General features: G+C 34.2%; 12 protein-coding genes, 1 long non-coding RNA gene and 1 pseudogene across 21 annotated transcripts; 9 read left to right on the top strand and 5 right to left on the bottom strand.

Moving 5' to 3' along the window:
- Positions 1-15,554: 15,554 nt before the first annotated feature.
- LOC105157239 (zinc ion binding protein) lies at positions 15,555-32,616 on the top strand. The gene is made up of 23 exons (XM_011073592.3): positions 15,555-15,949; positions 16,743-16,955; positions 17,047-17,186; positions 17,835-17,930; positions 18,906-18,973; positions 20,899-21,000; positions 21,105-21,246; positions 22,362-22,505; positions 22,604-22,723; positions 22,851-22,907; positions 24,588-24,647; positions 24,732-24,839; positions 25,527-25,669; positions 25,997-26,075; positions 26,949-27,011; positions 27,159-27,289; positions 28,073-28,178; positions 28,864-29,052; positions 29,348-29,575; positions 29,762-29,917; positions 30,211-30,372; positions 31,515-31,634; positions 31,987-32,616. Exons 1-23 carry the CDS (start codon positions 15,784-15,786, stop codon positions 32,158-32,160), a joined length of 2,967 nt encoding a protein of 988 aa, XP_011071894.1. The 5' UTR covers positions 15,555-15,783; the 3' UTR covers positions 32,161-32,616.
- Positions 32,617-33,019: 403 nt separating this feature from the next.
- Positions 33,020-38,531, bottom strand: LOC105157240 (serine/threonine protein phosphatase 2A 55 kDa regulatory subunit B beta isoform). Of its 2 annotated transcripts, XM_088878189.1 has the most exons (14): positions 38,272-38,531; positions 38,050-38,153; positions 37,618-37,725; positions 37,363-37,482; positions 36,767-36,955; positions 36,590-36,681; positions 36,151-36,269; positions 35,763-35,886; positions 35,548-35,671; positions 35,094-35,162; positions 34,547-34,638; positions 34,377-34,454; positions 33,462-33,538; positions 33,020-33,357 (listed from the first exon to the last, which is right to left on the bottom strand). In XM_088878189.1, exons 1-14 carry the CDS (start codon positions 38,381-38,383, stop codon positions 33,221-33,223), a joined length of 1,545 nt encoding a protein of 514 aa, XP_088734315.1. In that variant the 5' UTR covers positions 38,384-38,531; the 3' UTR covers positions 33,020-33,220. The 2 variants fall into 2 exon arrangements, with proteins under 2 accessions (XP_088734315.1, XP_088734316.1); XM_088878190.1 differs by lacking the exon at positions 34,377-34,454.
- Positions 38,532-42,725: 4,194 nt separating this feature from the next.
- On the top strand, positions 42,726-49,282 carry LOC105157238 (uncharacterized). Of its 3 annotated transcripts, XM_011073590.3 has the most exons (13): positions 42,726-43,417; positions 44,122-44,257; positions 44,730-44,866; positions 45,052-45,253; positions 45,506-45,744; positions 45,861-45,972; positions 46,075-46,219; positions 46,363-46,505; positions 46,602-46,771; positions 47,020-47,328; positions 47,403-47,458; positions 47,674-47,885; positions 47,968-49,282. In XM_011073590.3, the coding sequence occupies exons 1-13, from the start codon at positions 43,208-43,210 to the stop codon at positions 49,131-49,133; spliced, it is 3,237 nt and encodes a 1,078-aa protein (XP_011071892.1). In that variant the 5' UTR covers positions 42,726-43,207; the 3' UTR covers positions 49,134-49,282. The 3 variants fall into 3 exon arrangements, with proteins under 3 accessions (XP_011071892.1, XP_088735252.1, XP_011071893.1); XM_088879126.1 differs by lacking the exons at positions 42,726-43,417; positions 44,122-44,257 and having other exon boundaries at positions 44,731-44,870; XM_011073591.3 differs by lacking the exons at positions 42,726-43,417; positions 44,122-44,257 and having other exon boundaries at positions 44,734-44,874.
- A 2,574-nt stretch (positions 49,283-51,856) lies between these two features.
- LOC105157448 (late blight resistance protein R1-A) lies at positions 51,857-54,593 on the top strand. Its single transcript, XM_088879141.1, has one exon. The coding sequence runs from the start codon at positions 51,971-51,973 to the stop codon at positions 54,545-54,547; it is 2,577 nt and encodes an 858-aa protein (XP_088735267.1). The 5' UTR covers positions 51,857-51,970; the 3' UTR covers positions 54,548-54,593.
- Positions 54,594-54,730: 137 nt separating this feature from the next.
- Positions 54,731-58,389, top strand: LOC148788612 (putative late blight resistance protein homolog R1A-10; annotated as a pseudogene).
- Positions 58,390-67,375: 8,986 nt separating this feature from the next.
- On the top strand, positions 67,376-70,181 carry LOC105157233 (putative late blight resistance protein homolog R1A-4). Its single transcript, XM_088878487.1, has one exon. The coding sequence runs from the start codon at positions 67,510-67,512 to the stop codon at positions 70,084-70,086; it is 2,577 nt and encodes an 858-aa protein (XP_088734613.1). The 5' UTR covers positions 67,376-67,509; the 3' UTR covers positions 70,087-70,181.
- Positions 70,182-71,798: 1,617 nt separating this feature from the next.
- Positions 71,799-73,877, top strand: GRXC1 (Thioredoxin superfamily protein). 2 transcript variants are annotated; one of them, XM_011073586.3, is made up of 5 exons: positions 71,799-71,911; positions 72,038-72,178; positions 73,226-73,314; positions 73,403-73,501; positions 73,618-73,877. In XM_011073586.3, exons 2-5 carry the CDS (start codon positions 72,078-72,080, stop codon positions 73,701-73,703), a joined length of 375 nt encoding a protein of 124 aa, XP_011071888.1. In that variant the 5' UTR covers positions 71,799-71,911; positions 72,038-72,077; the 3' UTR covers positions 73,704-73,877. The 2 variants fall into 2 exon arrangements, with proteins under 2 accessions (XP_011071888.1, XP_088734612.1); XM_088878486.1 differs by lacking the exon at positions 71,799-71,911 and having other exon boundaries at positions 71,941-72,178.
- Positions 73,878-74,405: 528 nt separating this feature from the next.
- LOC105157236 (anthranilate phosphoribosyltransferase, chloroplastic) lies at positions 74,406-78,757 on the bottom strand. The gene is made up of 10 exons (XM_011073587.3): positions 78,233-78,757; positions 77,987-78,130; positions 77,267-77,428; positions 77,064-77,147; positions 75,819-76,007; positions 75,543-75,633; positions 75,404-75,463; positions 75,141-75,259; positions 74,849-74,983; positions 74,406-74,773 (listed from the first exon to the last, which is right to left on the bottom strand). Exons 1-10 carry the CDS (start codon positions 78,434-78,436, stop codon positions 74,732-74,734), a joined length of 1,230 nt encoding a protein of 409 aa, XP_011071889.1. The 5' UTR covers positions 78,437-78,757; the 3' UTR covers positions 74,406-74,731.
- On the top strand, positions 74,904-76,668 carry LOC148788611 (uncharacterized). The gene is made up of 2 exons (XR_016064607.1): positions 74,904-75,042; positions 75,355-76,668. It is a non-coding gene; the product is annotated as an uncharacterized LOC148788611 (long non-coding RNA).
- A 6,406-nt stretch (positions 78,758-85,163) lies between the features above and the next one.
- LOC105157237 (Mitochondrial import inner membrane translocase subunit Tim17/Tim22/Tim23 family protein) lies at positions 85,164-88,380 on the top strand. Its single transcript, XM_011073589.3, has 5 exons — positions 85,164-85,390; positions 85,833-85,937; positions 86,929-87,184; positions 87,266-87,343; positions 87,918-88,380. The coding sequence occupies exons 1-5, from the start codon at positions 85,352-85,354 to the stop codon at positions 88,052-88,054; spliced, it is 615 nt and encodes a 204-aa protein (XP_011071891.1). The 5' UTR covers positions 85,164-85,351; the 3' UTR covers positions 88,055-88,380.
- Positions 88,381-88,917: 537 nt separating this feature from the next.
- LOC105157447 (uncharacterized) lies at positions 88,918-91,862 on the bottom strand. Of its 2 annotated transcripts, none has more exons than XM_011073855.2 (2): positions 89,335-91,862; positions 88,918-89,200 (listed from the first exon to the last, which is right to left on the bottom strand). In XM_011073855.2, the coding sequence occupies exon 1, from the start codon at positions 91,611-91,613 to the stop codon at positions 89,433-89,435; it is 2,181 nt and encodes a 726-aa protein (XP_011072157.1). In that variant the 5' UTR covers positions 91,614-91,862; the 3' UTR covers positions 88,918-89,200; positions 89,335-89,432. The 2 variants fall into 2 exon arrangements, with proteins under 2 accessions (XP_011072157.1, XP_088735173.1); XM_088879047.1 differs by having other exon boundaries at positions 88,918-91,243; positions 91,344-91,481.
- Positions 91,863-92,519: 657 nt separating this feature from the next.
- LOC105157446 (uncharacterized) lies at positions 92,520-95,977 on the bottom strand. Of its 4 annotated transcripts, none has more exons than XM_088878243.1 (3): positions 95,842-95,977; positions 95,540-95,622; positions 92,520-95,444 (listed from the first exon to the last, which is right to left on the bottom strand). In XM_088878243.1, exon 3 carries the CDS (start codon positions 95,440-95,442, stop codon positions 93,244-93,246), a length of 2,199 nt encoding a protein of 732 aa, XP_088734369.1. In that variant the 5' UTR covers positions 95,443-95,444; positions 95,540-95,622; positions 95,842-95,977; the 3' UTR covers positions 92,520-93,243. The 4 variants fall into 4 exon arrangements, with proteins under 4 accessions (XP_088734369.1, XP_088734368.1, XP_088734367.1 ...); XM_088878242.1 differs by having other exon boundaries at positions 95,804-95,926; XM_088878241.1 differs by having other exon boundaries at positions 92,520-95,622.
- Positions 95,978-101,089: 5,112 nt separating this feature from the next.
- On the top strand, positions 101,090-103,446 carry LOC105157445 (uncharacterized). The gene has a single exon (XM_011073853.2). The coding sequence runs from the start codon at positions 101,177-101,179 to the stop codon at positions 103,436-103,438; it is 2,262 nt and encodes a 753-aa protein (XP_011072155.1). The 5' UTR covers positions 101,090-101,176; the 3' UTR covers positions 103,439-103,446.
- A 3,789-nt stretch (positions 103,447-107,235) lies between these two features.
- LOC105157443 (uncharacterized) lies at positions 107,236-109,691 on the bottom strand. The gene has a single exon (XM_011073852.2). The coding sequence runs from the start codon at positions 109,616-109,618 to the stop codon at positions 107,330-107,332; it is 2,289 nt and encodes a 762-aa protein (XP_011072154.1). The 5' UTR covers positions 109,619-109,691; the 3' UTR covers positions 107,236-107,329.
- Positions 109,692-117,674: the final 7,983 nt, after the last annotated feature.

Below are 117,674 nucleotides of genomic sequence, written 5' to 3'. Positions count from 1 at the left end.
AAAATTATTGTATTTTAGAAAAAAATATTATAAAGTAATCGATTTATTCGGAAAGAAAGGATTTTTTTTGGGGATTTCATAAGATTTCATAGTCAATCATAAAAATGAAAGAAAAAGATTTGACATTCACAAATCTTATTTTATAGGATTAAGGTGGATAGTTTTCAATTACATATAGTGCAAAGTTTTCAATTAAAGGTTTGTTTGGTTTTGGTGAAAAGTGGATTTATAAGAGAAGTGGAAATAAAAATTAATGTATAATAATAAGTTTTGTGTTTAATTAGGAAGAATAGATTGAATAGAAGTAAACGTGGATGTATATGAAACACCTTCCATAGTGAAATTTTGTTCACGTCCAAATTAAATGAAAAAATGAATGTATAAGGCAAAAAGGACAAAATATATGTATATTTTATTTTTATTTACTCTATTACTGAATTCTTTTTATCATTCTCGCTGATAATATCAATAATTTTTTAAGAAAATAACTAAATCACCAACAAAAATGCTTATGTTTGAATTTAATTTCTGGCAAAATATCACTTTTGGTCCCACTAGATAGAGTCCTTCTCACTTGCAGTCCCACGCTTTACGTATTCAACACATTTAGTCCCAAAATTCTATTTTTTTAACAGAAATGGTCATATTCCGTTAACACTAACGGAAACGGCACATGACTTGGTCAAGTGGGGCAAAATATCACTGTTGGTCCCACTAGATAGGGTCTTTCTCACTTGCAGTCCCACTCTTTAAGTGTTCAACACCTTTAGTACCAAAACTCTATTTTTAAATAGAAATTGTCCTATTCCATTAACAACTAATGCAAACGGCACGTGACAACTGGCAGCTAGCTGAAAGAACAGAAGATCATGCTTGTATTTAGTTTTTGGAGTGAAAAAAGGCGCCAAAAAAATATTTTTTGCTATTTATATATGTAAATAACCCACAAAAATCACACAATATTTTTATCTTTTTTTCATCACTTAATCTTGAGAGCAATAGGCTAAAAGATATCACAAACATCTCAAAATACTTTCAATATTGTGTGATGTTTTAAGGAACAAAATATTGCAAGGTATTGTAAGATTTTTTCTTTTTTTTGGTAAAGGTAAGTTTCATTAATTAAATAATAGTACAGTTCAACAGTCAATTGGGTGATCCCTCGACAGGCTAAGGGATACGCCATAGTCTATAGAGAGCACATGAACTAATGAAACTAGGAAGATTAATACTCGAAATTCATTGCCTAACATCGTCAATAACAAAAGAAGCCAATATATTAGGCGGATGCTCAATGTGTTGGAATCGTCTCGAGTTTCTTTCAGGCCATAAATGGTAAAGGAATGACCCAAGTAACGCTCTGAATGCAACGTTGATGATATGCTTCCCTCTCCATTTCCTCACTGCCGATTCCACATCTGCTACCAATGTTTGATTGGGCCAAGGGAATCGAATAATTTTCCGTATGGCTGCAAAGCATCGTCTGCTGAAGCGGCATCGGAAGAATAAGTGAGAGTGTGTCTCGACTGCATCCTCATCACAAAGAATACACCCTCCAATGTGTGTGAGTCATAGTTTGTCCGTCGTTGGTGGACACATCAAGCCCAAGCAAGCTCGGTCCTCGTGGGAATCGAGAAATCAAGAGGCCAAGGTGGTGCCATGGATCCTTCCAAAGATAGAAAGTCCTCCAATCTCCAATACGAAACTCCACCATTGGTTGGATAAGGCTGCATAGACGAAGCAGCTTTCTCCAACCCCATGATCTTCCCTTCTCGTCGACTGTCCAAATGGAATTATTTTGTAGTCTTCCGAGCTGTAGCCACTCAACCAAGATAGAAATTCGGTCACATCTAATGACATCACACAACTTCTTAGTCATTAGGGCTCGGTCGAGAATACCAATATCTTTTATTCATTGGCCCCCTTCCCCAATTGGTTTGCAAACATCCTTTCACGCAACTTTGTCATATCTCGTCGTAGAGGTGCCTTCCATAAGAATATTCTAAGGCGTTTCTCAACTTTCTTAATAATCGCCTTCAGTAGTATGAATGCAGAAGCCAAATAAACGCTCAATGCTGAAAGTACAAATTTAATGATTTGTACCCGCCCAACATATGATAACGATATACTCTCCCATCCGGCAATACGGGCATCAATTTTAGATAGGAGTGGCTGACAGTCAGAGATAGTCAATCTAGATGAAATTAAAGGAAGGCCCAAGTACCTCATAGGGAGATGTCCCTCCTGAAAGCCCAAGATTGATAGCAATTGTTCTTTCCTTTCTTGTGCAGACCGGGATATAATAATGTGACTCTTTTGAATATTCAGCCAGAGGCCTGACCATTCCGCAAATCGGTACAGTCCCACCTTTAGGACTCTAACCAAGCCCATATCAACTCTACAGAAGAGTAGTAGATCATATGCAAATCCCAGTTGGAATACCCTCGCTAGCTCACATCTTCCGGTTGGAATGGTAGACATAATTGGCTCGCCTCCTCATCAGTTAGAGTATGCCTCGCCCAAGGTCTCACATAGCTAATGTCCACTAATATTTGACATTTGTTACCTCCAAGGAAGTTCTGATAATAGGATACAAACTCATGCACAATCTCCCTTGGTTCTGTGTGAGTGGTGTCAACCTCATCGTTAATCTGCAAGATCCTCCTCACCATTGTAAGACTTTTGGGGGATGTTTTGGCATATTTTGGGTTTGTAAAGTGGTAGTATTTGGCATATTTTAAGCATGCAAAGTTGCACTTTACATCATATTTCATTAATTATCAAAATCAGTGAATTTCAGTATATTTTCTGTTTTTTTTGCAATTTAGTGCTTTTGTGCAATTTTAGTTTCCGTTTTTATTACTTTCAAGGTTTATGCTTACATATTTAAACACAACATAAATATAATTACTTGGAAAAAAGGCATATCATTAGTCCTTTTACACATAATTCACCATTACTAAAATGTCATCTAGTAATATATAAGAACATCCTTTTATACATAATTGACCATTACAATAGCATTCAATATTTGAAGTATCATGAGATGTTTGTGACATCTTTTGGCCTATTGCTCTCAAGATTTAGTGATAAAAATGTTGTGTGGTGTTTGTGGGTTATTTACATATATAAATAGCAAAAAAATATTTTTTGGCGCCTTTTTCCTCCATCTAAAAACTGAACACAAGCCTGGTCTTTATTTTTTTCGCCAGCTGCCAATTGACTAACGGCACATGATAACTCACATGCCATTTCCGTTAGTTGTTAATGGAACAGGACTATTTCTGTTAAAAAAATAGGATTTTGGGACTAAAGGTATTGAACATGTAAAGCGTGGAACTGTAAGTGAGAAGGACCCGATCTAGTGGGACCAAAAGTGATATTTTGACCCAGTTGACTAACGGCACGTGATTGTTAACGGAACAGGACCATTTCTGTTAAAAAAATAAGGTTTTGAGACTAAAGGTGTTGAATATGTAAAGCGCGGGACTGCAAGTGAGAAGGACCCTATCTAGTGGGACCAAAAGTGATATTTTGCCTTAATTTTCTTTATTTGAGGATATTGACAGCAAGTTTTATTTGATTTAAAATGGAATAGTTTAAAATAAATAAATAATACTTATTTTGATTAATAATTTTTTTAATAAAAATATTCTTGTTCTTGTTTGATAATTTTTTTATGAATAAGATTTTTAAATTGTTTATATGCTAACAATTATCTTAGTATAATGTTAACTTGTTTATTTTCTAATACAAAATAAAAAAAAGGGGTTAATCAGTAAATTTACATAAAACAGTCTCTTCTTCTCAATTTATTTTCTCGTACCAAACAAGGAGAAGTATTTGAATTTTACTCATCTTCCAAATCATACCAAATAATTTAAAAGAAAAATTATTATTTTTTCTCTCCTCCTCGCCTTTTCACATTTCCTCCCCCCTTTCAATTTCCCTTTCCTCTCATTTGAACCAAACAAACTCTAAGTAAAAGTAAAAATGATAATATCTTATGGGATTTAAAATTGTAGTTAACTAAAGTATGTTTGATTGGAAGGAAAAGTGAGAGTATATGAGAAGTGGAAGTAAAAAAGAACGTATAAGAAATAATTTGGTGTTTGGTTAGGGAAAAGATATGGAGGGGAAGTAAAACACGATATATATGAAACCCCTCAAAAGTCTAATTTTGTTTCCGTAAAAAATTGGAGGAAAAATGAAAGTATAAGACCAAAAAGATAAAAATATATATTTTATATTTATTTGCTCTGTTGCTCATATATATATAATTTTCTTCCAATTTTTTTCTCATTCTCACAAACAATACCATACATCACCAGAAAAAAAAAATCGCTGAAAAAAACTAAAACATTGAAATCAATGATGAATACTTTTATTAATAAAAAATATTTCATAGTGTTTATTTTTATTTTTGATCCATTTTCGAGATGGGCCAAAACATGGTAAATATTTGTCTTGATTTGTTTTAGAATTTTTTGTGGTGTTCTGACATGTTTCGAAACTGCACCTCATTTGTTTTTGATCAAAATAAGTCTACACTAACTATTTATAACTAAAAAACTTATATACATACTCATACATATATATATAAATATATATAAAAGAGACATGATTTAACAATGAATAGTAGTTTTTGTCTCTCACTAAACAACATCAAACATACCATACTTCTTATATATTATCTTAAAAAACAAATTCAAACATACACACTGTCTCTAACACATATTTATTTATCTTTATTTTTCTTTTTCTATCTACACAGAACACACCAAAACAAGTTAAAAATGAAACTAAACATAATGTTTATGTTCTTGTTTTAAAAATATTTTTATAATAAAATTTTAAATTTTTGATACACTAAAAATTATATTAGTATAATATCAATTGTTTCTTTTCTAATACAAAATAAAGAAAAGGGTAATTCAGTAAAATTATAAAAATAGTCTTTTCTTCTCAATATATTTTTATCGTACCTAATAAATGAAAAAAAATTAAAATTTGCTTTTCTTTCAATCATACCAAACAACTTAAAAAGAAAATTATTGCCTTATTTGTTTCTCATGTGCGCAGAAGCACTTAGTAGTTTGCTCCAACAAGCGGAAAACAACGGCTCCATGAGGGTTTTGTTATTGGTTGAACAATTCCATGGGTGTCTCATCTTCTCTTTGTTGATGACACTCTCATTTTTTGTGAGGTATCTTTGGAGACTATGAAAGCAATTAGGAGTATCCTGAACAAGTATACTTTAGCATTGGGACAAGTTATTAATTTCAGAAAGTCTACAATAACACTTACCCCTAACTTGGGAGCGGACTAGGGCAAAGAACTCGAAGATAATTTTGGTGTAGCAATAGTGGAGAAGTATGCAAAGTATTTAGCTTTTTCTATTATGGGGGGGTCGTTCTAAAAATGAGCCCTATGTTTGGTTTTGTGTTTTGGCCCATTTTAGAGATTGGCCAAAACACAAAACCTTGTTTGTTTTTGTAATTTGCACACCTACACTAGGTGTGCAATTTTAATTTTAAATATTTTTTTATTCTTTTCTCTCTCTTCTTACATCTTGTTAGCCTTCTTCTCTCTCCTTCTTCTCATTCTTTCTTTTCTTCTTTCTTCTTTCTTATTATATGTATTATATATTATTTAATATATAATATTTGTGAATGTAATTAAAAATTTCTATTAAAAAATAATTATTAACTTATGAAATTATTGATATTAAAGATATTTAATATCAATGCTACTTAGTTAAAATATGTAAAATTTTTCTACCTAACAGAAATACTATAGCAGTTACGTACACTACTGATAATATATCAATACTATATACCTAATTCGTATTTTTATTACTTCAATTATCTATTAAAATTTATTAGTTCACATATAAAATTCTAATGAATGTATTTTCAACATGTTATATAGTACATTTAACTCTTGATTATAAATTTTTCACCTTAGACCATTTAAATCTTTTGTACTTATAATTTTTCCTATTTCATTGAAATATTTGAGAAATTTGAAATTTGAGGACAATATACCAATAATACATACTTAATTCTAAATTTTTTATTTAAATTTTATACATTATATTTTTTCATTCCAAAGATAAAGTCTAAAAAAATCATTTTGGAGACAATACTACAATGTATTTAATTATGCATTAAAATTATAATTATTATTTAAAATATAAAAAGAAATTCCTCAATAAAAAAATTACTTAACATAAATATATATATTATATTTCACTAACAAACAAAATACTATATACATACACATATATATATATATATATTTAAAGACATGATTTGACAATGAACAGTAACTCATGTCTCCCAAATCTCAGCATCAAACGTACACCACTTATTTTACACTATTTTATATTATATCAAAACACAAATCCAAACAGACCATCTATCTCAAAACACATACTTACTTATCTCTATGTTTCTCTCTCTATCTCCAAAACACCAAAACAAAAACATCCAAAATATTAATCCAAATATAATGGAGATGTTTTACGGTATGAAGAAATGATGGAGAAAATAATATCACTGCTGCAAATACATTTTACAAGTAAATATATTACTATAGTTAGCCATAAAATTATTAAGTTCATAATATTATGTTTATGTTTCTTTCATCGAAACATTAGTATTATACTATTATATTTCAAAATAAATGGATAGTAATTTTTAATTGATAAGGAATCTATTTACTTATATTGTTTGTAATTCACTTTTTAAATTTAATTGGTACTACTAAATAAAAAATATCTTTCAAAATTTAAATTTTGTATTTCATACTCAATAATAATTATATTTCATTATCTTTTATCAAATCAATTAATATAAAAATAAAAATAATAATATCTAAAAATTCAATAGTAAAATAAAATATAATAGTCAAACTCCTTATTTTGGATTGCTTAACAAGAAGTTTCGTAAGATTAACAATGTAACTTAGTAAGGGTATAAATATTTCTCACAATAGGAATAAATACTCAAGATATTTTCACTATTTTATATTTAATCATAAGTTACACTTATTAGCATTCTCAAAATGAGTCTATTATATTATGAAAAAAATTATAATCATAAAATAATTATCTAATATTAATATTAAAATAAAATTTATTAGACGGAAACCCCTTGATTTAAAATTTTCAAGAATATTTTAAATTTAATAAAATTTAGGATATTTATTTATAATATATTTCTATTTTTTGAAGTTTGGATTAGTATTTACATGTTACCCATATGCTATTTATTTTAAATTTTACTGTGTCCTATAATTTATTTTTTTTTATAAATATTTAAGATCTTTTCTAGCAAATTAAATGTGTTAAATTATTTGCCTATTTATCTTTTTAGTTAGATATATCATTCATCTTCTAAGTAGTCTAGAGGAATTAAAAGTATCATATATTTTTCTTCTTTGTTAGAATTAAATATTTTCACTCGTTAAGTTTCATTTAAAATCGCTTTAGTTTCTCAAGTTCATTTCTTGATGCTCCTTACAGAACATCCCAAAGGTCTGGAGCTCAACATTTCATTATGGAGATGTTGGTTCAAAATCCATTGGGAGCGTGTGTGAGTGGGTGCGCGTGTGGGTTAAAAAAAAGATTCATTTCTTGACATTAACATCCCTAAACTTTAGCTTTATCTCAGATTGACCCATTTGATCATATTATAATTGAGGGTAAAATAGTCAATTTAGATTTTTTCCCCTCACTTTAGTCTATGAATTTGTAAGTTGTCAACTTGGAGTTAGTGTCACTACAAACGAAGGAAATTAGATTCACAAAATGTTGATTTGTTCACATTATCATATGGTATATTTGACATGTAATAGATTACTATCCAATTACATGATAAATGTATTATATTTATTGTATAATTGATTCATGTTTGACCAAATTAGATTTAAATTAGAATTTTTCTATGCACAACACTCCTCGTGACACATTGTGCTGACTTCTTTTTATTGACTAATTCTGTTATATTTTTATTTGGGTTATTTATTTTTTTAACGAGAAGTTGAAAAATAATATATTTTAATAATAAGGAGTAAAATTTTGTAATGATTGTAAATATATATAGAGTAAATTACATTTTGCTATTCGAACTACGGCCGTTTTTACACTTTTCCATCAATTTTTTTTGTCAATTTACCATCTCGATTTTACTAAATTCCGTATATGACCGTCTTTTTATTAGAAAAACATCACATGTTGTGCATAAGTAAAAAATATCACATGTGCACATGTGGTATTCTTTTGATAAAAAACTTGGTTGAAAAACAGTTATAAATGACAAAGTATAAAATATTGTAAAGTTGAGATGGTAAGTTGATACACAAAAAAGTTTAGATGCCAAAGTGTTAAAATGATCATAGTTTAGATGGCAAAATATAATTAACTTTATATATTATGTGAAAAATTGGTATGACATAATATTGATGCATTTATGTGATCTTTAATATATATATATATATATATATATATAATGGAAGTATCAAAATCCAAAGGAATATCCCATTAAGGGTACGAATGTTTTCTCATGGTAAGAGTAAACGCCTCAAGAGATTCTCACTGTTATATATTTAATAATAAGTTTCATTATTTTACCTCTTCTATATTATGATAAAAATTAAAAGTACATGAATTAAAGTACAATTTTAAAATAAATTTCTACTATTCATATTAAAATAAAATCAAGAAAAATTGTATTTTTGGTCGCATATGTTAAAGGTTTTTTCTAAGTCCCGTTTGTTACGATTTTTTGGAAAAATTGCATCTCACAAGTTGAAAATTTTCTCAATACAAAAAATGCTTAGGTAATATTGAGAAAATTTTCAACTTATGCAATATGAGAAAATCACAACGAACAGGACTAAGTTTAAAAAGCCTTAAATGATTAGTGAAAAATGCTAATGGCTCCTTTAATAATTGGCCAAAAAATACACTTGAAAACTAAAATTGAGAAACTTTCAACTTACAGGATGCAATATGAGAAAATCGTAACAAATAGGATGAAATTGCCAAAAAAATACTGACATATAGGACCAAAAATATAATTTTTTCTAAAATAAATTAGTTAGAAGTCACCCATTTTAGACTTTTCAATAGCATTTATAATTTAGTAAGATTGATGATTTTTATTTAAAATTTTTATGATATTTATACTTTCATATGTATATATAATTTATGAAGTTTATATTAATATTTTATATATTATTTTAATGCTATTTCATTTTTCATTTTATTGTGCTTAAATTAATATTTTTAATATTTCAAAATAACTTCTACAAATTAATCATATATGTCGTGTGCAACAACACATGAGTGCAATGGATATGGACTATTGTTCAAAATTGGGTCGAAGCAAATGCAAATCCTAAGAGAGACCTGCAAAAAAGACGTTAGCACTTCGACGCCCAAATTAGTATTGAATTCAAGATGAAATAAAGTAAAAAATTAAGTGAATTTAATTTAGAATCGAGGTATGGTGAATAAAGTTGACGAGAAGTGCAAAAACACGTGATAATATACTTAGACAAGCTTAAGGGATAGTTTAGAGAGTATGAGAGGTGTCCCCACCTGGAGAGGCCAAACCCGTATTTATAGGGGAGTGCCCCTGTCTGCTAGGGGTCTATCCCCCTTTCGAGATTCTTGGGGAAGTTATTTGGGATGATTGAGATAAGGGGTAAGTCATCCTTATCCACAATTGGATGTACATTAATAAGAGTCTCCTTAAATCTATGGAGACCCCTCGCCTGTGAGGAATCGCAGCTGCAAGGGAGTCCCTCTAATAACTCTACAATTATCATGATTTTATAGTGATTTAATCTTTCTTTTTAAGCCAAAACATCCCTAATTATGTGATTTTATTGCATATTCAGCAAAAAAAGGAAGATATGAAGCAAAGATGGCAAAATCAAGCTAAAATCGAAATTAAAGTCATCAAAAAGGAGAAAAAGAAGATTACAAGGAAATCTCTGCAGAATTGACTAAGCGTGCCCACGCTTAGTGGAGTGGTCAACTTGGGATAAGGATAAGCACGAGCAGTTTCCGCGAAAGATAAATGAATCAAGTGTTTAGATTCAGAAAGGACTCTTTGAAGCTTATCTCTTGTATTTTATTTACTTTTTTTTAGAGTTTATCGCGTATCTATCTCCCCCCTACGTCTAGATTCGTAGGAGACTTTTATTATAAATAGGGGGGATCTCTTCATTTGACGGGGATTCGTTTTATTATTTTCAGAACTCCATAGAATTCTTGTTCATCTTTTCTCTTTTATTTTTATTTTACAGTCGGAATTAATGGAATTCCACTTTTTAGTGTGTTCTTCCATTAATATGTCCGACTAAATTCCTTATTTTCTGGTTAAGGTATGGTGATTGCTTGATTCCCATTATATTGTGAGATCTAATCTGCGTTCTACACTTGTCAAACAAATATTCATGTTATTCTCTGGGCTTTAATTACAAACGTCTGATTTATGAATGATTTGGCCGGTTGTTCATTATCAAGAAGGTTTGCTTAGCTAATTGGACTTTATAAATCCGTGTAATTGTTTATTTAGTTCAATACTTAGTGGCAACGTAGCATGATTAGTTATGTCACAGTATTTAATTATGTTATGGGGAATGCATGATCTAGTTTAAACGAATTGTCCTCGTAGGAGTTTGTTGATTAGAATCAGGCCTTTCTAATTCTTAATGCTGTTAATAGATTAAATCTTGTGGACGTTCCCAAGGTTGTCTGTTAATTAGAGATCTAGTCAATGGTCGTACCTTGGCTAACGAAAAGGTAAGAAAAACTGAGGTTGTTAGGTCGTACCAACGACCATAACTGGTTTATTTGTCCATACATGTATTATTCTTGCATCAATGATCAACTCACAAGAATCAAGTATAATCCTAGCCTTAACCGGGAAATCTCTATCTCATATCTCTATAAGGTATTTTTAATTATTTAGTTTTTGATCACTTCTTTTTATCAACAACCTTCCCCATTATTTCCCATTTTTCTAAAAGAAATTAACTTAAAACCAATCCCTGTGGATCGACCCTACTCCCACTTTCACAAGTGTAGTAGGAATTATTTTTGGTGACTTCGACACTCATCAAATTTTGGCGCCGTTGCCGGGGATTAGCATTTTTAAGTATATTTCTTTATTTTACTTGATTTTTATCACCACTAATGCCAAGGTCTTCTCGTACAGGTAAATTGGTATACGACCCCGAAATCGAAAAAATCGCACGAAGACTTCGTCGGGAGACTAAGCAACAATCGGAAGGAACATCCGCTCCATACGAAGACGAAGAAGACATAACTTTGGAGTTTGAGGAATCCCTAAGCGAATCCGAAGAAGAGATAATGGCTTTGATTCCTGAAAGATCGATTAATGACATGACGTCGCCCGATCTGAATCAGCAGCCACTGTGCATTGAGTACCCTGACTTGGAGGTAAATTTTGAACTAAAATCTATTCATTTACTTCCCACTTTCCGTGGCCTCGCAGGTGAAGATCCACACAAGCATCTGAAAGAATTCCATGTAGTATGCTCCGAAATGCGACCACAAGGCATAAGCGAAGAACAAGTCAAACTGAGAGCATTCCCATTCTCCCTTGCCGACCAAGCGAAGGATTGGTTGTACTTTCTACCTTCAGGATTCATTACAAGATGGAATGATCTCAAGAGGCAGTTTCTTGAGAAATATTTCCCTGCCTCAAGAGCCACAACGATCCGGAAGGAGATCTGCGGGATTCGACAATTCGAGGGAGAAAGTCTTTTCGAATATTGGGAAAGATTCAATCGGCTAGTGGAAAGTTTCCCCCATCATCAAATCCCGAACCACATGTTGATCCAGTATTTCTATGAAGGTCTATCAAATATGGATAGGAAACTAATAGATGCGGCAAGTGGCGGAGCATTAGTCGACAAAACCCCCACCGAGGCGCGTAAACTAATCTCGATCATGGCGTCCAACACGCAACAATTTGGGATTAGACACGATGATCCACCTAGGAAAAGCAACGAGGTAAGTAATCTTGAAGAACGTTTAAATCAACTCACCACTGTTGTTGAAAAAGTTGTTACAAATACTTATCAACAAGTCAAAGCGTGTGGTATCTGCACCTTAACGGGGCACGCTACCGACATGTGCCCAACTCTTCAAGAATCAACTACCGAACATGCCGACACCGTAGGAGGATTCGCTGGACAACAACAGAGACGATATGATCCTTTCTCCAACACATACAACCCCGGATGGAGGGACCACCCGAATCTGAATTACGGCAACCAACACTTTCAAAAACTCCAATACCGACCACCTCCACAGCCTAACCCCACGCCGAACACATCTCTCGAAAATATGATGAAAGCACTAGTGACCAACACACAACAATTCCAGCAACAGACCCAACAATTCCAGCAACAGACCTAGGCGAGCTTCCAACAATTTCAACAACAGACTCAGGCGAGCATTCAAAATCTAGAATCTCAAATCAGTCAGCTGGCGTCGTCTGTTGGTAAGCTAGAGTTTCAAGGTAAGCTACCTTCTCAATCTGTCATTAACCCTAGACAAAATATTAGTGCTATTACGCTTCGTAGTGGAAAAGAATTGCAGGAACATGTGAACGAAGATGACACCAAACGTGGGCACGGTGTGAAAAGAAAGCCGGAAAAAGAAATTGAGGTCCAACAAGAACAAACCAAACACGAAGTGGACCATCCGCAGCCTTTGGTAACTAGAGCACCATTCCCAGAGAGATTCACCAAAGCGAAGAAGGAAGAGGAGGAAAAAGAGATCCTTGAAATGTTCCGCAAAGTGGAGGTAAACATCCCGTTGCTCGATGCCATCAAGCAAATACCCCCACAACCGAAGCCCGTGTCAACGTCTCAGACCCCGGTAGTGGATTTGACCACTTCAGGTACATCATAAGCTGGGGAGTTGGTCGCCTCACCATTAGTCACGACATCCCCTCGCTTATCCTCTATACCACCACCACCATTACCACTACTGGCTGCCCATACGTACATTAGCCTCTTTGACGCGAGGTAAGAAAAAGAATTACTATAAATTTTTTCGGTTGTATTTTTTGAATGGATAATTAATTAATTATTTTTTTAGGTCAGATTGAGTTTTGCACACAACCATTAGGGCTGCGTTGCGCTATCATTTTCCTATCCCTAGTCCTATAAGAAGGAGATCACACTGGAGCACCAGCAGTTCCGATTTGACAATTTAAAAATTTTTAATTACTTTTTGAAATTTTATTTTATTACTTATAGTTTTCTTTTTTGCCTTGTGTATTTTAGCTTAACTTACTAGGAGACTACAGTGACGGTGCGATGTTCAAAGTGTTGTAGATTTTCGTTGGTAAGTTTCTGTTGAAGGTTCGCTGAGGTTAGGGACATGCTGGTCCAACTGTTGTGGCTAGCTAACAAGGTATGGCGCTAGCTGCAGGAGTACTAGGCCAGCCCAGATTTCAAGGAAGAGGTGGCGAAGAATAAGGCCAATCGCTCGGCTAACCCAGATGTCATGGCTATTGTGTACTACGGGGATCATCCTCCTTTAGGACAAATAGAAACTGCTAAACTTTTTTTAGAAAAATATATGTTATGAATAATATTTACTTAAAAAATTAGACCTTTACGTACGTTTTTCTTTTGTTGCACAAGAGACATAGCTCAATCGGTCACCTGAGTAGATGGAACGCTTCTCCAAATTCTACAAGAAGAAAGCTAACGGGAACTGAAATAACCAAGGATAGAGGAGGTGGCGGTAAGTACTATCAAAACTCGTTTTGATTTTAATTCTAATTAAATTGCTCTTCATTTACTGATTAAGTTTTTCGATTCTCATAGAGATCTTTCAAAAGATGATGGAGGACCAACAGGCCCAGGCACCCTTCTTATGGGCAAGATCTTCCAACTTCTTCTGTAGGCTTGGTGGCCCTTACTGAGCATGATCTCTAGACCTAGGTAGTTGGGGGCTGAAACAAGGGATGTGTCTTCGGTCTGTGTTTAGAGCCCCACACCTCGACTATAGGACCAGCACACCTATGTACAAACACCGTTTAGCTGTAGGACCAGATTACAATGATAGAGAAGATGATGATGCACATGATAAAGCATATATCCATTCTTCCAATGTCCGACCGGTCCTAGCCTTCAATACAGAACTTGACCCCAGAGCATGATGCACAAGAAGATGCTGAGTATGGGGAGCTCGATTTAAATTAGGCACCTTTTTTATAAGTTGTATTTCAATAATCTTTTTAAGTTAATATATATAAAGTCATTACTTATGCTTTTGATATTTAATAGCATTCGAACTTATTTAAATATTCCAAATTTGAGAATTTAAAAAAAATAAATTTTACACAAATTCAAATAAATTATTATAATAAGAAATATTAAATTAGCTATGTAATTAAAATTAAGAAAATAATTATTTTAAAGTAAAACAAAAGTAATTTTTTGTAGCGAATTTTGCATTGGGTATTATAACAAAATTTAACAGCATATACCATGAAAATTGCCGCAAAAAATGTTACAAACCCTGTTCTAAAAGGCGTTGTAACTTACAAACTGTATAGTTCCAAAATTTACCACAAAAATTATTGCAATTCAATTAAATTAATATTAAATTCAATAAAAATATGTTACAAAAGTCGTTTGAAGACGCGCAAGAAAAGTTTAAAAGAAAATCATTTCAAAATCAGTTACAAAATTTGTCAGATTTTCAAATTAGTTTTTTATGAATATCGGACAACTTATGTATTGAGTTTGCAAATCATTAAAAAATTTGCATTTGCATCAAATTTCCAATGAATTTACTAAATCCGTTACAAAGTTTTCAAAACTTCATTAACATGAACGGGCAATTGACCGTTACAAAATTCGTTTCAAATTTTGACATCTCATTGCAAATAACTTAAAATCCATTTAAAAATCACGTTCCAAAAAATTATTATTATTATTATTATTATTTTGTAGTGGATTTTCATATAATTTCATCTTATTTAAGTTATTATAGATTTTCTTTTAAAAATTAAACCTGTCATATAATGCAATTTTTTAAATTATGCTTCTTTTTAAGATGTGGATTTTATTTTATTATCGTTCTTTTCCATAAATATTTTTATTCTGCCAAAAGACTACTAATTTAACTACACGAAATATCTAAATATTTGCGGAATTAAATCATAGTGTTTTCAGTTTATATAAAGAATAATTATTTTTTTTGGCATGATTATATTTATAAGTAATAAATTGATAACATAATAAATTTAATTTATTGAGTTTCTCCCTTAAATATTGAAGAAAAGACAATTGAAAGTATAAAATTATGACATTGTTTGAAAAATAAAAGATGTGGAAAACCATAATTTATCTTCTCAAACATATATAAATATCAAATAAAATTTATATATAACAGATATTATTATACACTTATATATAATTATAATTATTATCTGAAATTATATTTAAAATTTTCTGCGTAAGGTAAAATGGTACTGTAAAACAAAAAGCAGAGGTCTTACTGTTACAATTTAGCTCTCTCTCCATAATTCCGACAGAGGAAACGATCCAACGCATAGAAGAGTAAACCTCCAGAGCTGAACTTTGTGCCAATTACAATACCTTACCTAGAATTATGATTTCGCTTCAATTGTTCAATCAGTGATCAAGATTATTAGAAGTGCAATTGGGTCCGATTCTATTCCGCCGTTGATTAATAATTGAGTTTGAGAGGAAATGATGGAGCGGAGGCGGCAGGTCTTCTCGGTGGACCTGCTGGAAAGGTACGCCGCTAAAGGACGGGGGCAGATTACTTGTATGGCCGCCGGAAATGACGTCATTGTGTTGGGAACCAGCAAAGGGTGGGTCATCCGGCACGATTTTGGTGTTGGCGATTCGTTTGGTGGGTTTTCGATCGAGTTAATTGGTTCTGCTATTTTTGAATTGTAACGCATTGTTTTTGTTTATGTTTGAAACACTGTGATGTTTCCCGCAGTTTGACCATAATTGCATTGCTTATGCGGAAATGCTGAATATTTCTGCATCAAACTTTCTGTGCATGTGCTTTAGTTAATTTGGTTGCATTGGTGTTATCTATATAATACCTGGGCTCCAGATCATCAGGCCAATTTATTCACAGTTAAATTGCTTTTCTTTATGTGTAACTGAAAGCAATTTCTTTAATTTTTACTGTGTAGTAAGTAGAAATGCCAATATGCAGGGGTAGTTGGGTAAATTTTGGCGTGTGTTTGTACTCCTAATTTATAGCTTAAGTTTTGATGTATTAAGACTGAAGAAGTAAGATTTATATGAATTTGTTGGTTTACATAAACAGTGGATTGTTCACCATCAAGTTTTTCTTTGTTGTCTGGACCTGAAAACACCATTTAATTGCTCATCCAAGATTGAGTAAAGCAACTTTGCATCGCATTGCACTCTTGTATAACTGAATGCAATTTATATTTGATCCTTGGTATATTTATGTTAACTCAATTGAGACTACTTGGTTTCACAGGTTCCGCACTTTGCTGAGCTGAACCTTTTAGAACTTAAGAAGATGAATTAGATGGACAATGAATCTATTTCATTTGAACTTTTCTTCTGCTTTTTTTGATATACAAGATTAGCTTCAGTTGCAATCGAATTCCAATTTGGAATAATCTGATTTATTGATTTGTTTTGGTTCAATTGAGTAGATATTGATCTCTCTGTGGGGAGAGCTGGGGAACAATCAATCCACAGGGTGTTTGTTGATCCAGGAGGTAGTCATTGTATTGCCACTGTAGTTGGTGGTGGAACTTCTGATACATTTTACACACATGCAAAATGGTCTAAGCCTCGCATTCTGACCAAATTCAAAGGTCTTATCGTGAATGCTGTTGCCTGGAATAGGCAGCATATTACAGAAGGTAAAGTAGTAGCGCACGGCTCGTATTTAATTGTCATGCATCTCTCTCTGGAGATTTGATCAGAATCTTTTGTATTTGATGCCTTTTACAGCTTCCACAAGGGAAATTATTCTTGGCACAGACAATGGCCAACTTTATGAAGTTTCTGTAGAGGAGAAGGAAAAGAGAGAAAAGTACATCAAATTTTTATTTGAACTCAATGAACTTCCTGAAGCTTTCACGGGATTGCAGGTTCTATACATTCTCATTTATTCTTCTTCGGTCACCTTTTTTATTTATTGTCAATGGGGGATTTAATATGCCTAAACTGTGTTAAGGATGAAATATTTGTGTCTATGGATTAAGCGATAATCTAGTTTCTATAAATCCTTGTTAAACTCACGAGTTCAGGAAGCCTCTACTATAGAAAACTGTGTTGATGCGTTAAATATAAATGACTAACTTGGCCTTCCAAAATTAATGGTAGAGTTATGGATCAATGGTGCAAGTTTGAACTCGTGATATGTTGTACTCAAGGATGACACAAATTAGTGATAGATGGACTGGTTTTAGGCAGGAATAAGAGTTTTGCTGTTAGAGCAGTGTGTGTATTTTTGTATTTCGTTTGCTCAAGGGGTCGGAATTTTAAGGATAATTTAAATTGTCTGTCTCTGGTTTGATATTGTTTTCTTTGTTCCAGTGGTCCTCACTACTGGTAACATGCGGATGCGTAGGTGTGGCCACTAATGAAATCAGAAAGTATTAATTTTTTACTACATTCACTTGTCATACGAAAGTTTCTTTTGCTCTATATGTAACCTTCTATCTGCAGAAGTTGACTCTTTTGCTCCTGTCATTCAGGCCATGTCATGGACTTACTATTTTAATTCCATGTTGCAGATGGAAACAACAGGCACAAATAATGGAACTAGATATTACGTGATGGCTGTTACTCCCACCCGACTTTATTCTTTCACAGGAATAGGTTCATTGGAGGTAAGTTTAAATTGACTTTTCTCCTATCAGTTTCTAGTGGTGCAGTAGTTCTGCATTTGGAAGTGCAAATTATGCCGTGACTCATAATAACATTCTTTATGTGAAATTTTGGAATCTTTCCAAGCAACTATTCAATATCTAGAACTTTCTAAAGTTCAGATTAATAGTAGAACGTGACTTTTGACCAGACTGGAATTAGCACGAGGCTCTGATTAGCATCCAGCAGATTTCTTAATTGATTATGGATGTGAAACCTTGTCTGTCCACATCATATATATTTTCTGCCACAGCTTCAGACCTGTTTTTGTTTTATTTTTGCTTTTTATATGCTTTTTGGTCTTGTCCTGTTGGACCAAAGATCCTTACATTATTGACTCCAACACCTTATATTACATAAGTTAAGGCAGCAAACATCGTATTGTACATGGGTGTAATTTTCTTTTGCAACACAAGGTACTTATAGCTGCATGAGAGTCGATGATTAGTCTGGTTTAAGTTCAGGTCTAATTTTTTATGCACTTATCTAGTTGATGTGAATACCACTGAGTAAACAAGTACATCCTCTAGGAACTTTTTTTTATGCTGATTAACTTTGTGTCACATTAAAAATCTTAGCATGAGTCTTCAGTCAGGTGTTCCATTTATAATCTCACCCTTACCCTTTAATCAAATGTCTGTAAGTATATTGCTAACAAGGGAGAATATGGAAGTGAGATTATAAGCCGTTGACTGATTCATATTTTTTTAATATTTAAAATTGCTGCCAGTTATCCTCGTGTAATTTGTTTTAATTGTTTTGCCTAGAATATCATTCATTAGCTTTGTTGTCTTTCGCTCCATCCAGCACCTGATATCATCTATAGTTTTTCTACAATTCTTATTTATGAGTACCTGTTGAAGAAGAGGTACCTATTGAAGATTTTTAACCAACCATTTCAGAATACTCATGCCCTTCCGTTCACATCCTTTCTGCAGTCTGTTTTTGCTAGCTATGCAGAACGTGCTGTTCACTTCATGGAACTTCCTGGTGAAATAGCTAACAGGCAAGTGCTTGGTGCCAGTTTACATTGTTACTAATATGCTGTTTCAATAATGCAGTATTATTTATTTACAAATAATTTGGTCCTGGTCGTTTCTACATCAGGATGATTGCTCTGAAAGTGAATATATCTTGAAAGGTGATTACTTGATCTTTTATGTGTGCACAAACAGTATTAGCAGTTAAGATTAGGTCCATCAGTCTCTCTCTTAGAAATCAGGGTTCTCTTCAAGGTAAAGAGTTATGTCGTCTTTGTCCCCATGAAAATTAACCATGGCACACTACAGTAGTGAGTTTATGAGATATTCCTATGTTATGTGTTGTTTAACAGTAAAATGATTTCCATATGAACCTATTTGTTGCTGATGAAAAGCTAGACGACTTTCCTACCTGGAAGATCATTTTCCCTACCTTTTGCTTTGCTTGAATTTTATTTGAAGGAAGACACAATGTTTGCTTGTGCAAGGAAGGATAAGTATGGGCCTTACTTTATTTGAGATGGGATTATATTTTTTTCGTATGCCAACTTTTCAATGTGGAAATCCTGCTGTGTATTGTTCTAGTGGCAGCTATAACTCTGAAATTTCTGCGTGTGCTCTTAGAATTAGAGCTTACTAACACTAGTTTTTGATGTTAGGATTATCATATTGCATAGAGGGTACTCCATCGGCATGAAGCACTGTGAAGACATGATTCTCCTATGGGACATTATTAAATACCTTTTTACTGTTTGGTATTACTTATTTTAGATTCTTAATAATAATGATCCTGAAAGTAACAAATTGGGTCATGGAAAGATGTCTGTCTATATTAGAGAGGGCTTCTATGAAGCTAGGTTTTCTGATCTAATGGAACTTTACCCAGCCTGTTGTAAGATATGTGTAAAATGGAAACATCAGGAAGTTTGGCCGTTTTACCAACTAGAGGAAAAGTCACCCTCTGGGGGTTCGGAAAACTAATATTAAGTGACAGTGGCTAGTAAGACACGTTTATTTGTATGTCCATCTCGGTGGTGCATCACTCATAACACTCTGCAAGCTCAACCTTCTATTCTGAATGTCAAGTTTCCCATTGTCAATATAGTCCAAATGAGTGTCCTAGTTATCACTTCAGAAAAGTCCATCTTGTGCCCCCTTAAGTATGTAAGTAGATTTGAGAGTGAGATGATATTAAGTAGAGGGAGAAGCAAATTGTACATTGCTGGAGCAGATACATAAGGTTACAGATTTGCATTAGCATATGTCTTGTCTGCCCTAGAATTATTGAATTTTAGTATTACTGCATAACTAGATACTTAGCTGCTATTTTTTGCATGTGTTGATAAAAATACAGGCCATTTGCAGCCTTCTTGTTAATCAGCTTATATGACTCTGGCACTAAGGTTAATCTGATGCCAGCTCCTCTTTATCTTCCTATGACCCATAAGAGATGCTTATGACTATCCGGCTGGAGAAGCAAGTGCTTAAGTTCCATGCCAACACCCTTCTGTATCAGATACTGGTGTAAAAGCATCTTCAAGGACCTAGTATGCCCAAATAGAGAGGCACCTGAGGATTTTGTTGAGCCTCAAGGGATATGGATGAACACATTCACTCAATTCACATGCCCAAACTTCCAAGGTTTCTGGTAAAAGGAAATATAAGCTATTTGTATTCTCTTCTCAGACAAACAAGTCTGGCTATTACCCTGGTTCTGTTTTGACAAGGCGACCTATAACTTTTTCAACATCATTGTTATAGTGCCAGAGTTTAATTTATTGTATTTCTTAATTTAGATCATGAAGTGATAAAGAAACTTTTATATGATAATCACTTGCATGAATTAGAATTGTTGGGGCTGACAATCAGGGGTGCTGAATGGTATTTTATGTGCATGTTATTAATTGCTTTTATTTGAAGTGAATGTGAAATTGATGTGCCCTTCTTGCAGTGAGCTGCATTTTTTTATTAAACAGAGAAGAGCAATACATTTTGCATGGCTATCTGGAGCAGGAATCTATCACGGTGGCCTTCATTTTGGAGCACCACGCAGGTAGATAATTGAACTTCTGACTTCTACTCCTTTCAAGTGTTTTACTTTGGTACAAGTTTTGTTTCCTGTATTTTGTTACTAACATTTTGAAAGTTTCATGTTAGTTCACCAAACGGGGATGAAAACTTTGTGGAGAACAAGGCTCTTTTGAATTACTCGATATTAGGTGAAGGTGTGCTGGTCAAACCTAGCTCCTTGGCAGTGTCTGAGTTTCATTTCCTTCTCCTGGTTGGGAACAAGGTTAAGGTGTGTCCAGAGTAATTTATCGTGATTGATATTTTTCCGCAGCTGTTGTCACCTATTATAATATGTTCAACTGGAACTAATTCTCTGTCGAAACAACTACAGTTATAATGGCTGAGTATGCAGTCAGGCTCTATCCTTACCAAGCATTACCAAATATTGTCAATCAGGATTCTGTGAATAATAGGGGGTATAGATACTTCAGTAAACAAACAGATTATTAGAGTTTGCTAATGAGACATTCTGGATTTTGCAATGGTTGATTTCTGTTGGTCATCATATTGATAAAATATCCTATCAGCAGAAGGTCCAAGGGTCACTAACCAACTTTTTCCCTGTTGGTCCGTTTTCTGAATTCATTCTATTGTTAACTGTGGAAAATATCCTCTATATATGAATCTAAGGATATAAGAAATTCCACCAGTTTTCTGTGTATCCAGCTTGAAAAGTATACACCTTTCAGTCAATTTTAACCTATTATGACATTTTCCACTTAAATAGAAATAAAATGTTGTTATATGGTGATACACTTAGGATTCAAAAGTTATCTTCTTCAACCAAAAATGACTGATCCACCCTTAGTTTTACTTATAAAAAAAAGTGTGATTTACATATTATTCTTCAATAAACTTTGACAAATACAGAGGTAAATGGACATTCCTTCCATAATTTGAAGAGCAGATTCTTATGTGTATAAAGCAACACATCTGATTAACAGGATAGTGCCATTTCCCTCCCATTGCAATCAACAACTTAACTGGCCATTTTAACCTATCAAAGCTGATGTTAGATTCACTTAAAGGTTAGGTATATCCACTGCTCTTTGAAGAGGTGAAATTATTTAATCTTACAATAAGCTGATGAGTTAATAACGACATACTATTCTATTCTGTAGCAAGTATTGTGCTTTCTATAATTGACACTGGTTCTTTGTTCATCTAACTTATTCTATTAGGGTTTCGAGCAGTAATACTTCTTTGTTTGCTTTTGTCTCATCTATCAATTCCTAAAATTTGTCTTCTTTTCTATGTTCTGTTTATGTGAGTATTCTTTTTCATTTCATTTAGCGCCTCCCACCCCTGACTATAGATAATTCTGTTCTTTAAAACACTTTGTAGGTTGTAAATAGGATTAGTGAACAGATCGTTGAGGAGCTTACCTTTGATCAAACACCTGATGCAGTTTCAAGGGGTGTTCTTGGTTTATGCAGTGATGCATCTGCTGGGCTTTTCTATGCATATGACCAGAATTCCATCTTTCAGGTGCATCATTGGTGACATTATCTGACATTGCTTATTATGCATCAACCACTGCATCATATATAAAGCTTATGATCTTTTATCTGAAAATGTTAACATAGGTATCTGTGAATGATGAAGGCCGAGACATGTGGAAAGTGTATTTAGACTTAAAGGAATATGCTGCGGCTTTGGCAAATTGTCGTGATGCCCTCCAAAGAGATCAAGTTTACCTGGTGCAGGTATGATGATTATTCTACAATACTTGACATGTTGGAGTTTCATTCTTAATTCCCTCCATAAATTTAACTGTAAAAAGTTAGTGATGCATCTTGCTTATACTGTCATGATTGGAATATTGTGATGCAGGCTGAAGCAGCTTTTACCGCAAAGGAATTTCTCAGAGCAGCGTCTTTTTATGCGAAGGTAATTGATCTTTGCCCTTCGAATAGTGCAATGGCCATCCAAGAACCTGTGCGTTTTCTGACTATGTACTACAAATGGAGACAGACCGTTTACATAGAAACTTTATTAGTTTAGAACCACTGCCAATATGGGTTATCAGAATGTATCAGCACATTAATTGGATTTACATTTCTGGCTTTCTCCATAGTTTCTATTCATGAAAGTTGTCACTTGGAAGTGGCTCTCTCCATACTTGCTGTTTGTCAAAGCTGTGTCACCTATATGCAATTCTTCAAATTTCTATATTTTTAATCTGGATATGTTTGGTAAGAAGTTCTATAAATTGTTTTTGGAGCTGGTTTGCTCTGGTGAGGATTATTACATGAAAAGAATCTCAGCTATATGATAATTTACATTTGCGTGATATAAATTGTAGAATCAGTTGTTGGTGTGACTGACACTGCGAATCAGGTTTTAATGTATTATAAACTTCAACGAAGACTGTATTTCTTAATCAGTCATTACCTTTTCTTCTTTGAATAAATATGTTTGCAGCAGACCTTCTACTTGCCTACATATTCCCCAAGGTTGCACTAGGCCAACCACCAGGCTGATATGGGTGTTTTATTTGTGCATAACAACTGGTTATTCTGGTTCATTGTCAGCACATACATGTATATGCTGCACATAATTCCAGTTCCAAGCTAAAATTGTGATATAATGGTTACTCTTTAATATTGGAGATGCATTGCATAGCAGACCTTTCACCCTAAATCAGTACCAACATGATAACAGAAAAACCGCATCAGTAGCGTCACCATTACAGATATTGCAGTTTAAAGGACCACAACCCCTATCTAGTTTCTTTCTGTGCAAGCTTGAGTGAGTTTTTCTATACTGGAATAATCAAGTAGTGAAGAAGCTCATGAAGTCATGAGATTAGTAACAAAATATTCATATTCATGATGATATCATATTGTTTTTAGTCATACTGGAAATTTTGATCAGGAAGTTATCAGTATATCCAGTTATCTGTTCTTTGAGGTAGGGATATCTACATGTAAGATGAGGATATTAGTTCAACCAAAGTAGGGGATGTACCTTGGGTGAACTTGTTGAATGTGCAATAGAGCAGTTCATTGGTTTTGTTCAACTGCCTTGAATTGATAATTTTCTTAGTTTATAGTCACTTGTATTACTTTGGTCAAACATCTGGTAGGAAACCAGTACAGTCAAGTAAGAAATTACTTTGAATAGTTTCCCCAAGTACCTCTGGGTGGAGAACTTTATTCGTCCACTCTTTTCTCTGTGCTTCACCATACCCTTGGTGTTTGCTATTCTGGGCTTAATGGTACAATCCTACTGCAATCCAGAAGTGCAATTCAGAAGGGAAATGGACCTTTTTAAAATATTAAATATTAAATGATTGCTTAAGATTTTGTATGAAGTGGTCATTTAACATGGTACGAGAGCCGGGCCAAACAAGATGTCCTGAATTCGAATCCCTCATTCCACCCATTTATTGAAGAAAGGTTTCACATGCTAGGTTTGCACGTGGGGGGCATGTTAAAATATTAAATGATAAATCTTTAACAGCTTAAGCTTTTAGATGAGGTGGTCGTTTATCAGACCTTTCCCATACTTATTTACTTTGGCAGATAAGGTCATTCTCGTAACTCCACAAACTTCATTTTGCTGCAGATTAACTTTGCATTGTCATTTGAAGAGATAACTTTGAAGTTTATTAGCATAGGCGAACAGGTAACACAATTTTTCTTTACATCTTTATGGAGATTGTCAGAGCATTTTCCTGCTTGTTTTAGTAATTTGTTCCACTGTTTGCAGGATGCTTTAAGAACCTTTTTGTTGCGGAAGCTTGATAATTTTTCAAAAGATGACAAATGCCAGATAACAATGATTTCCACATGGGCAACTGAATTATATTTGGATAAGGTTTGTCTGTGAAAAAGTTTTCTCTCTTTTTGTGGCAGTTTTAAAATTCTGTGACTGTCTTTGTTTGGGACGAGCGAAGGTTTACATTAGTGAACTAGACCAATGCTCAATTGTTCAGCTTGATTCTGAGTTCATAGTACATGCATAATTTACCCATCTGGGGAAATTTCAAAAACAAAATGTTCTTCAAAATTGCAAATGGTTTTGAAGAGGACTCCTTATAAGGCACTTCCTCTGAAAATGTTTTGGGGAAATCCAATATGGTAATTGCTTGTGACTTCTTCATGCTAATTGTTTAAAAATCTTGGGTGTAGAAATTCCCCTTGGCCACTATACAGAGTAGCATTTCTCTGCAAGTTGTAGTGGAAGAGTAGGCTCCAATAAGTTGATCCAGCCTGGACTTTTTTACTATATATCAGCCTAATATCATGAAAAAAGAAGTCCTTGTAGTAGCCTGGATTTCCTAAGTAATTTTTATGTCTTTTTACATAATATTGTTGCATTCTTTATTGAGAGATTGGAACTTGTTAATTCCGTCTTTGACTCATTTCCATGCTTCAGGATTATAGTGATGGGAGATCTATTTTTATCATAAGCTCACCAACTTTTTGCTCCACTGGTGTTTATGTATGAGAGAATGTCCATTAGTTCTTCATTTGTGGCAATGTATTCTTTCTTTGGTATCAGATTAATCTACTACTTTTGGAAGATGATGCTGGGTCTGATAATGTGAGTTCAGAGTATCAATCAATCATCACAGAATTCCGTGCCTTTTTGAGTGACTCCAAGGATGTATTGGATCATGCTACCACCATGAAACTTCTAGAAAGGTGCTTTCTCTTTTGTTGCTTTTCTCTTTAACTTTTAGTTTACCACAGATTTTATTGGATCCTGGGAAATAAAAAATTCTATTGATTTCCTAATGTTTGGTCCATACATTGAAATTCATCACTCCAGTGTCTAAAGCTTCCCATGCAGTTAATATGTCTATGACTTTAATTTTGATAGCTACTTACGTCACCATTAGTTTTACGAGAGGTCAAATCTATGCTTGATGCATTGCTACGTTTAAACTTTCTAACTAGGAGGCTAGTATTTCATTTAAATATACTTACCAAAGATCTCTATTTGAAACTTGTCTATTATAAAATTTGCAGCTATGGTAGAGTTGATGAATTGGTATACTTTGCTAGTCTTAAGGAGGAATATGAGATTGTGGTTCATCATTATATTCAGGTGCCTTTTCTTTTGCTACGCTTGTTAATGGCTCTTTATGGCTGTGAAGTTCTTATACTCCCTCATATCTTGATTTTACATTTCTTTTGCCATCATTTGTACACAATTATCATCAATTCCTAGCTACTTTTAGGTCTTAATATATGCTGTTGACCTGTAATTAGATGTATTTTAGCTAAAACTTGATTTACATGCTTTCAAGCTTTTTCTGCTTCATAATAAATTTGACCACTGTCTGTATCCAAAGCTTTTTTAATCAACAAAGAATCTAAATTAAGAATTCAAGTTTATAGATGGTGTTTGTTCCTTTTCTTGGGTGTTGGGTCCTTTTTCCTAAGTTCCTTTGTTGATTTTGGGATTGACATATTCAAGTTTCTTGAAGAGTTTCTGATGGAAGAATATCACCTTTTTAAAGAAGTAATACAATCTACAGGCTGCTGGCCTCTGGTTAAACCAATTATATTTATGGTTTAAGCAAAATGTATTAATGTTGGCTCATGAATTCATGTTCGTGATATGTGCGCTTAGTACTGAAGGTTGATATTTATGCAATCATTCCATCTTTTAAAGTAAAACTGTAAATCCTTCACTATATGATTGTGGAAAGCTTCATAACTAGCTGAAGCACTGACGCCTGGTTAAAAGTTATCGGAGAAACTTTTATCTCATGTATGTGTTGCATCATTATATGATATTTTTGCTCATCATAAACAGCTTGCATCTCACATTTCTCATGGAAAAGCTGATATAGTTTAGAGAAGGCATATTATTATGCTATTGAAAGAGCATGTGAGCTTCACTGTAAATTACTGATCTTTATGATGTTAGTGAACTAGGAAATTCAAATAGCGCTGATGTTGATTTTTTATATAGCTAGGAGAAGCAAAGAAAGCGCTGCGAGTTCTTCAGAAACCCAATGTTCCTGTAGAACTTCAGGTATGTACTTATGGAGGATAATCTTTTCTAGACATATTCATTGTCAATCTGCATTAATAAGTTCTGTAACCTCTATCCTTCCTGTTCATTTCTCTGATCAAATTGATAGATTATGAATGCTAAGGTTTGTCCTTGATTTGTATGCAGTACAAGTTTGCACCAGACCTTATCATGCTTGATGCATACGAAACTGTTGAATCATGGATGACCACAAAAGACCTAAATCCAAGGAAGCTGATTCCTGCAATGATGCGTTATTCAAGTGAACCACATGCAAAGTAATTTGTATCTTTATTTTCATGTGAACTTGTTTTCTATTTCTGCTTATAATTCCTTTTATTCGGGAGTTGCTATATGCCTCTCATCACCTGTCAATTTAGATTTGGACTCTTATACTAAAACTGGTGCTTGTTTGATATAATTTTAGGACTAGGTATTGTTTTATTTGGTTGTCTCCAATTTGTGACACTCTGGGCTGAACTTGTATCTTTATTGAGATCTTGAATTGTTTATTTTGAGTTTATTTGAAGGTTGGTTCTTTTGATGTACGCAGATGAAGACAAAGTGAAGCCATAAACAAATGAAGAAAAACATAAAATTGATACACATTTGGATGAGTCAAAATTACATTATGTGCTCTATCATAAGTGCTTGATAACTTGTAAGGCAATTGGTTTGGTGGAGATCAAGTTTTATGTGGGAGATTGACAACCGAGATAAGTTTGAAAAGGGAAAAATTAAGATTGCCATAAGGCAAGACTACAGGCTTGCCTTGTTGACTGGATATTTTACTGCATGATACTGATAAGACTGGACCTATGCTTCTTTCCTAATGCTTTCACATGAATTGAATTGATTACTGTTGAAGTTCTACTTTATGGATTTATTTTAATGAAAATTTGCAAGCTATATATCATCAGTTAGGGTCACAAATAATTAGTTATTTTTGGAATGCATGATTAACCGAACACTGTTGATTGGTTTGATAATTATGTTTGTGTTACCCTTTTAGGTTTTTTATGCTTCTTTTTGTGTTCAATCAATTAATGTTTTGTATGCAGGAATGAAACTCATGAAGTGATTAAATATTTGGAGTATTGTGTTCATCGTTTGCAGAATGAGGATCCTGGTGTCCACAATTTGTTGCTCTCTTTGTACGCCAAGCAGGTTGATTTGCTCAGCAGAGTATTCAGATCTCGTTAGATGTTAAACAAGTTCTATCTTTATCCACTATTTTTTTCCTTTTTGGATGTGTAGAATATATTTCAAATACTTTCAGTATATTTCTGAGGGACTTTTTACTGGAGCGGTGAGTAACAATACACAACCAGCAACCCTCTATTTCCATCTTATGCCATAGCACCTTTAATTGCCTAAAAATTGATTGGTACTCAACTACTTCTTTTCATTTTTTGTTTCCCTATTCTGACCAGCTAATTACAGAAAGAACTACCCACTTATAGTAATAAACTCTCAGCTGAACTAGAGTTAGATTGTTTTTATTTTCTACAGCAGAAATTTTCTTTCACAATTCCAAATTTTACAGATATGTACTCGTTTTCTCTAATTATTTTTCTTTGTTTAAATACCATTTCACTGCGCATATTCTTGCCATAAATGTGCATCTTTTAATTTGTCTACCTTATAATTGATGAAAACAAATTTTCAGTTCATGAACATTTTGCTCTTGTGGGAAAAGTATTTCATGATAGACTGTGAGCCAACCAACATTTGAGTTTGACTCAATCAAATAGCATAATCAGGATTTCTTTGGTTTGAAGAAAAGATATGGAGAGGAAGGTTCCATTTTTTTGTGAATCTAATATTGTAGGTCTCTCTCTAATGGCTTTAGGAGGACGAGAGCACTCTTCTCCGATTTCTGCAATGCAAGTTTGGAAAAGGGCAGCCAAATGGCCCAGAATTCTTTTACGATCCAAAATATGCATTGCGTCTTTGTCTCAAGGAAAAACGGATGCGTGCCTGCGTGCACATATACAGCATGATGTCCATGCATGAAGAAGCAGTTGCTCTTGCTCTACAGGTAATCTTTTCGTGCTGATATTTGATGTCAGCAATCTCATATATACATGTAAGAGATTATTAATTTGCCATGATGATCATGCTGAAATTTAAGTCTCTTGTTGAGGCAGCAGGAGAGCATTCCCAGTCTGTCTGCATGATGTTACTATTTGGGGTGAAGTGCTTGCACCATTTTTATGCTCACTTAAAAGTTCTATGAGCAGAACTTCAGTCCCTATGGCAATAAAACTGAGGCATTGATATTTCTTAAATTGTGTATTCATCCTGCTTCTAAGGTTCCATCTTATTACTAATAGGTGGATCCGGAGCTTGCTATGGCTGAAGCTGACAAGGTTGAAGATGATGAAGACTTGAGGAAGAAGCTTTGGCTTATGGTTGCCAAGCATGTCATCGAACAAGAGAAAGGAACAAAGAGGGAGAACATCCGGAAGGCTATTGCATTTCTCAAGGAAACTGATGGACTTCTGAAAATTGAAGATATCTTACCCTTTTTCCCGGATTTTGCATTGATTGATGACTTCAAAGTATGCTCTAGTTACTCATTTTGGATACAATATGTCATGAACTTTTCCATAATCTGGTCTGTGGGTTAACTTCCTGTGTTGAAAGCTCACTGCTTGCTTTCTATCAATCTAGATGTCGAAATAGGAAGCGACCTCAGAACTGTTTCAATTTCAATCCCAGCTTGACATTGTTTAAATATATTGTAGGAGGCAATCTGCTCATCTCTGGAGGATTACAATGAGCAAATTGAAAAACTCAAACAGGAGATGAATGATGCTACGCATGGTGCAGACAACATAAGGAGTGATATCAGCGCACTCGCACAACGATATGCTGTCATCAAGCGAGATGAGGAATGTGGGGTAATGATCTCATGATACTTGTGCCAAACTTAGAATTTTTTATTGCATAAGGTAGATTGCTGTCGACTTGATTGTAATGCTTGAGGTGTTTTCTTCCTGGGAAACCAACAATTGGATGGCCTTCTGCTTTACATAGCTCAATTTGGTTATCTTTTTGTTTTAATCTCCTATGGCAAAATGATGCTGATCTTGGCTCTTCAATTGCCTGGTTTCAATATTCTTACCTAATTTCTTAAGCTTGTGAAATGATACTTCAGCATTGTTGGATTCTCATCCTCAAGTGGTCTTAACAGGTGTGTCGAAGGAAAATATTAAATATAGCTGATGATTACCGGATGGCTAGGACCTATACTTCAGTTGGATCTATGGCTCCTTTTTATGTCTTTCCATGTGGACATTCCTTTCATGCGAACTGCTTGATTGCCCATGTGACTAGATGCACTACTGAAGCTCAAGTAAGTTCAGGCCTCAGGGATATGCAGTCTACTCCTTTTGCTGGCTCTTTCCTCTACCTGAGTTGGAAACCTTTGCCTTAAACTTTTACTTGAAATTTAGAAAGATGATGATTTTTTTTTAATTTGCTTAACCGGGACCCATGTTGTTTTATTCAAGTACTGGAAAATATTTCGCTAGAAAAACTTATATCTGTTAACCTTGAGAGAGACTAACCATTAGATATTGCATCTATCTGTAGGTTTGTTTTTATCAGTGTTTACATGTCAGTTAACTTGATAAATGTTTGGTAGAAGGAACAGTACTGCTTGAAGTTTGAGGTAATCAAAAGGGATCACGTACACCTCTAGTGCGCGACATGATGAATGGATATACTTATACACTTTTATGCATGGGGTGTTTTAGGAATTCATTGAAACACGTTTGCTTTGTTTATATATGGAGGTTCACACTTCTTATCATTTGTGGTTGGGAATGGGGGGTGGAGAGGGGTTATCATGTTGATCAAACACGATAAGAGATCTGCAAATTAACAAAGACCAATAAAATGCTTTCTTTTTGTATATTCTATCGAAACACTGGAAATGTTACCATCAGTTGGATTTAATTGTTGATATTTATCTTTGTTTCACTTCAACTAAAATTCAAACGTTATACGTACATAGATCTTTTGGCAGGACTTTTCTACACTGTCGGTTACTGTGTCGAACATTAGCTTTGGTTCTCAATTTTATGTTTTGCCATGGATGCTTGTCCTGATGGTTCATATCTTAGCCTACATTCATCTAGTTGAAAAAGATAACCCTTGTATATGTTTACATCGTCCTAATTCTTGATATGAATTTAAAGCTTAGACTTTGGCTAATCTATTGATTGATTGGATAATAACCAACCAATAGGAAGTCTCATTGAAAACCACACTCCACTCCAGATAATTTGCAAGACAATCTCTTGGTGGTTAGATTCTTAATTACCTGATAGAAGACAGATTTGCAAAGCTTCTCTTACATTATGTCTTTAGGAGTTTTAAATCGCAAGTTCTGGAAATTTCTGGTCATTGTTTGCCTGTTTGTTCAGATGCATGCCCTTAATTTGAACATTTCTTACTGTATCCTATAATTTTTTGGCTTCAATGATTTCGCAGGCAGAATATATATTGGATTTGCAGAAGCAGCTGACTTTACTGGGCAATGAACCTAGGAAGGAAATGAATGGAGGTTTAACGGAAGAGGAACCAATAACAAGCATGACTCCTGGGGATAAGGTCTGATTACGATTTTGAATTTCAGACGTCGTTTTCCGCCCTTGACAGGCTAAGAACAATGAATTATTTTTCAAATTGGTTGCAATGTTAACCTGGTGAATGATTCTTTTCATTTTGGCTTTTGTTTACCTACCTTCCAGTAAATAAGAAACTAAAGTTTCTTCCATTCTGGAATTTCTAAAATCTAAAGAAGATGTTCATATTTTCGTATATTCAAAGTGCAAATTGGCAAATATAGTTGTGGTCTAATGCCTGAGGAACCAGTGGACTGATTTCTTCACGTTGTCTCAATTCTAAATGAACCGTTTTTGTGGTGCATGGAATACCTTTCATGCAAAATTTTTGTTTGCAGATCCGATCACAGTTGGACGATGCCATAGCTAGTGAATGCCCATTTTGTGGTGATCTGATGATCCGTGAGATATCTTTGCCTTTCGTCCGGCCGGAGGAAACAGATGAAATTGAATCGTGGGAAATAATGCCACACAATCTTGGAACTCAGAAGACTCTGTCATTAATTGCGTGATTTTACTCTTACCTCTTGATGTGCTTTCCATCTCTCTGATACTGGAGCATAGATCCAAGTTCCGGTTAAGCATTTGTTGTTCTCAGGACCAATGAAATACGATTTGGTAAAGTGATGTACATATTGGTGTTAACTTTGTTTCTTGTGTCACTTTGCTCATTGTTGTCCTTTCTGAGGTGTTACTTTTCATTCTTTCACATTATGTACATGTTCGATACCATTCTTGTTGTGCTGAATAATCTCCAGTCATCATAGAACGTTGTAATCTGAGGCCCGTTTTCAGCATGTTATTTATTTTTTAGTCTTGAGTGAGGTTTTCAAGATGTGTTCTAGTAATGGATTCGTTCTCCAATTTGAGGGGTTATCATTTAACATTTGGAGGAAATTTTCATTGTTGTAAACTGTATTCTCCTACTGATATCGTGTCATAAGCGGCTTTAGCTGTTGGTTTCTTTCTTTCTGTCTTCATTTCTCAATTGTTTTTTTTTTTGGAAACAAGCTGCTGGTTCTCAAAGTTTGTGTTTTTGTTTTTTTATTCTTTCCTGTTTGATAATTTCCCACCTTCATTTATATGGGTAAAGTTTGTTAGCATTTTCTAGTCGTTAGTACATTATGGGCTCGTTTATTTACATTATTAGGTTGGATAAATTGTCTAATACATTTTTATAAATTGTTTACTTTATATTATGAGATCCCAATTTTTACCCCAACTCCAATATACTGTTCTTGAATAACTCATCCAAATAATAACAGGTTTTTTAACAACGTTATGCAAATAACTCACGTAAGGTAAATGGGGCCTATCTGCACTATAGTTGCAATAATACAGGATCAGAATGGAAAAAGAAGCCGAATCATCTTCAGACACACGCATGATCATGTATACCAAACCAATATCATCAGAAGCTACTTTTATACAATAGAGGTCATTTCAGAACAGTGTAGCAAACCCAACGCAGTCCAAGGTTCAAGTCCAGCGTGGTAGGCTGTGAGGGTTTGGCATTTTAAAACTATGTATAAGGTATAACCATCTAGGCCTGTCTCTACGTTGTTATTTACGTTAAGCATAGTACATAAGCAAACTGTTTCCAGCAGCACAGGCAATCATATTAGTTGTTGGATGCCATGCCACATGCAGCAACTTAGAATTGAAATCATAGGAGAAATCATTACTTCGTGCACTGTGATTGTCGTATCCTGAAGATTTTGGCCGAGGCAAAGAAGCAGCAATAGAAGTTAAGCACATGAAATGAGAAAAGCCAAAGGAAGGGAGAAAACTAGAAAATAGAACACACGAGCACCTTGTCGGTAAAATCCTCTGGCCAAGTTGCTCAAAGATGATCGTCGGGGTCTTGATGTGGTTTGGACATGTGGCTTTCTGCAATCAAATATAGGGAAAGAAGGGGGTAAGAGTGGTAAAGGTGTAATCATTCATTATGTGAATTGAAGGTCTGGCCTACATTCTATCATGCTAGTAAAGTATGTGCAAACACTCAGCACTACTAAAGGATCTTTTTACCAGAAATGAGTCGTTAGCTCAAAGAATTAACAGTTAAGTTTAGAGATCTATAAAGCATCAACGAATTGCAAGTTTTATCTCTCATGCTGATGATTGTGAAGTTAATGAAAACATACAGGAATAAGTCAAGATTTTAACTATGGGTGAAAATCGAAAAAAGAATATCTAAACTCAGAAATCAATGTATAATCCTAATTCCTTTGCAGAGATTTCTTCTTCATCCAAAGAATTCTATTTTCCTTCCTAAAATCAAGTGTAACTAGTGAGACAGTGATACGTCATTCTATTGTAGAAATCATCTACTGCCATTCTTAACTCAAAGTAGGAAAGGACGTACTCCTAGATATTATAGACCGTATTGCTCCAATAATAGTTGAGAAATCATCATTGTCATGATTGGTATAACCACAGGACATTTTACCTCATATTTTGCAATTTCTCTTCATCATATAGGTACTTCATCTGAAGCTCTGGATTAATGTATTTAACTATAACTGAAACGAGAGCACCAAGACTTCGAACAACTTATATGACAAAATAATTCTTTATATCGGAAATGATTTGGAATAATTTAGCCTTATCTCAGATAGGATGTTGTAGCTTTCTGTTTCCATAACCTATAGAGTCATTTCCAGCAGAATGTACGCCCATAAAATCTGTACCCAATTGAATTTGAAGTCTGTTAAACAAATTATACCTATTTGGAGTTTTACTGGCTTCAATGGTTACCCCTTCTTCACTCCCACTTCCACAAGAAAATATACGCAGAAGATTGCTGATAAACAAAAAGAATCATTTATTAAAGGACAAAATATATGGCTGGCAAACAATAGCCATGCCCCACTACTTTTCCGTGACTTGACTAACCTGTAAGATCCAGTTGCAAAATTAAGGCGGTCTTTGGCGACGCAGCACTCAAACTTATCAAAAATTGCATCGTTGTTATATAAATCACACAACTGTGCAACACATTGCGCGTGTCAGTGATGGGACAAGATGGGTAAAATTCTGGATAACTGTAAATGAAGAAAAAAGAAATGCAAACACAAAAGCTGTGCCTCCTCGTCTCATTGGATGCATATCAAACTCACTCACACAGTCACACAAGCACAAACCAAGCCCAACAAATGAATGGGGGTTTTACCTCACTCACACACGCACAAACTAGGCCCAACATCAAATGAATGGGTGTTTTACCACATTCAGGTAGTTTATCTGGTTTTTAATTGTTCCCACGATAGCTGATCTAAGAAGATAAGGACAGAAACCGAAGGATGAAAAATATTTGAAGTATTGAACTCTAAAATACATAGGAAAATGAGTTGTCCTTGTCAGGAACTAGAATTTTCACAAATAAAGACTAGTTCCACGTTCTTATGCTTAGTTAAAATTCTGTGACATACAGCATACACACCTTAGGCCTTAGATTCTCGTGAATCCTAAATGTTGCAACTGGACCAGCATCCATATTCATATCCCAAAGCTGCAAAAAAAAAACAAAAAAAAAAAAGGAAAGGCTTGAAAAGAAAATCAAAATAACCCAATATCTTTTCATGTATATTGTTTGGTTGAGTCTGAATTCAGCAATAAAAGAAGGCAGGAGAATCAGGAATGAAAATCAGACTAGAAGTCATATGCATCTCAAGAGGAAATGATAACTTAAGCAAGATATCCATTTGGTTCAGGTGATCTCTATATCTGAAGGCATAAATTCATAATGTTACGGTTTTGTAAATAATTATGCGTCTTCTGAGTAATAATAATAGAGAATTTCCCTCATGTCTGATCTAGAAGATACTGATTGTGGCAAAATGAAACCCCGAACCAAGGAACAACACTTATTTAAATGATGAGAGTGGCTGAGAGACCTTAAGATTCATATAATCACGGCTTAAAATATGCCTTCCATCATTTGCAAACTTCAAATCAGTTATTGATGCAATGATCTCAGTGAAGAATGATTTCGGCCCATGGGATTCCTCATCTTTCAATCTATAGAAATAAAATTTTGATGTTATGGAGATGAAAAAGTATGGATCTGGTGATGATGCAGAAAATATGCGGTAAAGAAGCTAACACTAACATCCTTGCAGTATGATCACATAGCGCTGATTGTCTCATGTCTACAAGTCGAATAAATCCCCTTGAACTGCTGTAAGCCAGCAGATTACAGTGAGATGGATGGAATTCTGCTGCTGTGATCACCTCTAAACAAAATTTCAAATGAGAAGAAAAATGTCAGAAAATGTCGTTATAGCTCCTCAGGATCATGTTTACCAGTGCATTCTTACAAGTTCCTGTGTGATGGTATCTCTGTGTGCTAGGACAGGGGAGATATTTCCTACCCAATGCTTGTAAATCAACAATGATTAATATACAGCATAGGGATAGAGATGAATGAACATCCTACTTTTCTTGCAAAGAATGCAATGCAATAAGGACTTAGCATTCATGATATGTCCAAAAATGACCTAAAAGATCTTCCATATTTGCAGGCTTCATGTCAATGATATTAAAGCACTGATTGCTCACTTCGAGATTCCACAAATTTATTCTTAGGTCATCTCCTGAAAGAAATGTCTCGCAGTCACTGCAAAACAATGGCAAAGATGTGATTATTTTAGAGAGTAGCAGTTTCGATGATTTTACACCATCATAGTGATTCCTGCAACTCTAGATCAAAATTTTGATTGATGAAATATGGAGGAAAAGATCATATAGCGTGAATGTGATTCTTAATATCACTTGCCACTATTTGGTATTATTTTCTTTCTGTTTTGGGGTTGATGAGAGGGAAGGTTCCAGTTACACTTATTTACAATCACTGAAAGACCGGTTACAAATTAATAAGTACTCAATTTAAGATAAAGACAGAATCAATGTACAAACAGCTCTATCTATATATTGTACCTATTAACTGAGATAGAGTTGACATTGAAATCATGAGCATGCGCGTACACCCTTCTACATCTTGCAAGAGTAGAGTCTTCTAAGCATGCTATCTAGATACAAAACAAACCTGGCTTAAAGGAAAAACCCAAGCAATAGATCAGACAAGGTTAGAAATTTAAACTCTGAAAACCATACCTTGCTATTCCCTCCATCATAAGAGGATACACCATTCCCCATTTTTTCTGTCAGTTGTAAAGAATGGCCACTGGCAGAATACTGGTTTTTTCCATTAATAAAACTCTTTTCAGCTAAGAGTGCATTCTCTGAAGATACAGATTGACTGCTATCCATTTCATTGCCTCGTTTAACGTCACGGTCCTTGACCTGCCTTTAGGCAGCCGTTAACATAATAGTAGGAATAGACACAAAGTATAGTTGTTTAAAGTGAAAATGAACATAAATATCAATAGAGAGCAATACTTTTTCATCTTGATAGGTGTGATCTGAAGGAACTTTCCTTATCAGTTTTATAGGTGACAATAGATTTTCAAATTTTCAGCATTCTACAGTTATTCAATTATCACAGTCAACGGAATAATAGTTAATTGAATGTTATAGCTAGCATATCAAGGACTTGGAACAGGTTCAGAAATGGAAAGAATACTACCAACTTATTAACAGTAAATATATCACTACTTCAAGTGAATTTTCCTAATCTCTCTTCCAGTTCTACAAAAACACTAACTGAATAATAATTTTGTATTAGCAAAAGATGTTAGAAGAGATTGTACCTTCCATAATTTGATAGTCTTATCATTTGTTGAAAGAATGAACAATGATCCATTTGGTGTCGTGCACCATCTCACTTTATTGATTTTTTCTTCAATCTCAATGCTCTTCAAATAATCAAACTATAAGAGAAGTGCACAATCAAGATTAGCACGCTAGAAATATACATGTCAAGACTGTCAACTTCCACAACACCACGAAACATACCAGTACAATCAAACTCTTAAATATGATGAAACTACAGCTAGAGAACATACCTCAGGCTCGTGGCTTTGGAACTCAGTTTTGTAATGAAATTTAGGATGTTTAGAAACAACACTATCAAGTCGCTCCAACTCATTCCGTGAAGTGAACTCAAGTAAGTCCTACAGAGCCAATGAGAATCAAAAAGCTAGTCAAGAAAACCAAAAAATGCAAATATGCCAAAAATATAAGAAAGGACAAACTTTCCATGCCACTCTCAATGCTAAACCACTATAGAACGAGTCCTCGCCATTAAACCACACAATCACCAATTTTCACTTTGCACAGCATTAATTAATCCACTACTCATTCATTTTCCTTCCATCTCCACTACCCAATAAAATACAAATCCACTTGTGTAAATCAAAGGATTCTTTGCCGGCAAAAGAAACACTGTCCAAAAAATACACTCGCAGAGAAAATCAAATGATAACGGAAATTCGCACATCTTTACCACCCTTGCTCTCGAAAATAACAACGCGTCCGCCTCTATCGCCTACGGCCATGTGACTTCCATTCTTGTCGAATTCAATTGCCGAAATAATATCAACTGCAGGCAACAAAAACCAGCAAATTTAACCAAAAAAAAACTACAAAATTTCGCGAGATCAACAACCAGCAAACGAACGTTCAACATGGAAAAAAAAAGGTGAAGAGGCCAAACTTACTATCCTGAACATCTTCTCCGGGGAGTTTATCGCCGAAGACTTGGGAGAACTTCCACTCTAAAGCGGCAGGAGAAGCACAAGAAGAAGAATCCGAGCTCAATCCCATACTCATAGCGGATGAAATCAGAACTCAAAACAACATCATCCACGCCACTACAGTTACATTAGCACAGCATCCGCAGCAGCAGCTCCTCAATTCAACTGTTGATCTTCTTGCTTGCTTGCTGTGTTCGTTATCCACACAATTTCAGAAACTCTTCTCAACTAAAATTTTTATTTAATATATTCTATTTATTCCACCAAAAGGGAAAGAAGGCCCATGAAGCTATCTGGCCCATAGTGTTGGGCAAATTTGAGCCTAATATAATTAGAATTCGGCCCATCTTTTCACAGTCCAATTTCACAAATGGGCAATTGGATTTGGGCTTGGGCCTTTTGTAGTAGTTATAATATTATTAATTGATATTCAAGAGAAAAGTCCTATTAGCCTTTTAAATAAATATTTATGTAAAGTACTAGTCATCATCACACGTCATTCACGAATATTAAAAAAATTATAGTAATAAAAAATTTGTCATGTGAAGGGATGAGAAAGAAGTCCGTTAATGTGGAGTGAGGTAACAGAAAAAATAAATTATAATTATAAAATTATTAAAGATATAAAAATTTGTGAGGAAAAGAAATACGAAGAAGTAAGGTAAGAAAAATGTACAGTAGTGGGTTGATAGGAAAAAAACTATAATTATAATATTATTGAAAATTTGGGTATTACAACTACCTCCTATGAGATTTGATATAATTACAAATACCTCCTTGTTGTTTAAAAAATTATAAAATAAGGGTAAATTATACAAAAACCCTTGTCTAATAACAAGGGTAAATGACATTGACACTATTTGAAACTAGGTTAAATTATACAAAAATCCTTTGTCTTTTATAAAATTATAGTAATTCCTTGGGGGGTTTCAGTGTAATATTTTTTAGGAAATGCTTGTGTAAGCTTCGCCTTTGAAGAGGGTGTGTGGTTGTAATTAAAACTACAATTTCAAGGCGTGTAACTATAAATTTTATAAAAAGCAGGAGGTATGTATATTTTGGCCTAACCTCAAAATGTGTCTATATAATTTACTCTAATAATAATAAGGGATAATTATATTTACATCCCCTGACCTATGGCCTATTTACACAAACCACCCCAGTCTTTTGCATAATTACAAAAACTACACTTAAAAAGCCAAAAAATAGGATAGTTTGTGTAATGATGCTAATACTTTTAGGGTGTGTGTGTATAATTTTTTAAAAAAGTACAGGGTGGTTTGTATAAGTGATAATGATAATTTGATGGGTGTATGTGTAATTATCTAAAAGATATGGATGATTTGTACGAATAAACCATAAATCAAGAGGTGTAAATGCAATTATTCCTAATAATAATAAGTAACAACAACCGAATTTGCAGTATTATGTATATTTGGTGAAACTCATTGTGGCGATGAATTATGCGATTTCTATATTTTGAACTTAGGGTAAGGTTATGACATAATTATACATACTTTTTCATTATTTAAAAAATTACAAATACTCATTTCAAATGAAAAATAATTATGTAGTCTCTATATTGTGAGATGGACATTACTACATAATATTTGTTTAATTTTTTTTAAAAAATAAAAGAAATATTTGAAAAAATTATAAAAAAAATTGATGGTGGATAAAATAATTCATCTATAAGGAATATTAGTCCAAAAAAATACTTTTAAAATATATATAAAATTATAATTTATGATCCAAAAAGGTCTTTTGGTATGTTCACCACAAAAATGAATGAAAATTTAAAGAAGACTAACAGAATGAGCCCGTTGTTAAATTGATATTAAAATCATAGGGTACTTATAATTTTTTAAATAATGAGAAGATATTGATAATTATGTTAAATTTCAAGAAAGATAGCTGTAATTTACCCTAAAACTTAACAACAACGATTTTACAATATCCACATCAATATATTTTATTTTATTTTATATTTGTGTTAAATCTAAGAATGTAGAAGAGCATGGTTAGAAGTAGATAAGTTTGAGGAGGCTTTTGACAATAATTTTGTGGAAGAAAAAGAGTGGGAAGAGGAAGACAAATTGTTAAAAGCTTGGCCTCAAATGGCTTATCACAATGCCCATCCCCTTAGCAACACCTATGTTTTTTTCCTTGCATGTCATTTTCTTTTTGTATGTTTTGTGCATTTTCATTTGTTTTTATGTGACTACTGATATTTTTCTCTCATTTAGATCAATGATGTAATAATGTAACGATGTAATCATAAAATTTTTATTTTTTCAACTTTATTTTATTTAAATTTTGGTGACGAGTTAAGAGCTATAACGGTGATATGAATTCCCTACATACACGACTTAAAAGAGTAACATTATATGATACTTTTTCAATATTAATTTGTCGTATATTTGGAAGTGTACGTAACGGGAAGTTAATTGTCTGATGTTCGAGCTTTTATAGTGCTTATAATCTTTTGCTTACAATCCAATGTGGGATGTTAATGCGCGTTAAACATCTTTAACCTGACAGATGAGAGGCTCGATACTTGAGGGATCTTATGTTGTTTGCGTCTCTCATCTCCATTCAATGTAAGATGAAAATACACACTTCACACCATTAACCTTCAATACGACAGCTTTAAAAAGGGCACTATGTCTCGTCTTGTGACATGATAAGGCGTATGCTCGCTCGCAGCAATAGAACGACCTTATGTGAAGTATTGTCTATTTTGATCAAACTCTTACGTTTTGTGTGAAAAGAAGAAAAAAAAATCAATTCGAGAAGAGAGGTGTTGGGACTGCTGTTCAATTCTTTGATCTCTATCTAATACAGAATGTAATACATATTTAATATCATTAATCTCCCAAACGAGGAGTTTGAGACGAACACATCAAAATAGCTTGACAGAGTGTTAGAGAGTTTCTAAAAAGCATGCAATTAGCTGGATTTGTGGGCCTGAGGCTCAAGCACAAACAAAATTATAGTAATCAACAGACCACATTTGCAAAGAAATCAAACATAGTAGATCCGTTCTGTGTCCTACAAAGAAGTTGTCCATGCACATGAACTTGTCCTTAAAAAGGATTAACAGCTATTAATTTTTAGACAGTTCGGAGACAGAACACAATTGTCGTGGCCAATTGTGCCAACTGCAACAGTATTATCATCTGAAATTCTACACAACCTTTGTTTGAAGTAATTCGGGGTTGAATTTTTTTGTTGTAATTTTTTTTTTATAAAATAAGTTTCATTATATCATTTGATGTATTCAATTTAAGAATTGATTAAATGTATTTATATTTAAAATCAATGAGTACTTTCAGAAGTTAACAAGAAAAATAAGAAACTGTTATACAGATAAACGTAAATTAAGTGGTATATGATTGTTATCTAACACCGTAATAAAAGGAATCAATACGAAAATTTAAGTTTTGGTTACGATTAATCATTATTTAATATAATTTTATCAACGACCAAAATATTTGTTATAATTTTTAGTTTCTGCAATGAAGACAAGAGATAGTAGCCGGTGCATAATCTTAATTAATTAATAGACGGCATGATTTTAATTTTTATTAAGTGTAATATAGGATATAATACGGATTTATAATACAAAAATATTCAATCCACTTACCGCATACAGAAAGAATGAAAAAAAATACAAGTAATCCACTTGTGATATTGTAAATGAGCGAATTATTCACCAATAAAAAAAATAATAATTCACCTTCATGTGTTTTTCAAAAGACAACAGTTTACCTTCCTGTTTTTTTAAAATGAAATTATTTACCTCTTTTAGATAAGGAGGTAAATTATTTCATTTTAAAAAGTACAGAATGGTAAATTGTTGTATTTTTTTATCATGAAAAAGTAATTTGCTCATTTACAATATCAAATGGGAGTAAATTATTATTCACCGCACAAAGAATCCTTGACAAATATAATATTTATACCTTTTAAAGTGTCGGCTTATAAAAATAATAATTTTGATGAATTCTTAGGCTTTTTTTGTAATAAATTGCATACAAAGTTTTAGATAGAAAGAAAAAGAAAAGTAGAATTTTTATAAACTTTATTGTTATGTTTAAATATAGTGAGTTAGATTTGGTAGTGTAAAAAAAAAGGTTGTAATAAGTAATAACTGGAATTTATGATGTTAGGAATTTGAATAGCCAATGAGAATCTAAGAAAGAATTTTTACCAAGAAATATAAATGAAAGGCCAATAAATAGGTAAAGGGTCCCTCAAGAAGTCTTTTGTCTTGTTGAATGTGTCACTCTCTCTTTCTTCTCTACACAGATTTGTCAAAATTTCATTGAAATTGAAACGTCTGTCTCTCATTCATGGCCAAGAATCAGAAGAAGGCTCATCATCATATGTCTTTGTATCCTCTGTCTTCATTTAATGTGAACCCTTTCCCTTGTGGAATCTTCTCTCTCTCTCTCTCTCCTCTCTCTCTCTCTCTCTCTCTCTCTCTTATCCTCACTGCATTGCACACACTACTCTGAGTTGCTATGTCAGTCTCATGTGCTCTATCCCCAACTCAACTTTCATCCGCCCTTTTTTATATATTTCACTCTCTGCATTAGTTTATTATACTTCTCTCTCTCTCTCTCACACACACAGGCACACTCACTACACTACACTACACTACTAGTTGTATTGCTGTACCAGTGTCAAGAACTGTCCTTTACCAGTTTACCCCACATTTGTTATGTTCTAGTATGCAAAGAGAAATGAGCTGCTTGCTAAAACTATTTATCAGTTGAGGAATTTCAGCAAACATGTTAGAAGTACTTGGAAGCTGTACAGACACTGTTTTCATGCAAATGTTATGGTAGTATGAGATAGAGAGTGTTGATACAGCTTTTTGAACCTGTTTGGTGAGATGGGCTTGAAGGTTTTCACATTCTTGTTTATGCAATGTTGGGTTCTTCTGGTTTTGAGTTTGGGAGTTCAGTCTGATGGTTCTGAGGTAGCCTTGGAATTGCTGAGGACCCCTCATGCATTCTCCAACAGGAATTTTGCCAATTTTGGTTTCCAAGTTCTGGTGGGTGGCAATGGCAGCATTTGCACTGATTGCTCCACCAATTGCAAGGTTAGACTTTGTTGCATTCTGAAGTTAACACACACACATGCACACACACTTTTTCAGAGGGATTTTTCTTTTCTCTGATTGCTTGAAATATAGCAGAATTTAGATATGATTCTCAGATACCATGGTCATCTCTCAAGAATTGTGAATTTTCAAGAATCTTGAACGCCTTGGAGATGTTTGAAGATAAAATCTTTCACTTCTTTTTGGCTTTGGAAAGGATTAACATATAGGGGAAATTCTTATCTTGGATCCAACCAATCATATAGCAAGTGTGTATACATCTACAATGTGATAGCTTCATGTCTAGACAGATCGGGAATGGGCTAGAATTTCCCTATATCTCGTTCAATGCATGCAACAAAAGTACCATGGTTATGCTGTTACATCTTCTTTTTTTCCCTTTAATTTCCTCCCAGAGGATTGTTTACTCCATGGAGATAGCACTATCTGCAACTTTACTAGCTAGAGTTGGATAAATAAATTTGTTCGAAGTAATAGAAACAGGGATGTGATGCCCAGAATTGAACCTCTATGTGGCTGGACGAAAATTGCTCTGGGAATAACAGTTCAAGAATTTTAATTTCTTCTATTTTCTTTAGGCATTTGTAGAGAAAGAAGAATTCTGAGAAATTGTATGCTGGCATTCTCAGCTTTATCCCTTCTTGATATTGCCTAAATTCTTTTTACATGTCTTGTAAATGCAGCTGGATCATGGCATGTTTTCAATTTGTGAAGGTGGAAAGATTTCCTACACAAGACTTACGGATGGGAATCATTCGTTCGAGGTGTGCACCAATGGGTCTCGTGGAGCTGCCTGCTCTAGCTATAACTGGACCATCGGTTGAGCAACCACCCTATTTCTTTGCACATCAGTTTTCAATAATGATAGCATTAGATTTCTGAGTCCATCTGAATCTACAAATGTTAGGAGTAGCCCCTTTACCTCAGTTATGGAAAGTACGATCTCCAAATGTCCTTCGTATATTTAAGTATGCAAAAGCATTGCACTCTGTTAGGGAAAATTCTGATATTGCTAAGACTTTCCCTAAAGGACATTAATGATTTTCAATAATATGTCAAATAAGGAGTGCAATGTGGAACTTGAGGTTAATCAAAAGTTAGCATACACACATTGGACGTGAGATGTATATTTTGTGAAAGAAACATCATTCTACCATTTTGATGCTTATGCTTCTCATTTATTGATGATGGTACATTAGCTATTCTAAAAGGTCTCATAGCATGGGCAAACACAAAATAGGTAACTGATTTTGGATTCAACTTAATCAGCCTTGACCTGTCTTTTTTGCAGACACAGTTAAGCCCACCGCGTACATCACAGCTGCGACATCATTTACAAGTGCTTCTCAGGTTTCAGTGAACATATCTTTCAGTGAACCCTGTGTTGGTGGAGGTGGTTTCAGATGCCCTTCTGTAAATGCCTGCAACGTGAGTAGGTGGTCAGCTATAACTTGATTGAGTATTCATTTCTTTAGCGTTCTTGCAGTTATATTCTCAAATTCATTAACCAGTTGGATTCTTTTTGTTCTTGTCCTATTGACTTGTAGTCCATATCCGAAGGGTCAATTTCAGAATCGTGAATTTCTGATTTACAATGGTATTCTTGTTGGCAGCTTCTTGTATATGGTGCTGGCGAGGTCATGCCAAATACGCTTACCATTGTCCAGCCAAACTTGGAATACTCGCTTATTGTCAGTGTCTCTGAAAGAGTTCGATATGGACGTTTGATCTTGGTAATGGATAAAAATTTCTGTACAGACACTGCAGGAAACCAATTTACAAGGACAGAAAATTCAAGTTCATTCATACATTTTGGTGAGTCTGATTCCAAAATCTTTGGGCTTTTATGTTACATTGTCTACTTTTCCCAAAAGGATTCTGGTATAATTGTTCTCTATTGTTTAATATTGATTACTGACAAAATGTGATCCAGAAATGTTGCGCGAAAATTTTGTCCTGTTGAATAAAGCTGCCTACATTACTTTTGCAAAAAAACCAAATCGAACTTTTTGAAGTACTTTCTGTTGATATTAATACTCAGTCATCTTTTGTTGTGGAGCTCTGCAGACAGAAGAAGTGTATTTGTGAATTTGAGGACTCATATACCTGAAAGGATACTTCAAATAAACAGTGATGCTAGGACTGTATTGGCAACTAACAAGAATAAGAACTTAAAGGTATACTTGTATTTCACGGAACCAGTCATGAACACATCTGCCGAAATATTGAATTCCCTCAACACCAATCAAGGGTCACTCCTCCCTATAAGAGGAAGTAGCTTTGGACAACGTAGATTCGGCTATCAGGTTAGTTATCAACTTTTCAGATCAATCATACACAGTTAAAATCTAATGCTACTTACTAACAAACATATTGCAACAGAATCTGTCATATCTTTATCTATTCTTTGGTGACCTTTCAGCTTACAAATGTATCAGAGTTGGCCATTGTCACAGTGAGTTTACAATCAAACTTGGTAATCAGCAGACAGGGGACTCCCGTTGCTCCTGTATCTCCAGTCACTTTCCTCTATGGTATAAAATGAACCGACTATAGCTACTCACACAAACTAACTTCTCATTCTTTCAGGGCGGTGACTTTCGAGTTAAACTTATATTTTCTTGTATTTGTGTTAGATTCTCAGAGACCTACTGTCCGACTGAGCACCACATGCAACATGCGGACTAAAGAGAAGAGTATTGTTATACTGATCAAATTCATGAAGCCTGTATTTGGATTTAACTCGTCCCACATATTGATTTCTGGGGGAAATTTGCAAAGGTGGGCAATTTCATAGACGAAGTGGTTAGATACATCCAGGAATATTTCTTATGTAAAACCGTCTTATGTGTATATTAGCATGAATTATCTGACAAATATTCATTTGTGGCTGGTTTCTTTTTCTCTGTTTATGCATGCGACAGCTTCCATGAGATGAGCAGACAGAGCTATGCTGTCCGTATACAAGCAGATAACGAAGTTATATCCGTCAGTGTTCCTGAAAACATAACTACTGATGTTTCTGGAAATAGAAATCGAGCTTCCAATACTCTAAAAGTGATGCACTGTAAGGATTCAATCTCTCTAGCAGCTCCTTTTTCCAGGGCATTTAATTTATATTTTTACAATTCGACATTTAGTTTACTGTTTATGCTCTTTGCAGATTCTGTACCTGTTGAATCTTTGGTGATTTCATACTTTGCAACTGCTGCTTTTGCTGTGACGGCTTTGGTTGCTGGATTTCTGACCGTTTCAACCACAAGTCTGCTATCTGCTGGAGCATTCTCTAGACCAAGTTCTATCTTATGCTCTGATCCCACAAGAAATCTTTTTGTAATTTCCCATGTCCTTCCATGCTCTTTATACATAATGAAAGAAATATACCGTACCATGATTCACCAAGAACTATAAATTTCCCGTTATTGCAAAACTTGAAAAAATAAAAACAAAAAGATTCTAGGCCACCAAGCCATGCATGCTCAACGAGAGGATGAAACATGCTTAGTACATGTGGAACATATAAAATACTTGCCTTGTTCTCAAACTCAACTGACTATCACTGTGTTTCTCACTTGACACAGAGAATCGCTTCCCACATTCAAATATTTGCACTATCAAGATGGTTGGCGGTCACCTTACCAGTTGAATACTATGAACTTGCAAGAGGCTTACAATGGAGTATACCCTACTTCAATCTGCCATGGGAGAAAGGAAACATCCGTTCAGTCATGGTGGGGTCAAATTCTCCGAAGGATCGACTAGTTCGCATTTCTGAGGCTCATGACTCGATATTTCTCGAGGGTCTTCAACCAGACACTGGAAATTCGGATTCAGCAGCAAAGGTTTTTGGGCTGCCTCTGACTCCTATGGAGTACAGATCATATTTTGAGGTCAGACATAGTTACTTTTACTCAAATCTTGCTATCGGCTTCTATATTTTGATCGATGGCGTTTTTCAAGGCAGAGCCAGACTATCATGCCGCAAGCTGAGTATATTTTAGACCCACAAAACTCACATGGGTAAGTATTCAAGTACCTCTTCTGCTCATCCACTTTTATCTTGGCACATGCATTTCTGAGAAAGAACTTCTGTTTTGCCAATGATTAAACACCAAGTTGGTGAATGTTATATGAATTAAGGAAATTAAACAAAAAATTAAGGATTAGGTCCCCAAAGTTCCATATATTCTTCGGGTACAAATAACAAAGCTCACTGATCAAAGAGCTTCTTGCAGGTGGAGAGATTTCAGTAGAAGCATGTTCTGGTTAGCTGCAATTGGTGGGAGTTTGATACTGCTGCATGCTTTACTGCTTATGATTCTTAAATTCAGAAAGCAGAACAAGGAAAAACAAAGCTACGGCGCACTTATTTTTCCAAGATTTGAGATCTTTCTTCTAATACTTGCACTGCCTTGCTTCTGTGAAGCCTCGGCAGCTCTGATTCAAGGTACTTCACACCTATCCTACCACTTGTGTCTGAGTTAGGGTCGTTCTATTAAATCTAAACTAAGTCTTATCTACGTTGTAAGGAGGAACGTCCTCTGGAATGATCGTTGGCGTTCTCATTCTAAGTTTAGTGGCTTTTCTGCTGCTATGTTTGCTGTTATTTCTCTCCTTTGGAATTACATTCGGAAAGCTACTTCAATACAAGGAGGTGCACCAAGAGGGTCAGAAATTTCACTGGTATCAAGAGCTTATTCGAGTTACTCTAGGTCCCGGAAAAAGAGGCCAATGGACATGGAAAAACCAGCATCGTTCATTTTATTTAACCATTTTAGGACCTTTGTTTGAGGATCTGAGAGGACCCCCTAAGTACATGCTGTCCCAGATATCCGGAGGCAGCTTCAGCAAACCGGGCGGTAGCATCATTGCCTCAGACGATGAAACAGAAGATGCAGAAGCGCCGTTCATCCAAAAGCTGTTTGGAATTCTAAGAATATACTATACGTTGATTGAGTCCGTGAAACGTATAGCTCTTGGGATTGTAGCTGGCGCCTACTCGGGAACGTGGTCCTCAAGAACCCCCACGGTCACCTTGCTCTGCATAACCTCATTTCAGCTCTTCTTCATGGTTCTAAAGAAGCCTTTCATAAAGAAAAAAGTCCAACTGGTCGAGATCATCTCAGTTTCCTGCCAAGTCGCCATTTTTGCCTTCTGTCTCGTTCTCCTGGAGCGAGAATTTCCAGTTGAGGACGAGAGGAAAATCGGGATCTCAATGGTTTCAATCTTCTTGTTAGCATTCCTAGCCCAAATGATGAATGAATGGTATGCACTCTACAAACAGATAAAGCAGCTGGATCCCATCACCAACTCATTCTTGCGCGGTCTAGAAACAGCCTCAATCGGATTCATCTTGTTCCTCTTTCCACATACCTTGATCAAGAGCTTGAAAAGCAGGTTCCCAATAAACAACTCTGGTGAAACAGATACAACATCTGCTGACAGGATCAGGAGCTCCGGCAGCAGAAGCTCAGGCGAAAAGCCATGGCTGAGGCACATAAGAGAACTAGCAAGATCTAGCTTTAGTAAAGAAGGAAACAAGAACAGCCCAAGTGATCCTTCCACAAGTAAAACCAGATGGAGTGGATTTTGGAAGAGTAAGAGAAGTGGGAGCTCGTCGGCATCCACCTCGACGGACTTTAAGTCGAAACCGAGGTTGTACAAAGAGTTAGAAGACATTTTTGCATCAAAGTGAGATGTTTCAGTTATTGAGATCCTCATGGGAGTTTGCCAGCCTTCTACATGAGCATGAATGATGAAGATAATCAACAGGCAATGGCAACCTTCTTTTGTTCATGTATATGTCATATTAAGTCAATGGAGAGCCTAAGATCTTTTATTTCATTACTTTGGTTGCCCATATGCATTAGGTTTACAGGGTGTTTGCAATAGCTTCTATTTTTTTGGTGGGAATAAATTTTAGAAAACGTTACAAGTTAAACAGTAGTAAAAGTTAGGAGCGTTTGGAAATAAAAGTTAAAAGAAGTTGAAGTTGGATCATGTGAAAAAATAATTTAATATTTATAATTTTATCAATAAATTATAGAATTTGATAGAAAATTTATTTATAATTTTTAACTTAAATCAACTTAATTTAAATAATTCAAAAGTAGGAGCATAATCTCTTCTTTGTAGTAAACAAATAAAAAAACACGAGTTTGATAATAAAAATAAGTAAAAGATAAAAGACAAACCAGTACATCTTTGGAGAAATCAAGTAGGTTATGTGTCTTGTCCATTTGCTATTTTTTTTTTTAAGTAACAATAATGAATTATTATTAATTGAAATAGATTAATTTATTAATATTTTTTTAAATAAGAGCGACGAACTCTTATTAATTGAAATAAACGATTACAATTATAATCTTTACTGTCGACATCAATAATCATATTCTACTCAATAACACCTATTATGCAGTAGAAATTATAATCTTTACTGTCGACATCAATAATCATATTCTGCTTAACAACACCTGTTCTGCTTAACAATACCTATTATGCAGTAAAAATTATAATATTTACTGTCGACATTAATAATCATATTCTGCTCAAAACACTTATTATGCAGTAAACAACATCTCATGCATATGGCCGAGTTTGAACCCATGACCTTTAAGATCACGGGGTCTCAATTTCGCCCACTAAAATAGGTCTCAATGGCCTTATTCCTTTGCTATTATAAAGATGGAATATTCCATCAACTCCCTATACTCCAACAATCTATAATATAAGGATATTTTAAAAAATTACTTAATGTGTAGTGTTGGAGTAGTGTCGGAAACGGCATTTGCATATTTAAAAATATAAAATAAAAAAGACACAACGTCGGATACGCAGGTGTGCCCCACACGTTTTGGACATGTTTCGAGTTTTTTTTATATAATTTTATAAAGTTTGGGTTGTCTTTATAAAAAAGAAATTGGGCTTAATAAAAATGAAAAAAAATTAATTTACTCATCTCAAATTAAAAAATTTGTGATGCAATCACTAAAAATTCGAGAGATGGTTCAACTAATTTGAATATTAAAAGTTTTTCATTGCGCAATTTTTAAATAAACTAATTATGTATATTTTTGAAGTCATATTTGGTTAAAAATATAGATGTATATTTTATCTTGATATTTTCAACATATTTTAATTTTGTGAGAAATTAAGAACATATATAATAAAAGTATATATATTATATATAACCGCGTCAGTATCGTATCGTATCACCATTCTTTTGTATTTTCTGGGTCGCGTGTTCGTATCATCGTATTTTTTTATTTACAAAATATTGAATTTAAAAAATATAATGATTATTAGTAAGATTGATGATCCGAATAAAGGGTTTTGGGTTCCAACAATCATATTATTTTATTATTCAAAATGCCGAAGCCCATAACTACACTTATTTTTCAATTATCACTTGGAGGATTAACTTTCATCACTTACATATTCTATTAAAAATTAATTTTTTTTAATTTTTAATTCGATTGTAATTATTTCTCATTACGAACATTAACCTTAACAGCGAAGTCAGTCTTGAACTTTAATAATATAATCAATTACAGAAAATTATGAATTCAAACATCATAATCATTTTTTCTAAACAAACTCCTTTCATTTATGGTATAATTACATTCCCCTCCCATGAGGTTTGGTGTAATTATATGTAAATTTTCCCGTGATTTGAAAAATCACATCAAACACCCTTAAAGTTTGTTTCCGTCTAACAAATTAGTCTCACTATTAGTCAAAATTCACACAATTTACTGATATTAATAAAAAAAATTATATTTTACACCAACTGACTTATTGCAAGTTAAATGAATTTTTTTTATGATCAAACTACCCTCATACGTCTTCACGCGTTAATGTATATGAAGAGGTATATTTTCACCATTTTAAGGATAGTTTAGTCCAAAAAAATTATTTGATCTATAATAAGTCAGTAATAAGTCAATCTTAGGTATATATAAATTTTCATTCAGTTGTTCTACTAATATCAACAAATTTAGTTAATTTTGACTAATAAAGGGACTAATTTGTTAAACGAAAGCACACCTTAGGAGTGCTAGATGTAATTTCACACATCACAGAGAATTTACATATAATTACACCAAATTTAATAGGAAGGGAGTGTAATTATTCCTTTAGTTATTTATATTTTTCATTTCCTTCTTTAGTATTGACCTTACTGGTTACTACTTGAGATAATACTTATTAATGTTCTATGTCACAACTGCATTATTTTCTATTTCAAAGGCTCAAAGGTTACTTAACTGTTCTCGTAATCTGATGACAAATTTAGATTAGAGCTGGTAATTGGATCCATTTGGAGGGAATCTTCTGACTTTTTCGTCGTTTCACACTACACCTAATCAAGATTTATAACTTCGAAAACGGTGCTCTTCAATTTGACAAATTAATTAATCACAATTGTTGCAAAAATGCATTTTATTATCAGGGCCAAGTTGCTAGCTGGCTTGCACAAACCATAATCATTCACATTCTTTGTAATCTCGTAGAGCAATTGCAACAAAGATCAGAATGGCAGTAGCAGCTTATGCCTCTCTACTTTCTCTTTCCCATGTCTTGGAGAATATCCTCCATCCTGCTCGCCGGACTCGCCTTCATCTTGACTCGAACCAACTTCAAACCCTGCAGCAAAAAGTTCAGTTCTTGCTGGAATTTCTTGAAGTTGATTCTGGGAGAATAAGCCTAGAAATGGAAGATCTGGCAAGACAGATCGCTATTGTTGCTGATGAAGCAGAAGATGTCATTGACTTACATGTCGTATATCAACTTGGTGAGGGATGTCGGGATGAAAGTCAGGATATGGCCGCCCTCTCATCTTTCTATCAAGATATACACAAAGTAATCCAAAAGATTGACTCCATCATGAACGAGTTGGGGATGATCCAAGAGGACTGCACCCATGTCTCAAAACAACAACCCGCAGTATCTGTGCCTGATAGTTCATCCACAGCATTTACTTCCAGTGGCAAGAGTAGTACCATGGTCGGATTTGATGAGCACTTGGTTCGAGTCATGGACGAGCTCACTAGAAATGAACCTGATCTCCAAATCATCCCAATAACTGGGATGGGAGGTATTGGTAAGACTACTCTAGCTAAAAGTACTTTTGACAATTCATATGTTGTGAACCACTTTGATAAACGTATTTGGTTTACAATATCTCAAAAATATAGTGCTCGGGAAATTCTTGCGCGCCTTCTTAATGATGGAAAAGACCAAGAAAGTAGAGAAACTTTGGCTGAATTAGGACAAAGATTGCATAAAAGTTTATTTGGTAGAAGATATTTGATTGTCATGGATGATATGTGGAATATCAGTGCTTGGGATGATTTAAGTTTGTTTTTTCCAAATAATAGGAATGGAAGTCGAATACTGGTGACCACTAGGATTTCAAATGTCGCAATTTCTTTAGGTTCTCATAGCCCTTATGTGATGGATTTTCTAGATGAGGATAAGAGTTGGAATTTGCTTTGTCAAAAAGCCTTTGGAGAAGACAATTGTCCATATCCGGAATTGAAAGAAATTGGTAAAACTATAGCAAAGAAGTGCAATGGACTTCCTTTAGCAATTGTTGTGATTGGTGGATTGCTTGCAAATTCCAACAGGATACTGGAGCACTGGGAGTCAGTAGCCAAAAGTATAAACTCATTTTCTAACTTAGAATACAATGACCGTTGTTTAAAAATATTGTCTTTGAGTTACGATAACTTACCTATTCATCTTAAACCATGTTTTCTCTATATGCGGATGTTTCCTGAAGATGACGAGATTAAAGCCTCCGAGCTAATAAAATTATGGGTTGCCGAAGGATTTTTGAAACCATCGAGAGCTAAAACCTTGGAAGAGGTTGCAGAGGAATACTTGAGAAATCTTATTGACAGGAATCTGATTTTGGTTCATAAATGGAATTATGGAGGGAAGAAAGCTAAAACATGCAGGATTCATGATCTTCTAAGGGACCTATGCTTGAGACAATCTCAAAAAGAATGTTTGATTTGTGTACCAAAAGCGCAACGTATTGATTTTTTTGAGCCCCGGTGGGAAATTTGCCTTTGTTTCCTATGTAGTTCTCAGCTCGATGAAGATCAAAGGATGGATCTTCCTGAAGTTCAGGTTACCTCACAGTCGACATCACTTGCAAGCCTTTCAGTGTGCGACGGCTGTCGGATTATGTATCCGAATCTGGTTAGATTGAGATTATTGAGGGTGAAAGCCTATGTGGATGATATGGAATTTCTGCATCCCACTAAATTGTGCTACCTTAAGATGAAATTTGAATCTCCGTCTACAATATCTTTGCTGTGGAACCTACAAACTTTAACTTTGAGTCTTTCCTCCGGAGTACTCCCGTCTGAAATCTGGGATATGCCACAACTTAGGCATCTAATTGGAAGTGGAGATATTGTTTTACCTCACCCAATAGTTACCCAGGATTCAGTGATCATGGAGAACCTACAGACGCTTGCTGATTTTCGAGATTTTAGGTGTACAATTGATGTCCTTGATAGACTTCCAAATCTTAAGAAACTAGGAATTGTTTACATTAAAAAAGGCAGCGGTTGTCTAGAAAATCTTGCTTACTTACAGAAACTGGAATCACTTTTTCTTTTAGAGGAAAATGTGTCGCTATTGGCAAACATCACCTTCCCCACTTCACTCAAGAAATTGAGTTTGTCAAATTGCTGTATTCCTTGGGAGGAGATGACGATTTTTGGTTCTGTTTTGCCCAATCTTGAAAAGCTTACATTGTACTATAATGCATTCATGGGACCTGAGTGGAGTCCAGTTGACGGGCAATTTCCTCGATTGAAAGTCCTACTCATATACAAAAGTGACCTGGTGTGGTGGAGAGCAGAAAGTATACACTTCCCCAATCTTGAGAGACTTCATCTTTATAATATGTTTTGCTTGGAGGAGATCCCTTTGGGTATTGGAGATATACCCACGCTCCTCTCAATTCATCTCTCGTATTGCAGCGATTCTTCCGTCAATTCGGCAAAGCAAATATTGGAGGAACAACAAAGCTTCGGAACTGAGACCCTCCAACTTTATGTAGGAGGAGAACAAGTAGTCAATGTTACTCAATAATACTATTTCCCTTTACAGTTTATATAAGAAGAGTAGCTACATCAAATGCCCAAACTATTTTTAGAATTTATTGGTTATATGTGCTGCAGTTTATTGCACGACAACAAACAATTGTTTTATTATGGTCATTGAAGGGTCATATAATAATTGATATATTTTTTTGGTGAATGACACCCCGTAATTATTAATACCCATAAGATTTATTTTTTTCATGTATTTCATACTTAAAGGTTATTTATAGAAAAGTATATTTGAGTTAATTTGATATAAAGAAAAAAATATATATAGACCATAATCAATTGCCTAAATTGTTTGAATTAAAAATTCCTCATCAAACTTAAATGTATTTGACAAAAAATTAAATATTTGGGGGAAGTTTAATTTTGTCGTGGATTGTTTTATCATATCCATCACAAAAACTATTCCAATGTGTATTTATAGTCCAAAATTTAAAACATTGATGGAAAATTAAATTTTGAACGGCCGTAAAAAAACTACCAAGTTACAAAATTAAATTAAAAATTCGTTGCAAAATTTGCATTAAAACCTATTACAAAATTCGATAAACTTATTAATCTTATATTTCGGGTATGATATCTCAATATTAGTTAGCCGGATTTATACCAAATTTTGATAAATATATGATTGTATCTATTTCATCATATCTAATGGTCTGATTGAACGATGCACCAGTCTCAAAGAAATCATACATTTCGGATATGATATCTCTACAACCGTATAACAGATTTTTTCCAAACTGCATCGCATGTAAGATTGATTTTGTCAGTGATCATATCTCACGATATTTAAAATCGAATGGTCTGATTGAGCGGTACAATACAATAATATAGGATGACAATAACATCCATACAAGGCTTACAATTATGAATATATGAAATTATTTTATTTTGTGAACATATATTTAGGACAATTAAATTTTTTTTACATACTTGTTTGTGTTACTCCACAAATTAATTACTTATATGTAACATTAATGTGTACAGAATGGATATTTTTTTAATATTTTAAGAATAATTATTTATTACATATATATCACTACAAGAAAAACAGGTATCAGAGACGGAAATTTCCGTCTCTGAAAGTCGGATTTCCGTCTCTAAAGCAAATTAGCGACGGAAAAAACCGTCGCCGAAGTTCGTGGCTGAAAGCCCCGTGGCTAAATTATTAGCGACGGAACCATTCCGTCTCTAATCCTGAGACGGAAAATTCCGTAGCTAATTCCGTCGACAAAGCAGAAGAAAGTTGAAGTGTAATCCGTCTCTGATTCCGTCTTGCTGGAATTTCTTGAAGTTGATTCTGGGAGAATAAGCCTAGAAATGGAAGATCTGGCAAGACAGATCGCTATTGTTGCTGATGAAGCAGAAGATGTCATTGACTTACATGTCGTATATCAACTTGGTGAGGGATGTCGGGATGAAAGTCAGGATATGGCCGCCCTCTCATCTTTCTATCAAGATATACACAAAGTAATCCAAAAGATTGACTCCATCATGAACGAGTTGGGGATGATCCGAAAGGAGAGCACCGATGTCTCAAAACAACAACCGGTAGTTTCTGTGCCTGATAGTTCATCCATAGCATTTACTTCCAGTGGCAAGAGTAGTACCATTGTCGGATTTGATGAGCACTTGGTTCGAGTCATGGACGAGCTCACTAGAAATGAACCTGATCTCCAAATCATCGCAATAATTGGGATGGGAGGTATTGGTAAGACTACTCTAGCTAAAAATACTTTTGACAATCCATATGTTGTGCACCGCTTTGATAAACGTATTTGGTTTACAATATCTCAAGAATATAGAGCTCAAGAAATTCTTGCACGCCTTCTTAATGATGGAAAGGACCAAGAAAGTAGTGAAACTTTGGCTGAATTAGGACAAAGATTGCATCAAAGTTTATTTGGTAGAAGATATTTGATTGTCATGGATGATATGTGGAGTATCAATGCTTGGGATGATTTAAAGATGTTTTTTCCAAATAATAGGAATGGAAGTCGAATACTGGTGACCACTAGAATTTCAAATGTAGCAATTTGTTTAGGTTCTCATAGCCCTTATGTGATGGATTTTCTAGATGAGGATAAAAGTTGGAATTTGCTTTGTCAAAAAATCTTTGGAGAAGACAATTGTCCATATCCGGAATTGGAAGAAATTGGTAAGACTATTGCAAAGAAGTGCAATGGACTTCCTTTAGCAATTGTTGTGATTGGTGGATTGCTTGCAAATTCCAACAGGACACTAGAGCACTGGGAGTCGGTAACCAAAAGTATAAACTCATTTTCTAACTTAGAATACAGTGATCGTTGTTTAAAAATATTGTCTTTGAGTTACGATAACTTACCTATTCATCTTAAACCATGTTTTCTCTATATGCGGATGTTTCCTGAAGATGCCGAGATTAAAACCTCCAAGCTAATAAAATTATGGGCTGCCGAAGGATTTTTGAAACCATCAAGAGCTAAAACCTTGGAAGAGGTTGCAGAGGAATACTTGAGAAACCTTATTAATAGGAATCTGATTTTGGTTCGAAGATGGAATTATGAAGGGAAGAAAGCTAAAACATGCAGCATTCATGATCTTCTAAGGGACCTATGCTTGAAACAATTTCAAAAAGATTGTTTGATTTGTATCCCAAAAGCACAATGTATTGGTTTTTCTGAGCCCTGGGAAAGTTGCCTTTGTTTCCTATGTAGTTCTCGGCTCAATGAAGATCAAAGGATGGATCTCCCTGAAGTTCAGGTTGCCTCACAATCGACATCACTTGCAAGCCTTTCAGTGTGCGCGGCTGTAGAATCATGTATCCGAATCTGGTTAGATTGAGATTATTGAGGGTGAAAGTCTATGTGGACGGTATGGAATTTCTGCATCCCACTAAATTGCGCTACCTTAAGATGAGCGATGATATGCAGTTGAAATTTGAATCTCCGTCTACAATATCTTTGTTGTGGAACCTACAAACTTTAACTTTGAAGTTGAACTATGGAGTAAATCTCCCGTCTGAAATCTGGGATATGCCACAACTTAGGCATCTAATTGGATGGGGAGATACTGTTTTACCTCACCCAGTAGTTACCCAGGATTCAATGATCATGGAGAACCTACAGTCGCTTGCTAAATTTCGAAATTTCAGGTGTACAATCGATGTCCTTGATAGAGTTCCAAATCTTAAGAAATTGGGAATTAATCAACTTGAAAAAGGCAGCGGTGGTCTAGAAAATTTTGCTCGCCTACAGAAACTTGAATCACTTTTTGTTGCAGAAAAAGATATGTCGCTATTGGCAAACATTACCTTCCCCACTTCACTCAAGAAATTGACTTTGTCAAATTGCTGTATTCCTTGGGAGGAGATGACGGTTTTTGGTTCTGTTTTGCCGAATCTTGAAAAGCTTAAATTGTACCATAATGCATTCAAGGGACTTGAGTGGAGTCCAGTTGAAGGGCAATTTCCTCGATTGAAAGTCCTAATCATATTCAATAATGACCTCGTGTGGTGGAGAGCAGAAAGTATACACTTCCCCAATCTTGAGAGACTTCATCTTTATGGAATGCATTGCTTGGAGGAGATCCCTTCGGGTATTGGAGATATACCCACGCTCCTCTCAATTCATCTCTGGTATTGCAGCGATTCATCCGTCAATTCGGCAAAGCAAATATTGGAGGAACAACAAAGCTTCGGAAATGAGAGCCTCCAACTTTATGTAGAAGGAGAACAAGTAGTCAGTGTTACTCAATAATACTATTTCAGTTTTACAGTTTATGTAAGAAGAGTAGCTACATCAAATGCCCAAACTATTTTTAGAATTTATCATTCACCTTTGTCTATTTTTTATTATGCGTTATTATATTAAATATTTTTTACTCTGTTCAACAAATTAGTTTATTAACATTCACGAGATTTATTTTTTTTTCACCTATTTCATATTTAAGGGTTATTTATAAAAAAAGTTTATTTAAGTTAATTTGATATAAATAAAAAAGTATATATAGACCATAATTAATTACTTAATTTGTCTGAATTAGAAAGTCCGCATCGAATTGAAATGTATTTGACAAAAAATTAAATATTTGGAGGAAGTTCAATTTTGTCGTGGATTGTTTTATCATATCCATCACGAAAACCATTCCGACGTGTATTTAAAGTCCAAAATCTAAAACATTGATGGAAAATTTAAATTTCGAAATCTATCGTCACAAAACTACCTAGTCACTCAAGCGTAGAAGAAAAGATAAGTTTTGAAGCGATGTTGTAATGGTTTTTGGGGGTAGTGTTACGAAACTCGTTACATAATTTGCATTAAAACCTATTATAAAATTCGACTGACTTATCAATCTTATATTTCAGGTATGGTATCTCAATATTTGTTAGCTGGATTTGTACCAAATTTCAATAAATATACGATTGTGTCTATTTCATCATATCTAATGGTCTGATTGAACGATACACTCGTCTCAAAAAAATCATACATTTCAGATATGATAATCTCCACAACCGTGTAACAAATTTTTCCCAAATTGCATCGCATGTAAGATTAATTTTGTTAGCTTGATCATATGGAACAATATTTAAAATCGAATGGTTTGATTAAACGATACAATACAATAATATAGGATAACAGTAATATCCATACAAGACTTACAATTATGGGCATATGAAATTATTTTATTTTGCGAACATATATCAAGCACAATTGAAATGGGTTAAGAGGCGGTTTACATAAATAATGTGGTTTTTCATTAAATCATTTGTTGAATTTTCTTAAATTATATCAAAATTATTTTGTTGTACTTTTCTTTCAATTTTTCTAAACTCATTGAGGAGATGTGCCCCTTACTTTGTTGTATTTTTTCCAAAAAATATATGAAAATTATGATGGAGATGAATATTACAATATAATTTTTTCCTTGCTCGAAGTGAAAATTCAGATTGCGATTACTGACTTCTAATAATAATAATGATGGGGACTTTACGGACAATGAGATGTATAGAGTTTTCAAAATCTTTGCTAGGAAATGATAAGGTTGGTTTAGATTAGGCTTTTGTTATTTTTTTTTTCTTAAATTTGTATTTTCATACTATTTTTTAATTAATATAAATTGTTATTAATTGTGTTTTTAATATTTTATTGCAGTTCAATTTATCTATCATTTGAATTTATAGAGCTTTAAAAAGTTATAAATCAAAATTGATATAATGTATTATAATATGATATTATAACAGTCGAATAAAATTTAGAAATAAATTAATTTAAAATTAAAATAATTCAATTGATTAAAATTAGTAAAAGTAAACTCCAAAAAAATAAAACTTGTAATGGGCATTGTAACAAAAGATAATAACATATAAACATATAATTGTTTCAAATTTCGTCGCCCCTACAAATTTAATTTAGCTAATATTTGTACATTGAAAAAAAATTGTAATGGGTGCAAAAACCCATTCAAAGTCTTACTACAAAAAAGGACGGAATTTGAGATAGGTTTTAGAACGATTTTTTTTTTAATCTTTGAAATGATTTTTAGAACACATAACTTATTTAGAGCGGATTTTGAAACGGTCTTGTTTTACTATATTTTCAAATGGACTTAATCTTGTTTTAAAAAACAGTTTTAATTTTACAATAATATTTTTTATATTGTAGTCTTTTCTATGATTTTCTATATAGCCACATCTCGTTTAAGTTCTTATAGTTTTTTGTTTTTAATAATTGTAAGATCTAAAACTAGATTTAAAAACATAAATAAAATCAACTCCCAACAGAAAAGAATTTTTTAAAAGGATTTAACTTTTGAATGTTAATTTATGGATAAAATGCATAAAATCCCCCTGTGTTTTAAAAGATATGCAAAAAATACCCCCATATTTTCAGAATAGGTTAAAAACCCATTTTTGTTTTGTTTTAGTCAGCAAAAAACCCACATTCTGTTAGCAACTAAAGGGAAGTGGAGGAGATGCGCGTCTGCTGTGTTTAGTAGTTATTTTCTGCAGTTTAGGCTCATATTTAATGACACTTTGGACTAAAATACCCCTCTATAGGTCTATATAACATGCGTTTTGGCTTGTTTTGTGTCTTCTTTTTGTCAATTCTCACCCTAAAAAATAAGTATTAAATTTTGTCATATTAAATTTAAATTAAAATATTAAATTATATTTAATTTATTTAATACTAAATATTGAATTAAATTATATTTAAATTCAAATACTTTTATAATTATTAATTATTAAATCAAAAAATATTTTTAATTAATTAAAATATATATATAATTACAATAATTATTATTAATTAGTTAAATTATTTAATTATTATAATTATTTAAAATATTCTTGATTAACTAAAATATATTTTAATTAATATAATTAAAATTAATTAAAAAAAAAAAAAAAAAGAAAAACTGCGATTTCGCACGTTCTTTCGCCGGAAACTTGTTTCTAAGTTTTCGGCGTTGTTCGGACGAATTTCCAATAGCCAATGGTACCATTCGAATCTTCTCTTCAAGACGAACATTTCTATACCTTCAATTTGAGTTTTCGTCAATCATAGAGAGTGGGCTCAAACCACGATCGCTGAACATGTTTGTCATTGATTTGTCTTCGTTCGGTCGAATCTCGGTTTCAAACCACCACCATCAGACTCGTCTCTTCAAGACGATTCTAACGAGACTGGCCTCACTCAATTTGATAAAAAATTTACTGAGATATGAGGATTTTAATAAAAAAGAGCCGCCAACAACAAAATGGTGGGGAAGCCGGGGGTGGGGGTGGGGGTGGGGGGCAGCGGGGGTAAGGGGGTGGGGTGGGGAGTTAGTTCTTTTTTAATATATACTAATAATAATATATTTTTAAAATTTTAAATTATTTATATATAATATAAGTTAGATAAGTTTTTGAACTAAACCTTTTATTTTTTGAAAATCTAATAATTGAGATTAATTGATTAAATCTAATTATATAAAAAAAGATCAAATAGTCATTAAAATAAGAAATAATATATATTAAGTAAGGGTATAATGGTCATTTTCTAAAAATTTAACACCGTTAGTTGGATTTAATGGAGATGAGGCAATTGAGTTGAGTTTTACAAAATACATGGGAGCTTTTAGCCTATTCTCATAATAAGGTGGTTTGTTTTGCAAACTTTTTAAAACACACGAGGATTTTATGTATTTTTTCTTGAATTTATTTGCCACATGACCTCATTGATCTTTCTTCATTATTAAAACTTTTATTGACAATTTTTTGTATAATTAATTATTTTCTTCCCCCTTTAGTTAATTCAATATTTGATTTTCCTATTATTCATTTCCTATCTTTTATGATTTTGTTTCGACGTGTCACGGATGGGATCTGCACGAGTTTTATTATATTTTTTTTCCTTTTTAAGTTTCTGTACTCAAAGATACATGTCACTTTATCATTATTCTTTATTTATAAAATAATATAATAATTCTCTCAATACTGTGGTCCATCATGGAGGTACCTTATATTTGTACAGACCTTAGGTTGCACATAGCGACCTGCCCCTGACCAGCGACCTCCATCCAGCCATCTCACCAACGATCTATTTATTTTGTCGTTTTTCTTCTTGTTACATTTACAATTTTTGTTTATCAGTAGTTTGTTAGATTGTTATCCAAATAGGTAGTTTGTTAGGGGTGGTATTAGAGCCTTCTTTTGAAGGTCTCTGCATACAGGTTTTCTGCATTTGAGAGTTTCTCTCACGTTATACCTTAATAGCGGACCTGTCCATGATGGCAGAGATGCAGGGGAACCTATTACCCGAGCGATTGCAGCTTCATGGTTCTGACCATCCTGGGATGATTTTGGTAAGTGCACCCCTGACTGGCAATAACTACTTCAATTGGAGCTTCGGGATCAAGTGGGCTATGCGTGCCAAGACGAAGCTGGGCTTTATCAAAGGCACTCCTGTCAAACCAAGTACAGATGAGCCACATTTTGAACAGTAGATTAGAGTGGACAGCATGGTGACTACATGGATCCTCAACTCCATATCTAAGGATGTTTTGGAGGCTTTTATGTACACAGAATCCTCTAGGAGCTTATGGATAGATCTCGAGCAGCGATATGACGAATGTAATGGTCCACAGTTGTATCAACTGCAACGATAGATTTGCTCTATGACATAAGGTACCTCATCCCTATCTATATATTTCACCAATATGAAACGCCTGTGGGATGAAATGGCGGAATTGAAGTCGATGCCGCAGTGCCCTTGCAACGAGTGCACCTGTGGTGCTTGGGGCGCAGTGGCTGAAGCAGAACCATTTACTTAACTCATGCAGTTCCTTATGAGGCTCAATGAGGTGTTTGATGGGGTGAGACATCAGTTGCTTGTCATGGATCCTGTGCCCTCCATAAACAAAGCATACTTGATGATCCAAAGCATGGAGAAACAAAAACGTGTTCAGATGAAGCTTGCAGATAGTGATGAGAACACGGCCTTGAAAGTTAAAGGAGGCTTGCGACCTGACAAGAGGTGGTATATTCCAGACACACGCACCCAGCACTGCTCGCACTGTAACAGAACAGGTCATAGCAGGGAGACCTGCTTTAAACTTCATGGGACGCCCAAATCGTATAAGTAGCTACTGGATAAACGTAAGCGAGATACAAGTGTTGCGCGTGGGTTCGCCGTGGAAGTAGCATTCCGAAAGTAGACACAGTCCCTACCTGATGCTAAGGAGGAATTGTTGCAGGAGCTGCTTCACCTCATGTGAACTCGCATTCAGTCTGGGGGGCCAGTTGGGCGAGGTCGCATACATGAATTCGTAGGTATAGATACTGCCCTTATGAGTTCTGAAGCTAACTGTTTAAATTCCTAGATTCTAGATAGGGGGCGACAAATCAAATACACCTTCTGGATGGTTCCACCAAGCCAGTTACCCATTCCGAAATCATCACCTTAGACAAGAACTTCACCTTCACTAATGTGCTGCTGGTGCCTTCCTTTAAATTCAACCTACTTTCAGTTTCTAAGATCTGCTCTTCACTACCTGTTGAGGTCATTTTTCACGCTTCTTGTTGTCTATTTCAGGATCCAAGGACTAGGAGGACCATTGCTGTGGGAAATCGGGTCGGGAGTCTTTACTTTATAGACGCTTCGTCTTTTAGTTCTCTTGTGATTAATTCTTGTCACTCCTCTCGGATTGGTAACACATCGTTATGGCACAGAAGGCTTGACCATCCTTCAATGCACTCAAACACATCCCATTTATTAAATTCAATGTTTATTCAATCAATAATCATTGTGACGTATGTCCCATAGCTAAGAAGCATCGTCTGCCCTTTATTCCTCGTACCACTTCCTCCACTAATGTGTTTGAGCTCTTACACACAGATTTGTGGGGACCTTGCTCCCTAGGGTCGCTGATAGGGTGCCACTACTTCCTTACCGTCGTAGACGACTATACTCATGCGACCTGGACCCTTTTACTTAAATATAAGTCCCAAGTCCCTCAAACATTGAACAACTTCCTAAATATGATCAAAATTCATTTTCATGCCTCTATGAAATATATTCGTTCAGATAATGAATCAGAATTTTATTAACGAGCAATGTAGTTCGCTGTTTAACTCCCTTGGAATAATACACCAGATTTCATGTCTTTATACCCCTCAACAAAATGGGGGTTGCAAAAAGTTAACATAAATATATCTTAGAGATCGCTGGAGCTCTTCTCTTTCAATCACATTTATCCACTCAGTTCTGCGGGGAAACCATTCTCACAGCCATATATCTCATCAATAGGCTACCCACTTCTACCCTTGACTGGAAATATCCATATGAAATCCTCTATCACAAACGACCTGACCTCACACAACTTCGCACCTTTGGTTGTCTATGATTCGCAACCAACACTCTGCCTCACAAGAGAAAGTTCGACAAACGTGCCACGAAATGCATCTTTCTTGGTTATTGCCAGACAAAAAAAAACCTAAAAAGTTTATGATCTTAACTCTCATGACCTTTTTACCTCTAGGGACGTGGTATTTCACGAGCACATATTCCTTTATTATGACCTTACCTCGCCATCCGATCCCATCGCCCTACTACTTCCTACTCATGACTTCGATCCTGCTACTCCTTTGAGCGACCCAGCGACCCCTCCTGCATTGACCGCGACTACTCCACCTTCCCTTGATCTAGTGCCAAGCTCTCCTACCTTTGCTCCACTTCGTAGATCTCAGCGACCTCATTCTTGGCCTTCCTGACTATCTGATTATGATTGCTGACCTTTTCACAAAATCCATCCCTGCTGTTGATTTTGGATGGTTCCTTTCAAGCTGGGCCTTGCTTCCTCGGGTCCATCTTGAAGGGGGGCTGTAGCGACCTCAGGTTGCACACAACGAGTTGCCCCTGGCCAGCAATCTCACCAACAACCTCCAACCAACCATTTCACGAGCGACCTCCAACCAACCATCTCACCAGCAACCTCCAGCCAGCGACTTATTTATTTTGTTGTTTTTCTTCTTGTTACATTTACAGTTTTTGTTTGTCAGTAGTTTGTTAGATTGTTATCCACATATGCAGTTTGTTAGGGGTTTGTTAGTTTATCTCTCTTGCTTGGTGTATATATACCCATCAATAGTGTACATTATTTTTTTACCTTTATGTGAATATTGATACACTTTTACACCTAATAGTCTATCATGGCTAGACTATTTTGTATTTATCGAATTATTCGACAATATTATCTTCTACATCTGTATAACAACTCAAAGAAGGCAAATCCAGCTGTAGTGATGATGTGACCCCAACTAATTTAACTACACTTTCTTTTATATTTTTGAAGAATTAAATCAGAGTATTTGAGCTTATATGATCAATATTTTCTTTGTTTGCATGATTATGGATAAGTCATAAATTGATGACATAGTAAATTTATTTATCCAATATAATTGAAAGAAAGAAATCATTGAAATAGATGGAAAAAAGAAAGAGGTGAACAACCATAATTTATCTCCTTAAACATATATAGTTATTTGACCCCTCTAACAAAAAGTATTTATGCTAAACTCCACCACATTTCTTCCTACTCCAAAAATAAAATAAATTTGACTTGTTATGAAGGCAATGCTATTACTTGTCATTACGTGCACAACATTAACATCTTTTCACCATAATTTAAGAAAAACCAAATATAGTTCATACAATATCATTAATTATTATAAAATGTTCCGTGGACGTCGCTAAAAGAAACTTAAATTTTTGTCATGGCTAATCACCACAGCCAAAAAGGAAAAATCGTAGTAAATAATCATTATGTACAATTATACAATGACGATTACCAGTGGTTTCAGTAAGCGAGGCTAAAACATTAATCATAGTTAAAAATCATGACAAGTATTTAGGTCGTGGGTAAATATGGTAAATATTTTGTCCGTTTTACATTTTTTTCATCTTAAATTATGTTAAGTTTTTCTTGATTGGATAAATGCACGTTTTAATTACAATAAAGTAAAATATCATTTTTAAGTTAAGTAGTACAAATAATAACGAATTAGTACAATAAATACACAAAATCATGTAAAAAGTAATTATTAATTTGATAAGAAAATTATTAATTGGATCCATTTCGATGGAATCTTCTGACTTTTTCGTCGTTTCCCACTCACCCAATCCGGGCCAAGTTGCTAGCTGGATTGCACAAAGCATAATCATTCACATTCTCTGTAATCTCTTTGCTCAAACCACAAAAATACCTATAATTTATCATTTGATGCTTAGGGATTTATTTAACTCAAAACCCTATATATTTGTAACTATCATTTTTAATAATATTTTTAAATTAGATTATTATTAAAAATCTCATTTTTCTTCTTTAATAACATTTCTATGAATTTTCTATCAATTCCTCGCTACTATATAATTTAATTAAACATCAATGCGTAGAATTGCGTATTTTGTTGATAATTCCGATGGAACTGTACAAATTAACAATAATAATATGTAAATCTGACAAATTTAATAATTTAATGAACCAATAAAATCATTTTTATATCCGATTTGATATGCAATTCGACACTATTTTAAATAGTCAAACTCATAAAATATTTCGATTAAATAATACGTCGCTAAATATATATAATATTTAATAATCAAACTAATTAAATATTATAATTATACAAATTAATATAAATTAAAAATGCAATTTCCATACCTCTGTGTCTTCTTTTTTTTCGCCAGAGAGAATTGCAATTTTTCAATTGTGTGTATATTGTGTGTGTTGTGTGTTGTGCGATGTGAGTTGTGTATGTGTGTGTGTAAAGAGAAGAAAGAAAAAGACTGAAGAGAATTGAGCCGGTGGGGGGTTGATGGCCCACCTCCCACTCTCAACTCTCTCTCTTTCATGTATATATTATTTATTTAATATATATATATATACAAAAATATTATTATTTTATTTATTTAATTATATGTTTTTCATATTCATTACGTCCTTTTTGAATTTTCTTAATTAATATAAGTTGCCACCAAATATTATAACAAACTTCAAGATAATTTATTCAAATTTTATTATATTGCAATTATGACCTATAATTTATTTACAAATCACTAAATTTTATAAGAATTTATTAATTAATCCTACAATTATGTATTATAAATTTTGGGGCGTCACAATAATAATTAGGTGATATATATATAGAAATATATAATTATCGATAATTATGGATGATCACTTCGAAAGAAATATTTTTATATTATGAGTAATTAGCATGGCTATAAAGTAAAAAGCATGATCAGCTGATTGTGCAATAGCTATGATCATGTAAAAAGTAATTATTATCTTTTTCGTCTTTTCACACTCACCTAATCAGTGCACAAGTTGCTAGCTGGCTTACACAAACCATAATCATTCACATTCTCTTTGTAATCTCTTTGCTCCTGTTGCTCAACTCGTAGAGCAATTGCAACAAAGATCAGAATGGCAGTAGCAGCTTATGCCTCTCTTCTTTCTCTTTCCCATGTCTTGGAGAATATCCAGCATCCCGCTCGCCGGACTCGCCTTCATCTTGACTCCAACCAAGTTCAAACCCTGCACCAAAAAGTTCAGTTCTTGCTGGAATTTCTTGAAGTTGATTCTGGGAGAATAAGCCAAGAAACGGAAGATCTGGCAAGACAGATCGCTATTCTTGCTGATGAAGCAGAAGATGTCATTGACTTACATGTCGTATATCAACTTGGTGAGGGATCTCGAGATAAAAGTCAGGATATGGCAGCACTCTCATCTTCCTATCAAGATATACACAAAGTAATCCAAAAGATTGACTCCATCATGAACGAGTTGGGGATGATCCGAAAGGAGAGCACCGATGTCTCAAAACAACAACCGGTAGTTTCTGTGCCTGATAGTTCATCCACAGCATTTACTTCCAGTGGCAAGAGTAGTACCATTGTCGGATTTGATGAGCACTTGGTTCGAGTCATGAACGAGCTCACTGGATATGAACGTGATCTCCAAATCATCCCAATAATTGGGATGGGAGGTATTGGTAAGACTACTCTAGCTAAAAATACTTTTGACCATCCATATGTTGTGCACCACTTTGATAAACGTATTTGGTTTACGATATCTCAAGAATACAGAGCTCGGGAAATTCTTGTGCACCTTCTTAATGATGGAAAAGACCAAAAAAGTAGAGAAACATTGGCTGAATTAGGACAAAGATTGCATAAAAGTTTATTTGGTAGAAGATATTTGATTGTCATGGATGATATGTGGAGTATCAGTGCTTGGGATGATTTAAGGTTGTTTTTTCCAAATAATAGGAATGGAAGTCGAATACTGGTGACCACTAGGATTTCAAATGTCGCAATTTCTTTAGGTTCTCATAGCCCTTATGTGATGGATTTTCTAGATGAGGATAAAAGTTGGAATTTGCTTTGTCAAAAAGCCTTTGGAGAAGACAATTGTCCATATCCGGAATTGGAAAAAGTTGGTAAGACTATTGCAAAGAAGTGCCATGGACTTCCTTTAGCAATTGTTGTGATTGGTGGATTGCTTGCAAATTCCAACAGGACACCAGAGCACTGGGAGTCAGTAGCCAAAAGTATAAACTCATTTTCTAACTTAGAATACAATGACCGTTGTTTAAAAATATTGTTTTTGAGTTACGATAACTTACCTATTTATCTTAAACCATGTTTTCTCTATATGCGGATGTTTCCTGAAGATGCCGAGATTAAAGCCTCCAAGCTAGTAAAATCGTGGGTTGTCGAAGGATTTTTGAAACCATTGAGAGCTAAAACCTTGGAAGAGGTTGCAGAGGAATATTTGAGAAACCTTATTAATAGGAATCTGATTTTGGTTCGTAAATGGAAGTATGGAGGGAAGAAAGCTAAAACATGCGGCATTCATGATCTTCTAAGGGACCTATGCTTGAGACAGTCTCGAAAAGAATGTTTGATTTGTGTCCCAAAAGTACAATGTATTTATGTTTGCCGCAAGAGCAATGATCTTTGTTTCATATGTGGTTCTTGGCCCAAAGTCCAAAGGATGGATCTCCCTGAAGTTCAGGTTGCCTCACAATCGACATCACTTGCAAGCCTTTCAGTGTGCGACGGCTGTAGGATTATGTATCCGAATCTTATTAGATTGAGATTATTGAGGGTTAAAGCAGTTAACTATCCGGACGTTGATATAGACCTTCAGCATCCCACAAAATTACGCTACCTTAATATGGGCGTTGATATTAAGTTGAGCTTTAAATCTCCATCTACAATATCTTTACTGTGGAACCTACAAACTTTATCTTTGATGTGGAATCTACAAATTTTTTCTTTGCTTTATCTCCCATCTGAAATCTGGGATATGCCACAACTTAGGCATCTAATTGTAGGCGGAAATGTTGTTTTACCTCACCCAGTAGTTACCCAAGATTCAATGGTCATGGAAAACCTACAAACACTTGGTAATTTTGAAAATTTCAGGTGCACAATTGATGTCCTTGATAAAGTTCCAAATCTTAAGAAACTGGGAATTTTTACTCTTGAAAAAGACAGTGGTGGTCTAGAAAATCTTGCTCGCCTACAGAAACTTGAATCACTTTTTTTTGCAGAAATAAATGTGTCGCTAAACATCACCTTCCCCACTTCACTCAAGAAATTGACTTTGTCAAATTGTTGTATTCCTTGGGAGGAGATGACGGTTTTTGGTTCTGTTTTGCCCAATCTTGAAAAGCTTAAATTGTACCATAGTGCATGCAAGGGATCTGAGTGGAGTCCAGTTGAAGGGCAATTTCCTCGATTGAAAGTCCTAATCATATGGAATAATATCCTGGTGAGGTGGAGAGCAGAAAGTATACACTTCCCCAATCTTGAGAGACTTCATCTTTCCAGTATGCAGTGTTTGGAGGAGATCCCTTCGGGTATTGGAGATATACCCACTCTCCTCTCAATTGATCTCTATGATTGCAGCGATTCTTGCGTCAATTCGGCAAAGCAAATATTGGAGGAACAACAAAGCTTCGGAAATGAGACCCTCCAACTTTATGTTGGTTAAAAACTAGTCAGTGTTACTCAATAATACTACTTCACTTTTACAATTTATGTAAGAGGAGTAGCTCAATCAAATGCCCAAACTTTTTTTAGAATTTATCATTCGCTTTGTCCTACATTCTTGTCTATTTATAAAAAAAGTATATTTAAGTTAATTTGATATAAATAAAAAGTATATAAACCATAATTAATTACCTAATTTGTCTGAATTAGAAAGTCCGCATCAAATTGAAATGTATTTGATAAAAAATTAAATATTTGGGGGAAGTTCAATTTTGTCGTGGATTATTTTATCATATCCATCATGAAAACCATTTCGACGTGTATTTAAAGTCCAAAATCAACATTGATGGAAAATTTAAATTTCAAAATCTATAGTCACAAAACTACCTAGTCACTCAAGTGCAGAAGAAAAGATAAGTTTTCAAGCGATGTTATAATGGTTTTTGGGGGTAGTGTTACGAAACTCGTTATAGAATTCACATTAAAACCTATTATAAAATTCGACTGACTTATCAATCTTATATTCCAGGTATGATATCTCAATATTTGTTAGTCGGATTGAACGAAATTTCAATAAATATACGATTGTGTCTATTTCATCATATCTAATGGTCTGATTGAACGATACACCAGTTTAAAAAAAATCATACATTTCGGATATGATATCTCCACAACCGTGTAACAATATTTTCTCAAATTGCATCCCATGTAAGACTGATTTTGTTAGCTTGATCATATGGAACGATATTTAAAATCGAATTGTTTGATTAAATGATATAATAGAAGAATATAGGATGACAGTAATATCCATACAAGATTTACAGTTATGAATATATGAAATTATTTTATTTTGCGAACATATATCAAGGACAATTAAAATGGATTAAGAGGCAGTTTACATAAATGTAGATGTTATATTAAAATTATGATGACGATGGAGATGGGTTTGATTTTTATTTTTTATTTTTGAAATTAATGTTGTTTCTTTTTTCCAAAAAATTATATGAAAATTATGATGGAGATGAATATTACAATATAATTTTTTTCCTTGCTCGAAGTGAAAATTCAGATTGTGATTACTGACTTCTAAAAATTGTTACGATTATCAATAAAAATTTGTAATATAAAAGTGGTGAGATTTTTGTAGTAAGAAACTAAAAGATTGAATTATTTAAACTTTTTCTACTAAATGTTTCATAAATATTATTATATTATAATTTTTAATTATTATATCATTACTACTGTAAAATAATTTGTATTTATTAACAATTATTATTAAAATAAACATCACTAATTAAATTTATAAATCAACTTCACCACTTGAACTAAATTTTCATCAACTAACAGTTCACTTTTTAAGTATATATCAAACTGGTTTTTGACATACAAGATGGAGGATTACCTCATAAAATTACTGGTATACTCTTGGAAATATTCTTTTTCGGCATTCACATCCATGACGGTGGTACAATTCAGAATAAATATAAATTTTTATTCAATTTTTTTTGTTAATATTAATATATTCGATAATTTTAATAAATAAAAAAAATTATTTGTTAAATAAATAAATTTAAGAACCAAAAGTATTTATGAGTAATTAAATTTTTATCAACAAACAGTTTACTTGTTAAGTATATATTACAAGAATTTTAAAAAAAAGTATCAAGAATTTTTGGATATACAAGGTGGGGAATTACTGATATGCCCTTGGAGAGATTCTTCACCAAGATTGGTGATGGTACAATCTAAAATTCAGCATATGTGCAAAGTGAAAACGATCCACCACACTCCAAAAGCAGTGGAAAACAAATTCCATCGTTGAAAATGTTATTCCCTTTCCTGATATATATTAGCATCCCATTTTCAAATTCAGAAGCTGCCATCTGTGCCTTTCTTGAGGGACACTAAGCAGATTCAAACTTCTGACACCTGTTTTCTTCTCTCACTCTCAGGGATTGTTGATATAAATCAAGAATTGAGGGAAAGGGGGAAATGGGATCACTCTTCAGTTCAGCCCATAAAAGGGAAGATATAGAAATGGCTCTTTCCAAGGCCAAGCAGATTGTTTCTTCCAACCCTGTTGTGGTTTTCAGGTGATCCCTTGTGTTTCTTTTGTCTGATTCTTTAAAACAAAGTTGGTCTTTTTCAAGAATTTCATGTTCTTGATGTTTTTTGGCATAAGGGTAATGTTTGAGAATTAAGGAAACATGATTTTTGTGGCATTTTGGTGTAGAATACAATTGGAGTCATGATTAAATGGAACTGAAGTCTTTATTGTTCTAGTTTTAGGCTTCAATTGCTTGGTAGCATATACTGTGATTTTACCTTTGTTTGTTAGCTGGAGAATTTCTTAATGAAATTTGGACTTGTTGAAGAATTTGAAGTAGATGAAATGCCAAGAAACATGATTTATGCCTTTGAAAGAAGATCAGTTTCCATTGTTTTATGATCAAATCCGTTAAGGGCATGGAGGAAATGAATCAAGTTGTAATCTTTGTCAACCAAATGTGTGGTTCTTGGTGAATTCAGCTTTCAAGTTTGTGCTTCTGTGGCTTCCTTCCAAGTCTTATTTCTTCAAGGATTATACAAAGAATCATAAGAGGGTTGCTTGTAATGTTGATGATTTTCATAGGTCTTATGTTTTATGATGTTTCATGCATTTACGTCGAAATTCTTGGACTTATTACAGCTAAGAAGGATAAAAGCCATAGCAATTTCAGTTTTTGGACAAAGTATAGTACCTTGGCATTTAAGAAAACAAAGAATCAATGGAACTAAATGTTTATGCAATTGTTGTGAAGCAGTAGTATTTTCATATTCATTGATTTTCGACTTTCAGCTTTTGGTTTAATCTGCGTTTCTCAGTCTGTGAGAATTAGAATAGTTTTAATACAAGATTATGATGCAGCCAGCAGTTATATCTTTGCTCTGGCTGCAGCAGTTCTGTTAATTTTGCTACTTTCTATGACTGTAGAAGGTGAAAATCGATGTCTAGCAGGTCTCAGCAATGACAACTGATCATACAAAAACATATTGAATAATGTGACTAAAATGTCACCTCGATTTATTGGTAATCTGTTCTCTGTTACTGAAAACTTTGAATTGTCATCCTCTCTTATACAACGTACTTGTTTCCACAGCAAAACGTACTGTGGATACTGCAATAGAGTCAAGCAGCTGTTTTCCCAGCTAAAAGTAACATACAAAGTCATTGAACTAGATGAGGAAAGTGAGTTTCAAGATCGATGCGTTTGCCTCTAGCCCTTTACTTTCTTGTGCTATTATTGACACCATTCCCTTCTGCCGATCTTTCTAAGGTGATGGTGATGAAGTTCAGACTGCTCTCGCAGAGTGGACGGGGCAGAGAACTGTCCCCAATGTGTTCATCAACGGGAAACATATAGGTGGCTCTGATGGTAAGTTCTGGCAACTATCCAGTAATTTAGTTAGCTGAACAAGTAAAAATTGCTTCTTTGCTGTACAAGAACTGTTCATTTAGAGATGTAAAGTTGCATTCTCTCTGTGTATGCAGCGGTGGTAGCAAAGCATCAGCAGGGCGAGCTTGTTTCCCTGCTGGCTGAAGCTGGTGCTATTCCTAAACAGTCTACTCAATTGTAAATTTCCATTAGGGGCTGGAAATAAAGCGTATGTATATCAAATAAAATGGAAAGTTTAAACACTATATAGAATGCTACTTTTGTATTCTTGAAGAAATAATAGTGTTATGCATCAAATTGGCGAACCTTTTGCCTGTATGGTGATTTAAGTGCAGTGATGGTTTCTCTTTTCATATTTTTACTTATCCTTTGCATCATGTTTTCCTTCTGATGTATAATGCTTAGGGGTAATTACATTGTGTAATTGTGTGTCTGATCTTTTGTGATTTCGAAAGTTACATATAACGGATACACTTTTTTGTCAGTCAAGATGTACTGAATTTGTTAGATATTAGTATAAAAATAATTTGATCAGAAAAGATTTATTTGATAAAAAGTAAATTAATTTAGGAGTAAATATATTAATTCAATTTTTTTTTGCTAATATTATTAAATTTCATTAATTTTGACCATAGAAAAAGATTCATTGATCAAGAATAAATCAATATGGGAGTATATATAGATTTTTATTTAACGTTTTTGCTAATATTAGTAAATTTTATGAATTTTAACTAATGAAAAATTTATTTGTTAGAGTCAATTGTATTAGAAGTAGTTTTTCAAATTTTAGAAAATTTACATATAATTTTATTAAATCTCAACGAGAAAGACAAGCTACGATCTAATGTTTATATCTTGAAAAGAGTTTCGTGAGGCGCAAAAGTCAGAATCAAGATCAGACTTTGAGGATATAGTACAAGAATTGTGGCCATGTTGCTAATATGTGTACAAGATTCTCTCTTACATATCAGTTCTCATAGTAATGAACTCTGAGAGCGTGTGTTTCTTTTTCTCCCAAAGAGAGAGCGAGAGAGGGAGGAGGGAGGTGTAAAGAGAGAGTGAAAAAGAAGAAACTTAAAGATTACAGCATTTAAGAGGTCGGACCTACAAAACTTCCTTTATTCTTCTCTGGAGGAACCTCTCATTGAACATACAGTAGTAATGTGGTTGGGTGAAAATTGAATATTTGATGTCTCTGTTGGTTCGCATTTATGTTAGGATGGGTGTACCATTAAATGCTTCTTTCACCTTCTGAAAGAGGAAACAAAAGCTATTAGCTTCAGCCCAGAACATAAAACCAACACTTACTACATCTCATGTTCTTACGTTAGATGTATCAATCCATAAATCAAGAGTCTTGAGAGCTTTGCCGGATACATGTGTTTCACGGGCAAGGTCCACTCCTTCGGCCAGACTGTTTACGCTTCCGCTGACCAAGAGTGCAGCCGCTGCGTTTAGTACCTGTGAAAGCCATTGAAGCATAAGTTGATTTGTGTTCTGTATAAATAGCTTCATTCTTGGTAAGTTTCTTCAGTTCTGTAGATCTCACTGGATTCTTGAATACAACAAGAACAAAAAGGCAACTAGTGGCTCAGAAAGGATGGAGTAACAAAATTACCAAGGCATCGGCAATAGACCCCTTCTCTCCTGCTAGTACACGTCTAAGTATATCCGCGTTGTAGTCTGGGTTTCCACCTCGCAGGTCGTCCAGAGTGCAGCGAGGGATCCCGAAGTCCACTAATAAATCATATAATTGAAGTTGAAGTAGCAACTATTAGACTAGAATCTGCTGAACTTTATAGAAAGATGACGAAAGAATTAAATGTGTGCAGTGAACGAAAACGAGAATGATTTGAGTGAAGGTAGCAAGAAGATTCTTACATGGATCAAATGAGAACTTTTCTATCTTATCTGGAGTCACATCGAGGACTAGTCCAGGCCCTGTGTAAGTTTTCAGGAGATTTGAGTAGAATTTTATTAAACTGAAAACAGATGTTACAAGACGAACGATGCATCTTACCAAGGGGGCTCATCTCATCCAGTCCCTCGGAGTGAACAATCAATGCTCTCTTCATGCCAAATCTTTGAAGTGCATTTGCCATCTTATGGACCTGGTAAGGAACAGAAAATTTTGTTTAACACACATGGTACATGGGCTCTCGGTCATTACAAGCTTTATTAGAAGAGGAATTTCTATTTAGCATCCTGGGAGTAAAGCTTTCTCATGCTAACATATCCCGACTTCAACTTGCATAGATAAAATTCAAAGAAATCACAACTTCGCCAATGTACTCACCAGCTCTTCTTTGTACACCCCGACAACAGCAAAAGGAACTCTTGCTGGATTCAACATGGGGCCTAAGATATTGAACACAGTTTTTACTTTAAGCTTTTTCCTGATAGGTCTGACAATTTGCATTGCTGGATGATAAATTGGAGCCATCATAAAGCCAATTCCCGCTTCATTTACACATCTTGCAACCCCCTGAATACAATGAAAATAGACAACAGCGGATAAATGGAAGGGTAGAAAAGTCTGCAAGGTAGCATTGGAGTTCCTGTTCATCACTTGCAGCCAATGCAGCTTGTAGTGCACACTCATTAACTTTATGCATCATGTTACATAACCTTTTCCAACGTTCATTTATGCAGCTGCTGTAATGTGTTCTATAGAATCAAACTTCAGCAAGTGAGATGGGCGTGGGGGTAATATTCTACATTACTCTCTGAGAATGCTGTGCTGAAAGAAAGGATACACTCTGAGAGCAACATGAAGCTGATTATGTAATTCTGTATATATGAAATCGGGAAACTTTCCTGACAGTAGTATTTGGAGTACGGACAAAAAAAATGGATAAACAAAGGCTAGTTATACTTTCTGATGGATCCTCCATTGGTTGAGCTACTCAGTGCTCGGACCTCAAAACCTGAGAACAGTGATTCTTGAGTTCAAAAGAAAAAGAAAACCACAAGGTAGTAGCCTAGTCAGACACATAGGCACATAGTTTCTCAAGAAGATGTCAAATTCTCAAACTAGTAGGCCTATGGGCTTTCTTTCAAATAGCATCCTGATGGGGCTGTGCTGACTAGGCTTGTGGAAATTCTGGACTCATGATCAGATCAAAGGAGGTTTTCTTTATTGTTCCCCTTCCTCTCCCTTATTCGCCAAGAAAGATTAAATTGATAGATGGTAAATCAAACTTGTTTTTATTTTAAATTTAAATTTTATGAGTTACATGTTTGCATGTTGAAGATGTGTGGGCGAATGAATTGGAAACTCATCACAAAGATCAGAGTATACTAAGAAGTATCTCTTCCCACGACCAAGTATTTTAGAATATCCTTATCTTTAATAACTGTTTCATGAAAAGTTCAGGTTGGAGTGTCGAACTATAATTTCAACCATGACAGTATATATTAAAAGCAGTAATCATTAAGCCGTCATTTAAATGTGAGATTCTATTCCATGACATTAGTGCATCAAAAGAGACAGTAATTTAAGCCACTCTTAAACCATGTAAGACACTATGACTGCATGTACCTCTGGTTCCAAGCTAATTGCAACGCCCAATGCTTCAAGTACATCAGCACTGCCACAAGCAGATGAACTAGACCGGTTACCTTGCTGTGATGCATTTGTCGATTTAAATATCAGTTTAACCAAATTATCAAAAAAAAGAAAACCAAATAAAACAAATCTTATGAAACAAGATTAACATCCAGCGAATATGGACCAGAACTTACCTTAGCAACTTTTGCGCCACAAGCTGCAGCAAGGATTGAAGCTCCAGTGGAAATGTTCACTGTATTTGCACCATCACCACCAGTTCCAACAATGTCGACTGCATCGCTCAGTCCTTCGACTTTCCTACAGTGTTTTATCATTGCTCTTGCTAGCCCAACTACCTATTTAAAGATAGAACTCAGTATTTATTTCTTATTACCACAGGGGCAATTTTATCTATCGTGCCAGCACAAGTAAATGAATCCTTGTTACTTCCATATAGGAGTTGATTCAGACTTTCTAATGTCAATTCAAGTTCGACAGCAACTGATTACTTTTGCACCAACATAGCTGCAAGCAGCAGTTCATAGACGGCAAGGATTGCTACGAATTCTATAAAAATACATAGGTCATATCATTTCCTTCTTCCAGATCAAAGTCAAGGTTCCCCATTGTATAACACATCGAAAATCACTCAATTCTATATCAGATGGCAAACGAGCTTCTTAAACATTTTATCATCATAGAGCTAATGCATTCTTTGTAACGGATGTCGCTACCAATACTCTTTCAAAATTTCAGATTTCACGAGAAGTTGGATAAAACTGGAAAATAGCAAATTTTGACAACCAACACTATGCATAACATTCAAAGACACAGCAAAGGATATCAACATGAAAACATCAGCATATAGGTCCTATAATCAGAATGATCATCTGCACATAAACAGCAGCACTTACTTCTTCGTAAGTTTCACCTTTAGCTCTCAATAGCACCAAAAACGCACTAATCAAAGCCTCATCAGCACCATCCAACAAGAAATCAAGAGAGGCCTCAGCTTCAGCTTCTGATAAATCCACCCCGCTTATCAAAGCCTCTATCAACTATAGCCCACCAAATGAAAACGGATTTACCAAAAAAAAAAAAAAGAAAACAGAACAATCCAAAACAAACACTAACCCAATTAAAAAGAACCATTTTTTCACCTGACTAAAAGAAGACACAGGGGATGCATGGCTGCTTGAATTCGGCAAAGCAGATGGCCGAAAACTCGAACACTTGAAACCAAAAGGGGATTGGAAATTTGTATTATCTACCTTATATGGTGGCATAAAATGGCAATGAACAACAGATGAACACTGAATTCGAGGTGGAGATAGACAGAGAGTGTTTTGCATCAAAACAGACATTTTTTCCTCTTGGCAGGAAGTTTCAGAGTACAAGTAAAAATTGATGGATGGATGGCAATGCAGTCTTAATGAAGGCCACTTTTTCTGAAATATATATATATATATATACAGCAATAAATGTGATCAAGAGAATGCACGCTTTGCTATGGTGAATAGTGCCCTCTGAATTATGCCAAAAACGTTGACAATGTGAATTAACTGGGCGCGACGGTTGAGTAGAGAACAGGGTTAGATAAGATTTTGATTAGGGTTTTCAGATCGTTGGAAGCTGATGACTATCTTTTTGGCAACCCGACGACGACCGTACTTTTCTTGATTTTCTTTAATAATTTGGCTGTCTTGGATTTGTCAAAAGAGTATTTTACTACATCACAGAGATCATGTACCTCCAACTCGTATCTAAATACAATCAATTTGATTTAATTATATATAATTTTTTTAAAATTTAAAATTTATATTTAATATTTTTTAATATTTATTTTTAATTAATAAAAAAATTTCTTCGTTAGTTAAATTTACTAAATTTGTAGTATTTTATAAAAAAAATTGAATGAAAATCTAATTTACCTCAATTGACTTATTATAGGCTGAATGAATCTTTTTTCTTTCAAACTACTCTTATATATCATCACAAGCTACTGCATGTATAGAGGTATATATTCATAATTATAAGGATGGTTTGGTCAGAAAAAGATTTATTTATTTTGTAATAAATTAGTAATAAATTAATTGTGATAAATATGGATTGTCATTTAATATTTGTCCAAATATCAATGAATTTGATGGATTTTTTTACTAAAAGATTTATTTATTTGTTAGAAGGAACATTAAATATTAGGGGTACTAAATATAATTTATTAAATTATAATAAATTTATATATAATTACGACAAACTTAAATTTAATGATGTAATCGCATTATTCAATTCGATTGATGTCTGATTTTGAGTCAAATTCGTTCAAATTATGCTTGATTTAGTAGATCATAAATTTCAATTATTAAAAATATAACAATCAATTTAAGATATCTATAATCATTTAATTATAAAAATAAATTAATAATTACTATTAAAATAAAACAACGCATTTTCAATACTTGAAAATTGAACCAATATTTTTGTAACTACATTGTTTTTTTCCTAAAATTTGATATAATTATGCGTAAAACTCTATGTGATTTGAAAAATTATATCTAGTACCCCTGACGTTTGTTTATATCTAACAAATATGTTCCTTAATAAGTCAAATTTAATTCACTGAATTGTTGATATTAGCAAAAATATTGAATAAAAATTCACATTCACCCCTGATTGACTTATTACTCACTTATTGCATGTGAAATAGATATATTCTGACCAAAATATTCTTAATAGAATAATGCATATGCGGAGATAGGGAAAAATGCAATTTTGGTCGCCCCTTGTTCCAGGTGTATTTCAGAATAACGATTAAGGAACTGAACCAAAATTTAATTTTTCCCTATCTTCTCACATGCATTATTCTATTAAGATGATTTTGGTGAGAAAAAAATTATTTTATCTGTAATTTATCAATAATAAATCAATCGCGCGTAAATATATATTTCAATAATTAATAATTCAATATTATATGGTATTTGTTTCTTTCCTTTTCACATTGAATTAAGTGGGGCAATAGTATTTTAATTTTGTCCATATCTAAAAGAATATGCAGCCATCTCATTTATGGATTTAGATAATTGAATGTTACACTCTTAAATGTAAATAACATTATTATTTTATTAATTTAGCAATATTGTATGAAAGTATAATTTGACTAATTTCTTGAAATAACATTTCAACTAAACATTAATTATATTTCTTTTTTAAGGAAAAAAATTGATTATATTACTGCAGATTAAAGTTCATGTTGCAAAAAACTGTTGGATTTAATAAACCAATATCAAAAGATTTTTTTCTTGAGGTTTGCTTCCGTCTAACAAATAAATTTCTCTGTTAGTCAAAATTCATTGAATTTGATGATATCAATAGAAAAATAAAAAAATCTATATTAACTCGTGGTTGACTTGTTGTTAACTTATTGCAGGTTAAATAAATATTTTTATAATCAAATTACCATTATACGTCTTCACACATTAATGCATGTGAGGAGGTATATATTCACTGTTATAAGGATAGTTCAGTCCCAAAAAAATTATTTGATTTGCAGTAAGTCAGTAATCAGTCAATCAAGGTAAATATCAAATTTCATTCATTTTCTTTTTTTTTTGTTAATATAAGCAAATTCAATGAATTTTGACTAACGTGGGGACTTATTTGTTAGACGGAAGTAAATTTTAGGGGCGCTAGATATAATTTTTCAACCACAAGAAATTTATGTATAATTACATTAAATTTCGAAGGAGAGAATGTAATTATATCGAATTTAAATGGGTAATATAACTTTGAAACACAAATCCAAATTTTATGGATGAGCTTGAATTTGAGGTAAAATGAGGGTATATTTCCATAAATCTTGCAATCATTATTTTCACTAAAATATAACACTGACTTTAGTACAAATATATTGTCATTTTTATGAATATTAATTAATCTAAAACTACTATAATGCTGAAAATTTTATTATTTTATGATTTCGCAGAGTTTGAGGGTGTTTGCGTGAATTTATACGTTTGTTACAACATCTTATAAGATATTTCAGATTTTAGAACACATTTGATAATAGTATTTTTTTTTTTTAAAAAAAATGAGCTTTTAAGATCCATAAATAAAATATCAGAAGCTTTGGAAAAATAAAAAAATTCCTAATTTATTTTTAATATTTTAACAAACATCTTCAATTTTATTCATGTTAATCACAAAATTCCCATTATAGTCTTTTATAAGATTCATAATCTTATTTTATTTCAAAAGATTATTTAAAATAAAATCCAAAAAAATAACTTCAAAGACATTTTATAAACATATGAACACAATTTTTAAATAATTTTAGTCAAGCCCCCTATATCTTTTTTTCCACCTTAGGTGGCTTTATTTTACATTACAAATGAAACTAGTCCTTATCTGGGTGGAGAGAAAGACTTCGGACGCAAGAATCTGCCACCTTATGATCTAACTCGCTTACTATTGGATTAATAATTCGTTACCCTCCTGTCTTTAAGGGGACAATCCAATGATTCGGGCACAAGACTTTCTTATGGGAGGTATCGAATTTGAACCTTGGGTGTGTGCGTGTACATAAGGTACGTTAGACTGTTAGTCCCAAAAATTATTGGTCCAGCAATAAACGAGCTGTATTTGATTGATTTGACATTGGGTATGGAATTGGAACATGTATGATTAAAAGTTTAGGGGAAGAGAAAAAGAGTAAAAAGTTAGATGATAGAGTTGTACCAAATTAGAAGAGGAGGGTGAAGGGTTGCAGCCAAGCATGCAATACAACCCCTACAAATGGTTGGAAGGACCACACTTGACACTCCTATTCACCATTCATTCAAATTCAATTAATGCAATAAGTGAACATTAATTGCAAATCTTCAACCAATTTTATATATATATAAAGGAATACCTAATTTTGTTTTCTTTATATGATTAGACACTAAGTGTGCAATTTGGTATATGAAAATGAATTGGGGTGGGGTTTAGTGCATCATTTTTATATCCATCAGAATAAAAAAAGAATAGAGTAATTTTTTTTTTTCCAAATGACTCATTTATCTATTTGGTACAGGGAAAAATGCAAGCAACCCCCTTGTGATATTGCAAATGAGTAAATTACCTTTTTATGAAAAAATAAATAGTAATTTACATCCCTTTATTTTTTAAAACACAACAGTTTACCTCCCTATGATTTTTAAAATAAAGCAATTTATAAGGAGGTAAATTGCTTCATTTTAAAAAGTATAGAGGGGTAAATTATTATATTTTTTTCATAAGGGGGTAGTGTACTTATTTTCAATATTATAGGGAAATAAATTGCTATTCACCCATTTGGTATAGGGAACAAGGTCATGCGGATGTCCATCCCAAAATTCTTCACCCGAGAGTTGATAATATTGGGGCCAAGCCAAATTGCATATTACTCCGCCACAACCCCCTCGTGCCGCCCCCTGTCGCCCCGCAACTTGCGCGACTGCTCATGGAGCTTCAGGTGACGACACTGGTGGTGTCGCCGTAGCTTATTATTATTTTTTTTTTTAAGTTTTTGATAAATTAAAGATTTTATTTAAGAAACAGTAAAATTTTAAAAGATAAGAAAAATTAATTTTTGAAATTTAAAAATAATAGAAAAGGTATTAAAATTATCATTTTTAATACATAAACTAGTAATTTCAATATGAATATTATATATAGTAAATAATTTATTAAAATATATTTAAGTTAAATATGAACTTAAATTAGTTACTAAATTATTATTATTATTCATTAACATTTACATTGATAAAAATATTTAAATTTTAAAAAAATGAACTTAGTATATTTGATGCCTAAGATTTTAGCACCGGGTTCAAAGTTTTTGGATCTTGATGTTGGATTTGAGCTAATCGAGTGAAAGTACTTGAGAAAAAGACCTGCAAAACAACACGTTAGCACTCTTATGCTTAAGTTAGTCCCAGATAAAAATAAATAAATATGAAGATAAATTGTAATGAGAAATTGTGAGAGAAATAAGAATTTCGTAAGCAAGAACACGAATTTTAGAATGATAGAGCAGCAGTGAGAGATTTTCCGAAGGTGAAAGGGGAAATCTGTTGAGGGGTGCCCCTCTTCGTAGGGACTCTAGGGAGTTGTGTGTCTGGCAAGGAAGGTGGGATTATGATGAATAAAGTTGCACCTTATCCCCTCATTGAGCAGCAAGTCTTTGGATGAGGAAAGACTGTGAAAACTCTTGCCTCGCAAGGAGTTCTCTTGGAATGAAGAGTCCAACTTTTTGAGGGCACCTACCTTCCCCCGAGTTAGGCTTGGAAGGGAGCACCAGGCCTTCGTACTGGGTCTCCTTCTTGGGCCAAGCTTGATGAAGCAAGTTTCATCTTTGGACAAACTTTGGTGTGGGAGGCTCCCTCTTAGATTGAACCATGTTGCAGGGTGCTTCTTTTTTGGGCTAAACCCAACGACCTAGGCGGGCTGGCTTTCTCCTGGACTGGCGGGCCTGGCATTTCTTCATAGACCAATCATATTTGGGCCATACCAATTAATATTATTTTTTAATAATTTGTATCCTATAATTTTTATTTATTACGTAAATTGATTTATTCTGCTTTGGTAATATTTTTCTACACCTACATATTTGTTGAATATTTTTTCTTAATATTTAATGTTTATATTATTCTTTTTTGTATTTTACTATTTAACTAGATATGTAAGGAAATAATTATTTAATTTTTTAGTATTTAATCATTATACTATGGGTGTACAAGTATTTTTAAATCTTCGTAGTTTGTTCAATATAAATGTATTATATTTTTTAGCAAATTATTAATACAAATTATATTCACAATTATATTAAATAGGCATATTAAAGAGAAAATGTAGATAAATAAAAAATACTCAAAAAATAAGTTTAACGTCAATGAAATAAAGGTTGGTCTTTTTATACACGATAAAGGACATTTTTGTCAAATTCAACCCAAAAAAAATCCGATTTCACATAGCGCTTGCGTCTCTCACTCTCCGTTGGTTTCTAACAGAGAAACATTTTTATGCACGGTTAATGAAAATAGAAGACTTTTTCCCCTATTTTCTTAACATAGTAGGTTTTCAACATTTCACAGTAACATGAGGGCAAAAATGTAATTTGACCTTTCTTGTGTACAGGAATTCTAAACAAAATATAGCCTCAAATGTACCTTAAAAATTATTACCTAATTAAAATTTATGAGTTTTTAGTGCGAATATTCATAAAATTTGCACCAAAAGATATTGCTTTAATTAAAATATCGAATGCAAGAAAATTACAATCAAATAAAAATATTAATATTACAATTAAAATTCTAATAAAAAAATTAAAATTAGTGATCCAATTAACAAATTTAGATTCAGAAAATGAAGAAAAAGGAAAGTAAAAGAGGGAGGGGAGGCGAAGAATAATAGTTTTTTTATTTTTTTTAAATTATTTGGTATGATTGGAATGGAAGTAAATTTTAAATATTTTTTCTTATTTGGTATGGGAAAAGCAGATTAAGAAGAAAAAACTAATTTTTGTAATTCTAGTGAATAACCCTTCTCTTTATTTTGTAGTAGAAAATAAATAAATTAATATCATAGTAATATAGATTTAGTATATCAAAAATATAAAATTCTTATTAATAAAGATATTTTATCAAATAAGAATAAGAATATTTTATTAAAAATTTTAGAATATGAATTCGAGTTCAAACATCGGTGCCTTTGTTGATACAAAATATAACTTTAAAAAATTATATATATGAATATATATTGGCAAAAGAGTAAATAAAAAAAAATACTATACTTCTTTGTCTTTTTGGATTTATACTTTTATTTTTCTCCCAAATTCTAGATGGAAATAAAATTGAACTCCAAAGGGATTTTACATATATCGAGTTTTACTTGACTTCTATCTCTTCCTCCTAACCAGATAGTCATTTTTACTTTCACTTTTCTTATACTTTCACTTTTTACCCCAATCAAACACAGAAAAGTTTGTGAGTAATAAAGGGCAAGTTAGTAATTTGCAAGGGTTTGGTTTGGAGTACTAGAATCTGTGAACAAAACAACTCTAAAATCGCATCACCCTCGTTTAGCGATTTCAGCTGGCGGTGCCGCCTCGAACATCATGACTCAAAACCGCAGCCGAATCAGCTTCCCCAGATCTCCAATTTGTGAAACGCTGTCGTATGTGCATGCTCTTGATTGTGCCCATTTCGCGGGGTTTGGATTAGGGTTTTAGTTTTTCTCGCTTTTGTCTGCTTCTGGTAGCAATGGAAACGCCTGAACAACAAGAAGATACAGTCAATTATGTGAGTTTCTCTATGTATGGATATGATTTTTTTGTATATATTGATGCATTCATTTTTTGTTTATTACATGTGTATATGATCTGAAAATGATGGTCCTGCGTGTAATTAAATATTTATTAGCATGAGAAAATGGATATGGGTTTATGCTTGGATTCTTTTAGAATTATGTAATGAATGTAGGTGTTGCTCAGTGCAGAGTTAATTCTAATGCTCCGGTTCTCGGACTGAAACACAGCTCGAAGCTGGCAAATAAATACAGTTCGATCAGTTGTTTCAATATGATGAATTTTAGCTTTTAGCATATATGTGTTGACTATATCTTGATATGGAATCACGAAAGCTTGCATGGTCATCTTGCTATTCAAAAGTTGATGAAAGCTAGGATTCTTTTTTGAGAATATGTGGCTAATAAATTGATGGTTAAGATCATTTTCTATGACAGAGGACTCAAAAATTGGCTGGGACTGTCAACTGGGGCACAGCAACCGTCATTGGTGTATTTGCTGGCATGTTGTATGGAGGTAGCAGAGAGGCCTCTGCTTCTGTGGTAAGTATGGATAAACCAAAGTTAAGTTTCATGGTTCCATGAAGTATATTTTCTTTTAAGAACCTTCCTGTTCCTTGTCTCTGGAGGCCATGGTAAGAACTCATTATGAAACTTGTAATATTGTATTCCAACTGATCCATGAATACGAGATGTTTATTCATTCGACCCCACATGAATCAGGGTAATTAGATGCATCTGCTTTTGCATACTTAAAAACCTCTTGTGTTATGATGTCCAACATTGTTTCTATAGGAACTAAAATCCTTCTTTTACTAAGTTATCCAATCTCTTGTCTGTGCTGCTAAAAAATTTAATGCAGCCAAGAAAATGAGTGTTGAATAAAAAATTATATAGCCGTATTCAACCTTCTTACTACTGAATCTTATGTATATGTAACATTGAAATTGGTGAAAGGACAGATGATTTTACTTGTTTATTGGTGTTGAAATGTTTTAATTGTTAACTTGGATTAGTGCTTTGCTGCAATAAAAAGGTTCCAGAAACCTATGTAGCTTACTGGGCCCATGTTCAGTATCTTGCTTGTGGCTCTCTCCCATGAGTATGAGACAAGAGCTTCAATCTTCAAGTCATATTTTTTATCAGTAGTCTGTTGATTAACATGATTATCGATGTGATCTTTTCATCTATAAAAGAGGGTTTTGCATATTGAGTTAATGATAATAATTATATTCTGAAACCGTAAGTCTTGAAATATAATCATACTACAATGCATGACGATATACTGTAACTTTTGTTTTCTTTAGTTAATGTTTGTTTTCTTTAGTTAATGGATGTCTGATAGCGAGGCATGCTTTTTATTTATTTTCAAAGTCAAGATCACACTTACTAGTTGGTTAGCTTTATCTTTTCTTTTATTGGATTGCATATGATGAACGTGGTGATACTTGAGTTGTCCCTTAGTGGATGTTTCTTAATTGTAAACATTCATGGAGGACTCTGTTTATCTAGAAATATTTGTTTCTGTATACAGAGCAAGGATGCAGAAGTAATGTTGAAGCTTGGAAGCACTCCAGATAAGCGTGAACAGTATCGACTCATGCGAGATGCAATGGAGAAAAGATTTATCAGAGTCACTCGTGGTTCAATAGTCGGTGGAATACGCCTTGGGATGTTTACTGCTTCTTTTTATGGTTTGCAAAACCTGCTTGCTGAAGAACGAGGCGTACATGATGTTTATAATGTAGTTGGAGCTGGTTCTGCTACGGCTGCTACATTTGGTTTAATCAGTGAGTAATTTAAGGAATTTTCAAGAATGTTTTTGTCCTGTTTGAGAAGTAATAATACTTCTTCTTCTTTGATATCTACAGTGCCGGGTTCACTTCGTTGGCGCTTAAGAAATTCAATGTTGGGTTCAGTTCTGGGTGCAGCGATCTGCTTCCCCCTTGGTAAAGTATTCATGGTTCCATGAGCTATCTACCACTGTACAATCTTTCATATTTATTATCTTTTTCTTATATATGCAGAAAGCAAAGATCATCTTGCTTTTTGTATTGTTTTTTCAAACTAACTCTGCTTATGAGCATATTTAGTGACCTCTTGTTGGCACTAATGTTCTTTCTCAAGACGTGATAAGTATCCATTTAATGTTATGCTGGTGATTAGACGATAAGTTATGCTTAATTTTTGTTGTGACAATGTGAAAATTTACTAGGCGTTTCTGTTTATGAAATTAACTGGAAGTTCATTTTAACTGAAGCTGTAATACTCTGAAACTGCAATTACTTCTGACACATTCTTTCTTTGTTTACAATCTTCTCTACCTTAATAATATTTTAACTTTTCTAAGGTTCTAGTCAATCCATGCACATATATATGGCTATTATTGCAGTTATTGGAATGAATGCCTGTGATAATCTTTACCATTACTTTCAGAAGACTGAGTTTCATTTGTTACATAGATAATTTCAACCTGAGTTCAAGTCAATTAAGAATGGCATTAATAGCAGTGTTCCGTTACAGGTTGGCTTCATCTGAAGCTTGTTGCGAAAGCAAATGAAGGGAAATTGTCTACGACTTCTGAAGTTAGTGATACTGTGGAAGCAAAGAGCGGGATTGGTGCTGCAGTTGAGCGGCTTGAAGGGAACTTAAACAAATAGGAATTGAGTGTTTAAGTGCAATAACCATGAGAAACAGACAATACAGAAGTACCTGCAAAGGCTGAAGCAGACTTGCTTTGGGTTGCCCTTGAGATCGCATGCGACATTTTTCTTATATGTGAAGCCCATTTGGTTGATGAAGTTGGAGAAGAGGTGATTGCTTTGGTATAGACAACTTAATAAAGGAAGACCATAATGTGTTGTGTTCTGAAACCATCTTTAGATTTGAGATTAGATGGAGATTGTGTAGAGACTAATGACTTCAAATGAGTCTCCAATGTCAATGAAATTTCTCTTTATATAGAATGGATTTGTAGAGAATTAAATCTCTCTCTCTCTTAATTCTTTTTCTTGTTTGTATTTGGCAATAGAGGATGCTGTTATATATTGAAAATGCTGATAACTTCTACAAATATATACTAACTCATGATACCTCCAACATGAGGAAAAGGATGAAGGCGAAAAAGAGGTAACAAAAGGAAGCACTTTTTCAACTCTACTGGAGTTTGACAACCATAATTTTGTCGAATGATTTTGAATTTGACTTTTGTCTTTGGTTGAAATATATTTGGATGAAGAGGAGACTATATCTCTTGCCTCCATTCAAAGGAGATTGACGAGGTCAAACAACTGGAAAGCGAGAGTGTTTCACTGAGTAATGGTAATCGCAATAAGCTAGTACAAGTGCAAAATCTGAAGAGATGGGAGCTCCCCTCCTGTCATCGTGGAGCAGGTGGAGAGGTGGAAGAGTTGAATGGCACAAATTTCTGCATGCCAGACAATTCTGGGATCTAAACGTGTTGGTACCCTTTGATGATAATGTTCCTTTTCAGGAACATTTCACGAAAAGAACACAAACAGTATCTACTAAGTATGTATTATTTGATAAACACTGTTACAGGTGATTTTATTGGCTATTTTCATTCAAGTCATTATTATTTATATCCTTTCAACATTCCTGTAGATGAGAGGGCAAAGCCTCCAAGGCCACTACTTATTAGAGTAAACAGAACAATTTCACCCAGGGAAGACCGACACAAATTTTGATAGACAATCTTCCTCCCTTGCTCATGCACTTCATTTAGCAGCTGATGCTTGTTGGTTCATCTAAACAGTTTGATCTGTGTATTTCTTTGCACGCATTGCCTGATTGAAAGTATCACAATTTTTTATTACTATATGTTTTGAAGTTCGAAAGAATAACTGTTGCTTTTGCTCTTGATTGTATTCCATGGTTCACGGGATTAAACACATTTATTCTTAGGATATCTTCATTTTACCTTTATTCAGGAGGTGTTCCTCTGCTTTCGTGCTCTGTCTTTGCGGCAGGCTTCCAACTGAATTACGAATGAGATTTCTGCTTTGCATATATAGAAATCTAATATTTCCTCCTGATTAAGTTACACCACTTTTCAATAAATTCTGATTCATCAGGATTTGACCTTGCTGCTGTATGTTGCTGAAGGATTCTGAGAATTTCTTCAGTTTCTCCCAAAAGTAGAGCTGCTTGATGGACACTCTTTTCCTTATCTGTTATGCCTTTGCGATGGCACTTCATGATTATAACATGCATTAGATTGGTAAGACAAGCTGCCATTATATTTGCAATCATATTGCATAACTGTTTGAACAGTTCCTCATCTGTTGGGAGACAATCACCCTCGTATGCCATCAAAAGCCTTTGGCAGATCCTGTACATTGAGTTAGCGGCTATAACCTTAACTGGCCAGTTAAGAGGGTTGTCCATGAGGAAATCTTTCACCTCCCTCTTGAAATCGATGATGGTCTTTTCTCCTTGTTTTGAGAGCTCTTGAAGTGTCTCCTTTGAGTTCCCACCTTTCCGAGAGGTTTCGTGGAGGTCGTTGTCCTGCCACTTGCGGTATAGTTCAACTCCGACCCAAATTGCATCTGCTGCATGTCTGCTGTTTTCTAAATTTCCCTTATTATCCAGGCTTTTCTCGATGAGATTCACATAGAAGAGGCCTTCGTCCACGCTCTGCAGTAGCCACTTGACTTTGTGCTTTGGGATGTTGGGAAGTGCAGAGGCGATGCTCGTCAGAGTCACCAGAGGCAAAGACCAGCACTTGGGAGGTTCTTGAGAATGCAGGCTTGGGACTTGGTTCCTGTCAACTTCTTTCAACCCTCTGAAGTTGCCAATCTTGTGAAGAAGGCTTATCAGGTTCTTGGGTTGCTGCTTCTTGCCGGTCTGTATCAGTTTATCAACCTCATTGCAAATGTTTATCTGGATCCTTTGAGGTAACTCCACCTCACCCTGAAGTAGCAGGACATAACGACTAAGATCCAGCTCTGAACGAAGTTCTGATTCTGAGATCCCATGAACACGTGATGTGCTAGAGCTGAATAAATTCTTCAGTCTTGTGATGCAGTGGAAGCATGAAAAGATTGGACTTGCAAAGCAGAAAGAGAGAAACCGAACGCCTTTGCTGCTTAGAACGATCAAAATCTGAACTTTAACAAGAAAAGTCAGGATGAGTCCTTTTGTATTGTGGAGAACTTTTCTCCACTTGTGGTCTCTAATTTGCAAAGGCAACGAACTCTCTTTCCACTCCACCAGCCTCTGTGTCCAGTAGGCTTCGATCTTGAATTCATCCTTGAAGCTCCTCTTGCCTTTCTCAGAACATTTGAACTTTATTGCAGTGTAACATCTGAATGCAGGAGCAATAATTCCCACTGCCACACCAATAGACTGAGCAATAACAATCCATGTACTTGACCATCCATATTTGGAAGCGGTCACGTTAATTGTTCTGTACTTAATCAACATACGAATCTCAGCTTGCACCAAAATGAGAGCAGTCAACAGACAAACAAAACCTGAAGCAGTGCAGGTTACAGAACGTGCAATTACGAACTGGGGGCTACTAGTCTCTGCCATCACCCAATACTTCTGAATCCTTAGTCTCAGTTTGTCAAACACAAGATTTCCCTCCTCCATAGACTCCAGGAGTTGTTCATCAGAAGCCATTTTCAGCATTTCATGGTACTTTGATTCCAGGTATCTTTTTGTTGCGGGTACCATTACAGCTGAAGAGGCCACCATAACAAGCAAAAGGAGCATGGACGAAGCTGCTAAAATTTCCTCAGCAAACATTCTTCTATCAAAGAGAAACCGTCTCATTTGGATTATTTGAACACAGACATTCACAATGACTGTGATCACAAGAATACCTAATGCAGTCACATTCATTAGGATATCTTTGTCGTCCATTGACCCCAAACATGTCATGAAATTTCCCATAGCAGTTGACATGAAAATCATGCTACTAACCTTTGCTAGCCTATCCGTTGTAGCCCACATGCGGGTCGTAAGGTCCACTGGCAACTTCATAGCCACGGCTAAAAGTGTCAAGGACGTAGCATTGAGCGAAAAGAATTTACTGGGAAACCAGTGTTTCTTGCTTCGGAATCCATGAAAAGTGTCAGCTGCCATTGCAAGCGTGCAGATTAGAGAGGCTGCTGCTACATACACGCCTATCCATGGCATCGGCGCCTCGAGTTGCTTCTCCACATCTGCAGCTATAGCATCATCACCTGGCATTGTAGTCAAATTTCTTTGAGGTAAGGCCTTTGTTATTGGAAATGGAAATTCTTTCTTTGTTCAAAAGTGAACTGATCAACTAGCAAATTTCACACTTGTTGAATAAAGAATCGAAGGGTCAAAACTTTTCTGAATGTTTCCTTTCTTTCTCTAATGATAATCCTGTTTTGGCCCTGCAAAAAAAAGGAGTGGACAGGAGGGGAGAAGAAAGTCTTCATGCGAAAATAAGGATTAGTGAGATACTATCAATCTGTTGTGACTTTCAAGTAGCTCATCGTAGTCAACAAGACATGGCGGGCGCGGAGGACTTAGTCAATCATTCCATAGTCATCTTGAGATTATAAAATTTATATTTATTTGGCACAACTCGGTATTAAAGTCAAAATATTCTCAAGAACGCTGCTTTGACAGAAACGTGGATACATGCATGCTGCTTTTTTATATCAACCTACACTTAAAAATTGCAATATTATCATGGTTGAATATTATTTAATTCATCTGCTTTCATCATCAGTGAGGCTGTTTAAGGGACTATTGTCACACTAGGTCTCATTTGGGAGGGCGGGAGGTGATATTGCTACCTAATCTCTTTATATCTGCTTCCACATCCATCTAATCCACCAAATGCATATTTTATTTTATATCTAGAGAATCCAATGCCATAAGTGAATTTCATTTCTCTCATGTGAAAAATAATTTTCTGGAAATAATTGAATAAAATGGGGACCTGAATATCTTCAAGTTTGGCTGCTGCGGCAAGGAAGTTCCCTGTCTATTGAAAGTAGTCTCCCACTGGTTTAGGCTCAGTCAAGTATAACATCTGATATGACTTCAACAGCTACAGCAATCCGAGTAGGTCCTGCTCTACATCTTTTTCTCTTCCTTTATTCTTTTGGTTGGCTGGGGTGGGGGATAAAGGAATACTTTACCAGAACAGATGTTACAAAAGATTGCAACCAGACCATCTCCGGAAGTACTTGCCATTGGAAACAACTAAACTATGTCGCTATGATATCTATGACCGATTATGTGCACAATCATGCAGCAACGGGGTCTAAGATTTATCTGAATTCGTGTGACATTCATAAAGCGTGCGTTTACATAATAGAATAATATTGAGGTGTTCTGCATGATCCAGATTGAACCTTTACAAAGTTAACTTAAACATGTTATGTAGACAAGACCTTCACTCTAGCATAGACAACTATCATATGCTGTTGTCACTTATAGATGAGCTCAAGCAATATGCTCACAAGTGATTGAGGGATGTTGATTTCTTAATCATCTGTATAGGTAATAAACTCTTACTCTATTTGGTAGATTGATGATTTTATTAATGGTTGTTAAACCATCAAACCGTTCAACAAACAGAGGAGGTTATTGAGGTGCAATGCTTTTAGTAGTGCTTCAAACGCAAAAGCACAGATTTGGGTTGCACCACATATTACAACAGAGCTGGGCTGATCATGGTAGATGATAGAGTATTTGGTTCAACATGGGCAGTAAGAAATTATTAGAAACTATCCTGATAACATCAGCTTTTTTGCTTTTATCATTGCCATCGTCCATCCATTTCTGTAGTAGCTTGCTCTTCCCTGGTTGTTGAAGCATCTGTTTCAATGTTAGGCCTTCAAACAGAGTCCTGATTATTCTTATTTTCTTTCTTCATTAAAGCTCGCCACTCTTCAATGTAAGCTGCCCGATCGGGGTCCAAGAATGGCAGTTCACGTTGCTGGAGAAGTGCAAGAATTTCTTCTGTTTCACCCAGGAGTAGAGCTGCTTTACACACACTCTTCTCTCTTTCTTCAATGGCATTGCGGTGACACTTCATGGTTATTACCTGTGGTAAATTGGTAAGACATGCTGCCATTATATCTGCAATCATGATGGATAACTGCTCAAACAATTCCTCATCTGTTTTGTCATTTTCAGCACTATGAGTCAGCAAAATTGTTCTGCTGATCCTGTACATTGAGTTGGCAGCAATAACCTTTGGAGGCCAGTTAAGAGGATTTTTCATGAGGCTGTCTCTCGCACCTCTCTTGAACTCCAGGACAGTCTTCTGAGCTTTGCCAGAGAGCTCGTGTAGTATCTCCTCGGCATTCTTTCCTTTAAGGGATGTTTCATGAAGATCCTTGTCTTGCCACTTGTGATATAGTTCGACTCCGACCCAGACGACATCCGCTGCAGTTCTTATGTTTTCTAGATCACCTTTTTTATGCAGGGAATCTATAAGCTTAATGAAGCGGAGCCCTTCAGTGACACTGTTCAGTAGGTGATTGGATTTCTGCTTTTCAACATTGGGAAGTGCGAGCGTGATGCTGGTCAGGGTGACCACAGCTAGAGACCAGCAATAAGGAAGGTCTTGAGAATTCAGACTTAAAACTCGACGACTATCAAATTCGATCACCCCTCTGAAGTTGGATGATTTACATAGAAACTTTAACAAGTATATTGGCTTCTTCTTCTGGCCTTTTTGAATGACTTTATCTACCTCTTTGCAGATGTTCTCCACACTTTCTGTGGGCAGCTCTACTTCCCCTTCAAGCAGCATAACATAATGCCTAATGTCCACCTCAGAGTTTGCAGTGGATTCTGTGACTTTGTGATGTCGTGAGGATCCAGAGTCAGATACGCGTCTCTGCCTCAACTGTGTGACGTAGTTGAGGCATAAGATGGTTGGAGTTGTAATGCAGATGGAGACGAGGAGGACTAGTTTACTGGCAAGAACAACAAGAAACTGAACAAAGATGCAGAATTTGAGAACTAGTCCTCTCAGGCAATGAACAACTTTTCTGAACTTGAGATGTCGAATTTTCACAGACAACGATCGTTGTTCCCACTCCACCATCTTTTGAGTCCAATAGCCCTCTACTGTGAATGCACCTTTGATGGCCTTACTGCCGTTGTTCGATGACCTAAACCATATGGCAATGAACCATCTGGCTGCTGGGGCAATGGTTCCCACTATCACTCCAATAGTTTGACTGATCATAATCCATTTGGTCGACCACCCATAACTGGAGTAATAGTTATTCAGTATGCTGAACTCCATTCCCATCCGAATCTGAGCTTCCACCAAAATGAGAGCAATCAAGAAGCTCACGGCACCAGATGCTGTGCAGGTAACAGAACGAGCTATCACAAACTGAGGGCTACTAGTTTCTGCCATCACCCAATATTTCTTGATTAATACTCTCAATTTCTCAGTAGTAACTCTTCCCATATCTACTTGCTCTTCGTTTAAAGCCGATTTATGCATCTCATGGTACTTCTTTTCCAGGTACCGTTTAGTGGAGGGAATCATCAGGGCCGATGAACTGACCATAACAAGCAAAATCAGCATAGCAATAATGGCTAAAATTTCTTCAACAAACACCAGCCTTCCACTGAGATAAGAATGCACTTGGATAACCTGGATGCATACATTAGCTGTCACTGTGATCACCAAAATGCCTAAAGCCGTGACGTTCATCAGAACGTCCTTATCACCCATGGACCCCAAAGAAGTCAAGAAATTAGCCATGGCGGTCGACAAGAACACAAGGCTGCTGACCTTCGCCAGACGATCTGTCACAGCATACATCCTAGTAGTGAGGTCAACCGGGAGCTTCATCGCCACTGCTAGCAACGCCAAGGAGGTCGCGTCCAGCGCAAAATATTTAGATGGGAACCAATACTTTTTGCTCCAGAATCCGTGGAAAGCATCGGCAGCCATCGCAAGCGTGCAGACTAGAGACGCTCCAGCAACGTACATACCTATCCATGGCAACGGCGCCTCAAGCTGTCTCTCCACATCCGTGTTGGCATTAGTTCCCTCCCAGGGCATCGCTGACAGGTTTAACACAGTTTATACCTTAATTTGTCAAGATAATGATTTAACAAGGGACAAGTTCATACAAGTCAAAATGAAATTCTTGATCAACCTGAGTTGGATTAGAGGATCTTTCATTATACTAACATTAAGATCAGGGGATGGAAAGAACTGAGAGCAGACTTATCTTGAAATCTGCAAAGAATTGAAAAAAAAAAAAATCTTGTCAAAGGGTGACAAGAATACTTTTATATTCCAATCCAGCTCATCAGTGGACAACATGTCTAAACATGACCATGTAATAAAACTTTAATATGTTCACATGCAGATCAAAATAAAGTTTGCTTTTAATTACAAAGTGATCTTTCATGCAGACCTGTATATAATCTTAAAAATGGAATCTGGCATAGAGACCTGTGTTTCATTGTTTTGAAACTGTCCTTTTCTGACCACAATCAAAGGTACAACATATGAGCATTTTTCTGTATTTCCAGCTCTTGCACCTGTTGAATCTCTGTTGTCTCCGGGTCTTCTTTTAGGTTGACGGCCCACCAGTTCAAGACTTCAACCAGCAGGGATTTGTATTTTGTTTTGACCCGCTTGCTTTTGGGCCGGGTTAAGGTGACTTTGAATAATTTGAGTTTAAATGTTGGAATCAAATCTAATTAGTTGGTTGAGTTGAGATTGAGTGAGAGCTTAGTTTTTTAATTAGATTATCTTATAAGATGTTTAAAATCTTATAAAATAAAATTAATTATACTTAATTTTTTTAATCTAAAACATTTTAAGATTATATGGACATCGCCACAAAAAAATTCTCCATTTTCGACTGAATTCCATCCGTTAGGGTTTTAATAAAAAATGCTGACATTAGCAAAAAAAAATATAAATTTTCAAATTTGTCCTTCATTTAACGTTTTTAAGTATATATATATTTTTTACTTATAAAGGGATAAATGTAATATATATATAGTGCAGGTTAACATAATGATATGTTTCCCTTATAAATACAAGATTTATTACATGAAAATATTAAATGAAGATTGAAATGTGAAATTTATGTAATTTTTTTTACTAACATCAATATTTTCCTTCAAACATCATCCCCGATACCACACAACACACAGCTCGTATGATACTGCATCATCACTGGTACCACACAACACATAGCTTGTATGATAGCCCTCATCAATCATATCACACATCTCGTATGATATGCCACATCATCTCCATTGATCAATGTCAACACACAACTCGTCATTAATCATATTATCATAAATCATTGCAATATACCCCCTCTCAGTTAGGTAAGTCATATTTTATTTTAAATCACAACATCAACATCTTTAACCTAATCATTCAATTTCATTTAATAATTATTTCCTTGTCATTAACTTTTTCATTCGATTTCATTCCACAATTAATTTAAAATCACATAATCATTCATCTAACATTCGTACAACACAAATCACTAATAAACGCATATAATAATAATTTTACAGAAGCAAATAGTCAACATCCACGATCAAACATATAAACAATTAATATATTATATCCATATAATATATATATATATATAATTAGCTATATTTCCTCGAATGTCAAACGGTTACAGTAATATAAATGGGTGCTCAGTCTTCTACTTTATCGTTACGTTCTATAATACGTATAATCAATATATAGTAAGTATCATTTCGTCTGATGCCAACATTGCCATCAAGCTCATTTGGTATTCTCTTTCGATATCATAATATTTCTCAAATATGACATCCCAAGATTTCTTAAAGATAATTTTCTAATTAATATTTCTATTAATTGTCTATCAATTCCTCGCTATTGTAAAAATATAATTAAACACCAATACATACAATTAAGTATTTGATCAATAGATCTGATGAAATTGAGTTAATTAATTTTAGTAAAGATTAAATCTAAATCAAGTAATTTAATTAACCAATTATAATATTTTAAGTCAAATATGATATTTAGTTAATCACTAATTTAAATCGTCAAACTCATAATTTTTTTTGATTAAATATTATCGTAAATGGACTAATCAAATAATATAATTATATAAATTAAATAAAAAATTTCGTACCTATTTTCGTTTCCGCGTTAGTGTGTGTGTGCATAAATGTGTATGTGCCCAAAATGGGGTGTGTGTGTGTGTGTGTTTATAAAAGAAGAAAGTGAGGCGGTGGGTGATGATCATGGGTTGCTGGCCAAAAATTTCATCACTTTCCATTTTTTTTTTTGTTTTATTTGATCTTTTTCTGAAATTTCCATTACATTCTTTTTTATTTTTTTAATAATCTATCAAATATTATAATTACTCCATTCAAATTTTATTATATTTCAATTTCAATCTATAGTTTATTTGTAATTAAATTTAATTATTCTTAATAATTATTAAAATTGATCTCTCAATTATGTATACAAATGTATGAATGTCACAGGAAAACTCTGTAAAAATTCTAGCATAATGTTTGGTTTTGTTTTTAACTTGTTTTGGGGTATTTTGTGAAGATAGAGAGAGAAAAACAAAAATAAATAAAAATAAGTTAGAGATAGTGTGTATGTTTGGATTTGTTTTTAGAGTTAATATAAAATAAGTATGGTATGTTTGATGTTGGGTAGTGGGGAGACAAAAAGTACTGTTTATTGTCAAATCATGTCTCTTTTATATATATTTATATATATATGTATAAAAATATATATAATTTATTTAGTTATGAGTGATTTAAAATAAATATGATTTTTGAATTAATTATATTTTTTGGAAAAAGTAATTAAAACTATTTTAAGATAATAGAAAATATATTCAAAACTTACAAAATTAAACAAACCAAACATACTCTATATTTTGGCCCATCTCAAGGATGGGCCAAAATCAAAACCAAACATACTGTAGAGTTGCTAACTTGTTTATAAGATCTTAGAAAACTCCTTCAAAATCAATTATAAATTTGTCATTACTAAACATCATATAAGCTTCATAATCTTATTTTATCCAAATACTTCATCAATTTATTTTTAAAATAAGATTAACATATTACGAGCTTTAAAAATATTTCAAAAATACATGAACTTATAAAATATTTTAAGTAAACTTAGACGAACACTCTTTCGAGTCAAATAAGGCCGAACTCAAAATAGGTTAACTCAATTGGGTTGCCCCATAGCGCATGACAAATTTAGGGCTGTCAACGGGTAAACAATACCCAAACTCAAACCCATTATGATAAATTTAGGCCCAGGATAGATGACGCGCCTACCATGACCAACTGGACGTCAGACTGTCATAGAATAAATATCATATTTGGCCTCTTAAGTTTTCATTTAAATTACTTTGGTCCATCAAGTTCATTTTTTGACTTTAGTATCCCTAAATTTTAATTTTTGTCCAAGTTTGGTCCCTTTGACCGTTTTTCGACGAAAATGTGGCTAGTGTTTGACTCTTTGGAGGGTAAAATAGTCAATTTAAGTTTAATTTTATCACTTTAGTCTCTTAAGTTTGCCAATTGTCAAATTAGTCCTTTTTTAGAAAGAAAATCTTGTTTTGATATATATCTTTATATGGTGAATATGATGCAATTATCTTGTATTAAAAATAAAAACTTTAAACTCTTATGAACATAATAATAACATGTTGCTTAGCTTCAAATAAAATAGTCTCTTAATTTTTTATCCAAAAGTGAAATAAAAATTCAAAATTATGAATAAATTTTATAGAATTTATCTAATCAGAAAATATAATTAAAAAATCTAAGTCAGTTTCTTAATCTTCTAAGTTAAATGTAAGTCTAATATCTTAATAATATTTATTAAATATTAACAACAATAATTTTGAAGAAAAAATTACTGAAATGGATATATAAAAGTCATTTTCAGAGGTTTTTATAGAATTTTTTTCCTATAAAATAGAACTATATATCTAGAAAACCTCTAAAAAGAATTAAATATATATGAAATCCACCAAGATCTAGTTAAAAAGTATAAACTATTAATTTTTTATTCAAAAATCCAGATATTTAATAAATATTAATAAATTTAAAAATTGTCAAAGGGACCAAACTGAAACAAAAATTAAAATTTTAATGATAAAATCAAAAAATAAACTTAAAAAACTAAAATATTTAATAAAAATTTAAGGAATCAAATATAATATTTCTCCGATATAAGATTCTTTGTCCAAAACTGGTTTCATGTGATTATTGGTTGTTTGGTATGAAAAGGAACAATATATTTCTGAAATTTTGTGGGAAAGACTTTTCAGATGTGACAAAAGAAATGCTAATAAATCAAATCATTTATTATTAATTGGTGGCTTTGTGGTTTCCGCAATGAAGTTGTTTGTTTTTTCTTTTTGTTCTTTTATAATAGTAAAAAGTTATATGGATTCACCCAACACACTACAAAAAATACAATATTTAATCACGGCTAGTTGTTATGATTAAAAATAAAAGTCGTAACAAATAGTCATTGACTGCCACACAATAGTTATTGGCTGTGGTATCCGCAAGGTGGCTAAAATATTCAACCTTAATCTTAACCACTGAGCTGTAAAATCATCGGTGCTTTGGGAAAAGTTGTTATAATAGGCGACTTTTTTAAATTTTGACATAATTATGCATACTTTGTTATTTGAGAAATTACAATGCATCCTTTAAATAGAGCTAATTATATAGCCCCTAAACTATGAGGTAAAAATTACTACTATACCCTTACTGATTGTTTTATTAAAAAAAAAAACGTATGAAAAGAATAAAAAAGATCTGTAGGCGAGTAATCCATAAAGCATATTAGTCCAGAATAATATTTTATAAAATTTAAAGAAATATATAAAATAATTATTTATAATTCAAAAAAATATTTTGATCAGTTCATTATAAAAAAGATTGAATGAAAACATAATTGGAGGCTAACGAAATGTTAGCTGTTAGGCAAAAAATAAAATAAGAGGTATTTGTAATTATGTATACCTAATAAAAAGTGACCATAATTTATCCTTATTCATATAATAAATGTATCATACATGTCATATAATTAGATGAAATCATGAAATAAAAAATTACAAAAATGAACTCATGAAATAACCGGAGAATTTTTTCCCCATAATTTGAATTATGAAAATCCCCTTTTGTTCATATCTATATGTTGATATATATATATATATATATGTGTATAAATATAAGACATAAACCTAATATATTGGAAATACATTAATAAATCCATAACCTTTGATGGATCCACACAATTAATTAAGGGTCCGGCCAAATAAGATAAACTCTGTGGTCACAACACAACTAGCTTTTCAGATGTGATCACCACATATGAAAGAAAAATTAAAACCTTATCATAAGTCTGACCATTTCAACTCCATGTTAAAATACGCTAATTCTTCTTACTTAAATCAGGTTTGATCGAATCAAATTAATCACAAAATAAATGTGATATATATACATTTACTACGTGCTTCATTATTTTTTGAATTTTACACCAATCACATATAATTAATTTAGATTTAACTGAATTCGATTTGAGTTAAAATTGGCCTTCGTTTCATGTATGGCTCGTATATAAATTTAATATAAGACTCGCTCATATATGATTCCGTATCAACACAAGACAACGTCAACCAAGGAAATATTCACAGGAAATATGCCTTTACATATGTTATGGTAATAAAACAATCATGGGCATGAAAGCTTGCAATTCTAGCTCCACTTGAACAACTATTTCTCCATATATGGACGACGTCGAGAGAGCAGTACAAGAAAAACTCGATGAGGTAATGCCATGGATAGGTCTCTACATCGCGGTAGCTTCTGCAGTATGCACACTTGCAATAGCAGCTGATTTGTTCAACGGGTTACGATTTAAGAAGTTGTGGTTCCCTTGCAAATACTTCTCTCTGAATGCCACTTCCTTGACAATATTAGGCGTGGCAATGAAACTACCAATGGATCTCGACACTCTTTTCATGTACGAATCGGATGGGCTTGCAAGGTTTAGTAGTTTGGTTTTTATGTCAACGGCGATGGCTAACTTTATGTTATCTTTGGGCTCCATGGAGGATAAAGAGATTCTGATGAATGTTGTTGCTCTTGCAATTCTTGTAATAACAATCATGGTTAACTTTTGGATACAAGTTTTCCAGCTGCGGAGCTTTTTGGGCTACGACACCGGTAACATGTTTTCTGCAAGTTCGATGCTTCTTTTGCTTGCCACCTTCATTTCTTCGGCAATCACACTCCCGACAAGTAAAAGGAGTTTGGAGTCAAAATACCAAGAGATGCACAAGGTGACAATGAGGGAAGAAGGGACAATGATGACAGGGCGGGGATTCAAATCCAACAAATGGATGATCCATGGGATGAGGAAGTATTGGGTGATGGCAAAGACTAGCGACCTTCAATTTGTGATGGCACGTTCAGTCTTTTGCACTACTTCAAGTGTTATTTGCTTAATCGCTGCTGTCCTTTTAGTGTTTAATTATATTAGATGGTTTAAGCTTGTGGGACTGACGCTCGGACAATCCCATTCTGTATATGGACGTTACACGAAATGGGTTCTAATACTTCAAACAATAGGGGTGGTGCTGGGCACAATTGCGCCTTTATGTCGTTGGTTTACGGCTGTCAGATTCAAGTGCTTGATGACTTGTCGTAAAATTAGTCTTATGGAGGAACTCAAAATTGAGGCACACTGGACCCAGACTCTTGTTCATTTGAGAGACAACTTCTCAGGTTTGCAATTTTACAACAGCACGTGCAGGGCATATCTTCATGATGCAAAATGGTTCGTTCTAACTTTTTTCATTGGAGTTCAGATTATGATGGTTCTAATTAGCAAGCTGCTTGTCCTCATTCCTGCCTTACTTGTAACTCCAATTCTCATGTGCTTCAAGAAGTTGAAGACACAGTGTTCATCTCAACTTACAACCTTAAATAGTTCTATGGGATCTAAATCAAGTGGCGATGCAGAGCTAAATCTCAGTCGTTTTGTTCTTCTACTTGATGGAGAACCAGAGCTACCCGAGAGGACTCTAAAGAACATTCTTTACCAGGCAGATAAAGTCATCGAAATGGGTAAAAAACAACAACCAAAAGATCTGATACAGCTTCTAGAAAACTTCAACAACTTCAGTGGTGTAAGAGAATTTGATTGCTCCCAAGTTCCAAGTCTGCATTCTCAAGAACCTCCAAATTGCTGGTCTCTACCACTGGTGACTCTTACAAGCATCGCAATTTCACTTCCAAACATCGCGAACAATCACAACAGGATACAATTAATGAGTAGTGTGATTGAAGGGTTGTCTCTGGTGAAGCTCATAGAGAAAACGCTCGATGAAAATGATGAACTCATGAACATCAGAAACGCTGCAGACGTTGTTTGGTCCAGAGTTGCAATTTACCGGAAGTGGCAAGAGATCGATCTCAGAAGGATATCTATCAGATGCAAAAGCTCCAAGAATGTACTACAAGAACTCTCTAGCAGTGCTGAAACGACAATGGTCGAGTTCAAGAGAAAAGTAAATGATTTCCTCATGGAAAATCCTCTCAATTGGCCACCTAAACTCATAGCTGCTAATTCAATGTATCGGATCACCCGAACTATTTTGCTGCTCTACCAAGAGGAAAATGAGCAAGTTGAGGTGGGATTGTTCGAGCGATTATCTATCATGATTGCAGATATTATGGCAGCTTGTTTCACAAATTTAGCACATGTGATGATTACCATGTGTCATCGGAAGGCAATAGAAAAACGAGAAAAAAGCGTGCACGAAGCGTTTCTCCTTTTTGGTAAAACAGGACAAATTCGTGAACTTCTCCAACGACAAGAATGGCCACCTCTGGATCATGACAAGGCAGCATACATTGAAGAGTGGCGTGCTTTCTTCTTGCAAGATAATGATAATCCAATGACCTTCACTTCAACTTCAAGTGATGAAGAGCAGGAAAATCCAGTTTCCAATGGTGAGCAAATAACTGTTACGGTAGACAGATAAATCATAAATCAAACGACACTAATTTTCTTGTGTTCCAGTGCCATATAAATATGTCTTTCTGCATATACTTTCCATATTTATATAATTATCACACACATATATATATAATATATATTATAAATATGTATTAATTGTTTATTTGTCATTTTAGTTTTATTAATTGTATATTTTTTAAGTAGATATATAAATACATACACATATATAAATTTATTTTTAATTTAGTTTGACATATAAGTGAAACTAATTAAATTTTGTGAGCTCCAAGTATATTAGTATTACGATAATAAAAATATTTTGGTGAATAAGTAAAACTAGAATTAAAATTTTTTGTAAGGGTAAAGTAGACTTTTCAAACTTAAAAATAAAAGGTCATGGGGGTTATTGAAGGTTTTAGTACTTTAGGGGGGTAATTGACATGGGGTGGATACTTCAGGAACTGTGACAGTATATAACCCTTTTGCAATTTTGATAGCTGTAGATCTGTTATGCATCCAAATGATAAGGAAGTAAATTTGGTGTCTGTCTGATTATATAGGCATTTCAGTTAAATAGGCATGCTCTCGTTCACTAGCAATATAACAAACATCATACTTATTTGTGACTAATATTATAGCCCATAGTCCGACCTCAATCTTTAACCCTGATTAAGAGGGTCAAACAGAAGTTCTCAGTTTATAACCCCAATTGAGAGTGTCAGAAAGAAGTTCTCAATTTATTACCCCAACTGAGAGTGTCAAACGGAAGTTCTCGATTTATAACTCTAACTAAGAGGGTAAGGCAGAAGTTCTCAGTTTATTACCTTAACCGAGAGGGTCAGACATAAGTTCTCAAATTTTTAGCCCAACCGCCAGGGTTCAGAAATTATAGTTTTTCCCAAATTAACAATGATTTCGTTAATGGTTGAGCATGTTCCATCTATTAATCAATGAATTTGAGCATGCTTTATCATTACTTAAAAAAAAAAAAAAACCTACATAATATGTACGCCAATTTGAACTTATAAAAATATCATATGCTCGCATCGTATTTTGCTTTATATCCAAAATTATCATTTGAGATCTGATGTGGTCGAGGTTTTTTTGCTAAAAGATAAAATCGGGACTTTTACTACGACGCAATTGCACACCAGGTGAAATGCAATTTTCGAAAAGGGGTGCTGATTTCAAGAGAGATGGGTCTAATCAATGAATAGTTCCCTCATAAAAAATTAATATTTTGGTATTTATAGGGGTGTTGAAAATTATACGGTATGGTGAGTGACTTTTTTACCCTTACAATTTAATATTTTTTTATTAATGTACATCAAGATCAGAAAATATTTAAGAAAATATTAAGTAAGAAGAAAGAATCCACTTGGAGAATATTCTAAACTCGAATCCACTTATTTGGCCATTTGTTTCGGGTCGAATCCTATAAGTCAATTGATCATAATTCCAATAAATCAGTAATTAATATAGTCACATTCATCCCCATAAAAATACCTGTTTAATCCTAGAGAAACAAACTATGAGACTCTTTTATGTAAATTCAAACCTAATGATCTTACGAACTTAAATTCCTAAGTTAATCTTCGCCTTATAAAAATCGATACCCAAAGTAAATAAATAATACACAGGTCAATTTATGATCCTAATCACTCAATTATTCCTTAGTCGATTAAAAATCAAATAAAGAAATTAGACTAGACGGATAATAGGGTGATACCAATTGACAATCTTATTCTATCAATTTTGTAAAATTATATATTTAATATGTGGCTTTGAAAATTTTACATAAAGTGCCAAAGGTACTTATTAACATATACAGAGAATTTAGTTGAACAGATAGGTGTAAAAATTTTCAAAATCAAGTCGAAGAATAACTACGATACAGACTGATAGTTTATTTTGATGAACTTTTACAATTGAGAATCCATAGAAAAATCTTATAATTTTATATGTTACTAAAGACTCATATTAGTTAATACAGAAACTAATAAATTGTTAGAAAAACTGTTTAAAATTATTATATAATTTCAGAAAGAGTAAGGTTTTGCAGAGAAGAGCACTACATACCATATATAACATAACTCAAGGAATTTTATGAATTTATCGAAACTTCCAGAAATTCTGAAAATTATCAGATAGTATATATATCATGTAATAAATTTATAAAAAGTTTGATAACTAAAAGACAAGTTCAATGTTTAGTGTCACATGAATGTTAAAATGCATCAATATAAGACAAATTCACTTCTCTTATTTTTCTAAATTTCACATGAATGTTAAAGTTATTAGTTCGCATGAATGTTAAAGCAAGCAAAAGATCTGTAGTTTATTTATGTTAGGGAAAAGTATCATTTTAGTCCGTTAAGTATGCCTAATTTTAATTTTAGTTCGATAACTATGCTCATATTTATTTAGCTCCAGTAACTTACGAAATTGCTTACTTTTAGTCCTCTGGCAGATTTTCGAACAATTTTACCCATATGCAACTTTTGAAAGGCAGTTTTAGATCATATGCACTCATAGAGGTAAAATTGTCCGAAAATCTGTCAGAGGACTAAAAATAAGCAAATTCGTAAGTTACTGAACCTAAACAAAAATAGACATAGTTATCGGATTAAAATTAAAATTAGGCATACTTAACGGACTAAAATAATACTTTTCCCTTTATGTTAGGTAAGACTGGACCATGGACTTCTTTTAATGATTTTCTTTTTGAGTTGCAAAAAAATAGTATTTATCGAGCACTCTGAAAAAAATAAGTTATTCTCTATATTATAAATGATTATAGTCTAAAATTTATGATAAATTAAAATTTTCTAAGAGAAATAGCATTTTTGGTCCCATATGTTAGGTCCATTTCACTTTTAGTCCTATTCATTACAGAATTAATATTTTTAACTTACATGACTAAAAATGCTATTTTCCCTATTATCATAATAAAGCAGCATACGTTGAATGGGACTTATAAATATTTGAAATTTTTATCACCCCCAATCTAAACCGTTGATGCGGGTAATTCACTTTATTTCTCAAATTTAATAAATTTACATGTCGTTATTTTTTTTAATATTTATGTATGTATAAAAAAATTTCAATCATTTATTTTATAAATTAATAATATATAATTCTTTTTATAAAGATTTGATATGACATCACTAATAATTCTAAATTAATAAAAGTATAACAATCGATTTTTATTTAAGTAAAAAATGCATTTGATATGACCTTACTAACAATAGATAAAGAAAAACCTATCATTTTCATCAAATAAAAAATATATTATTTTAACACCACTAACAATTAATATAAAATAAAAAATTTTATCAATTAATTCAAATATAATCTCATTTTCACCCGAAAATATATACGAAATTGAATACACACATTTCTTACTAAAAATTGAAAAAAATAACAAATTGAGATTAATTTATAACAATTAAGTCCAGAAAACTTTGCTACTACACCAAAATGAATTAATAATTAAATAAATAAATAATTGAAAATCGAAATTGTTTAGATAGACGCTTTTAATTCTATTTATCTGTTCATAATATATTTATTTTCTTGAATAATTTTGTAATTATTGTAATAAAAACTTAAACATGTAAAAATACATATAATTAATTCATATCCTCATGGAGTAAATAATTTTGATTTTTTTTTAATTTTAACTCTTAAGTAATCAGATTTATGGAAAAGCAAAATATAACATAAGTAATTGTTTTATACATTTTAATTTTCTTTTGCATTTTTTTGCCTTTATTAGGTTAATTAAAGAATACAAGGCTTGGAGAAAATATAAAAAGAATATATGGTGAAATTGCTTTATTTCGATCAAAATGTCTCCAAGAACACATGAAGAAAGTTATTATTGGATTATTTTCTTGACTAAGAAAATATTATATTAGGAGTTGTCGTCTACTGTAACAGTTATTTGCTCTCCATTGGAAACTAGAGATCCCCCTGCTTTATTACTGGAAGTGGAAGTCACCGGATTCTCGTTATCCTGCAAGAAGAGAGCACGCCACTCTTCAATGAATGCTGCTTTGTCATGACCCAGAGATGGCCATTCTTGTCGTTGTACAAGTTCCACAATTTGTCGTGTTTTGCCAAGAAGAAGAAATGCTTCGTGCACACTCTTCTCTCGTTCTTCTATGGCGTTCCTATGACACTTTGTGATCATCACGTGCGATAAATTTGTGAAACAAGCTGCCAGTATGTCTGCAATCATGACAGATAATCGCTCGAACAACCCCTCATCAGCTTGCTCTTGGCAGTCAATTCGGTCGTTTTCCTCTTGGCAGGACAACAAAATAGTTTGACAGATCCGATACATTGAATTGGCTGCTATAACGCTAGCGGGCCAGTTGAGAGGATTTTTCATTAGGAAATCATTGACTTTTCTCTTGAACTCCAGAACTGTCATTTCAGCACGGCTGGAGAGCTCTTGTAATAGATTCTTGGAGCTTTTGCAATCAAGAGCTATCTGTCTAAGATCGATCTGTTGCCACTTCCTATAAATTGCAACTCCAGCCCAAGTAACATCCGCAGCATTTCTGATGTTCATGAGTTCACCATTTTGGTCTAGTGTTTTCTCTATAAGCATCACCAAGGACAAACCTTCGCTCACACTACTCACTAGTTGTGTAGCCTTATGATTGATTGCGATGTTTGGAAGTGAAATTGCAATGCTCGTAAGAGTCACTAATGGTAGAGTCCAGCAATTTGGAGGTTCTTGAGAATGTAAACTTGGAACTTGTAAGCTGTCAAATTCTCTTACACCGCTAAAGTTTCCAAATCTATTTAGAAGTTGTAATAGATTTTTTGGTTGTTGCTTTGTACCTGTTTCGATAACTTTATCCGCTTGGTCGCAGATGTCCTTCAAGATACTCTGAGGTAGCTCTGGTTCGCCATCGAGTAGAAGAACAAAACGGTTGAGATTTAGCTCTATGTTGCCTCCTGATTCAGATCTCATATCCTTATTTGAGGTTGTAGCTTTGGCTAAACCTCGCGTCTTGAACTTCTTGAAACATAAGAGAAATGGAGTTATGAGTAAGGTGGGAATGAAGAGAAGCAGCTTGTTGAACAGAACCATCATTATTTGAACGCCAATAAGAAAAGTTAGAGTAAACCATTTGACGTTATGAATATATTTCCTGCACTTGCCGTCTTGGATCTGTATACCAGAGAAGCTGTCTCTCCAGTACTTGAGAGTTTGGATCCAATGGTCTTCAATTCTAAGTTCCTTGCCGAAGCTAATCTCATGGTAAGTCGTCAAGCACTTGAATCTGATAGCAATGAACCATCTGGATATTGGTGCAATTGTGCCCACTAGCACCCCAGAAGACTGAGCTGTTAGAATCCATTTGGTGTAACGTCCATATACAGATGCTGATTCTCCAAGTGTAACTTTATGACTTCTCACGATCCATCGAATATAAACTGTTTGTAATGAGCTGGCAGCAAATAAGCATATAACATTAGAAGCAGTGCAAAAGATAGAACGTGCCATCACAAATTGAGGATTGCTGGTTTCCGCCATCACCCAGTATTTCTTCATCCCGTCAATCATCCGTTTGTCAATTTTGACGCCCTGCATCTTCTTCACTATCCCGTCTTCCCTCATAGCTACCTGGTGCATCTCTTGGTATTTTGATTCCAAACTCCTTTTGCTGGTTGGAAGTGAGATTGCTGAAGATAAAAATCCAGCAAGTGAAAGAAGCATCAAAATAGTATAGTTCAGAGCCATGATCATCATATCTTTATGAAAATAACCATGCAACTGGAAAGTTTGAATGCACATGTTAACGACAATCGTGATTACAAGAATCCCAAGAGCAACGGTGTTCATCAGAATCTCTTTATCTGTCATGGAACCTAAAGAAGACATGAAATTACTCATTGAAATTGACATGAAAATTAAACTGCATATCTTTGCATGCCAATCCGCCTGGTATAGCAAATAAGTGTTGAGGTCCATCGGCAGCTTCATTGCCACGGCTAATAATGTCAAGGAAGCGGCATTCAGAGAGAAGTAATTGCACGGGAACCAAAACTTTTTTGATTTGAATCCATTGAAGGCATCAGCTGCCATTGCGAGCGTGCAGACTGCAGAAGCTACTGCGATATACAATCCTATCCATGGCATTACCTCATCAAGTTTCTCCTGTACAGTACTATTCAAAGAATCCATGAACTTTTGCTTCCAAGTTTATGTATCATCCAAGTATTTGAGCTAGAAAAGGGTAATTTATATATAGTGCAAATACTTATTGGTTCAGTTGACAAAAAGTAAATCATCTGGTCAATTCTTTCTAGACGTGGGTACTATGTGGCGTTTGATCAAATCTAACGAATTGCATTTGATAGCTTATGCATCTTGTCATTTGCATACATTTGAATAATGGGATGCATGAAAGTGGGTGGAAATTGGAAAGAGCAAAATGGGGTCCCTCCTTGAAATTAAGAGCATTTAACGTGTCTTTTGGGGTTAGGGTTCTTGACTTACGACTCAACGTCAAAGTCTTCTTTGTGTTGTTTGGACGAAATTGCGCTTTTAATCCTATGGATAGAAGAAAGCATGAATGAAGTTGTTAGTTTTATGTAAAATTGTCAACGATTAGGGTTTTGTATTATACGATTCATTCAAAGAAAAGACTCAATATATTAATTTATATATAGACCTTACCCGACTCTCTCAAAATACAATAGGCCTCTAAATCCAAAATTGTTGTATTAGGCCTTGAGTTATGAATAAGGTAAGATTCGGACCCGTATCTTTCTTTTCTTTTTTTTTTTTTTCCTTTTTTTGAGTTGTTTGCGGTGTTTGACTTTTTTACTAAAATATTAGTTACATACTAAAGAAAATTGAATTTAAATTTTAAACTTCAATTTTATCATTCCAACCAAACATTATTGTTTATTAACATGTAGAAAACATATCTAGCATAATTAATATCTTTATGTAACAAATCATTCAATTATTCATTAATTAAAAATTTACACAATGAACATTCTTGAAATTTGTTCACGAAAAGTAAGCTAGATTAATAGACAATAATCCAATCGAGTTGGGAGAAAAAAGAATTAGAATATTTTTATTAGATTCAAATTGGATATAGGCGTATGGGTATTGATAGATAAAGACACAATCAAAACTTAATTTATATTTTTTCAATGATGTTAGACATAAGTCTTGGCCTACTAATATTTACTGGCCTGGATATGGGTCTTTTCTTATTTTTCTGGACTTGGGTAGAGCCTTGCCTTTATAAAAAACAGGGTCATAGCAACGGTTCATAAAAAATCCGTTGCAAACTGACTTTCTATGGCCTTTTATAATGAAATATTTTTCGATGTTATTGATAGCGCTTCTATAGAGCATCCATTTTTATGCTAAAATCTAAGCCAATTGCTTAGACATTCATGGGAATAGAATCACAAGAAAAAATCAAGAATCAAGAAGGAAATTTCATTCTCTTGTATTGAAAGAAGTTATCTACAGAACTTGGGTCTGCAGTCCCATTTATACACAGCAAAAGGGAAGTTAACAGCCAACTAACTGTTTCTTGTGAAGAAGGGGTCAAAACGGATAGTGAGAGTCGCACTTAGCCAAATAGCGACTTTATAATTAAAGAAAAAAAAACATTTACATATTTCAGACTTCTTTCTTTCTTCTTCACTCTGCTCTGTGTCTTTCAACTCTGTGCAGTTGTCTGATCTTTTCTTCCTCTCAGCTCATGAATTGCAGTTGTCTGATCTTTTCTTCCTCTCAGCTCATGAATTCCAGCAGCCCCCTCGCAAGCTGGAATTGAGTCCCTAGTGACCAATCCCAGCTTGGAGTACAGATAAGAGAAGATGTTCCCTGTCAACACCTTTGTGAATAAGTCTGCCGTTTGCTCTTTGGAAGCAAGGTACATAGGCTGAAGTAGTCCTTCTTTGAACTTATCTCTCACAATGTGACAGTCTATCTCAACGTGTTTTGTCCGTTCATGAAAAACTGGGTTTTCAGTTATATGAAGCGCAGCTTTGTTATCACAAAAAAATTGTATAGGGGTCAAAACTTGTATCTGCAGTTCCTTGAGCAGATTATTCACCCAAATGATTTCACATACAGTGGCAGCCATGCTCTTGTATTCCGCCTCAGCTGAGGATCTAGAAACCGTAGTTTGCTTCTTGGATTTCCATGAAATAGGACTAGTGCCCATGAAGATGCAATATCCAGTGGTTGATCTCCTTGTCCTTTTGCAGGTTGCCCAATCTGCATCAGAAAAAGTTGTGAGATTAAGCGTATTATCAGCTGAGTAAAACAAACCTGAAGTGCGATTCCCTTTCAAGTATCTGATCAGGTAAATTGCAGCATGCCAATGTTCTTCACAAGGCTCTTGGCTCAATTGTTGTGTGGCAAAACAAATGTCCGGTCTTGTGAACCCATGGTACAGTAACCTTCCTATGAGTCTTCTGTATCTGCTTGCCTCTTTTAAAGGCTTTCCTGATTCTAAGGAAAAATTTAGACCAGGAGGCAGAGGTGTTAAGGTTGATTTCCCTTCTTGCAAGCCAACATCTCTTATGATGTCCTGAATGTATTTGTTTTGAAACACCATCAGCCCCTTTTGTGATATGTGAAGCTCAAGACCAAGGAAGTATTGTGCTTCCCCAAAGTCTTTTATACTAAAGAGATTGTCTAGATATCTCTTTACATCCTCTATTAGGCCTTTTGTTGCTGCAGCAATGAGAACATCATCTACATAGATAAGCAAAGCAATGAAATTATCATTAGTGCCTTTTGTGAACAAACAGTATTCATATTTTGATTGAACAAATCCCAGCCCGTTTATTCTTGCTGTAAACTCACTATTCCATTGTCTTTAGGTTTGCTTCAAGCCATATAATGATTTCTTAAGTTTGCACACCATTCCCTCTTTCACTTCATACCCTTCTGGGGGTACCATGTATATTATTTCATCTAAATTTCCATGGAGGAAGGCATTATTTACATCTAAATGATGTAAATGCCAACCTTTTGCAATGGCAGCAGCAAGTAATGTCCTTACAGTGACTGTTTTTGCAACTGGGGCAAAACAGTCACTGTAATCCTCACCCTCAACTTGGTTGTATCCCTTTGCTACCAACCTGGCTTCATACCTCCACACTTCCATCTGGTTTAAGTTTGGTCTTAAAGACCCATTTGCACCCTATTGTGTTCTTTCCCTTTGGCAAGGTGGATAACTCCCAAGTTTTGTTTTTCTCTAAAGCATCAATCTCTTGTTTCATTGCATCTCTCCATTCTAGATGTTGTTGTGCCTGTGAAAAACGTTTAGGTTCCTGCAGTGGATAGTTTTGTTCTACAAAACAGCCTTGAACTTGGTTAGCACAATTATCAGATATAAAATTAGAGTAGCAAAGGCAGGAAAAATCTTTCATCCAAACAGGCTTGTGAGTGGTTCTAGTGGATCTCCTTAAGACAATAGTGTTTTCTTGAGGTTCAATCATCTGTTCATTTTTCTGATTATTTTCATCACTATCTTCATTGCTAACATTAGGCAAGGGACAGGAATAGCTCTCATATTTAGTGTTACTAAAAGGGAAGCTGTCTTCATGGAAGACAACATCTCTAGCTATGTGTATTTCATTAGTATCTAGTTCCATGATCTTGTATCCCCTTTTGCCCTGTGCATAACCTAGAAACACACATTTTAAAGCCCTTGCTTCAAATTTCCTTTTGTGAGATAAAACATTTGTAGCAAAGCAAAGGCAACCAAATGTCCTGAGGTGTGTATAATCAGGAGCTTTGTTATGCAATATTTCATCGGGACTTTTCCATTCTAGTACAGAGGTAGGCATTCTGTTTACTAGGTAGGTTGCTGTGAGCAGTGATTCTACCCAGAATTTTTGGGGCATTTTGGCAAAGAACATTAGGGACCTAGAAATTTTAAGCAAGTATTGATGTTTTCTTTCCACAATCCCATTTTGTTGGGGATTATACACACATGTTCTTTGATGAATAATACCTCTATTTTGAAACAAGGTTTGACATTCTTGTTAGTGAACTCAGTGCCATTGTCACTCCTTATTCCTTTAATTTTTTGGTTGTATTGAGTTTCAATCATGTTTAGAAAGTATTCAAGTTTTTGTTGGACTTGTGATTTATGAACCATCATGTAAATCCATGTGGCCCTACTACAAACATCAACTATGGTAAGCATATATGTACAATGAGTAATGGAATATTGATTATATGGTCCCCAAACATCAACATGTATAAGATCAAAAACAGCATTAGAACGTTTTTCATTAAGCTGAAAAGGGAGCCTATTTTGTTTAGCTAATGGACATGTTTCACAGGTCTTAAGAGATTCTATCCCATCTACTTCAAAAGGCAAATGAGATACAGTGTCCGTGCTAGGGTGTCCTAGCCTATTATGCCATAAGCTAGCTTGTTTGCTTTCCTTTTTCTGATGGCTCAAGTCTTCAGTACAATTTTGGGAATAAGCCACATGCTTGGGGAGTTTTTGGTTCTTGCAATACTGTTCATGTTTAAGGAGGTATAGCTTCCCTTTGTTATTACCTATAGCAATTACCTGTTTAGTCACAAGGTCCTGCACAAAGCATTGAGAATTGGTAAAGAGTACATTCATATGACCTGTTTCACATAATGCATTAAAAGATAGAAGGTTATGCTTGAAATCAAGTATGTAAAGCACATTCTTGAGCATCAATTTATCAGAAACTCTTATGTCGCCCATCTGCTTTATCTCATACATATTTCCACCAGGCAATTTAAAAAAGTTCATAGTGTTAGGCTTTCTCGTATTGTGAAACAGGTCTGAATTCATGGACATGTGAGCTGAAGCACTACTGTCCATGATCCAATTTGCTTCAGAAACAAACAAATCTCTATAAAAGAGAGTACCTGCAAAGTTGACAGAGTTTTCTGCATATGTACTGTTGGGATAATTCTGGGAAAAGTCTGAGCTATGTAAAGCTCTTTTTACCTCAGCCTTGATTAATTCTGAAAGGTTGCTTTCATTGTGAAGTGGGCCTTGGTCGTTTCTTTTTCCTTCTTCCATATACGCATTGAATGATCTGTTGACCACTGGTTTGTTTCCTCCTTTTCTTTGCTTTATGAGGTCCTCATACCAGTCAGGATAACCATTAAGTTCAAAACAACCCTCTCTCAGGCATTCCTTTTCTTGATTGGATTTTTGAATGTATTCTGCTTTCTTGTGTTTGGACAGCCATGACTTCTTCTTTATCAAGCTCAAGATTCCTCGAATTAATTTCTCTTTGTTTCTCAACTTGCAAGATCATAGAATATGCTTTCCCTATTGAGGGCAATGGATCCATCAATAGAATTTGATTGCACACGTGGTCATATGCATCATTTAAACCCATTAGAAACTGAATTAGCTGGGTAAAAGAAGTATTCTCTGCAAATTTTGTCCCAGCTCCACAGGAACGCACAGGTACTGGATCCAAACTTGTCATTTCATCCCATAATTTCTTGAGCTTGATGTAGTAAGCAGCTAAAGTCTTGTTTCCTTGTGAAATAGAGCCGACTTCCCTTTCTATTTGATACAAAAGGGGTCCGTTACTCTGGCCAAATTTTGCCTCAAGATCAAGCCAAAGACTTCTTGCCGAGGTTGTGTATAAGAAAGCTTCTGCTATATCTTTTGATATAGAGTTTAAGACCCAAGATACTACCATTCCAGTCCTTCTTTCTCCATTGTTCGATCTCATTGATGTCTGATTCAGGTCTGGGGCAAGTTCCATCTATGAAACCTTCTTTTCCTCTTGCGCCAAGGGCAAATCTAATTGATCTGACCCATGTGAAGTAATTACTTCCATCAAAGGGTGCTGTAACCAGGCTTATGCCTGGATTGTCCCCTCCTTGCAGTCTCATGTTCCCTAAGAAGTTCTGCTGTTTTGTTTCATCCTGTTTTCCTCCTTCTAAAGGTTTCTTGTCTGCCATAGTAATCACTCTATCTTTTGGAATGAATATGGATCTTTTTTTGCTCTGATACCATGCTAGAATCTAAGCCAATTGCTTAGACATTCACGGGAATAGAATCACCAAGAAAATATCAAGAATCAAGAAGGAAATTTCATTCTCTTATATTGAAAGAAGTTATCTACAGAACTTGGGTCTGCAGTCCCATTTATACACAGCAAAAGGGAAGTTAACAACCAACTAACTGTTTCTTGTGAATAAGGGGTCAAAACGGATAGTGAGAGTCGCACTTAGCCAAACAACGACTTTATAAGTAAAAAAAAATAAAAAACGTTTACACATTTCAGACTTCTTTCTTTCTTCTTCACTCTGCTCTGTGTCTTTCAACTCTGTGCAGTTGTTTGATCTTTTCTTCCTCTCAGCTCATGAATTGCAGTTGTCTGATCTTTTCTTCCTCTCAGCTCATGAATTCCAGTAGTTTATGAAAGATTTTATGCTGTAATATTATAATTGGACTTCTCGTGACGAGTAGAGGGTGCAGGAGTATTTTGAGTCCATCATGGTGGCCCCGTTGCGGGAGGAACAAACTCCTATTTCTCATGTTATATAGGGGACGAGTACGCCTTGGGGTGATGCAGCGCAAATGGAATGGGCGCAGAGGATGGAGTTTTATATCGCCGTGCTTAGTCTAGTCTTCTAATTATAACCAGGATGGTGTGCTTGATGATGGTACGGCGTGTCCTATTGATGCAGGGCATAGTTCATACTACAGTAGGGACTTTACAATTATGTATCTGGGCTGGCAAATCGATTTCATGTAGTGCATGCTATCAAGCAGCCGTTGTAAAACGGTTGCACCCAATCTCAATTGGGGGCTGCAGTTGAGTTGGTGAATATCAAAGTCAAGGGTTCAGCATATATATGATCGAATATCACAGTGGACTGATCATATATTTCCACATGACCACACTCTGCCCCTGGATTACTATAAAATGAACAAATTGATAAAAGACTTGGGCTTACATGTTGAGAAGATTGATGCGTGTGAGAATGATTGCATGTTGTATTGGAAGGACGACATTGATCTGGACTACTGCAAGTTTTCTGGAGAAGCTAGGTACAAGCCGACCAATGAGCAAAATCCTAAGTGCAAGAAGACACCGTATGTCATTCTTAGGTACTTGCCTATTACCCCTCGCCTGCAAAGGTTGTATGCTTTAGAAGCGACTGTTGAGCAAATAACTTGGCATGCCAACCATCAGACGGAGGAGGGATCCATGTGTAATCCGTCTGATGCAGAGACATAGAGGCATTTTGACCGGACATATCCCGATTTTGATTATTTTAAAAAGATTAGAGATCAAAATTGATGAAGTGAAGTTCAAGTATGAGGTACTAAAAGTAATTGAGTGACTAATTTAGAAGACCAAATATAAAATTATCCAATTATGTTATTACATCAAGATAATAAATAATTATCTATTGTACCTTTAATAACTAACAAATTATAAATAATAATAATAATTATAACAATAATTTAACTGATGTTATGAATATATGAATTAATTTTGTAATATGTATCTAATATCAGTTTAGTAGTCATATAAAATGAAAAAGGATAAAGAATTATACATCAAATTATCTAAATTCTTACACGTAATTTGGTATAATTTTATATTTACCAAATACAAATATATTAATAAATTGTTAAAAAATACAATAATACTTATCGTATGCCATTTTGAAAATACATATGTTCAAATAAAGTTTTTTTAATTGATTAAATTTTATAATATATTATTTTTAATAAAATAGATAAACATAAGCTATATATTTTCTAAAAGTAAAATAAGAATTATCATGAAAATACCATTACAAAAAAATCATTTTATTGGAACAGCTGTTGGAACGACTTTTTTTAAATTTTGTAACGCCTTTTTCTTTTGGAACGGCTAGGCCTACCGTAGCTAAACGAAGCATTACAAAGTATTTATAATGGCTTGTCAAAAAGTCATTACAAATTATAACAGCTATTGTAACGGTCGACGGTAGCCGTTACAAACTAGTAACATGGAAAAAAATTAAGTTGGAACGGCTTTTTTAACTGTTAGGTTGAATTTGATATAAATGTTAATGTAACGGCTTTTGTAGCACATTTAGGTACGATTTTGTGAGATATTTAGAACGATTTTTGTAATGCTTTTTGTAACTATTTTGTATTATATTTGTATCTGTTTTTGCCACTGCATTTATAACTATTTTTTTTCACTCATTTTGTAACGATTTTTGGAACGATCGG

This window comes from Sesamum indicum, linkage group LG3 (assembly GCF_026168435.1).
Source record: "Sesamum indicum cultivar Baizhima isolate 11 linkage group LG3, ASM2616843v1, whole genome shotgun sequence".
Lineage (NCBI taxonomy): Eukaryota > Viridiplantae > Streptophyta > Magnoliopsida > Lamiales > Pedaliaceae > Sesamum > Sesamum indicum.
The sequence above is the reverse complement of the archived record's forward strand: the minus strand, read 5'-3'. Positions and strand labels throughout refer to the sequence as shown.

Excerpts from the sequence above, each read along its gene's own strand:
- LOC105157239 (XM_011073592.3), top strand. The coding sequence starts at position 15,784 with ATGATGGAGCGGAGGCGGCAGGTCTTCTCGGTGGACCTGCTGGAAAGG. Across the intron at positions 22,908-24,587 it reads CAGCGTCTTTTTATGCGAAG|ATTAACTTTGCATTGTCATT; the intron begins GTAATTGATCTT and ends ATTTTGCTGCAG. Across the intron at positions 25,670-25,996 it reads ACCATGAAACTTCTAGAAAG|CTATGGTAGAGTTGATGAAT; the intron begins GTGCTTTCTCTT and ends TAAAATTTGCAG.
- LOC105157240 (XM_088878189.1), bottom strand. The coding sequence starts at position 38,383 with ATGAGTATGGGATTGAGCTCGGATTCTTCTTCTTGTGCTTCTCCTGCC. Across the intron at positions 38,154-38,271 it reads CGGAGAAGATGTTCAGGATA|TTGATATTATTTCGGCAATT; the intron begins GTAAGTTTGGCC and ends TGTTGCCTGCAG. Across the intron at positions 35,163-35,547 it reads GTGATTATATGAATCTTAAG|CTTTGGGATATGAATATGGA; the intron begins GTCTCTCAGCCA and ends TTTTTTTTGCAG.
- LOC105157238 (XM_011073590.3), top strand. The coding sequence starts at position 43,208 with ATGGGCTTGAAGGTTTTCACATTCTTGTTTATGCAATGTTGGGTTCTT. Across the intron at positions 46,506-46,601 it reads TACTCTAAAAGTGATGCACT|ATTCTGTACCTGTTGAATCT; the intron begins GTAAGGATTCAA and ends TGCTCTTTGCAG. Across the intron at positions 47,329-47,402 it reads AGTACAGATCATATTTTGAG|AGCCAGACTATCATGCCGCA; the intron begins GTCAGACATAGT and ends TTTTCAAGGCAG.
- LOC105157448 (XM_088879141.1), top strand. The coding sequence starts at position 51,971 with ATGGCAGTAGCAGCTTATGCCTCTCTACTTTCTCTTTCCCATGTCTTG.
- LOC105157233 (XM_088878487.1), top strand. The coding sequence starts at position 67,510 with ATGGCAGTAGCAGCTTATGCCTCTCTTCTTTCTCTTTCCCATGTCTTG.
- GRXC1 (XM_011073586.3), top strand. The coding sequence starts at position 72,078 with ATGGGATCACTCTTCAGTTCAGCCCATAAAAGGGAAGATATAGAAATG. Across the intron at positions 73,315-73,402 it reads CATTGAACTAGATGAGGAAA|GTGATGGTGATGAAGTTCAG; the intron begins GTGAGTTTCAAG and ends GATCTTTCTAAG. Across the intron at positions 73,502-73,617 it reads ACATATAGGTGGCTCTGATG|CGGTGGTAGCAAAGCATCAG; the intron begins GTAAGTTCTGGC and ends CTGTGTATGCAG.
- LOC105157236 (XM_011073587.3), bottom strand. The coding sequence starts at position 78,436 with ATGTCTGTTTTGATGCAAAACACTCTCTGTCTATCTCCACCTCGAATT. Across the intron at positions 77,429-77,986 it reads AAGGTGAAACTTACGAAGAA|GTAGTTGGGCTAGCAAGAGC; the intron begins GTAAGTGCTGCT and ends ATCTTTAAATAG. Across the intron at positions 76,008-77,063 it reads CAATTAGCTTGGAACCAGAG|GGGGTTGCAAGATGTGTAAA; the intron begins GTACATGCAGTC and ends CATTGTATTCAG.
- LOC105157237 (XM_011073589.3), top strand. The coding sequence starts at position 85,352 with ATGGAAACGCCTGAACAACAAGAAGATACAGTCAATTAT. Across the intron at positions 85,391-85,832 it reads AAGAAGATACAGTCAATTAT|AGGACTCAAAAATTGGCTGG; the intron begins GTGAGTTTCTCT and ends TTTCTATGACAG. Across the intron at positions 87,344-87,917 it reads AGCGATCTGCTTCCCCCTTG|GTTGGCTTCATCTGAAGCTT; the intron begins GTAAAGTATTCA and ends GTTCCGTTACAG.
- LOC105157447 (XM_011073855.2), bottom strand. The coding sequence starts at position 91,613 with ATGCCAGGTGATGATGCTATAGCTGCAGATGTGGAGAAGCAACTCGAG.
- LOC105157446 (XM_088878241.1), bottom strand. The coding sequence starts at position 95,442 with ATGCCCTGGGAGGGAACTAATGCCAACACGGATGTGGAGAGACAGCTT.
- LOC105157445 (XM_011073853.2), top strand. The coding sequence starts at position 101,177 with ATGGACGACGTCGAGAGAGCAGTACAAGAAAAACTCGATGAGGTAATG.
- LOC105157443 (XM_011073852.2), bottom strand. The coding sequence starts at position 109,618 with ATGGATTCTTTGAATAGTACTGTACAGGAGAAACTTGATGAGGTAATG.